This window comes from Podarcis bocagei, assembly GCF_964188305.1.
Source record: "Podarcis bocagei genome assembly, chromosome: 4".
NCBI classification, from domain to species: domain Eukaryota; kingdom Metazoa; phylum Chordata; class Lepidosauria; order Squamata; family Lacertidae; genus Podarcis; species Podarcis bocagei.
In genome coordinates this window covers 33,926,295-34,068,142 of record NC_138128.1, presented here as the reverse complement: position 1 = coordinate 34,068,142, position 141,848 = coordinate 33,926,295, and the positions used below count along the sequence as shown (strand labels likewise).

Sequence of the window (141,848 nt, the reverse complement as noted above, 5' to 3'; positions counted from 1 at the left end):
TCTGTCTTGTCAGGATTCAACCTCAGTCCTTCAGCTGCCATCCATCCTCCAACTGCCTCCAGGCACTCACACAGGACTTTCACCACCTTCACTGGTTCTGATTTGAAAGAGAGGTAGAGCTGGGTATCATCTGCATATTGATGGACACCCAGACTAAACCCCCTGATGATCTCTCCCAGCAGCTTCATATAGATGTTAAAAAGCATGGGGGAGAGGACGGAACCCTGAGGCACCCCACAAGTGAGGGCCCAGGGGTCTGAACACTCATCCCCCACACCACTTTCTGAACACGGCCCAGGAGGAAGGAGCAGAACCACTGTATAACAGTGACCCCAGCTCCCAGCCCCTCTGGATAGTCCAGAAGGATGTTATGGTCAATTGTATCAAAGGCCGCTGAGAGATCCAGCAGAACTAGGAAGCAGCTCTCACCTTTGTCCCTAGCCCACCGGAGATCATCAACCAGCGCGACCAAGGCAGTTTCAGTCCCATAACGAGGCCTGAATCCCGATTGGAAGGGATCCAAATGGTCCGCATCCTCCAGGCTATTGGTCTTTTAGGGCTTTCTCAGTAGTTGAACCCATATTATGGATACCCTTTCCCAACCAAGCTAGAACTGACTCCTTCTCTGGTTGTCTTCTGCCAGTTTAGCAAAGACCTTTTTTATTTATTCATCTCAGAAGGCTTTTTAGGTGGATAATGTTTTGTCTGAAGATTATCCGGTAGGCCTGCCTTTGATATTACTGCTTAATGTAATGTTGCCATTGTGATCTTTGCATTGGCAACCTCAAGACTGGATTACTGCAACATGCTGGGGGGTGGGCGTGTTCCCTTGGTTAAGGAACCCAGAAACTGTAGCTGGTGCAGAATATTGAAGGCAGATTGTTGAGATCACCCTGCCAACACCATATAATCCCCTGGTGGCAAACAGTCTCTTCCCTCAGAATTCTTCCTCTGGCAAACAGCTCCCTTTTGACAGGCGGGAGGCATCAACAATGCACCTTACAACATTATGGCACCAGGTGACCCATTTTTCTAGTGCAGCAAGCTGTGCTAAAAAGGAAATCCAACACATCCAAGTGGACCTTGAAGTTACCACTGATCGCTTGGTCAGTGGTGACTTCTAGCACCACTTTCTGTAGGGGTCTGCTGTACTCCTGAGTTTCCCGTGGAAATTCACTCAATTGCAACAGCTGTTTCAGAATGGCAGGATATTTCCACTATTCTATGATTCTTCGTCAGGGTTCAGCCCTGACTTGTTCTCTTCCCAGCCTTCTTGACAGACATCGTAGCAGTAGATCCTATGCCCTTTTAAAATGTTTTGGGGAAGGTGTTATTGGTTTGTTGTTTTATTTTGATTATATATATTGTGGTTTTTACGTTGATCTTTTCTGTGAACCGCCCTGAGACCTCCAGGTATAGGGCGGTATATAAATTCAATAAAATCATCATCATCATAGATCTAACAACACAACTGAAAGGAGCGGAGATTTAGTAGATTTAGGTTAAGCTCTGTGTTCAGTCATGGAACTCTCTGAATGACTTTGGGCACAAATCCAAGTCGAAGTATATGTCACATTAGTCTTGCAACTTTCGCCTTAAGTGCAAGAGTTTTCTGATTTTGACAGGTGTTAGGGGCTGGACTGAGGAGGAATGGTGAGGACCGCCCCCCCCTCTTCCTACACTTTCCCAAGAAGAGGAGGAAAGTATAGATTTAGCACAGTGGTTTGCAGAAGGTCATAGTTCGGAGGCTGCAGTAGGGAAAAGCTGGGAAATATTGGGAGAGGAGCAGGAGGGCAGGGAAAGCACCAGGAGAGAGACAGCTCAGTTTCTCTAGAAAGCACCCCTGACCCCCCTCTCCCAGGACCAGACGGGCATTGAGGGTAGTAGAACAGAGAGCTCAGAGGCAGAAAGCTCAGATTAGCTGACACAGGGGTGATGTAGAATAGGAGGGACTGAGGGGATAGGACTTTAATTGGAGCAACACCATTATCTAAGAGAGACCGCAGTCCTTTGTGTGTGTCTCTGTGAATATTGAATAACCTACTGGTAAGAACTCTTTTTGTCTATCTGCTTCTTGGCATCCCACCGTGGGAGGGATAGGATTCCCTGAAGCCTGACACAAACAGCCAGTTCATAAGTACCAATCCAGAATAGGACCCTGGCTCAGGAGCTGGAGGGGCTTTAAACATTTTCCTGACTTGCTGCAAACCTGATCCTGATTGCTGCTCCCTCAATCTGCAGTCTGCATTGCCGAAATGGTTCCATTCTAGGTAACTTCCAAGTGACCTCATTGAAGCCCACTTCAGGAAATGGACATGTGACAGCAGTTACCGTGACAAGTCATTTCCCTTTCTCCAACTTTGTTAACATCAAACAATAACCATAGAAAGGGAAAACCAGAAACTCATGTGAAGCATGGGAATGGAATTACTGCATTTGTACTATGAGTACTTTAGGAGTTCCAATTAAATTAAATTCTGTCTTATGCAGGACGCGTGCCTTTTAAAACAAATGATTAATCTTTCAGTAGAAATATCTTTGCTCATGCCATTAGCTGGTACACAACTCACATGTCCCTCAGTGGGAGATATCTCTGTTATTGGGATAAGTCCAGCCTGGTTACATGCATCTTGAGTGCTGGACAGAGAGAACCCTTTCATCAATTATGGCATCCACTGAGATTTTGATTATAGAGAGTAGCAATGAGAGAGAGCACTTTCCCCCCTCCATGAATGAAATTGAGCAAGTAATCAAAGTGCATATGCGTCTGATATATAAAAATGGTTCAGCTGCCAGCTTAACAGAATGGATCTTGTATTCATTCATCTGCAGAAGTATTTCAGAAGCTAATTCTAGGATATGTGGTGGATATTAGGCGTGTGCACTGATCACAAGATTTAGTTTGGATGCCAGTGCTTTGGGGGGACATCTTGATTCAAATCAAAGTGCTTCAGAGGTTGCCTAGTTTGGTTTGGGGACAAATCTTGCTTCAAGAAAAGATTTAGTGCTTACCCTATTCACTGTTATGGGGAAATTAAAAAACACGCACACACACACATACACATACACATACACACACACACACACACACACACACACAGGAGCCAACTCCTAGGGGCCGAGATTCCTTCACCTCCCCAATAAAATATTTGAGGGGGCCGAGCCCCCCAAAGTTGAGGGGAAATCCCATTCAGTGTGTGTGTGCGCACGCGCCATGTCATGTTATGTGATCAATTATGTGGGGCGGGGCTTACCCGGCCCCCACTCTTGGAGAGTGGATCAGGTATGTTACCTGACTATATTTATTTCCCAGATTCAGTGCTGTCTGAAGGTAGCACTGGTTTTATTATCCCTTTGCCTCAAATCACCCTTGTATCACTGTAACTCATTAATGCAACTCAAAATACTATGGCTAAATGTCGGTAATTTCTACACTTTTGCAGCACACAGCCAAAGATATAAAATGTGGAAATTATAGCTTACCAAGCAATTTATACAGGAGTCAGTTCAGGGGGAGTGGGAGAATCTGAAGAAATATGATTGTTTGTGCATAGGAGACAATTGAATCCATTAGCTCTCAGAATGGTTTATTGTTGAACACAAATTACTCTTGCACTTATTGATTTTGTGTGTGTTATAAACCATTTTTATGGAAACCATTAGACAAAATTACGGAGTAAACAGTTTTATGGGACAAGGGCCAACATCTAACAAGGGGAGGTCTTGTGTATGACACAAGATAATTTATTGCATGTATAAATACAGCAACTAAACTCAATAAAACAATCTTTTCCTCCCTGAAATACCTCCCTGGAAAGACTGGAGAAGATGCAAACAGTTTGCAGACAAGTCTTCTCTGAACCACCAGAGTATTCCACCACCAGTCACTTTAATGCAATCCTGGGGCCGTGTGGGGTTGATTGTATCCATGTGCTGTATTTGCGTGTGACCACCCAAATTTAGACTGTGGTAATAATAGCCTTATACTTAGAGTGGAGGAAATGACAGTACCTTGTGGGACACTTTCATGAGAAGAAAAGTAAACCCTACACATATCCAAAGTGGAGTCCCTATGACACAGGGCCGTCTTTACCTGGGGATGCAAGGGGTGCGGGGCACCCAGGCGCAGAATTCGGGGGGGGGCCAGGTGCCCACCCCTGAAGCCACCTAAGCTCTTAACTATCTACCTGTTATGAAATAAGAAATAATTTTGATCAAGCTAGAAAAACAAAATACATATATACCTAGGTACTACCAAAATTAACAAGACACGGGTGGCACTGTGGGTTAAACCACAGAGCCTAGGACTTGCCGATCAGAAGGTCGGCGGTTCGAATCCCCGTGACAGGGTGAGCTCCCGTTGCTCGGTCCCTGCTCCTGCCAACCTAGCAGTTCGAAAGCACGTCAAAGTGCAAGTAGATAAATAGGGACCGCTCTGGCGGGAAGGTAAACGGCGTTTCCGTGTGCTGCTCTGGTTCACCAGAAGCGGCTTGGTTATGCTGGCCACATAATCTGGAAGCTGTCTGCGGACAAACGCAGGCTACCTCAGCCTACAGAGCGAGATGAGCGCGCAACCCCAGAGTCGGTCATGACTGGACCTAATGGTCAGGGGTCCCTTTATCTTTACCTTTACTACCAAAATGTATACCTACTGTTTCACTATAGGACTTTCGACTTTTTGCTTTCATTTACCAAAGACGCGCCGCACTAGCGGCGATGCTTGTCATTCACAATGGTGGCACTTATCAGACTCAATGGTGGCGCTTGTCATTCTCAACGGCACTGTGCACGCGGAATAAACTAAATTTGGGGGCGCTGGACGGATCTCTGAATTCATATTTCCAAGGTCCTAGTGTGGCATTCATTTCTCAGTCATGTCTCCCTGAAAGAAGGGAAACCTTGTGTCTTGTTTTGCCTCTTCTACATTTTACAAAAGTCAGAAACGCTATTTCCAGTTTCTGTAGAGAGGAACAAAAATTCAGTACATGTTCCAAGGCATTAGTGTGCTTGTTCATTACTAAAAATATTAATAAAGTGGTACCTCGGGTTAAGTACGTAATTTGTTCCGGAGGTCCGTTCTTAACCTGAAACTGTTCTTAACCTGAAGCACCACTTTAGCTAATGAGACCTCCTGCTGCTGCCACGCCGCTGGAGCACGATTTCTGTTCTCATCCTGAAGCAAAGCTATTAACCCGAGGTAATATTTCTGGGTTAGCGGAGTCTGTAACCTGAAGCGTATGTAACCCGAGGTACCACTGTAGACCAGTCTTCCTCCTTACTGATACAAGGGAGAGGCAAACCATAACACTGTTGCAAAGGACCCTTTTCAGAACACAGGCCACATTCCTGTGTAGGGAACCTCCCAGGGACTGAGTGCCAGTTCTAGGTAGGGATCAGAGGCAGAGGGGAGGGGAGCAGCAAACACAACTTTTACCTTTGTACAGTAGGCTCCATTCCAGCTCTGCAAAAGCCAGAGGTTTCAATCCACTTAAGCAAGGAGAATGATCAAAGTTCAAGGAAATATTCCAACCAGGCAAATGCGCTTGAGGGTGTTGAGTACAGCTGGTGAGGAGTATGACCTGGAAGGAGACTGGTAGGCCACACTTAACTTGTGGGCTGGAATAAGACCCAAATTGAGTTGTATTCACAGTAGACCTATTGAACCAATAGATTTAGCTATTTTGATCCATTTATTTTAGTGAGTTTGCTCCGAGGATGAAGCATTTGGATATCGTTTCGGTGATTTAAAACACCGGCATACAAAAGTACGGTACTAAAAATAATTAAGCAAAGGAAAAGGCTGAACTACTAGTTTCACATTTGAAAAAAGTAAAAAGGTGGAGAGCACTTCTAAGTGGTCTTTATGTGTTGGGAGATCCCCTCCTCCTTCCACTAAATGGTGTTTCAAAGAAACGGATCAAACACATTATTCAGACTGCAGCCATTGTTTGCAGTCTATTGCAAGTCAGAGATGTCACATAAAGCCCTGCACTTCATGTTCGAGATGAGTTGTGTTTGCTCACAATCTGGTTTTAAATGGAGCTGTGCCAACAGGGATTAGTGTTTATATAAAGCAAGAAACCACTAGGGTGTGTGTGTGTGTGTGTGTGTGTGTGTGTGTGTGTGTGTGTGTGTGAAATAATCCCACAGTCCACCAGTTCTAACATTAGCAACAAAAGTTATATAACTTGTCTCAGAGTCAGTAAGAAATCTGGTGCTGGGATTTTTTGACATCACGGCTGTTGAAGATGCCTCATGTCATTTTTTTGCTCAGTATACTTACATCCTATTTAAAATGGTCACATAGATGTTTAGAAATATGCCAGCTTGTCATATCAAGACTGCGCACAGAAGGACGTCATTATGATTGTTCCCAAAATTGACTTTCCTGGAAACCAGTATATCCCTTTGTAAATGTGTTAATCTAGGACCAGAATCAGACCCCCCCCCCCCAATAAAATGAACTGGAAATACCTTTTTAAATAAAAGCACGGACATGATGAAAGTACACTAACTTGGCAATAACTGATTAAAATAATAAGAATAGGAACTGATAGAGTTCTCTGGGAAGGGAATAGGGCTCTCCTAACAACTCTCAGCACACTTAACAAATGACCTATCCCAGGATTCTTTGGGGAAATTCATAGTGCTTCACTTGGAGAACTATAATGCTGAGCTCCACCAGCACCTGCAGTAACATGGAATAACAGTGCACCCTTCAGTGCATCAACAGCACCACTCCAAGCCTTGCTGCCCCTTACAAGGCTTCTGTATCCAAGACCAAACCAACAGCTGTAATGGACTTCCTCCAGCAGAAGAAAAGAGAAGCCATGAAGAAGACCTGGACATGACCTATCCAAGGAGCCAAATCCAATGATTCAGCCACCTTCTGGCATATGGTTGCTTCCTGGGCTTCAGACTGAGGAGGCTTTCATAGATGACCTTAAGATACTGGGGAAAACATACAGGAGGAAACATTCTGCTAAGTAAAGGTAAAGGTAAAGGGACCCCTGACCATTAGGTCCAGTCGTGACCAACTCTGGGAGCCGGTGTACAGCTTCCAAGTCATGTGTCCAGCATGACTAAGCCTCTTCTGGCGAACCAGAGCAGTGCATGGAAACACCATTTACCTTCCCACTGGAGCGGTACCTATTTATCTACTTGCACTTTTGACGTGCTTTCGAACTGCTAGGTGGGCAGGAGCAGGGACCGAGCAATGGGAGCTCACCCTGTCGTGGGGATTCGAACCGCCAACCTTCTGATCTGCAAGTCCTAGGCTCTGTGGTTTAACCCACAGCGCCACCTGCTTCCCTATTCTGCTAAGTACCATGGTCCAAATCTGTGATAGCCCTTTATAGTTCAGAATCAACACCTTAAATTGGGACACGTATGTAGCAGCGAAGATGAAAATGTTACTTTACTGGATGGTAGTTTCTCTCCTTAAGATGGTTAGCAAACAAAAAGTAAGGCTTTTTTTGTTGCATTTCCTGTTCAGGATAGAGAATGGCATGATTCCAAATCTCTGATAAAGTAGCTTTTCTCTAATCCATCCTTATCAGCTGTTTTATGTCTACTGCAGAATGAAGGTCTCTTTGGAGCTTTTTTATCCATTAGACACAGAGCAAAACATTTGGCCTAATTTAACACACTTAGCTGCTGAAGATCTGACAAAAAGAGAGGGAGGAAAAAAAACCCCTATCACAATAAGGTACAATTGTAGAGTAAGTTTACGTTTGTTAGTTATATCCCAAAAAGGGATAATTTACAGAGTCATTTTCTCTCTACTTGCCTATGTTTTTATATAAACAATTTTAGAGGGTGGAGGAAGAGAAACAAATATGCTCCTTAAATTTCCAAAATCTACATAAGGCTGTATAATTTTCTTGTGGCTGAATTTTTCTTTCTTCTTCTTTTCTTTGGTAATTAATATTTATTGGTTTCCAAAATAGAACATAAGAAAAGAAGAAGAAAATACAAATAAAATTCAATGAAACACAACCAGGTACCACCTTCATACAAGTGGCAAGCCAATACATACGACTGAATAGAATGTAAAATGAAGGGCTTGCAAAATCCATACATTAGAAAACACCTTAGGAACATGTCTGTCATTGTACAACTTATTTGTAAAAGCAATAAAGGTCCCCCACTTAGCTGAGAATGTGCCTTTGGCTGTGTGTACACAGCCTCTAAAACACATTCTATACCTCTAAAACACATTCTTTCCCTCAAAGAATTCTAGGGACTGTCGTTTGTTAAGAGTTGCTAGGCATTGTAACCGTGAGGGGTAACTACTTTTAATTTTAATTTTGAATCATTTACTTTATTGCCGACATACTTTATAAACTATGTACTGATGTCAGGGAACTGACATCGGAGGGAGAGGCGAAGGGGAGGCTCCCAGATGATGCTGGCGAAGGACCCAGCAGCAGGGGGAGAAACAGCTCAGGAGAGGGGGAAGCCAATCAGCGCAACACCGGGGATAAAGGGAGGCAGACGGGGGAAGTGGAGAGAGGGCTCCAGGACTCTTCTCTGGACATCAGTGAGGAGAGCCCAGGTCCTCCACTACCCACGCCTTCCCTGCGCAGAAGACTCCCGCGCAGTGAGAGGAGGAGGAGACTGGGTGTCAAACAACTTTTATGTTGGAAGAGGTTCAAGAAACGCCCACTGACGGATTCTGCCAGTGACTGAGGCAGCCACCATGAGAAGGGGCTGCGCAGTCAGAAAGTTTAACAAGGCAAATTAACCGAGAAAGGCACCAGTTTACGCACGAGTAACTCATACCCATTACAACTGACATGTAAACCAAATGCTTAAACCTTCGGAATCTGGTGCAGATCTGGGTGTAGTGGTGATATCCTGCACTGATGATGTTCTGCTACGATCACGCCTGTCACACTCCACACTGAGGGATTAAAAGTCTTGGGGCTAATACAATAGCTCTATTGTGCTGTTGAATAAGGAACGGTAGAAAAAGGTTGCAACCCTTGTCATAAGGAAACTTGTAAGAACTTGTGATGGGTCTTGTGACAAGCCCTATGTTCAAGTACTTTAATACTTCCTTGCACAAGAGTTCTTTCAAAGACTACATGGACTCAGATACATATGTGGGCCTCTGTGAGGCTTAAAACCTGACCCAAACATGGAAATACCTTATTACACATTCAGACAGATTTTGTTTGACATGTCACAACATTCCCAGAAGGTCTTTTTGGAAAGTATAAGAGATCCAGAATTTACTTGACAGTTTACATATATGTCCTCATGACCAGTGCCAGATTTATGTATAAGCTAAACAAGCTATAGCTTAGGGCCCCACTCTCTGGAGGCCCCCTGAAAAATTTAAAGGAAAAAAACACCTGGACTTACATTTCCAAAATATAAGATAAAAAAACAAATAAAACAAAACATGTGTTTGCATTATTAAGTTTGTTATGAATAAAAAATCATTTTAAGTTAGAGCTTAATAATTATTTCACTATTAATATACTTCTTAATTGTATTTTGCTATTAATATACTTCTTAATTGTATCTGAATTCAACAATTACTTTGATAAAATACATCTTTTGTTATGTGCAAAGGGCTTTAGATACCTATTGGCTCCATAAATTACGATATAGCATATATTCAACACAAAAAACGGCGACAATTTGTTTTTGACAAAGGACAGCTGGACATATAAAGGGCCCCATTACCTTCAGTAGCTGAGGGCCTCATCAGACCTAAATCTGGCCCTGCTCATGACTGCTTCAGTTTGCCGAACTGGCCCTCTTACAAGTGCCACATAATGTTTGTTCCTTATATGTAAGGAATCGAGCCTTCATTGTGTCAGCACCTACACTTTGGGATTCTCGTCACTGCACTGTTTTCAGCAGCTGCTAAAAAAACTTTATGTTAAAGCAAATCTAGCCAGACATGTAAATCTGAAAAGTATTTTAATATGTAATTAAATTTTATAATGTGTTTTTTTAAACAACAACAACACCTGCTTATTTTATTCTGGAAAATAATTAGGCCAACTTGTTTTTAGCATCTGATTTTCCTGTTAATTTTAATGTATATTTCATGTTAACCTCTTAGAACTTTGGATGATTAAGTGGTATATAATTTTGTTATATAAAACAAAATAGAGTGAAAAACACTGAAAAATAAGCTCAAAGCAGTTAGCATACTACAGAAGTAAGTAAATTATCTGTTTTAACCATACTAAACAATGCATCCCCAATATGCAGTTCTTCCCTTTTTCTATCTTCTTCCCTTGTCATCACCATCATTATTTTATTTTATTAATCACCTTCTATACAATTGTATCTTTAATTACTTCAATCCTATTAATTTATGACTATTGACTATTTAATGTAGGATTCTCACGAGATATTGCAGGTTAAAAGAATGGCAACCTCCTCCTATTATCCACTAGTTATTGCTCCTGTGTAGAAATTTTCCAGAGAATCCTTTCTTCTTAACAGAAACATGACTTGAAGTTGAAATGACACATTAGCTCCAGCTTTGATGCTTCCCTTCTACCTTGACCCAGGATATCTTTTGCATAACTGTTAATGCATCTCGTGCTATGCACCAATACCTCGCCAAACAGATGTTGCTTTGTTCAGTAATACAAAGGCGCATGTGATTGGTGGGTGGATAGAAATAGTAGTATAAATTGGGATTTCTTTTATGTCTGGTTCAGTTCTGGGTGGAGGAAGAGGTGACAAATGCTATCCCCTCTTTCTGGGAACACGAAGAAAGAAAGGATATCACATAAGAGATAACTTGCACACAAGTATGCACACACAGTTTTTTTAAAGAGTTAAATTTGTGATGTAAAACAACAACTTAATCCCCATGCTTGGAGGTGGGATATTTAAACCGATACCTGGTTGATATTTTTACCCCCTCCCATTGCAAGAATCTCCTGATCTGATGTTTTGAGAAAGGAGGGGGCGGAAACTACTCTTCTCCTCTTCCACTCCTGCCTGACTGTCTGACTGACTCTGTGTGGAGAGAGCCTTATCGATGTCGTGATTAGATGGCTGAGTGGAAGCTGTAACACTCATGCAAGCTAGTAGTTCTTAGTTTGTAGTAGCTATTAGAAATAAAAGGAGTTATGCTTCATAGCTAGCTTCCGCGTTATTTATACTTGGCTCAGTTTGGTGCTCTCAGTGCACAGTTGTGGGGCCTGCTTTCTAGGATTGGAAGGTCTCTGTAAGTGCTCCAGTCGCCTAGTCCAGTTGGGGTACAACCAGTAATTGAGCCCAGTCCCTGACATCGGTTGAAAGGCGTACTGACAGGTACTAGGGTGTGTGGTACCCAGGTCCAAGAATTGAGGATTTTGGCTAATTCTGGAGAGTTGCACTCTCTCTGAAGGAGCAGGTACAAAGCTGACGCCTGCTCTTGGAACCATCTTTGTCCATAGAGGCCCAAGTAGCCCAAGTGAAGAGTGCCAAAGGTGGATTTGGGACAGTGTGACCGGTTGCCCTGCACAGGGTGCAGGGACCAAGGGAGCGCCTTCCTGCCTCCTTCCCAAAACCTAGTTAGCGCTTGCCCAACTTTAGGAAGGAGACGGGAGGGCTCTAGGACCCAGCCAGAGCCTCACCTCCTTCCCAAAGCCTGGTGCCTCCCTGACATGGCTTTGGGAAGGTGGCTTTGGGCTCAAGTCAATTTTTGGCCTCGAACAGGGCACCATGGTACCAAGGCCTGCCCCTGAGAGGGCTTATGACCAGATTAGGTGGTGTGTCAACTGCACCCTTTCCTGGACAGAGATAGCGTAACAGATACTTATATCCTTGGCATTATCAGCACCATGCTCTAACCAACTATACGATGGTTTTATTGTGTATTGTAATTGTGTGTTTTCGCTATGGGTGTTTATATTCCAACGCTTGTGTAATTGGTTTTTAAACTTGCAAACTGCTTAGAAACCTGCTTTGGCATTAAGTGGTACATATGCATATCTATAATAATGATGATGATGATAATGATAATAATAATAATAGTTCAGGCAACTTATGCTGCTTTCACAACAGCATTGAAATGGAAGTCTGTGGAAAAGAATGTCATTGGAAATAAGCTTCATTTACTGAAAGCTCAATGAGAAAACCAACCACCCAACTCTGAGCTTCATTTCAGTGTTTTGTTGACTTTCTAACCTTTATCCAGAGGTAACAATAAAGCAGTGGTGTTTGGGTTTTGATGGACACAGAGTTGTCTGTAAGGACTGGAACTTCAACAAGAATTGCACAACTATTTTTGTTTCAAATACTGTCTGCTAGATGTCTGCCCTCTGGTGGTTAAGAAACACCATCACTCTGCAAAAAATATTCTTTAAAACAGGACTTCCCATGCTGTGGATTGCAAGCTTCATTTAGGAGGTCTGTGATTTCAAACAGAAGTCTTTCACAGCCCGACCCGAGGATGCCAGGATTGAACCTACAACCTTCTGCCCCCAAAGCAGATAATCTATTGCTGAGCTATAACCCTTCCCTATGCACTGACATTAGTGTTTAAAGCCCTAAATGACACAGGCCCCAAATATCTGAATGGCCGCTTCCTTCCCTAGAGACCTTTTCAGGTGTTAAGCACACGGGGTCCTCTTGGTAGTTCCACCAACCTCATTAGTTTGGGGTGGTTGCTCAAGAGAAGGCATTCTCTGTGGAATGGAATTCCCTCATGTGCCTGTCACCTTTATTGTGCAGTGTTCATGGTATGCTGAAGATGCACCTCTTTGTCCTCACCTTTGACACTGGACATGTTTTCAGGACCCACCCTATTCCTGTGACTGTGATTTGTTTAAACTGTTTTTTTATTTTGAATTTCATATTGTTGTAAGCTGTCCTGGGTCCTGCTGCCGGAAGGTAGATAATACATTTGGGGCCAGATTCAACTAAATATTTTTGCTAGTGGGAGCAACTGCAACAAATCCTGCTAGCGCAACAGGACATTCTTTAGTAGTTGGGATTCCTGCATTGCAAGGGATTGGACTGGATGATTCTTGTGATCGCTTCCAACTCTATAGTTCTATGATTATATTTTTCCTTCCCTCACATCTACTCATTGCTGCCAGATGGATGTAACTCTGTGGTTCCTGTGCACTTGAGGGCTCCTCCAGCCAGTTTATTTATTGAATATTCATCCTCATTCGCTTGCACAAAGCTTACACAGAGGTGTGATGATATCTGATCTTTAATGAGCATTCAGTCTAAGTCAGGCATCCCCAAACTCGGCCCTCCAGATGTTTTGGGACTACAATTCCTATCATCCCTGACCACTGGTCCTGTTAGCTAGGGATGATGGGAGTTGTAGTCCCAAAACATCTGGAGGGCCAAGTTTGTGGATACCTGGTCTAAGTGGTTTGTAGGGAGGTTATCTGGCAATGAGCATCCACCCTGATTTGCTTGCAATATGTCTATGTTTCTTCCTGTTGATCATTCAATAATTACACACTTTTCAGTGCATTTTCCTGTCACTTTCCAAACTGCAAAAAGTCTGAATCCAAACTCTCTTATCCCAGAGGATCTTGGGTTTGGATTACAGAAGTACAAAAAATGATAAACAGAAACCTTGAAGGGGAAGGCTCAAAAAAGCAGTCAAATGATGACTTTGAGGTGTCAATAGTGAAAGGGAAAATGGGTGGTGGTGAGGAATGGAATGGGCTGTTTTGAGGAAATGATTGGCTGGAGCCCTGAACAGGAACAAGCCTACCAGGAGGGAGGATACAGTGAACATCTTCTTGCATCTCCCACAATCATTTGAAATACCAAGAGTTATTGAGAAAGGCAGAGGCTAGAAACATTTTGTTAAATATCCTATGTTCATCTCTGTTCCATCACTTGATTTTTTTTAAAAAAAGCATATTTATGTGAACTATATTTGCGTAAAGTATCACTGGGAGATCCCAAGCTAAGTTATTAGCCTGAATCCCAAGATAAGGTAACTTCTCTAAGTTCCCATCTGCTTTCCCTCCATCAGGAGTGCCAGCTTGGCCCTGCGACCGTGGGTGCCCGGGGTTGTGGGTGCCATGCAGTGTGTATGGCCCTGGCACCAAAATTCGTGGGTGCCCGGCCCCTTCATGGGGAATTTTGCTTGGGCACCCAAGGTCCCAGGGAGTTGGCACTTATGGCCTCCATATGGGCACCTGAAGCCCTCTTAAAATCCTCTCCAAGGAGTTATGGGGTCCTTCTGAACAATGTACATTGCAGAGAGCTGGGGGGGGGGTGAGGAGGCAATGAATGTGGAACTTCCGTTCTGTAAGTTAACTTATCTTCAGATCCAGGCCCAATTTGGGGCACATTTGCCCTTCTCCAGCAGCTGTAGATGGGACTCCAGTGGCTCAGATGGATAATGGTAGACTCTGGACTTATTGGTCTGATTAGGGCTGGGTGGAGAAGAATAGACTGCAATCAGTTCTTTAGATATTATTGACTTATTTCCAAATGTGTTGATCCCACCCTGTTGAATCTGGGGACCTGCCTGCTCATTCTGAACAAAGCCCTGAATTTCTACTCCCAAAATCTTACCCTAATGGCACCACTGATGGACTCAGGCACCAGCTGATAGCAAATATGCCAATGCCAGCAGCCACCTTTTTATTAGGAGTGCTTGTCCACAATACATTCCTATGTGGTTGCGGAAGCACGCTATGAGAATTAATAGTTTCTTCTGGAATACTGATACAGTCACTGGGTTGTTATTTTGGGTGAGATATTTCTGATGGATTCACTGCTATTTTTAATTTGATTTAACTGCTGAAATAGTAATGGTATTGAGTCATAGTTATTTGCAGTCTTGGTCTAGACTGGATCCGAGTGATGCACAGAAGCCACACAGAAAAGTGCTTCAGTTTCAAGGCAAAATAGACCTCTCTTAGTGTGCCACTCATATACCTGAGTTTATATTTATCAGTTAATCAAGACTTAGATTTGACCACGCTTCTCTGCAGTTGCCTTATTCATTAGGTGCAAGTAGTTTGATTTGGCATTTTGGGAACTTGATTTCCTTGAACATTTCTAACGGGAAGTTTATTTATTGATCTTGCACAATTCGGCAAAGTTTTCATATCTGAAATTGAGATCCTTGAATCAGAGGTACATACGGCTTGCAATGAATCAACTTTTTATTAGTTCGTACCTCACAGAGATGTCTCTCTCCACTAGAAACTGGAGTCATACAATAAAGCCGAATGCTGTGAGATTCAGAACAGATAAAAGGAGGTCTTTATTTATACATCACCTTGTTAATTTATGGAATTTGCTCCCACAAGGGGCAGTAACGGCCACCAACTTGGATGGCTATCAAAGTAGGTTAGACATATTCATGGAGCATCAAGCTAAGTTCTACCACTGCTATGAGAAATAGACTGTCCATTGTGAATGTCCATTGCTGGGAATCACAAGTGACTCAAATTCTGCTTGTGGCCTCTGACAGAACAATGTTCTGGACTGGGTGGCTTTTTGGTTTGATCCAACAGGGTTTTTCTTCTCTTTATAATGGTCACACTCTGTGTTCAAAGTTTCAGAACTTTAAACTGATCATATTGCTAATTGTAGCAAATTTGCTTATTATAAGAAATTTCATACTGTAGTGAAACTGCACCCCCAGTCCCCCCCCACTGTCTTTCTTATGCTTTTGCTCCTTAGATACAAATGAAAGGCAAAAGAGGGATAACTATCCCATTCATAGATAAGTTTAGTGCCACCAGATCACCCATTACTGGACAGAGTGCAAAGGGACCACTGGTACTACTGTAGTCCAGGCATGTTTCATATGTTGCCTTGGCAATGTAACAATTACCAGGGGCAGGGGGAGATTCTTCTTGGTTGAAGTTCATATGCTAACATATCCCAGAAGTGCAAACATGTGCAAGCATCCATTTCATAAGCTTACAACCCCCACAGCATCAGGGCTAGTCCTGAAGCGTAAGATGTAAACATGTGATTTGGCCAGGCTATATGTTTGGGGCTCCTATGTGTTACCACTGTAATATGGAGCACTGTGCATACAAAAAAGCATCTTCACTGCACACCATAACACCAAAGTAATGTATTTCAGATAACAGCTCAGAAATGCTTGCTATTAGAGCAGGGGTGGGGAACCTTTTTGACCCGATAGGCTAGATTCTTATCACTTTCGCAGACCAACTTTGACTGACAGGTGTGTTGTCTCACCCACCTATTCCCTGGTGTCATAATGATGTCAAGTGATGAACACCTGTCCCTTGCCCCAGTAACTCAGGAAGCTGACCATTGGCCCACCCAACTCAGTATTGTCTATACTAGCAGCATCTCTCCTGGGTTTTCAGCAAGGAACATCTTCCCTCCTACTTGGAGATGCCAGGGATCGAACCAAGTACCCTATGTATGCAAAGCCTGGTTTGCTTTCAGGGTATTTATACATCTTTTTATTCATCATTCATCCCTCCCATGCTTTTCAGTGCATATCTCTGTTGCTCTCCTAACTGCAAAAAAAGTATTTTGCTTTTTTTAAAGTGGATTTGTTATGCTATGGCTACAGAACACTTTAATCCTTTTTTATTATTATTAAAGATTTTCTTGGTTTACAAAAGTGTGTGCAATGTCTCTCTCTTTTTTTTTCTTCAAGCAACATTTTTTTGCAGATCAGTTTCATTTGTTGAGACATTAGGAGAAAAAGGGGGAAAGAGGTGGAGGGAGGAAAGGTGAGTGGGGGTGGGGTCAGGTGTCAATGTTTCTATTTTATATAATATATGTGGGGTTTTGTGTCAGTGTTGCTTGTGCAGGTTTTCTGCTATTCACTTGTGTTTCTTTGGTGGTGAGAGAGGTTGGGGTTGGCCTAGGGTGTGGTTGTTTTGTGATTGGCTGTGGTGATCTTTGTTTTCATGTGTGAGTGGGGTGGGTGGGTGTTTTGGATCAGGTTAGCCATATTGATTTCTATGTTGTTGGTGGATTTTTGTCATTGTCTTGTTGGGCTGTGTATGTGATAAAGGGGAGCCATACTGGGCTGAAGGCATCATCTTCTATTTGTCCCCATGTCAGTTTCAGTTTATTGGTTAATTTTTCTAGTAAGGCTGTTTCCCATACTATTTGGTACTGCTTTAATCCTATTTAATTGTGCAAGCCTAAATTTCTGGCATACACTTGAATTCCTCCCCCGAAATAGTGACAGCCTGGAGGCACCCAGATATTGCATGTAGCCTTAGTTGTCTCCACCCAAAGACAACCTTGCAGCATCCTGAACAGCCTCTTGAGATTTCAAGGTAGGAAAGGGGCCTCGGTCAGTACACTTCTTTGCTGCCAGAGGGAGCCTGTGTTCCTTCAGTAAATGTGTGACTTAATGAACACACATTCATATATCTGCTCCTTTCTGAATGAATGAAAAGTGCTGCTTGTGGATTCGTCAAAAACAACAGCAGTCCTGTCCATTAGCATCTACATCAGTTAATGAAACTAGTTTCCCTAGGATTGCCTGAAACTGATCTTCAGCTTCTAGGTCTTGGTTACTCCTGCCCCAAAGTGGATCAGTCCAGTATCATGGACACCTGTGCCTTTTGGGCTTGTTTTGGGGTTTTTAAAAGGAGAGAGAGAAAAAAGAAGTCAGGAGAAATAGGCAGGAGGGGAGGCATTGCCAGAGGGAGGGAGGGAGGGAGGGAGGGAGGGAGGGAGGGAGAGAGAGAGAGAGAGAGAGAGAGAGAGAGAATATTGAACATACGATTTGAGGGCAGAGACCGATAAATTTGCTTCCATTTGCATTTTAATGTAAACCTACCTAATTTGCATTTGCAGGGCTGAATGACAAGGGATTTGTCTTTTAGCCACCCTAAACAATTGCCACCCAAATGGTAAAAGGTGAAGGTAAAGGACCCTCGGACAGTTAAGTCTAGTCAGAGGCGACTATGGGATTGCGGTGCTCCTCACTTTCCGGCCAAGGGAGCTGGTGTTTGTCCACAGACAGCTGTCCGGGTCATGTGGCCAGCATGACTAAACCATTTCTGGCACAGCAGAACGCCATGATGGAAACCAGAGCGCACGGAAATGCCATTTACCTTCCTGCCACAGCGGTACCTATTTATCTACTCGCACTGGTGTGCTTTCGAACTGCTAGGTTGGCAGAAGCTGGAACAGAGCAGCAGGAGCTCACCCTGTCATGGGGAGTCAAACCACCAATTTTCTGATCAGCAAGCCCAAGAGGCTCAGCGGTTTAGACCACAGCTCCACCCGCATCGCTGCCACCCAAATGACCAGGATGTGAGAAGGTGCATCTGGTCAAACAAGGCTGGCAAGAGGCATTCCCACTGCATACCATGGCTACCCAGCTCTGAACCAATATGCAGCAACTGAGCCCCAGTTGGGTTATGTGAGCAGTAAGAAATGGCAAAAAATATCCATCTGAGCCTCTCAGCCGATCTAATGTAGAAACCCCACGTACATCACATTTCTTCCATGAATAAAGCTGTCTTGCTTATCTTCAAATCTGGATTACCCCATAAAGCTAATTCAGCATGAACATATGGATCAAATTGTAACTGAAGAGCCAATATACAGCATTTCTGTCTAGTTGCTAAAACTGAAGGTGACATCAAAAGCATAGGAGCCATCTATGTAGGGCAGTGGGGGGACACTGCCACCCCCAATGTTCTATGTTTCCCGTTGAAAGTATGGCTGCAAATTTTTCCTGATTTTACTGTTTTCTCTTTATGCAAGCCACTTTGAGGGTTGGGTTTTTGTTTTTTTTACAGTCAAGCAATATATACATTTTATGAAATAAATAAAAGTATTTCCTGAACTTTCTTGCCAATCCGTTACATGAAAAAAAAAACCACACCTAAGAGACACATAATAATCTAAATACATTGTTATGCTTCCTCCCACATCCCTGAGTAGTAAGAAGTTTCTTTAAAAGAACCTCCCCACACACTTTTAAGAGATGCTGTTGCAATTTTCAGAAACACAGATAGCATTAGAAGTTTTTAAATGCTCTGCTCTGCTCAGGAAACCTTGTAAAACAAATATTCTCTTCCAGGAAACTATAAAAAGGATAAATCAGCCAGCTGCAGACCATTTAGTATACTAACAGCTATCTTCAGATGGAAATCACAGTTTATCAACAACATGGATGCTCATTACATTTTAGAATATCCAGATTTTTTTCTAGTAGTTCTCCTGTGCCTTTTAACAGCTGCATGAGAAGGAACAAATAATCAGGTAAAGTTGATGGAATAAGCAGGAAAGTATTATCACTGGGTGAATTTTCTTCAGCTCTGCAGATGTTAAAAGCATAGGAGTGTTGCCAGGGAAAGAAGTCTAATTATATGGCATAATAACGTGTTCTATGCTACATTCACAGGGCTGCAGAAATCTTAAGACATGGTAAACTAAGGCTGCCATGTTGGAACAGGTCCTACATCACTCCACAATGCAGGACACTCTTTGCAGGCTCTGTAAGGCTGAAGGAGCCAGGGCAAGAAGGCTTATGGTGTTATGGGAGGGAAAAGCAACTAGACAGGATCCACAAAGTGAGTTTCCTCAGAATTATTGACTAGTCAGTGCACCTAGTTAGCCCTCAGCTGGTTCTGACCCAGCCTGCTCAGGTGTCCAAGATACCTGCCTGACATTTAGCAATTCCTATCTCCATCTGAGGGACACGGGTGGCGCTGTGTGTTAAACCACAGAGCCTAGGACTTGCCGATCAGAAGGCTGGCGGTTCGAATCCCCGCGACGGGATGAGCTCCCGTTGCTTGGTCCCTGCTCCTGCCAACCTAGCAGTTTGAAAGCACATCAAAGTGCAAGTAGATAAATAGGTACCGCTCTGGCGGGAAGGTAAACAGCATTTCTGTGTGCTGCTCTGGCTCACCAGAAGCAGCTTAGTCATGCTGGCCACATGACCCGGAAGCTGTACGCCGGCTCCTTCGGCCAATAAAGCGAGATGAGCGCCGCAATCCCAGAGTCGGCCATGACTGGACCTAATGGTCAGGGGTCCCTTTACCTTTACCTATCTCCATCTGAAGACACCACATTCACACGCAAACAAAAGGTATATGTGACAAAATACTTCTTCTTCTTCTTCTTCTTCTTCTTCTTATTATTATTATTATTAGTAAATGTAAATAAAGAAGATCTTAGGATGTGCTGCACATCCATATTCAAGAACCTAAAGTGAGCTCAGGATGGAAAGATGTTTGACCTCTGAGTGCACTGATTCAGCACATCCAGCCCTGAGGGTGAGCACTGGGCTGATCACCACCAATCTTCCTAGCAGAGTGGAGGATAGTCAAGATCTGCAGAGGTGGCAAGTTCAAAAACAAGGGACTGCTTACTGCTGGCAAAGCTCTTGCAACTTTGTATTGTATAGTTCCTACCTTGAGTAAATAGGCTATTCCTGCTCATTTTCTGCTTTCAATGATCAATTTTTTTTTAGCTCAGTAGATGCACTGAAAGTGCATTTATCACATCAGACTTTCAACCTAGATTGTCCATCTCTGGACATCTGGAATGTTGATCATCAGGTCACTGTGGTTCTTTATACACAGTGGCAGGAATGTGATGTTAACGTACACTAAATCAGATTGCTGTGACATCTAGCTTAGTATGATGTAGTACAGTGGTACCTCGGGTTAAGAACTTAATTCATTCTGGAGGTCCATTCTTAACCTGAAACTGTTCTTAACCTGAGGTACCACATTAGCTAATGGGGCTTCCCGCTGCCACCACCCCGCGATTTCTGTTCTCACCCTGAAGCAAAGTTCTTAAGCCAAGGTACTATTTCTGGGTTAGCGGAGTCTGTAACCTGAAGCGTCTGTAACCTGAGGTTACCACTGTATAGTTAATAGAATGGCAGTGGCTTGTAGAATCTCAGGCAGGTTCCCCCGCCCTCAATCATGCCCTCTGAGATCCTTTAACTAGAATGCCAGACACTGAACTAGTGGCTTTCTGCATGTACTAAACTATGACTGTTCTCTGAATTACCTTCTTTGACTAATATCTGGCTAGCAGATTTGATTTGATACTACTTTAGCAGAAGCATTCTTATTTTCCCATTTAAAGCAGCACCACGATCTTTCTGGATCCCTTGAATACTGCAATCTTATGTACACTTGTTTGGGAGTAAGTTCCTTTGGGATTTACTTTGGAGTAATGCTGCATAGGATCAAGCAGTGCATCTTAGCAAATGGGTGACAGTGAACAGACTAGGTGGATCTTTGATAACTTTCAGAAACAATTAGCATCAGATGTCTCCAGTTCTACTCTGATCCTTTGAATGTAAGGATGAGCAAGATCAATCAGTGTAATGAGCACAGTGGAACAAAACATGTTTTGCAACTGTTTGTCAGAAGAGGATAACCTTGTTTTCTGATCTCTGCAGAAGATGCAATAGAACTTGCTTCATCCTGCTACTGGTTGCCAGATGGCAATTCTCCCTAAAGGAACAGGCTATGCAAATCATAGGTTTCTGCATATTTTCTCTGATATATACAGTATAAGAAGAATGTTTCTCACAGGCAGGCATGAATGTTGGAGCCAAGAATTTCCTGTAACAGTTTCCTCTTCAGAAACTGATTTCATTCTCCAGTTGAATGAAATCTGGAACTTGTTTAAATCCCTTTCTTTTAGATCTCGTTCAGGTAAAAATGGTGAGGTGTGAGCTATTTAGTGACTTTTCTTTTCTCTGTTCCTCCTTGCTCACCCCCACCCAAACCTACAAAAGGGATTATAGGGGTGCACATACATTTTACACTAGAAGGGGAAGAAGGTAGGTGCTGAATAAATTTGTGCCATTCCCTTGTCATTCTTTGAGCTGCTGGCAGGGCAAGGGGAATGAGGCTGGGAGCCAAGCAGAGAATAGAATTTCAGCAATGGATGCTGTTTCACCAGTAGAGAATGCCAGTTAGCCAACTTCAAGTTTTTACTCTTTGTACATAAATAAAGCATTTTAACAGTTTGGGACCAATTTACTTAAGGATCACCTTGCCTCAAACAGGCCTATTCAACCACTTTGATCTGTGGAACCTGAAGTTTTATATCATGCTTGTTCTGCACCTGTGAGGAGCTGATCTTTTAGTGTGACAACAACTTTGTTTGGGAACTCCCATCCTATTCACATCAGGCAGGTGTTTGCATTGTTTTAGATGCCTGCCGAATTTATTTTGCTTTATTTCATCAAGCCTATCCAGATATAGAATTTTATCACCTGTATTTGCTTGAAATGTTTGCTGATTTTATTTGCATTTTAATGATAATTGTTCCATGTTTTTGATTTGTTTGTGGATTTTATTTGTGCTGTTGTTTATTTACTGCTTGGAAAGTTCAGTGATTAAGTGATATATAATTTTTTCTTCTTTAAAAAATTGAAACAAATTTTTAAGGGGTCATTGTCATTGAGGCTGAAGTGTGTGGTAGGAGTGCCACTTTTCTACTATGAGGATCCCCACTGGAGATTAAGATTTCCATTGGATTCTTCTTAGAGGGACTGTGTCACACAATATTATGAGTAGGTTCTGCCCTTACAGCTGCCAAGAGTTGCACCCGTTTATTTTGCCTCTTGAGGAGTCAATAGCAGCTATGCACTAGCATGGGAGAAAGTAAAGGGAAGTCTTCAGGAACAAAAAGCTGCTGAGAAATTTGGGGGAGAAACTTGATTTCATTGCATTTCAATGAGGAACTACCTACTTCACACATCCCAAGCCAATATGTGAACTGAAACACAGCTATTCTTTGAAATCCATGTACCTCCAGATTTCACAGTGCACTTCTCTAACCAACCAGTGTACTGCATATTCAAATGTTTTCTTCTTCTTCTTTGGCAATCACTCGTAGCCAAGTAAGATTGTCTTCCATAAACATGGTTTTAACCATGAGTCCGTAAGTGACTATGGAGGCCAATTCTGGATCCACACGTCCTTCCACAGTTGGGACATTGGTTTCTGGGCAGGAGTTGATCACGATGTGCATTTGCCAAGCGAGCCTTCATCTTAGCACGTTTCTCCCTTGCGTCCTGAGTCCAAGTGTCTTCAAAGCCCATGACACCTTTGGTAAAGGCTGTTCTTCAATTGGAGCGCTCGCAGGCAAGTGTTTCCCAGTTGTTGGTGTTTATATTACATCTTTTCAAATTTGCCTTGAGACAATATTTAAATCTCTTTTGTTGACCACCAGCATTACGCTTTCCATTATTATGTTTGGAATATAGTTGCTTTGGAAGACATTAATCAGGCATCCACACAACATGACCAGTCCGACAAAGTTGATGTTGAAGAATCAATGCTTCACCACTGGTGATCTTTGCTTCTTCCAGTACACTGGTATTAGTTCGCCTGTCTTCCCAAGTGATGTGCAAAATTTTTCAGAGAAACAGTTTATGGAATCTTTCAAGGAGTTGGAGATGGTGTTTATAAGTGGTCCATGTTTCACAAGCATATAGTAGGGGAAAGGATACATAAAAATGCATGCTCTCATGAAAATAGCACATACTGTTTTAGGCGAAATTGCTTGCAAAAATGTGAAAGGTAGTCAAAACCTGTGCATAAATATGTGTACCTTAGGAGAAATTTGCCTAATAATTCTGATGAATTTTCATGAGGTCCTCCCCCACTTTAATTGCAAATTGCTGCTGCTATTATGATTGGAGAAAATGAGAAATGGAGAGAAACCCAAATTGCCAGACTCATCCATCCTTTACTATACCTCTCAGCTTTTATCTGCACCTCTTTTCTGTGTTTTATGGCTTTGCAAGGCTGTACTTTCAATTGTTCCCACAGTGCTTGGAACTGGCCATATGCAAGCAGAGGCTGCTCTCTCTGGATCCTTCCTGCCTATTTGGTTTTACTTAACACTCTTCAAGGGAGCTGTGTAGCCTAGCTGTTCCACCAACCAGCTTCTCTACATCATCCAGTCTGATTTCTCACTGCCTTTTTCTTGCAAGACCTGTTGGCCAAGAAAACCGTCAGCTCTTCCTTGTAATTGCTGCTTATGTTTCTCATTTTCCCAAGTGTATCTTGACCTGCTAGCCTGAAGGGATCATTAAACTTTGCCCAGAACTCTTACTGTAAAACTGTTGAATAATGCTCTTGGAAAATGAGCATGGTTTTGCATTGTTTTGCTTGTGAAATGAATTCCAGTTAGCAGAGAGTCTCTCCTACCACCTTCTTCATTGATCTACACCCTGCCACCCTACATTTGCCTCTCAAGCAGATATTTTTCTTCTTCCTTTTAGTAAATCTCACTTACTGTGCCCATGATATACAGTAAATAGGGCAGTATTCCAGTGAAGTATTGTATTGTATTTTGAGAAATATGCTTTTTTTTAAAAACAGCCTTGCTCTTGTATTCCCTTGAAGACTTGGAGACCATTTAGGCTTCAATGCACGTCCATTAACTCGCAAAATGTGGGAGCAAATTAGGAGCCATTTTCTGGTGTGGATTCTGTAAGACGTAGCTAGCCATCCTCAAGAATTATTTGCACTGAAGCAGGTTAGCAATTTTTCTGAAAGAATTAATCAGAACACCTATGAAAAACCCTTTGAAGGAGAGGGTTTGCGGATTGCTGCATTAGCCCCCATCTATAGACTCAGGCTCAGGAGAATTTGCTCTCATGATGTCCTAGTTAAATACATTGCAATTGTTTCGGGTTTTGCCATTTGCTGCAAGCATGGGAATCTGCAGTGCATTTCCCAGCCACCATTGGCAAGTGATGGTAGTGATGGAGAGAAAGTTGCTTCTCAGTCACCACACACTGGGCAATGGTGGGGACCAGGATTCAGGCTAAAGGCACTGTGCCTGTACAAAGAAGCCTATAGCAATGTAGGGTGATGACGAGACATGCTGATTGGGTGTGCTTGGCCCAATATATCTGAAGGAGCATCTCCACCCCCATCGTTCAGCCCGGACACTGCAGTCCAGCTCCAAGGGCCTTCTGGCGGTTCCCTCCCTGTGAGAAATGAAGCTACAGGAAACCAGGCAGAGGACCTTCTTGGTAGTGGCGCCTGCCCTGTGGAATGCCCTCCCATCAGATGTCAAGGAAATAAACAACTATCTGACTTTTAGAAGACATCTGAAGGAAGCCCTGTTTAGGGAAGTTTTTAATGTTTGATGTTTTATCATATTATTATTATTATTATTATTTTGAGAGCCTAATAATAATAATAATAATAATAATAATAATAATAGACCTTTGCAGAGGCATAGCTTTGGAACAAATGGAGCCACTGTTTGTCAGTAGTTCTTATTAGATGGCTAATTTCTTCCAGAATCCTGGAAAACTATACATATGGAACCAGGAGGTTCATAATAATAAATGAAGATCTGTTCACTTCATGTGAGCAATGCCCCATCTTTCTTTCCTAAATGCTTGAAGATAGCCAACATACTCTCAAACTTCACACTGGCCTAACTCCATAAGCAAGCTAAGTGGCTGGCAATATTTTTAGGGCCATGAATGTACAGTCCAAAAAATGCTCTGTAAGATCCCTTGCAATGTTGCCCCTCTGTTAGTAATGTTTATATTGAGTTATCACACAGCAGGTGTTCATAGCATTGTGGTCAGTTGCTCAGGAAGGACAAAAGAAAATACTCTATTGCTTTACTGTAAAACCCTATTCTGTAATGTGCCTTGCCACAAAATAAAGGAGAAACAGTGAAGTACCAATAATCAGTTGCTTGTGTAAGTCATGGTATGGATGTTCACCAAAAGTACTTCCTAATAAGGATAGCCCAGCTACATCAGACCAACTAGATGTCTCTAGGAAGCCACAGTACGTGTGACAATCACTATCTGGATTATTATGAGCTGAACTACATTGCCGCCGCTGTGAACATGTGCCTTTGACCTTTAGATTCATTCTCCCCTAAAGGTTTTCTCCCATTAAAAATCATTATTGTGCCTAGAATATATTCAGATTGTGTGCATTATAGTGGATAAGAAGTGAAGAACAGAGCAAAAAGAAGAAGAAAAGAAACCAGAGACTGACTTTTATTCTGTAGCCATTCTGCTATATTGCTGTACAGAGTCCTTCAGAATTGTAAGTGTATAATTTTTCAGAATTGTGCACGTCCATGAATAAGATATTTTCCCTTAAGTCCTATATTTGTTCTTGTGCCATTACAGTATAAAGCTTAGTAGATAGGTGCTTTTCTGCATTGGAATGTCCTTGAATAATCCTCTCCTATATACTTTAGAAGCTCTCCTTTCCTACAAGAGAGTTCCTTGATTATACATTACCCAGACGTTGCTTGCCTGCTGCCATTGAACTATATTACTGAATAGCAGTTCCTTTTGAATTAGACTCTTCTCCTGTACTTTTCTGACCCCCTTAGAGAAAACTGTGCTGGGCTGTGAATGGCTAGCATGAGTTATCTTTTATTCATTAGGGTGCTAAATGTTATTGAAATATATGCTTAATTATTCCCTGCTGAAAACAGTGGTGTTCATGAACAAGTGTTTTGCATTTCACTATGTCCTGCTGCTAGCATAGTTAATAATGCATGTAATAAAAATCAGAAACTATTATTGCAGAAATAATAGAACTTATTAACATGATTCAATTTAGGAAATTGTTACTTCTGTCTTTCAGGAGCCATGAGCAGCCGTCTCTGAATAATTCAGGTGGCTAATCGTTATATGGAACTTTAGAGCTGAAATGCCAACATTTCCTGTTTGTTTAGAAAGAAAATCACTGCACACTGTGCTGTGAGTGCCTTCATCTTGGCATAGTAGTTCGAGAATTCCAGTGCCACCTCAATGATTCTATCCTGGGGGAAAAGCTTGCCACTTCCCCACACACCTTTATGGGCAGAAATTTAATAGGCAAAGCTTTCCTTACTACTGCATTTCCATGCTGGCAAGAGTTGAATTTTTGCCTATCATTCAAGTTGTTGAATGCACAAAGCCTCTGCAGCTGAGGGGATATGAGATATAGCTGGGGTATTTGTTTTTTCCCTCCCCAATCTCGTGGGGAACACATGCAAAAGTGAGTAGCAGAGCAGTGGATGAGCTAGTAGCCACTCACACACAAGTCAAAGGTATCCATAGTACACACAGCCCTCTGTCTGCATCCGGGCAAGCCAGAGATACCATCAAAGGATGCATTCCAGATGAGCAAAAGCCTTTTAGAACGTTTTATCATTTTACTCTGATCGCCGAAGAATTGATGCTTTTGAATTATGGTGCTGGAGGAGACTCTTGAGAGTCCCATGGACTGCAAGAAGAACAAACCTATCCATTCTTAAGGAAATCAGCCCTGAGTGCTCACTGGAAGGACAGATCCTGAAGCTGAGGCTCCAATACTTTGGCCACCTCATGAGAAGAGAAGACTCCCTGGAAAAGACCCTGATGTTGGGAAAGATGGAGGGCACAAGGAGAAGGGGATGACAGAGGACGAGATGGTTGGACAGTGTTCTCGAAGCTACCAGCATGAGTTTGACCAAACTGCAGGAGGCAGTGGAAGACAGAAGTGCCTGGCGTGCTCTGGTCCATGGGGTCACGAAGAGTCAGACACGACTAAACGACTAAACAACAACAACAAATCATTTTACTGTTGTTAGCCGCTCTGAGCCCGGCTTTGGCTGGGGAGGGTGGGATATAAATAAAATTTATTATTATTATTATTAATTTATTATTGAGGAAGTTGTAGAGCAGGGGCACTGAGGGGCATGGACAGTAGGGGGAAGAGGCCCTTGAATCAGATGGAGAGGAGAGGACTGTGGGCCATATGCAGCTTTGAGGTTGACCTGAGGCCTGTGTAAACCTCATCAATGTTTATGGGCCCTGGTCATACAAAATACCTTATGCTGCAGACATAGGGAACTTGTGGTCTTCAAGATGCTGTTGAATTCTAGCTCCAAACATGACTGACCACCAGATCATGCTGAGTTTGAAGCTGCGGTCCAACCTCAACCCCCTTGTGCTGGGCTGTGAGGGGTTTGGACTGAGCGGGGGAATCCTTTTGCTCACCTCTGCTGGCTGCTGAACATGCAGGTAGGTGGAAGGCCTGCTAGCAGCAAGCTGCCAAATGGGGTATTCCAAGGGAGGGATGGGGTGGGGATGAGCTAGCCCTGATCTGCTGGATTCTGAGCCATTTTCACTGCCAGTACTGGCTGGTATCTGGCTCGATCTGATTTAAATTGCTGCCCACCCAAATCAACCCACCCTGTTAAACAGACTGAATGAAGCAAGCAGGAACTTTTCACTATGATAGAATAGAGCAGGAACATTCCTCAAGCAACCAAATTTGTTTCCAATAACTAAGATTAAACATAAACCTGCACATTATGATTTTTCACAAATGTGCCTAGATATGCAATAATTCTCCATCTTTCTCCAGAAGCTGATTATCACTTGCCTGGCTTTGTACTTCCATAGCCCTCTTTCAATCACCAGTGATTGCTAGGCTCCCACTGAGACCTTTCACAATATATAGTTAATTTCTTCTTTCAGAGTCTTCTGTTGCAGTCTGGTCCAATAAGTTCCCCATCATTCAAACACACATCCATGGTTGTCCCTGGCAACCAGTAGAGCCCAGGACCTGAGTTCCTACCTAGATCCTGCTGTATTTTAAACACCTGGAGGCCAGGAAACCAATAACCATCTAGTTATTTCACAGCTACATCCAAAATGGTGAAGAGAATCTTTAAGGAATGTAAAGGAACAGCAATTGGGCGGGAGCCACACACGCAGATTACGTCTTTTGCCTCCTCCAATTGCAAAGCCTTTAGGGCAGTGAGGGCGAGCCTGTGGCCTTCCAGATGTTGTGGACCATCAGGTCTCACCAGCCCCTGTCAGCATAGCCAATGGTCAGGGATGACAGGAGTTGTAGTCCAACTACACCTGGAAGCCCAAATTTCCCTAATCCTGCTTTAGAGCGGTGATTGGGTGATTGGTGGATTTTGAACTGCTAAATTGGTAATTCTGAGCTGCTGTTCCTCCCAAATTAAGTCTGGCAGCACAGAAGATTAGTCCCACGGAATAAGGCTTAAAGGCTCACAGTCTAGCATCTTGTTCTCATAGTGACCAATGAGTTGCCTATGGGAAGCCTGTAAGCCCGCAGGCTTACTCCTAATTGAAGTGCAGGGTGTTTGAGTACTGGGACATTCACAGGGGAACCAAAATGCTTGTTTACAAAGCTACCAACCTTACTGTATGCTTGTGAAACATGGACCACTTATAAACGCCATCTCCAACTCCTCGAAAGATTCCATCAACGGTGTCTCTGAAAATTTGTATACATCACTTGGGAAGACAGGCAAGCTAATGCCAGTGTACTGGAAAAAGCAAAAATCACCAGTGTCAAAGAAATGATTCATCAACATCAACTTTGTTGGACTGGTCATGCTATTCAGATGCCTGATTATCGTCTTCCAAAGCACTCTATTCTATTCTGAACTTAAAAATGGAAAGCATAATGCCAATGGTCAAGAAAAGAGGTTTAAAGACTCTTTCAAGGTAAATCTAAAAAATTGTAGCATAAACACAACTGGGAAATACTGGCTTGTGAATGCTCCAATTGGAGAACAGCCTTTACCAAAGGTGTCATGGGCTTTGAAGACACTCGAACTCAGGACAAAAGGAAGGAACGAGCTAAAAAGAAGGAACGTTTGGCAAACCCTCACCATGATCAACTCCCACCTGGAAACCTATGTCCCCACTGTGGAAGGATGTGTGGATCCAGAATTGGCCTCCACAGTCACTTACAGACTCACTGTTAAGACTGTGTTCATGGAAGACAATCTTACTTGGCTACGAGTGATATCCAAAGAAGAAGAATCCATGATTTTGTCTTATCTCCCTTTAAAATCACTTAGATGCCAGATGGGCGGGGTATAAATAATAAATTATTATTATTATTATTATTATTATTATTATTATTAGGTTGGTGGGTATCACTACATCCTGAGGTAGAAATTCGATTGTTTAACAGCAAAGAAGTGCTTCCTTTTCTCTGTCTTTCATATTCCAGTAGTCAGCCACATTGGATGGCCATAGGTTCCATCATTTATTTAAGTGTACCACATCCATCCAAGGAGGCCAATGTGATATACATAGGTCTCTTCCTCCCTGTTTTATCCTCACAACAATCTTTATGTATCACTGACAGAGAAAGTAACTGGCCCAAGGCCATCTAGGGATCTTCATGACTAAGTGGGGATTTGAACCCTTGTCTTGCAGGACCAAGTCTGACACTCTAACCACTACACCATCCTGGTAGGGGGGCGGGGAAGTCTCGCTAGCCACTATTTCCATATCATGCATCGTTTTAATGCATCTCTCTTGTATATACCTCATCTTTTCTCAAAACTAAAAAAAGCCCCATACATCGTAACCATTCTCCTCCCAAAGCAGCTCACAATCAGAGGGTTCTAAACAAACGTTACAATGACACAACATTATCAAAAGCCGATTACTTACAGTAGCTGCTCGTTTAAGCATTTTACAGAGCATTTTGCCTCCATTTGTTGGCCACATGTTACATATAATAGGACAATCACAGGGATGGCAAATCCCGATGAAATATGACTTTATTTGGTATGCATAACATTTGTTTTGTAGTCTTTCTGTATCATGTTGATTTTTGTTGCACATCTGATTTAATGTCTCTTTTTCTTTTTCTATTCCTTACTGGGTTGTAATTTTAACTTCCTAACAAAGACTTGGATTATTATTTTTTAAGCTGATAACTAAAAATCACATGTTATCTAGAAAGTTGGAAAACGCTAAATCCTTAAAAATCTAAACATCTTAAAGTAAAAACAGAGTAGCATTATAACACTGCATAAAAAATGGTAAGAGTCAGCCAGTTTGCTGGAGTGTCAGATACAGCAAGAACATAGGAACCGGGGGAGGAAGAGGAAACACTAGCTTTTATTGAAAGTTGTGAAAGCCTCTGTAGACTTCAGAAATGTTGCCTTATGGAAAAAATAAGATAACAGAAAAATCATTATGCAAAAACATCGCCTTAGAGAGATTTATGCCCCCAAGGAAGAGCTTTTGACAGCATCTAAATATTTACTTTTTACCAGAGTTTGGGGACTTCATGAATACAATAGTCTTAATCTACAAAAGGTTTTTTATTGTGCCAATTTTTTTAAAATGAAGGATGATTTTAGGGGCCTGCAGCAAAAAGGAAGCATTTAAGACCCAGTTATTCTACATAGCATCATTAAAGAGCTCGTTATTTTGAAAGGAAGACAAAAGATGTTGAACGTGTCCCTTTGATTCCCCCTTTGAAGTATCAAGAGGGATTTTGAGATTCACTTGGCATATTTGAAGCTTCTTTGTGTTTATTTTTTATTCTGTTTGCAACCAAACCTGAAATTAAAAAACATCTCCCTGATATTCCCATCCTCCATCTACTTGTAAATATCCTACCTCAAGAAGTCCGAAAGAAACAATTGTTCCAAGGTTCTGCAGACACACAAACATTATTTTTAGACAAACTGTAAAGTATAATTACTTAATTGACACTGAAATGGGGAATGCCTGAATGTGTACTACTGAAGGCTTTAACATGGGGGATTTTCACTGGAGTATACTAAGTGGTTTCTGAGCTCCTAGATGGATTGATAATTAAGTATTGTTTTCTGCTAGCTGACATGTGAGTGTTTAACCTTAGATCAGGTGACAAAGGCATTTGATTGCAAATTCTCTATCTTGGAAGGGTGGTGGCTGAGTCTTTGTTCCCAGGCCCTGTGGGAGTAAAGTGTCTTTCTAGGACCTGAACAACCATAAGGGCTAGAATGCAAACAAATGGAGCCTAAGGGAGAGAGAGCTATGTTGGTTAGCTCTGATTATAATTTTCTTTTATTTTTAAGAAGATGAACCTGTGCTGGACTTGTACAATATATTGTATGGAATTATTTGGATGTATCTTTGATGTTTTTGTCCTGCTTTAAAGAAAAATAATGCAAGTAAAGCTTTGAATAATATCTAATTGGTCTGGACAATGCTTCATTCCAAAAGAAGTCAGTTTTTGTGCATCCAGTCACTTCAAGCTGCAGAATATCAATATCTGCAATATGAACACTGATTGATGCAAAATTATTATTATTATTATTTTTAAAAAAGAGGTGATGAAAAATATCAAGGAAAAAGAGACTTTGAGGGTAGGCAGACTCTTATGCAGCTTTCTGAGTGGCACTCTGTCAAAAGCTCGTGAATACTTCTGAACTATCTGGAAAACTATAAAAGGACTAGACCTCATATGCAAACACACCTCTGTGGTCTGAGCACTTTGATTTCTTTTCTTTTCTTCAAATCAAAACAGATTCCCCTCCCCCAACCCATACACACACATGAGAAAATCTGGACATACAGACCAATCTGCTTGACTAAATCACTTCCACCTCATTATGATGTTAAGTAATGAATGCCTTTTGTGTCTGCATGGTATTGACTAGGGGGTCTGATCACAGCGTTTAAGCTGGCATGCCATATGGACTGCTAGAATAACAAGAGCTGCGTTGTGTGCCCAGTCTGAACAGTTTGGCTCTTTTGCAATCAGGTGAAGAAACTTAATTGTGATTTTCTGTAGGATAGGCTTTGCAGAATGGTTCCAAGTGCATAATGCAAATCATCCTGTGACCCTTATCCTAATAGTTATGCACTGCTAGCAGCTGAACAAATCTTGTGAGCGACAAGATTAAACAGACAGTGCTGTGAGGCTCCACTTCACTCTTGATAAAAACTCTCTGGAAATTCTGTGGAGATTCTTGTTATGAAGTGGTTCTGTACCATTTGATCTTAGTTTCTTTTTCTTATTGGCATTAGAAAGAAACATTCCTCTTTTATGTATGTACAATAAAATGTCTGTGCAATGTTCAGTTACTGGTGTGTTTACTTTATCTACTTGCCATGCTTTTCTGCTTTCAGTCAAAAACATCTATTCTTTCTGTTCTTGAGATTGTTTATATCTGTTAAGAAAGTAAGGCTTAAATAATAGATTTTTTATTTTTTTAAACTGCATCATTTCCTTCACAGTTGGACAAACTTGTTGTAGAATTGAGTAACATTTGTGTGAAAACAGATCAATATCACTTAAAAAACAACAACTTCAGACTGCCAAACTATACCTAGCAACCTGCGAGTAAGCCCAGTTGAACTCAGTGAGACTTACTTCTAAGTAATAGCACTGTCAATTATGTCACTACGTACTGGAAAAGATGTCTCTTCATTTTAAAATTTTGCTGATGTTCTGTTTGATCATAACACTTTAAATGCAATTTATGTTCTATACGTTTGCCAGTAGTGTATCCTAAGGCAAAATTCACAAAGAGAATGAGTCGACAGGATGAGGAACTGATTCAAACTCTACAGAATCTGATAGAAATATAAAAAAGCTTTGATCCAGTCTTAAGAATGAATGAAAATACTGCAAAGAGGGAACAAGAGCTAATAGAGAATGAAAAATAAAGGGAATAAAAGATACTCAGGCATAAATTTCTGTAAAGAACAAAATCACACTTTGATCTGATAGCTTACAGTTCCATCTTATGTTTGAACGACCTGTATGCATTTCACAACATGGGGAAATTCCACTGAAGTATACTAAGTGGTCTCTGAGCTCTTTGTTGTGCTGCTAATTAACTATTATTGTTTTCTGCTAGCTAACACATGAGTGTTTAACCTTAGATCAGGTGACAAAGGCATTTGGTTGCAAATCTCCATTTTGAAAGGAGTTGCCTGAAGTCTTTGTTCCCAGGCTTTCCAGGGACTCAGCAGGCTAATAGAGCCTGTGTGTGAGAGAGCCATCTTTGTCAACTCTGATTATAAGCACTTTTATTTTTAAGAAGATGAACCTGTGCTGGACTTGCACAAGATATTGTATGGAATTATTTGGATATACCGGTATATTTGATGTTTTATTCTGTTTTACTCTGCAAGTAAAGTTTTGAACAATCTAATGGGTCTGGCAAATGCTTTATTCCGAAAGGAGTCAGTTTTTATGCATCCAGTCACTTCAAACTGCCCAATATTAACACCTGCAATATTAATTGTGCTGTTAATATTAACTGTTCATCTAAATGAACGAGAGCTGGAGAGACGTTGGGCTCATCCACACTTTCTTTTATGCCATCCACACTTTCTTTTAGGCCCGAGATTTGCAGGTCAGTGTATGAGCAGATTGGGTTTTTTTGTCCCAGTGATTTCCCCAGGGAAAGTCTATGTTTTATCTTTGAATCAGAGGAAATGGCAATTGGGTTTTCCAGTGACACGCCTTGCTATGTACTGTGACTAACAGAAAAGCAATATCTTTTGGGGCTGATAATGCTGTGAGCCCTCCACCCTATGCTCAGTTTTTTTATGTGTGTAAATAAATCCATATATCCTAAAGACACAGCAGTCTCCATTGACCTTTATTCCGAGGAAAACGAATCCTGGGTAAGCTCTCAGATATTGGGGTAGCATGTAACAATATGAAAACATCCTCTGTCTTTATAAAAATGCCTTATTCCTTGGCCTTTCTTTGGAATTGTAACCTTATTATCATTTGATTCATTGCTGAAGCTCTGGGTTCCATGATGTGTTGTTAATACTCCCCTCCCCCTTTCAAAATGCTATTGTTATATTTTATTTGTGCATTTTATCTTGCTTTTATAAACTGCCCTGGGAGCTCTGCAGAAGACTGGACTATTGATCTTTCAAACAAATAAGAGGATATGAAGACTGAGAAACAAGTTTACAAAAAAATAATGCTGATTCGTAAAAAGTGGAAAGTTAATGCATGACAAAAACAACCAAGGCGGTCACCCTGCTGTATGCTTCAATTTTTGGGCGATAACATTGGGGGGGGGGAGTGGAATTGTGATGGCAGAGTGAGAGCAGCTGAATAAAAGGCTTGATCTTTTTTTCTCATTTTTTTTTTAAAGTTCTCTTTAAGATTGACAAAAATAGCTGGCTTCTTTCCTGGAGCTGTGTCTTCTCCCTTTAATGAATGTCAATGAAGCAGAGGCAAATAGCTCCATTTTCCTCACGCCGGGGCAGCTGCTCTCAACATGTAGTAATGTTTGGTGCTAGGATACAGATCTAAATTTAATCTTTCCTTGGGACAGAAGCGCAGGGGGAGATTGCAAATTAACTTGAATGTGTTTGACAGCCCTGTGAACTCGTGAATAACACATGTGGGATGGTGGGTAAACATCTCTTGACTCTTCCACCCATTTGTTATGCCGGGGCCGCGGGCTCTGTGCATTCTGGATGGTTCCCATGTGTGCAGAAGGAAGAAAGAGACCCTTCTGCGGATCCCTGTAAAGAGGCGAGTTTCTCTCCAGGCTAGTGTGCACCCAAATCCCACACCAATTAAGGGGAACTCTGCAGCATCCCATTTAACGCAGAGAGATAATTTCTCATTTAATCATTGCGTTAGATGAAGCCGCAGCATTCGTTTTGGAGCTGGGCGCTTCTACGCAACTGGGAACTAGGGCTGAGCTTATGGAGAGGCGTGTTTCACAAACATTTCAAATGGTATCTGCCCTTCTTAGTCATGTTGTGGGAGGCTGTTAAAGGAGGGGAAAGTGGAAACTGAATCCCCACTGTCTCCGCACCATTTACTAAATGATCACCTGGTGCTCTGCATGTGACAAACTGAGTCATGCAAGGTACCAGACATCATGCTAGGGATGAGCAAATCTGTTTCAGTTTCACATTTTCCCAGTCTTAAGCATGGTTCTCCACATTTCTACATCAGTTTGTGATTATTATTATTTTTAAGTCCTCATGGCATTATAATTTTGTAGGCACTTTTGTCTCACAGACAAATTTTTGCAAAGCAATTTCCCCGAACACAATGCATTTTGGTATGTTATTTTCACCAAGCTATCCTGTTATCTGCATTTTTTCTACACGTTACTGGGCTGGAGAACTGCATTGCAAACTTGAAAGGATGTATTTCAATTCTCATATTGTAGATTCATCTTTAAATGCAAACCAACTACTACTACTACTAATTTACTTGTACCCTGCATCTTAAAAAGCAGAGACATTACCTTGCCAACAAAGGTCCGTATAGTTAAAGCTGTGGTTTTCCCAGTAGTGATGTATGGAAGTGAGAGCTGGACCAGAAAGAAGGCTGATCGCCGAAGAATTGATGCTTTTGAATTATGGTGCTGGAGGAGACTCTTGAGAGTCCCATGGACTGCAAGAAGATCAAACCTATCCATTCTTAAGGAAATCAGCCCTGAGTGCTCACTGGAAGGACAGATCCTGAAGCTGAGGCTCCAATACTTTGGCCACCTCATGAGAAGAGAAGACTCCCTGGAAAAGACCCTGATGTTGGGAAAGATTGAGGGCACAAGGAGAAGGGGACGACAGAGGATGAGATGGTTGGATACTGTTCTCGAAGCTACCAGCATGAGTTTGACCAAACTGCAGGAGGCAGTGGAAGAAAGGAGTGCCTGGCATGCTCTGCTCCATGGGGTCACAAAGAGTCGGACACGACTAAACAACAACAACAACCCTGCCCATCTGACTGTGTTGCCCCAGCCACTTGAATCCCCGCCCCCAATTTCTAGCTAAGGCCCAACACATTTCATTCTCAAATCTGGACATCTTCAAATATATCAAGAGCTGACTCATGGAAGAGGAAACAAGAAAGGGGATTCTGACTAAACATCAGGAAGAACCTCTGACCACAAGAGCTGTTCGATATTGGAACAGTCTCCCTCGGGAGGTTGTGGACTCACCTTCCTTGGAGGTTTATAAGCAGAGGTTGAATAGCCATCTGCCATGGACGGGTTAGCTGAGATTCCTGCATTTCAGGGGGTTGGACTAGATGACCCTTGGGTCCCTTGCAACTCTATGATTCTATTAATGCAATTGGAATGCTTTGGCACCCAAAGCATGGCAGGAAAATGTTCAAAGTTTTTTTGTTTCAGATTGATGTTGTGCTGAAGGAAGCCTAGTAAAAAGCTGTGAAGTGACTGCTCTGTACTGTTAGATGAGTGTAAAAAGGGTTAGGGAATGTGGGATTTTGGAAATCATCACTTTTCCCGCTGCCTTCAACATATGTAGCTGTTAAAGCTGAAGAGCAAAGTGACAAGGTAATTTGAAGCTGTCATGGGAAGCAGCAAAAGTGAGTCACAGGGATACATATACCTTCATTATTCAGGTAAGAGACAGCCAGGGGACACACACACACACAAGCTGTCAGGGGTTTAGGTGCAGAGGCACGGGCAAGGGAGGAAACAGAGAGCGAAGGGGAGGAGACAGAGGAAAGGATGAGTGATGACGACGACCCGAGATCTCCCAGTCTTTCCAGTGAATCAGAGGATTCACAGAAAGGAGCACCAGTGGCCAGGGCAAGGGGGGCGTCTAGGGAGGCACCCCAGGAAGATAGAGCCAGAGGAGACTCAGGGGGGAGCAGCTGGAAATCGGGACCAGCGTCACCGCCAGGAAGCAGGGAAGAGGAAAGGAGCCAGGAGGGAAGCGCTGGCAGCTCACCACAGGAGGGAGGGCAGGAGTCAGGAGTGGCCACACCTCCATCGGGGAGCGAAGAAACGGTTAAGAGGAAAGTGGAAGGTTGGGCGCGCGCGCCAAGTTCAAATGCAGAGGAAGGCGGCGCAGTGAGCAGCCCCGAAAGGGAACCGGGTCCTAAAGCCCGGCGCAAGGAGGCAGAAGGGTCTGGGTCAGCGTCAGAAGAATCCCGGAAGGAAGAAGCCCCGGGGGGTAGAGGGACCCAGAGGAGGACAGTCAGGAGGAAAAGGTGGAGCAAGGCTAGGATATTAAGTTGGTGCGCACGGGGCGGAGACTCAGACGGAGCCTCGCCGATCTAGCTAGTAGACGTAGAGTTGCAGACAGCAGCGTGAGAATGGAAACTGTAATTCAATAAAGACTTTTACTTAATGACCGCTGGCTAGCGTGATCCTCTGTGAGCTAGGATCTTGAAGCAGCTCTGACACAAGCATATACACACACTCAAATCAATTCACATATCTAGGTCAAGTGAAGTCAGCCTACCAAGGTTCAGGCGAAAACAATCTTGGTGTCAGCTTCTCCAAGTAAATAAGCCATATTTATTTTTCTTTTCAGTTTTGAGTTAAAACACATGCATTCACACACACTATTTGGGATTAAAAGAGCAGGTTCCTGAGCAACCTTCACCAGAAGCAAATTACAAGGTAGTCATAGCTAGAAAATGCAGTGCCTAGCAATGGATATACAGTGGTACCTCAGGTTAAGTACTTAATTCATTCCGGACGTCCGTTCTTAACCTGAAACTGTTCTTAACCTGAGGTACCACTTTAACTAATGGGGCCTCCCACTGCTGCTGCCACGCTGCCACCGCACGATTTCTGTTCTCATCCTGAAGCAAAGTTCTTAACCCAAGGTACTATTTCTGGGTTAGCGGAGTCTGTAACCTGAAGCGTATGTAACCTGAAGCGTATGTAACCCAAGGTACCACTGTAATGCATTTATTTCTTAAATTGTTAAGCAGCCTCAAGGTTGCATGCATAGTTCTTCAACTCCTCATTTTACCTTCACAACAACTCTAACAGGAAGTTCCCTCAGCCCTTTTAGTTTTTTTAAACTAGTGAGCAGTATCTAACTTTATTAACCAGGGTTTTTTTGTTTTTTTAAAAAAACCTAGTATCTTAGATTTATCTGTTTAGCTTGTTTAGTGCTTCTGTGTCCTGGTGTTTTTTGATAATTGGAGTGATAGCCAAATAGTGCATACTCAGAGCAAACCCATCTAAATCAATAGATTGCAGTTGCTACGTCTATTGATTCAGTAGGTCTGCTCTGAACACAACTAATCATGGAGATAATTGTTGGGTTTTATGACAAGTGCAGCCCTAATCAGCTGTACTCCACACCCTCAAGTGCTTTTGCCTGGTTGGATGAACTTGGACAATGCTTCTTGCTTAAGTGGATTGAAATATGGGTGGGGTGTAGAAATCTCTGGCCTTGGCAGAGCTGGAATGGAGCCCACTGTACAAAGATAAGAGTCATGTTGGCTTCTCCTCTCCTCTCCTCTCCTCTCCTCTCCTCTCCTCTCCACCTCTGACCCCACACCCACTACTGGCATGCAGCTCCTGTGCTGTAAAAGGTCCCCTACAACAGTTTTATGGCATGCCACTCCCTAATATCAGTGTCAACTTTTATTCATGTGTTTTGCGTAAAATAATTTAGAAAAATCTCTGCACAGTGTACAATGTGAAAGCAAAAAATTGTATCATTAAGGCAGAAATGCGACCCAAAACTAGTAAAAGATTAGAAGAAAAGCAAGTTTCAAAACAAAACAGGATTTCAAAATTCAAATAAAGAAAAATGTATGGATGAGGGAAAAAGAGAAAAAATGTATTTGCGTGTAAAAATCCCCAAACCACCTAGAAATAAATTCACACAGGACTCAAATTCAAGTTTGAGGTTTTGGCATAATTTTGGCCACAACTTTATTGATTACAGGCTGTGATTGGTTTGCTTAGGCATTGGTTCAGACTAGCTGAACCTGTCCAGGACTGTCCAGAACTGACAACTGCCAGCACACAGGTCAGTGAAGGTAAGCACCCTGGGAGATCGATTGGGATGGGAGCAGATCCCAAGATCATGCCCAGAATGTTCCCAGGGGCTCTTGCGTGGCCCTATCCCCCTTTCAGGGGTCGGACAAAAGCATGGTGAGCCCCTGGATTCCTTTAATAGAATACCCACACAGCAACCATTGAAGGGACAGCAAGGCCACAGCAACACCTAGTCCTCTCCACCACACATTAACCAATGCCTAACTGCAAACCTTAAAAAGTTGTGACAATTTGCTACACGATAGGCAAAATCCAAATGGCACCAGCCAATCGGCCAAGTGGGAAAAATTCCTGCTGGGCCCCTGCCCCAAGAAGGAACGACCCATGACGGTATAGCAAGGTCAATCAAACCCTAAATATAGGGAAGGGTGGGCGGTTGCTCTGGTGCATGAAGCAAAAAAGAGGAAGCTCAACGTGATCGCGCAGCAGTATATAAAAGTCCCTCAGATGCAAATTTAAGCACCCATTGGTGAGAAGCAGTCCCATGCCTTTGAGGGACCAATCGGGTATTGTGGCTATCCAAACATATTCACTCCAACAATCAGCAAGCAATTGTGGTGATCTCACCGCAAAGCGTGCTTTCTGTGAGGAGAACCCGATTTACAAGAAGAGCAAGCCCTGGTGCAATGTAGGGACACAGCATGTGAAGCCCTAGGTTTGAATGCCACCTTTGCTCCTCAACCCAAGAGAATGCCTTGGGGGAGGGGGAAATGTTTTTTCCCTCAGTTCCCCTCCTTCTTCACTGCCTCACATACATATTTTTAATAACATTTGTTGTTTTTTAGTTTTCTCATACTTTTTTTAATGCATTCTATATATTAAGTGGTATAGGTAAAAATAAAGGGACCCCTGACCATTAGGTCCAGTCGTGATTGACTCTGGGGTTGAGGCGCTCATCTCGCTTTATTGGCCGAGGGAGCTGGCGTACAGCTTCCGGGTCATGTGGTCAGCATGACTAAGCCGCTTTTGGCGAACCACAGCAGCGCATGGAAACGCCGTTTACCTTCCCGCCGGAGCAGTACCTATTTATCTACTTGCACTTTGACGTGCTTTCAAACTGCTGGGAGGGAAGGAGCAGGGACTGAGCAACAGGAGCTCACCCCGTCACGGGGATTCGAACCATCGACCTTCTGATCGTCAAGTCCTAGGCTCTGTGGTTTAACCCACAGCACCACCCACGTCCCATTAAGTGGTATAGGAATGGCCTAAATAAACAAGCAGAATAATAAAAGGTATCAGCCAGAAATAATATACTGCTGGGAAAAGTTGAAGAATGAACTTTTCTCTGTACCCGACTGTCATTGATGCAAATGAGAGCCCGTGGCTGGTAGAGGTGCAGATGAATTCCAGATAGGCAATTAATAGGCGTGCAACAGGTATGAGTGGCTCCCCTGCCCCGGGGCATTCTGACTTGTCTCCAAGCAAAGCCACAGCTCATGCATATTTTGGGAGAACAAGCACTTCTTAGGCACTTCATAGATCAAAGAATGAAACTGCCATTTCTGGGTCCCAACTGTGCTAAAAATAGAAATATTATCTTGTTAAAAATGGGAAAACACAGAGACATCAATGCTGCCGTGGCTGGTTGGGAGAGTGAGTAAAAGCCATGAGGTGACAGCATTTCATCTCCATGCACTGAAATCCTTCCAGAGTACCCAGAAGCCCTCTGTAGTGCCAGCTAGTTTGTCTTTCATTTGCTCATATAATTTTCAAATCTTGGCCTGGATAAATATCTTATTGACTGGTGTACAGAATTGGGTTAATGATTCTTTGTGCCTTATTGCATCAATGACTTCGAACAAGGCAACATTCCTCCATGGCGTATGCACCAATCCATTGCTAGGTTCCGATGCTGACATGAAACTATGCTTTGTGCTAACAGAACCAACACCATTGTTTGGGCTTTCAGGCATATAACAGACAACCTACGGTGTCTACTTTTTGTTTCACATCTACTCACAGTATTTGGCCTCGTAAGCTCATAAATGTACTCATGCTTCCATGGTGCAGTAGTCTTTTGAGGCTGAGCAATGGCACAAGCTGTAGTTCTAGATCCTGGTTTTTCAGACCCAACCAACCATAGTTTGTGTGAAGCTCAAGTTGTTTGAACCATAACTTAGGTCTGAACTTATCACACCCAACCAGAATGGGGCAGCTAGATTGGTGACTGGGAGTAGCCACCGAGACCATATAACACCAGTCCTGAAAGACCTACATTGGCTCCCAGTACATTTCTGAGCACAATTCAAAGTGTTGGTGCTGACCTTTAAAGCCCTAAATGGCCTTGGCCCAGTATACCTGGAGGAGTGTCTCTACCCCCATCATTCAGCCTGGACACTGAGGTCCAGCTCCAAGGGCCTTCTGGCGGTTCCCTCACTGCGAGAAGAGAGGTTACAGGGAACCAGGCAGAGGGCCTTCTCGGTGGTGGTGCCCGCCCTGTGGAATGCCCTCCCGTCAGATGTCAAGGAAATAAACAACTATCTGACTTTTAGAAGACATCTGAAGGAAGCCCTGTTTAGGGAAGTTTTTAATGTTTGAAGTTTTATTGTGTTTTTAATATTCTCTTGGGAGCCATCCAGAGTGTCTGGGGAAACCCAGCCAGATGGGCAGGGTATAAATAAATGATGGTGGATAATGATGATGTGTGTGATAAGTCTAGCCAGGTGAAAGATGTCTGTGAGAGGAACAAGAATAGTATATTTAGATCTCATAGCTTCAGACCCAACCAAGTGCAAACTCAACAGGGACCCATAACTAATCACCATTTCATTTAATTGCAAACATATCTGTTGCTTTTACATTTAAGATGTTAGGTGTACACTTAAGGTCCTGCTTATGGGCTTTGCATAATCATCTGGTTGGCCACTGCAAGAACAGAATACTAGATAAGCCTTTGGCTTGAACTGGTTGGATTCTTCTTAATATCTTATGTTAGGCATACATCTATGTTCTATAAAATATGATGTGTGTGAACAGCCCAAATAACCTAGTTAACGGTTGTGTATATTTCCTAGTGTTGTATTGGTTAGTAAATCTTGTGGTGGCAGCAATGTTGACATCTGACCTTCATGCTCAGTGTGTTCAAGGATGTACAACATGTACAGTACTATTGCATAATAAATCCCAGCTCACACGTGTTAGGAATCATGAAATCCTGGACACCTGGTCTCTTGATAAATGCCAGAAGGTGGGGCAGCGCTGTCCTTCTCACTTTTGCTTAGACTCCAGGAGATCCTGTGTTTCTCCTTAAGCACTTAACTGCTTACAATTTAGTAGTAAATCCTACTTACAATTAAGTACTGTTACAAAGGTACTGCCAGAATGGTTCTTGTCACGGGGATACAGACGATGTGCATACAGAATAAGTACCAAACTTAGAATCATAGAATTGTAGAGTTGGAAGGAACCATGAGACTCATCTAGTGACTGCAGGAATCCTTTGCCCAATGTGGGCTGGAACTGATGACTCTGCGATTAAGAGTCTTGTGCTCTACTCACTAAGCCACCACAGAAGGCGATTAAATGGCAAGGCTGTTAAATGTACCTTTTCTTTTAATGGCAATTTTTTAAAAAACACAAATTGCATCAGCTGGTGTGGTGGGGTGAGGACCACAACTAGAATCAAAGCCAGCATGGAGGGATATTTAACCCTTTCTTTCCTTGTTGTGGTCCTGAGGCAAACCCCAGCTCTTAAAGGTACTCTTTGCTTTGGAAGAAAATCTTCCACTTGTGCCAACAGGAGATTTCCCTCTGCTCCCTGCTTCAAAGCAAATTCCATCATCTGCAAAGAAGACTGTTTAATTTTGTCTGGACTGAGTATTTGTCATCTGAGTCTTTCAAGGAAAATGCATTTTCTTCTTTTAAGTATTTCTGGTTTCAGCCTGGGCTAGGCAGGCGAGCTGATGTAATTCCCATAAATATACTCCATATGTCACTTTCTCTGCTGCTTATTCCAGGTTATAAAACCTTGGAAAAATCTGAATATGTGGAGAGTGGTTGGGTTGGCGAGAAGCATGTTGGCAAAATGTTACCAAATTAAGACATTCACCCTTTCTTTCTCTACCTTATTTATTTAGTCATGAACAGAAGGGAGAACTGTAGCGTCGCTTTTGCTGCAAATCCCTTGAAGCGAAATGGGCACAGGGGACTGTCAGGCCGGATAAAGATAATTTACTTGGATACAGACTTTCTTGAGTGACAGGGAAGCAATAGCAACGAAACTTACAATGGAATGCAATGGTCTGACTCGTGCTTCAGTATTAAGGCACCTGCATTTGAATCAGCCATGTGTAATTATTAGTCTCTTGACTCATCACCAGCTTTCAAAACAAGATAAAGGTGGCTATGATCATTTCTTTATGCTTTATTAAATGGGACGCAGTCAGCATAGCCACATAAATCCTTCAATATTAAGCTGCGAATAGCAGTGCTTTATTAAGAACCCCCACTCAAGCCACAGGAAACACAAGGAATAACGTTTCGCTACCTCCCAGTGAATGGTGAACAAGTACAAAGGACGATGGGAAATTCAATCAAGAAACAAATTCTCCTCTCTGTGAGGTCAGGCAATAGTATTATGTGTGGATGTGGTTTAGAGGCAGCCAAATTGGAAGGTTGTTTTTTTATTTCCCTGTTCCATAGCTGGCATTTCCCTCAGCAAGCAGGTATGCAAGATGCTCATTTTGCATAGTAGAAAGCATAGTTAAGGTCCTCCCACTGTCATTTGAAGCACTGCGGGCCATTAATTATAATTTTGTGGCGGCATACAAAAATACCTTTTGAAAAGCCCTGGGCACAAAGAGCTTGCAAAGTAAGCAACAGATAAGAGACAACAGGTGAATGTAAGCTAAGGATGAATCCACGTAAAAAGATAGGGCTCAGCTCAGCAGCTGAAATATCCTTTGCTATAAGATGTATTTAATAAATGGGACCATTTCCTACAAAACAGCCTATTTGTATTCCTACACTTTTTATAAGGCTCTTTTGTGTTCTTATAAAGGCTTGCTGGGAAAGTTAAATGTGTTATTGGCTGCAAGATGTCAGGGATTAAAAGCAGGTATTCAAATGCCATAGTTTAGTGGAATGAGTTATAGGCATTATTTAGAGCTCCAGTAAGCACATGGATACCTGGGAGGGCCAGGGCTCCTTTCTTCTGCATGTCAGAAACATTGTGTGCTGTATTTACATACAGGGAGTAGGAATGGAGAAGAAATCTGATTCAGGTCACATTAAAAGCGAACATACATAATTCACACTTTCCAAAATAATAGGAGTAGCAAAACACAAGTCACCCTTGGAAATCTGTGTTACTCTGACTTTTGAAACGCAGTTTTCCAACCAAGTAATGTGTACAGAAATGCATGTAACATTAAAAAGCCATTATTTTAGGGGAAATTGCTTTGCAAAATTGTGTCTGTTGAGCAAAACAGTGTCCAAACATGTGCATTTGCACTAAAATGCTGATGAATATCCAAGAGGATAAAAATAAATAAATCAGTGTCTCATGTGGGGAATTAAACTTAAGACTGGAAAAATTCGAAATGGAGAGAAAATGAAATGGACAAATTTGCTGATCCCTATCATGGAGCAATCCCTACTTTTCTTTATTGTTCTCTTGATCTACTTACCTGTCAGAGCTGTTGGTTTGTGGTATAGGTTTTAGTACATGGATCAGGAGTGCTCTCACAATACAATTATGTGTCTGTTGATGTTTGAATTATTGAACTCCACAGGTCATAGTTTGCAGGCAGCTCCCATCCTTTGTATCCTGGTTCAGTCCCCAGCATCTCTAAGTAGGGCTGGGAGGACTCCTGTCTGTGATGCAGTGATGCAGTAAAGCTGTTGCCAGTCAGTGCCAACAATGCTGAGCTAGATAGACCAATAGTCTGACTCAGTATAAGGCAGTTATCTATGTTCCTCATCCCACTGGCTCCTCTCCTCTCAATTTTAGCAAAATTGTGCTCTTCTGCAGCCTTCTCAGAAGAGTTGTTTAGGTGGGTCGACTCAAAATGGAATAGACCCCTTCTGGGCCCTTGTAATCCATAGAATCACAGCATCTGAGTTGGAAAGGACCACAAGGGTCATCTAGTCCAACCCTTGCAATGCAGAATTATTTTTGCCCAACGTGGGGTTCGAACCCATAATCCTGAAATGAAGAGTCTCCCATGCCTTAAGGCCCTATACCACAAAAAACAGGCACATGAAACCATTTCCCAACAGCCTTATTGTGCACCTGAAGAAGTTAGATGCTTAATGAGAAATGACACTGTCAGGATTAAAATAAAGCAACCTCTAAAATAGCTTGTGAAACAAGTAATGGAACACATGATTATATTATGAGAGTATATTACAGTAAATCTGGTTCCTTGATTATTGCTGAGCTTGATGAGGCTAATCTTATAAGAGCATTTTGAGAAAGTTAATGCTGATGAACAAGGAAAGACAATGCAGCATTTGGGAGATATGCAGACTTTTTTGGCTATGTACTTACTGGACTGTAACAACAGATAAACTGGCATGGAATCCAGCTTTAATACCTACCAATAGGCTTGAGCAGGGCTCCTGCAAAATATCTCTCTCTCTCTCTCTCTCTCTCTCTCTCTCTCTCTCTCTCTCTCTCTCTCTGTGTGTGTGTGTGTGTGTGTGTAAGAGAAACAGAACTAACACTTAATGGTGTGATGAGTTGCTTGGGTGAGTCAGGATAACTGCTGAGTCCACTTTTGCCACCCAAATTTGCAGTGGAATAGCAAACAGTCCACAAACATGATGTGAAGTTTCAGCACAGGTGTTCCCTTGTTGCAATGATGTTGATGTGTGGCCAAGGTTGGATGGAGATAAAGATGTGATGGAGATCAGCAGCCAGATATGCTATCCATCATTCCACAACTAAATTAAACAATGTTTTATGCTCTGTAGGGACTTAAGAGCATCTTAGGTTTGGGGAGAATGTGCAGTGAATCCCTGGACCTGTTTCAAATGAAAGGTCCCCTTCATGTACAGTGTTCAAGCAGAACATCAAAGCAGAGGTGGATAGTCTTTATCAGGACTTAAGTAAAAAGGTTTGAGTATTATTTTGTAAGCAGATGGTGTGCCTTCTTCACACACCATATGGTGTACACAACAGATGCATCACATTTCCTTCCGAATATAATGGATAGTTAACATCAGCTACATGTCTCTACTAGTATGATGTGCAAGAAAAAGTACTGTATGGAAATACAGGAAAGTACAGGTAGGTTCAGTCTAGCAGCTAGAATGTGAGCATTTGAGTGGGTTTTCAGCATCTGACACCTCAGCTATGGACTCACTGTGAGAGGGCATGAATCTATTCAAGTAAAAAGAAAAAAGCCTAATACAACTGAAATGAAGCATAAGTGACTGTCTTCACTTAAGGATTGCAAAAAGAGAACTGGAGGACCAGACATGGAAGGAAATATGTATCCTAGGAGGATGCAGGGGGGAAATGAAAATGTATGTTTCCATTTGTGAAGGGTTTTCAGATACACAAAACCTTTAACGACTTGGACCCATTAACCTGTCAAGCTGCCTATTGTGGGGTATTTCCAAGCACCCCCCACAACAACCTATTTGATATCTGAGGGATGCAGTTTTTTAATTACACACATACACACTTTTTCATACCTGGCCTCAGGGCTTGTTTTCAGCCAGAATTCATCAGAACTCAGTTCCGGCACCTTTCAGGTGGGCGCTATTGCCATTATAAGAGAATGAGGGAGGTGTTCATGGTGGGTTCCAGCACATCTTTCCCTAGAAAAATAGCACTTCATTGCCCAGAACTATGAATGGGCATCATTCTTGCAACTGCAAGATAGGCTCAATTAACATTACTTCCTCTTCTCTCTAATGTTCAGTCAATGAAGATTTTGGGATAAGGCTATACTTCCTGGGCAATGGCAGTGCTTCCATAATTTCAATGTAAAACGACACTCTGAGCTACTAGAAAGAAGGCTATGATACAGATTAATTAAACCAAAGGCAGACAGAACTAATTCAAGTAAAGCTTTGACCAGATGTCTTTCATGGCACTGGGTATTCTGTAATAACATGCAGAACTTTTGTATCTGCAAACAAAGGAAGCAAGGCGGAATGTTCCATGCCTATATTACATTCCATGCACATTGGCGTAAAATGACGCAGACTGTTCTGATTATGAAGGGACATTATTCTTTACAGATTGTAGATTGGTTCTTTAAGTACTTGGATGTGTTGAAAGAGAGAGAAAATGACAAGGCATTCAAGTCTGTAATTAGCAAACTTAAAGCAGCATTTGCTAGAAATGAGATACTATCAGAAATGGTTAGTGACCTCTTGCTAGAGGAGGACTGAGGGTTTTACAAAGCATTTGGGGAAGCTGTTCAGAGCATTTGAGCACAACCAAATGCTATGGCTGAAAGGAAGAATTCAAACCTTAAAATTATGATGCAAAAGAAGAAGAAAAGCAAGAACCACGGGCTCTTCCTCAGATTTCAGAGAGTTTTCTAAATGGCATGCTAAATTTCTCTTCTTAATATTGCACATAGCCATAACTTATCTTTCATTCTACACCCATTTCAGATTTAGCAAAAGAACAGTCCAGTTACTACATTGGCAACTTGAGTTAGCAGGACAGGCAGACCCCAATCTGCATCATTGCATCACCAGGCTCTGAAAAGCCATGCCAAACAAATAACAGAATTCCTATGTTATGGAGAAGGGAATTTCAGCAGCTTGCCACCCAGGAGTAAAAAATTCTGTCAAAATGACCTGTTTGGCACAACCATTAGAGATATTGGGGACCTCCTCGGCCTTTTTGTCTAGGCATTCTAGCAATATTCCAGCATTTGACCCTAATCTTGCAAAGTTCAGTACAGGTTGTAAAATCACACCCGAAGAGGTTACAGTTGATGGCACACTGGGAGATTCAAGTGTCAGCACTGATATGAGATAATAGATCTGAAGACAGCCATGAGGCAGGGAGCAAACAGGGATGTAAGGCAATGCGAGAGAGGTTAAACAGCAGTTTCACTATGTGACAGTCTGGGAACACAAGAGGCAAAAACAGATTTAGGAGTCTTTGCAGAGCATAGAGGGAAAAAAATATTTTGGGGTTGGGAGCACATAGGATGGTATCAGAGAACCGTGAACTATTAAATATTTTTGCATGGGCGCATATTTTTTTTTACACAGGCTATTTATCAGGCAGTTATAGAATACTACTTTTAGAAGGCAGCTGATATTCCTGCTGACATTTTTATGTTTTTTGGTTCAGCACACAGTGGACCAGACCAAATGATAGTCACATATACTAAGGCAGGGATGGGGAACCTGTAGCCCTCCAAGTATTGTTGGGCTAAAACTCTCAACATCCCTGAACACTGGATTTGCTGGCTGAGGCAAAAGTACCAGTAAGTTAAGAGTCCAACAACATCTGGAGAGACCGGATTCCCCATCACAGCACTAAGGCATACTATTAGAAATGTAGTGACCCTATATAACAGATGGGCATGTATAGTTGTAAGTGGATATGAAGGTGCAGTCCCATCCACACTATCAGTTCTTATGGAAATTAAATTTAATAGATTACATCTGTGAAAGCACATCTAAATCCTCTGATATTCACTTAGTTTTTCATGTAGGCCACGGGTCCCTAAAAAGGCTCCCACAAGGATCTAGTTCTTGGTTCTTGCTGCTTTTAGGCCTGAAATATATCTATCATCTATCTATCTATCTATCATCTATCTATCTATCTATCTATCTATCTATCTATCTATCTATCTATCTATCTATCATCTATCATCTATCTATCTATCTATCTATCTATCTATCTATCTATCATCTATCTATATATCATCTATCTATAGTACACACACACACACACACACACACACACACACACACACACACACATATAAAGACTAATTGTTGCTGTGGTGGTGGCATGTATGTTTCTGTTTTTCCTGAAGTTTACAGCCAGGAAGAGAAATTTAACTCTCCAGTAAGATCCTGGTCTTGCTGGTGATTTGCAAGGTGGGGAGAGCAAATGTGCAGGCACATGGCACTGTGATGCATGTGTAAGCTGTAGTGTATGCAGGATGCTCACAGTTTCTCTGGTTGGAAATATGCCCAGAGACCCCCTGAAAGCTGATAATGCCTGATCTAGGGCCATATGTTACATAAGGATCTTTGGTTATAGGATGAAGGCATCCAACCAGAAGAAGCTGGTGTATTGTTGAATTGACATGTCCTGACCCAGTCCATGTCTTGACACTGATTTTCTCTGTTATTGGATTGAGATGACTGTAAAGAACACATGGGGAAATTTGGTATTCATACAGATTTTAGCAGGACTCCAAACAACTATCATTGCACTAGTACATTTGCCAATTTTAAAAATTGATTGATGTTTGCTGTCTATCAAATCATTTGGCAAATTTGCAAAAAACAAGATCTGCTACTGTCTGTAATAATGCCATAGTATGTTTCCCTCTTTTTTACCTTTCCTGATACAAAAAGGGTGTTCTGAATGCATGGGGTTTGCTTTGCTTTATTACTTTCAAAAATTAGATTGTTCAATCGTTATGTAAGTTAAATGAAATTTTTCATGCTTCCACCAGCATTGGAGCTAGGCCATGGTGAACTCAGGTTCCTTCATCCTGGCCCAGACCTCCCTCCCAAGTCTCTGTGTTGTGGGCTGTGAAGCTACCTATTGGGAAGGTTGCTCAGAAGAGAATGTGGCTCCCTGAAAAAAATGTTCGTCACCCTGGTATATAGGATGGTTCAGTTAATGGCTTGAATGTATGCTGTATGTCACAAAGAGGGCCATGTAGGCAGCACTTCTGTTTCTCCTAGGTCACCCAAATGTCCTGGGTGCTTCACAGATGATCGATTGCACAGGGAGAAATCTTTTCATACACTTCTTATGCTGCAAATGGAGATCCACAGTGAGCTCTAATTATCCAAGAAAATTAATGTGGCTTGGGTAAGCTACACGCTACACATGCACTAGTATTTTCATCAGAACAAAGGAATTCTGTTAATGAAATTGAACTGACTTAATTAGGACGGAACAGATTGGGAATTTCGCAGTGTCAGTTCCATAAACATAGTCTATAATTTTTATTTTTAATGATGGCACAAGCCTTAACCCAAGAGATGCAAACATGTCATCCTGTATGGAATGCAACTTAGTATTCTAGTAAAAATGTTTCAGACACAGACACTGATACATTGACAGTGAGCCTATGGCCCACCCACACTTTCATTTGTGCTGTGCCTAGAAAGCATGGGGGTGAAAGATTCCCCCCTTGCCCAGCTCCTTTGCAAGGGAAAAACTGCTCCTTAGCAATAGATCAGAACAAATGAAAATTTGGGGGGAAACAAAATTGCTGTTTGCTCTGATGGAGTGCTAAATAGTAGTTTTCCCCAGGGAAAAGCAGTGGGTCAAGAGGAAGTATGCATGAGCCCTTAACCACTTCTTGACAGGTGACTGGGCAGCAAGCAATGAAGCTGAATACTGAAGATTCAAGAAAGACAAAAGCTTAATACAATGCAGTTAACCTGGAATCCTGGGAGCAGCTTGTTCACTGGGGTGGAAGGACCTGCAAGAAACAATGGCCTCCAGACCTCAGCAGTGCTGCCACTTACTGAGACTTACTGGTGAATCAGCGGCTACCAGAGCAACCATGCATCCCTACCTTGCTCCTACCGAGATAATTTGCTCCCTTAAGATATAGTGATCCCCTAAGATGTAGCGATATTCGCCAGCTTGGATGGCTTTGAAAGGGTTTCAGTTTAGACATACTCATGGGGGATGAGGGTTATCAGTGGCTACTAGCCCTGGTGGCTATACAGTCGTACCTCGGGTTAAGAACTTAATTCGTTCCGGAGGTCTGTTCTTAACCTGAAACTGTTCTTAACCTGAGGTACCACTTTAGCTAATGGGGCCTCCTGCTGCCGCCGGAGCACGAATTCTGTTCTCATCCTGAAGCAAAGTTCTTAACCCGAGGTACTATTTCTGGGCTAGCGGAGTCTGTAACCTGAAGCGTCTGTAACCTGAAGCGTCTGTAATCCAAGGTACCACTGTATTTTACCTCCAATGTTGGAATTCTACATGAGGGGAGAGAGCTCTTGCTCAGGTTCTGGTTTGTGTGCTTCTCATAGGTGGGCTATTGCTTCTTTTAGCTGTTATTATTTTATCTGTAACCAAAACTTGAGTCCCTGTCAGGGCAGATGGTGGGGTGTAGAAGCAAGCAAGCCAGCCAGCCAGCCAGCCAGCCAGCCAGCCAACCAACCAACCAATTCGTTATTCACCTCTTCTTCACTGGAGGCTTTTTTAGTGGAGGTTGGCTAGCAACTAGTCAAGGTGGTACTTTATATTCCTGCACTGCAGGGGGTTGGACTAGATGACCCCCGGGGTCCCTTCCGCCTCTACGATTCTACCACGGCTCCGCTTCGTCAGCGCAAAGGCTGCGGGGCAGCCAAGCACGTCTTGGGGGGAAAAACCCCATCTCTTAAGGGCGACGACGCGCCCTTACTCCAGGAACCTTCGCTTAGGGACCTGTGTGCCCGAGCGGAGCAGTCGCCGCGCAACACCCTCCCACTCCCGCCTTCCCGCCAGCCTGAGGATTCTCTCGCTCCCAGGATGAAAAGGAGGGAGAAAGAGAGAGCCGGACGGGAGAGCGGCGAGGGAGCGTTCTCACAGCGCAGGCGCGCCCCGTCCTCGCCATTGCGCCGGGCTGGCGGCTGGTGGCGCTGCCGGGAAGCCTTCCCGGGCGGCCAATGGATGAAAGGAGGGAGGCGGAGCTCCGGCGCGGAGGGAGAGCGAGCGAGAGAGAAAGCGAGCCAGTGAGCCGGAGCCACGGTCGGCTCAAGTTGGTTCGCGCGCCGCGACGGCGGCAGCAGCAGAGAGCGAGGAAGGGGCGAAGGAGCGGCTGGGCTGAGAGAGAGAGAGCGGCGGTTGCGCTGGCTGGGCAGGTAGGAGCTGGAGCCGCTGCTGCTGCTCTCCATTCCCACCCCTTGGAGCCCTTTTCGCTCCTTGCAGAGAAAGAAGGGGGGGGGGTCTTATCTGTCAGTCAGTCAGTCGGTCAGTCACCCCCTCCCAATTTCTCCTCCCGAGGGTCCCTTCTGCGCCGGCCTTCCCCTTCTGCGCCCTCCCCACGGCAGCCCGGAGGCGGGACAGCGCTTCTCCCAGCGCCCCCCCTCGCCCACCCCACACTCGTCCACGCGCACCGTCGTCGCTCCGGCTCCGGTGTGGCGGCAGCGCCTCCTCTCCTCCTCTCGCTCTGAGTTCTCGCTGGCTGCTCAGGCTGCTGCTTCCAAACTGATTTACAACACCCCCCCCCCCAAAAAAAAATTCTCTCTCCATCGCTTTCTAGGCAGGGACTCCCGTCCCACCCCTGTTGCCACTTCTCAGGATCCATTCCTCTCCAAATCTCTCCTCGTCCGTTCCCCTTTAGGAGCCTTTCCTACAGGTTGTGGGGCGGGGAGAGAGGGGGGCGGGGGCTGCGGCGGCGTTTCTCTGTCGCCTAGCCCCACCAGTTGAAGCCCTTTGCCTGCCCCATGCTGCCCTAACCTTTCCTTAACGCTGCGTGGCGAGATTCCCATGCCTGTCCAAAGTCTCTGCTTTCCCCCCCTCCTCTCTCCGCTTCCTCCTCCTCCTCTCCAGTTTTAAACTCTCCCGCAGCCTCCCCGTTGATACTTTAGGTCCTCTTTTTCTCCAACGTGTCCTTTAAAGATGCTCGCTATGAATTGGCTTTGGAGGGTGCTGTCGTTTTCAGTTCATTGTTCGCTTTCCACTACTGGGGCGATTGTGTTTGGTTTCTTGGCACGGCATCAGTTTGCAGAAGGTGGACTTCTAACCCGGGGGACTAGTATTTGGCAAGCCTCCTTCGCATCCTTTTTATCTTTCTCACACACACCTTCCGTAGCTCAGCTGAGCTCTGCAGCGATTTTGTCCCCTTTTTAAAAACCATCCCGAACGATTTTCTTTCTACACCTGGGTTTTGCTCCCTGTTCTCCTCAGCCAGCAGTGTCGTTAGTGAGCAGTTCTTAGGACCACCTGCTGCACATCTTTTGCTGTGTATAAAAAGAAGGAAGCGACTTCATGTAGAGAGCTGGGTGAGGGTTGCTATTGCCCATACCCTTTTGTCAGTTTGATATATAATACGATAATTCAAACAAGTGTATTGTGGTAACTTTGTGATTTAATGTCTCTTTCCCTTCCCCGGGGAAACAGCAAATACAGAACTCAGTTTTCCCTCTTCCTTTATAAACAACAAATACATCTGAGCCTAACATAATTTTCCTTTGCCGAGGGTGCTGTACCCATCAATTAAAGCTTCCACTATTTCATATTTTAATTGTCCCAAGAGTCACTTATGCCATGGCACAGCAGTAAAACTGCTAGCACATCTGCAAAGCTAAGCACGCTCTGGTATGGTTTCAAATTGGATGGGGGGTTGGACTAGATGACCCTCAGGGTCCCAACTCTACAATTCTTTAATTCTATGAGTGCATCAAGTTGACCTGCAAAAACTTCTGCAAGTGTTAATTTAAGTTCTTCCATAGTTCATTTGAAATGAAGTTACAGTGGTGCCTCGCAAGACGAAAAGAATTAGTTCCGCGAGTCCTTTCGTCTTGCGATGTTTTTCGTCTTGCGAAGCACGGTCCGTCGCAACTGCGCCTCTTCAAGCGGCTTTTAAAAAAAAGCGCAAGACGTTTTCGTCTTGCGAAGCAAGCCGATAGGGAAATTCGTCTAGCGAAGCAACGCAAAAATGGAAAACCCTTTCGTCTAGCGAGTTTTTCGTCTTGTGAGGCATTCGTCTTGCGGGGCACCACTGTATGCAGTACAGCTGTCTTGATCTCTTTTAGGAAAAACCTACACGGAGATTGCATGTGCTTTTATCTAACCAGACACCTACTTTAGTTTAAAACTTTGCTTCACGTTTGAAAATACATATTTGTCTTCTGTGGAAGAAATCGATGGACTAAGTGGATGTAGTAATGAAGGACTTTTAAAAAATGAATTAGATATTCATAAAGAATATTGTGTTGATAGTATGAGTAGAATACAGTATTTAAACTGTGCCAAGTGGTCCTTCTACACATGGACTATGGAGGTAGAATTCTAGAATGTACCACTTCAGACTACAGGGGTGTGTGTGCGCATGCTATTTTGAGTATGCACCATATAACAAGGTCCTTGAATATAGAATGCTTGCAACCAAGGATTAAGGAGAAATTAGATTCAGTTTGCATTTAAAGGCGGAACTACCAAATTGCTCTTTCTGAAACAGTATGTGAACCAAAACACAGTAATCCTTTGAAATGGATACTTCTCCAAATTTTGCAATGCTGTTAATTCTCCAGCTAAGCAGTTGTACAAAAGTGCACCTACTTGGATAAAGTGTGTATAAAAAGGCATATAATTGCGAAAATAACATACAAAGTGCCATTATATTGGGAGGTGGAATGCTTTGTCAAAATCTGTACACTTCATGACAGTGAGTTTAGGAGAATGTTACACTAAAATGCTGATAAATTTTCATGAGGATTTTTTTAAATCTGCAAATTGGTGCAGAAATGTGTAGAACTGAATTTAATATTGGAAAAATGAAATAACCGAGAAAGCTGAAATTGGGAGATCTGTCTCTAGTTATTACATTGGGGAGAGGGATAAACTTTCCCCATTATATGTTGGATTCCTATGTTCAAAGAGTTCTTAATTTGGGTTGCATTCAACAGTACAGCAGAACGAAGTACTAGACTGGACTGTCCTGCTTGAAAGTTCACTGTACAGTAATACCTCCGCGAATGTCCGCCTCGTCTAGCATCCATTCCGGCGAACGTCCATGGCAAACCTGGAAGTACCGGAACGGGTTACTTCCGTGTTTGCCACTTGCACATGCGCAGAAGCACAAACCGCACCATGCGCACATACTCAGTGCTTTGCCCTGAGACCTTTTCGGCTAGTGGCCAGGGCCCCAGAACGGATCCCGGTCGCAAAACAAGGTATGACTGTAGATACAAATCTAAGAGGGTAGGAAACGGTCTAGGTTTGAATTTTCTGCCTGATGTGCTAATTTTGTTTGTGTGGAACTTGGTTTTATTTATGTGGGAGCGTATTAACCATCTTGATTAGCTTTTTATGCTCTTGTTCACTTAGGCATTTGGCTGTAAGTTGATGCCGTATGTTATGATGATACCCTAGCATGTTCTGATGGTTATCTTTTAGCAGGGTGGGGTAGTATTTGTCTTTCTTAGGTTATTGCAGGTCGAACATCTTTAGTCAGTGCCTTTATATCTTTTTGATGTTGGCGGCATCTGTCTGTCTTGGGAGACAGTGGAGGAGTGAACCTTGAGGAGTAAAGTCAAATTATTGGAGCGTTATAGTGCCTGTCATGGCTGTAGAGACCAATACGGGAGAGACATGTTTTATTTCAGGTGAGGCAGATGAAGGTGTCCAGTTTTGCTGCTACAGCTGCACCATGGCATTTCTTTCCTCTATGATCTTTCTTTTTGATGTATACTAAATATTTTATGTAGCCTCTAACGTAAGGCACCTTGAGATATTTTATGTAGTAAGTGATGAACAATTGCAATTAATACTACTACTTCTAAAAATAGTATCACCTAATTTCCCATCATTCTGCTGCATGTGTTGACGCAGACTCAAAAGCAGCTGTAACACTGATGTCCTGTTTTGACATTTATGAAAGGAGGATTAGAGCAGACAGAATTTGTAGTGGGAGGATGCGAGTAGGATGTCAAGTAAAATCTTGTTAAATTTAATCTTTCAAGCAGGTGGCTGAAACTACTAGCACAGAGCATCAGATCACATGCATATCTTTTATCTAAATGGTTAAACATGGTCTTTTAATTGTATTGGGTATATTGTGATACTAATTTTGATTGTTTAATGCAGATCATTATACTGGGATGATTCTTTGAGAATTACTAGGCTAACTGGGTTGTCTAAGTGGATTTTTTTCCTGCTATGCTGGAAAAAATAATTGCACTGGAGCAAGAGCAAGCAAGATACTTCAACTGCAGTCATAAGCATAGTTAATAGGGTGTCCCCTTGAACTCCATGTTTGTACCTCTGTGTAAACATAGGATGGGATTGCAGGGTGCTTGTTAGAATAGCTGTTTAACTTTAGTGTTTTTCTATTCTGCACAGTCTGGAAAAAATTATCTAAGATATTTTTTGCCTCTCATTATATGTTCTAAATCTAAGTGTGTGCTAGTGTCAACTGTTGCACCATAAAATCATTTTGTTCTAAAACATACTATTTTTTACAGATTTTATATCTATTCTCTGTGTGATTAAAATTCTTTTTAAAAAAATGATTTAGTTTAAAGTTGCTTAATACACTTAAGTGTAAATGTGGTACCACAATGTGGGGACTAACCTTGGGGAAGCATTCTGTAAGTTGGGGGCCACCACTGAAAAAGCCGCCTCTCTTAAGAGGTGATCTTACTATCCTTGCCTGTGGCATATAGCAGCCTTTCTCAACCTTGGGTCCCCAGATGTTTTTGGCCTACAACTCCCATCATCCCTGACCACTGGTCCTGTGAGCTAGGGATCATGGGAGTTGTAGGCCAAAAACATCTGGGGACCCAAGGTTGAGAACCACTGGCATATAGAGCCAAACAGAAACATCTCTTATATCTAAACGTATACTGTATCAGATCCTTCCAGTACCCAGAGTGGTTCAAACTGCCTATATTCATTAATTACAACTCAGCTAAGAAAAAATGCCATTCCCATGAGATTTGATAGATCTATGTATCCCTTTAGATCTTCGCTCATTGTAGTTGGATGTACTCTTGTAGCTGATTTCTCATACTCTTATTTCAGATGAGATCCTCCAAATCTAATTACTTGTAGCAGAAGTTGGGGGAAGCTAGTAAGTAAGGCAAGCATGTATGAAGAGTCTAGCTCTGCAATCCTGAGTGTAGGAAGATTTAATTTCTTGTCAATAGCAAGTGACCTCACTATACTATTTATTTGGCAAATTTTATGCAAATCTACATTGTCTGTTGTGATTTTTTTAGTGTGCACTGGCTGAAATCAGAAAAAAAATCAGTGTTTATTTTTTATGATAGTTTTATATGGTGCTGGGTTCTACACTTAACTTTACATGGATGAGTGCCAAAGCACCAGCAAATGAGGACTAGGCAATAATTTCAGCTTCTGGACAGCTTTCAAACATATCCGTGTGTTACAGTTGTCTAGCAGGATCTGCAGTAGTCATGGTTGCTGGAACAAGTTTCAGCTAAAAGGCACTGTGTGCTTTAATCATCTTAAAGTTAGAGTTTAGCCCAGGGTTTCCCAGATTTCTGAGACATTGAGTCCCTGATGAGCTTATAAAGTCGCTGTTGGCTCCAACTCCAGTTCTTAGGAATGTAAACGAAATAAAGTAAAGAAATAGCGATGCATAACCAACATTTATTAATCTGAATTGATGGAAAAAAGGAAGCAAAAAAGAGGATGAATATTAATAATGGGCTTTAACAAATGTATGAGAATTGGACTGCAGGTTTGTGAGGTGCACTCTACACATGCTCATGCCTTTTATATTTGAGATCATAGGTATTATTATTATTTTTTGCGTTGTAGCTCGTTAACTTCTTTTTCCCTTGGGCTGTTTCTGACCCCTTTTTGCTCCCTGCACAGTCTCAGTGACCTTGGGAGGTAATAGTGATCACTTTAGGAGGGACAGCTTCCAGCCTAAATATTACTGAAGTGTGTAGTGTAGTCTGTTTCATCAGGAAGGGAAGGGAGCAATGTAACTCCCACCATTAGTCCATTCATCACCTTGAATAGAAAGGTAAACTAGATGGTGGCAAGTATATGAGTCTAGCAGGCTAAACAAAGCAGGGGTTTCATAATATGCTCCTTTAGGAAGGCAGAAATTGCCAATTCTTAAATGGAGGCATTGACTAAATCAACTTCCTTACCATAGTGACATCATCTAGAAAAAGCAAGAGCCAAACACAGATGTCATTGGCTGTACATGGTAAGAAAAAGATTTCAGCTTATATAGTTAAAATCAGGAAGGTCCTGGAATCTCTGGCGTAGAATCTGTAGTCAGAGTTATTCAGAGTAAGGTTACCGTGAGAAATTTATTTGAAGTGCTGACCTTGAATTTTTCCAGTGGGTCATCATTACCCACTTCAAGGTTGTTGTTTTCACAGTGTGTGTGTGTGTGTGTGTGTTTACAGTGGTACCTCGGGTTGCATACACTTCAGGATTAAGAACTTTCTTAAGCTCGGGTTAAGAACTTTGCTTCAGGATGAGAACAGAAATCATGCTCCGGTGGTGTGGCGGCAGCTGGAGGCCCCATTAGCTAAAGTGGTGCTTCAGGTTAAGAACAGTTTCAGGTTAAGAACGGACCTCCGGAACGAATTAAGTACTTAACCCGAGGTATCACTGTACAGACACATACAGAGATGCACATATATATGAAATAAATAAGTCATAGGTTATTTTTTTTTTCATGGTTCTGTCCAGTATGTTAAAGGCCATTTAATCCATATGGGAAAGCGTCAATTGACTGTACTATGTGTATGGGTTGGTGATAGCATTATGGTTTATTCTGCCATAGAGTTGGTTCAGTTTATTCCATGCTCAGTTTATTCCATGAATTTATTCCAAGTTACCTGTTGCTGTTATTCAGGTAGTCAGTCCTACTAATCAATTGCCCACCCAGTTCTTGGAACATAGTCCTCAAGTACCAAAGAGTTTAATGTACACTGATCCGTTGAGGAATGCATGCCAGAGGATTATATTGGCTGCCTAAATGAGATCTGTACTTCAGATAGTACTAGAGTTGCAGTAGAATAGGAGCTGCAGTATATTTATTGTCCCTATTCAAGTTACTTCTTGAAACTCATTAGGCTTTGGAACAGTCTTAATAGACCCACCACATCTACATTGGAACGAACTGTGACAGTGTCAGCAGTCACCCGTTAATTTCCTGTACATAACAGTAGTTACTACTTTCCCTCGCCCACAGAGCATCACCCACTCGTTCAGTTCAAAATACTGTACCAAATCTAGTTATGAGTTGATTGGTTGATATCTTAGCAGAACCTCATTCTGGTATTGAGTGTAAAGCCAGGCCATCTGTTTCATGGCATACTTGATGATGAAGTCTGAATTCTTGTGCGTCACCAAAATGATACTGCCACTGATCCCAGCCTGATGCTGAACAGTGAACCCAGCACACTCCCAGACCTCTTGGCTGGCTCAGCATTTTCATCTGGGAACAAGTCCTAGATGACCAAACTGTAACTACTGAGTTGGCTTTATAAGGTACCTACCACAAAGTTAGCAGGCACCTAACTCTGTGTGCAGGATTCAGGAAGAGCTGATAGGTTTTAATGTTCTATTCCTTCTTTCTCCCAGATGACAGCCCTCAAAGCTGCTGAATTACAACTCATTACCAAACTTAAAACCATGAAAAGACCTGGGCTGAACAAAGACATTGGATTCTTATCTCACTATACATAACTAAACCATTTCTCACCTTCCCACCCCTTGCCTTTTCCTGTAAGACCTATTACAGTCGTTAAGAGTCGTCAAGAGGCTCTCTCAGCTATCTGCCTATCTCCCATTCCCACCACCCTTCTGAGTAACACCCCTCCCCACCTTCTCACTATATAGAAGGATCTGGCAACTTCTGTTTCAGTGTATCTGAAGAAGTGTGCATGCACACGAAAGCTCATACCAAGAACTAACTTAGTTGGTCTTTAAGGTGCTACTGGAAGGAATTTTTTTATTCTCACTTTTCAATGTCACATTCCCTTATTGCTGAGAACTTAGTTTTCATGGGCCTCTCCATCCCGTTATGAGACATTTATATGTAAAATTTATACTCTGCCCTTTCTCATCCCAAAAGTGCCCAGTGTGACTGACAATATAAGATGAAATGAAACCATATCCCATATGCAATAATTAATATGACAGTTACAAAAATACAGTGGCTAACTGTACCTGCTCCTTTCCAAGTTCCTTTCCAAATAAAAATGTATTCAATTTTTTATTTGAACATAGCTAGGGTAGAGAATTGTCTGGCCCCTCCTGGGAATTCCAGAGACACCAGAGAAAGCCTTTGTGTTCACATCCTCCTAGACATCCATGGTATTAATGTAAGAAGGGCCTTTGCTTTTATTGGTGGACATATGGAGAAGCCACATCTTCATGCACTTGGGTTCCAGGGAATTTAGGGATTTGTAGTATCAGCGTCTTGAAGATACGGGCAATTTTCAGTCAAACTGAAAGATAAAAATGGAAGAGATAAAAAGGAAAGGAGTCATATGCTCAATTTCAACAACCACCTCTTTATTGCACTAAAAACATCCCCTCTTAACAGAGAAATGTCTATATTTACTGGCCAAACTCATTACTGTAACAAAGGTTCAAAACCATCTTAGGGAACGTAACAAGGAATAGTAGATCAGTAACTAATATTTTCCTCTCATAGGTTGACGCAATAAGACAGCATCTTTTGACATTATCTTTTGGGCAGCGACCCAGCAGTGAGCTGCCCTCCCTCCACCTCCCAGTAAATAAATAATCATCCCCAATGAAGTACTTAGAAGTCATTGTGGGAGGATATCCAACCAGTGATAAGGCTTTGGTTCACTATAGAGTTGCATGGTACTCAGCATGAGGTTCGGTTGTAAAACTGTTGCTGTTGAGCTAGTATACCTGCTTTATTTGGGAAATGCCGTACTTTTCCATGTATAAGACTAGGATTTTTTCTTTAAAACTTATGTTTAAAAGACAGGAGTGCCTGGTGTGCTCTGGTCCATGGGGTCACGAAGAGTCGGACACGACTAAACAACAACAAATGTTAAAAATTGGGGGTCGTCTTATACACAGATAGTGTATCCCCCCATTTTCTTAATTTGGAGTCCCCCCCAAAATGGGGCGTGTTATATATGGGGGCGTGTTATACATGAAAAAATACGGTATATGAATTTTGAAGTGGAAAACATATTGATAATTCAAATCAACCCACACTGTTAATAATCCAGTGAATTTGTATTTGATGCAGTTGAGAGAGGCAGTTGAGAAAGTCTGAGCAGTTGATATGAAGGCAGATGTAAATGAATAGTAGATATTGGTCTTGTTAATTTATGCTTGTCTAGAAAATTAAACAATGCAGGATTTTGTTATAATCTTTCGATAACTTAGATCACTCACCCATAGTGCTGTGCTTTGTGTCTTTCTGGTTGACATTTTCATCTGCCACCTGTGGAGACTGTTGACCTTTGGTCTCTGTTAATGATTGTATAATAATGACAAACTAGTCAAATACGGCATCACTTTCAAGTTTTTAGGGCTGCCACTGACTCGCTTCTTCCTCTCCCCACCCCGCCCACATCATCAACCGCTATTTTTGTAGTTGAGTTATGTTTTTTGTCTTCGTAAAATGCTTGCCTCAACTTGAATTTCTGTTTAGTCGTTCAGATACAGTAGTTTCCATGCAGCTTTCAGGTTTAGGATAACTTTTTACAAAGAAAAATGTAAACAGAACATTTATGTTTCAAGTGGAAGAGTTTAAAAGGTCTTTGTGTGTAGAAATGTTTAGCTACAGTGATTATTCCCAAGGAATTTGCTACATAGGGAGTAGCTTCAGTCCATTTTCCAAATGCTTCTTTCTGTACTGTCACAGTCTTATCCTTGCATCTTAGAGGAGCAGATCAAAAAGTTTTTAATTTAGGCATAGTTAATTGTTTATTTTAGACTGCCTCAGTGGGAGAGAGGAGGAGCGGGGCTCGTTCAGCATGCGGTCTATCTTGCTCCTGAACTGCTTCCACTCCAACTGCCATTTGAACTTGAAGAATTGGTTCCCGAGTTTGCTTTTTCTCTATTGACTCCCTGTCTCTTTTCTCTTTTCGAACTGTCTCTTAGATTATAGTCCTGTGGGTAGAGACTGTCTTACTTTAATTGATTGTATTTAAGCTGCTCTGGAAGGGGTTTTGGCTGAAGGGCAACGTACAAATGCTATAAATAAACAGTTGCTTCCCAAGGAAACTTCATTTAGAAGTATCAAGAAAAGTTACTATTTGAATACTGTATATCAGTGGCTAAAGAAATCTCTACAGGACAACAATTTACCACTGGCAAATTTATCACACGGAGAGAACAGTTCTTCTGAATAAGGAGTTAGTCCACAAAAGTCATTTTTTTGGTGACATGTATGTGCTTTAAGCATGCTTTTGTTTTTAAAACACCTAATGTAAGCATTAGCTTTTATATTTATAGCAAATATTTTTAAACATGAAAGGGCCCAAGTGCAGTACAGTCATACATTGGCAGTTGAACAGAATCTGTTCCAGATGTCCGTTCGACTTCCAAAATGTTTGAAAACCAAAGCGTGGCTTCTGATTGGCTGCAGGAATTGGAAGCTGCCAATTGGAAGCTATGAAAGCCCCGTCGGACGTTCGGCTTCCAAAAATAGTTTGCAAACCGGAACAGTCACTTCCGGTTTTGCTACGTTTGGGGGCCAAAACGTTCGAGAACTAAGCTGTTTGAAAACCAAGTTACGACTATATACTGAAGTGGGGTTATGGGTGGAAAGTCCTCTGATTATTACAGCAAGTTATCACCATGTAATACGCATAGCATGTTACAGTGTCTTGTAAGTATTTATAGAATCTCTTCTAGCCATTTATTTAGCATGACCAAGAACTATAGTTTGCACTAAGTAACTTTTTCATAAAAAGATTTCCAAAGATTACTGAAAACCTTGTAACTTGATTATAGTGATTTACTTGGGTTTTCTTCTTCTTCTTTGGTGAACACTCGTAGCTGAGTAAGATTGTCTTCCATAAACACGGTTTTAACACTGAGTCCGTAAGTGACTGTGGAGGCCAATTCTGGATCCACACGTCCTTCCACAATGGGGACATTGGTTTCTGGGTGGGAGTTGATCACCGTGTGGATTTGCTAAGCGTGCCTTCCTCCTAGCACGTTTCTCCCTTGGGTTCTGAGTTTGAGTGTCTTCAAAGCCCATGACACCTTTGGTAAAGGCTGTTCTCCAATTGGAGCGCTCACAGGCCAGTGTTTCCCACTTGTTGGTGTTCATACTACATTTTTTAAAATTTGCCTTTAAACCTCTTTTGTTGACCACCAACTCGTATTGGCCTGAATATAAACCTCACTTATATTCACAACCTTACGGTATGCAGCCAGGAACGTGGGGCAAACAGCACCAGGAGTGCGGTGAAGCAGTGCCTGCCACGTGCGTACTCCCCCGTCCTTTCCCCCAAGGCTGGGAAGGGAGAGAGTGAGGAAGGAAGGGGAAAGGCTGCTGGCAGCGCTGCGCAGCTCCCCCCTCCCAAGTATGCAGCTAGGAGCAGCAAGGAATGGAGTGGCTTATATTCAATTATTTTTTCTCCCCACCCTCCAATTTTAAAGGTGCAGCTTATATTCGGGTGCGGCTTATATTTGGGCCAATACGGTATTAAATTGTAATATGGAAATATGTCCATGCAGCGGTATCTTCTCCATACATAGGTCCTAAGATTGTCATCCTGACTTAAATCTCAAAGCATGGAAAGTCTGACTTGCTGATTTAATTGAAGAGACCTCCTGCAATAGCTATACAAGTGCATTTCTTCTTTGTTGCTATAACCTAAAAATGTACAGAATCATTTGAAGCTTTTAAAAGGATACTTGTTTGGACAGGTTATTAATGGGCTTTGCATAAAAGTAGCACTCCCAGTGCAGTTGTTAAGTTGTGCCAGTGAACAGACACTGTCAGATATTACTCCGTATCCTCAGTGATATTTAATTCTTTCCGCTTCACAGATAAAAGTAAAAGAGAAGGTTTATTTATTTTCAAATGCAATGGAGAATTGGCAAGCTAGATTTTTTTTATAAAAAGCATGTCTTCTACATGCAAATTTCCTAAGAAATATGCAGCTTAATCTTAACATGAGTATGATGAACATAAAAAAGGACATTTTAACTGGACACATGGTGTGGACTCACTTTGACTGACTAAAGTGTTAGCCCTTAGTTCACTGCTATTTCTGTGGAATGAGGAATTTCATATCAGCAAGCATAATCTTTGAGAATAACTTGTACTGTTTCGTTTTACGAGATGCCTGTTTGTCTTGTATGGATTTTGCCTTGGACCTTCTCAAGAACCATAGAAGAGAGTAAGCGGTAGCGACTTAAGCTGCTTCTGTTCAGGCTCATGGGTATCATTTGAAGCAGGAAATTGCACCTGTCCAATTTAGTGACAGAATATTCGCCACCCTTGGGCAAGATATGGATGGATCGGAAGATAAAAGCACATTATGTGCTCTTACTGGGACATGAAGTTGCTTATAAAAGGAATTTTAAAGTAAAGGGTTTTTGATGTAGCAGCAAGCACAGTACTGCATGGGTGATGCAGTTTGTGCTACCTCTAATTTTACAAGCCTTACAAATTAACACCCCAAAGTTACTAGCCATGTATGATACCTGTATGTAGCGAGTGAATAGTTTTACCACAGGGTTGCTGCATCGACTTCTTGGTAGGGTCTGGCCATGTTTTCCACTTTCTGCAATTTTTCAGACTACATGAATCAATGTTGAAAAGATGACCAGCTTTCCATGGTAATTCCTCTCTATGTGTGATGATAACACACACACACACACACACACACACACACACGTGCAAACACACACACACTTACTTTTTTGCATTCCATTGCTTTTAATTTGAATTCTAACCCACATATAAACACTCTAAACAAATAAGTTATCTATTTGTTCTGAGAAAATGTTCATATGTGTGTGTGTGCGAGAGAGAGAGCACGCTGAAAAGAAGCAGTTTTGAGTTTTTTGAACAGTGTCAGAGACATGCGAAGAGAAACACGTTAAAGGGTTTCTATTCTTCCTATTGCAATGCATGTTGAAACTGTGAATTTGTAAATGACAGTTTGTTATAGTGATATTGTAAATCACCAGGGGTGTCTCCCTTTCAACATACTCTGAATTTTCTATGATGTGGGCAAAGAGACCAAGGAACAAAATAACCACCCTTCTTTGTTTCTAGTTCTTTTTTTTTAATAAAATTTTTATTGGTTTTACAAGATTTTTTAAAGACAAACAAACACCTAAAAAGACATACAAACACGTATAATTTCATAACATTTTTTCATAAACCTCTTTTCCGGGACTCCCCCATACCCCCCCTTTCTGCATTCCCATGTCCATAATTTTTTAGCAACTTCTAAATATTCCTTTCCAACCTCTGTCATCTTAATGTTTTCTATAGTCTGTTCTTATGTCACTGTATCCCTTTTTTTCCTGCAAACCTCAACATTCTAACATTCATCAAGTTTATAATAGTCCTTAAGGTATCTCTTAAATTTTCTCCATTCTTCTTCCGCTGTCTCTTTTCCTTGATCACGGATTCTGCCTGTCATCTCGGCCAGTGTCATATAGTCCATCACTTTCATCTGCCATTCTTCCAGAGTAGGTAGATCTTGTGTCTTCCAATACTTTGCGATGAGTATTCTTGCTGCTGTTGTAGCATACATAAAGAAAGTTCTATCCCTCTTTGACACCAATTGGCCGAGAATGCCCAAGAGAAAGGCCTCTGGTTTTTTAGAAAAAGTACATTTAAGTACCTTTTTCATTTCATTATAAATCATTTCCCAGAAAGCCTTAATCTTCGGGCATGTCCACCAAAGGTGATAAGAAGGTACCTTCAGTCTCTTTACATTTCCAACACTTGTTATCGGGCAAATGATAAATTTTTGCCAGCTTGACTGGGGTCATGTACCACCTATAAACCATTTTCATAATGTTTTCCTTTAAGGCATTACATGCCGTGAATTTAATACCGGTGTTCCATAACCATTTCCAGTCAGCAGACATAATGTTATGACCAATATCCTGTGCCCACTTAATCATAGCCGATTTAACTGTTTCATCCTGTGTATTCCATTTCAGCAGCAAGTTATACATTCTTGATAAATTCTTAGTATTGGGTTCTAACAATTCAGTCTCTAGTTTTGATTTTTCGTATTTTGTCTCTTTCTTCCTTGGATCTGAGGGTAATCAGACAATCCCTCGGAGTCTTTCTGTCCTGTTTTTTGCCCAGTCTAAACGCTGTTGTGATTTTAAATTCGTCTTCCTCCAAATCCTCCCAGCAGTCAGCAAACTCTTGTGTTAAGAACTCCGCAAGATTATCACCTTCATTCTCTGGAATTAATCTCAATTTCAGATTTCTCTCTTTTCTCTGTAGTTCCCACAGAGCCAAAGTTGCGTCATGCTCATAAACCTTTTTGGCAATCGGTTCTAGGTTCTCTTGAGTCTCTCCAGCAATTGCTCTAGCTTCTTCCGCAATTTTACGTGTTGCAGAATTTTCCCGAACCAATTTGTTTATAGATTCTGTATTCCGGTCTAGTCTTGCTGATATCTTTGTTAATTTTTGTGTATTTTCTGAGCTCTGCTTTGTTAAAGTCTCCAGGGATTGGTTTATCTTAAGTAAGGCTTGTGCCACAGCATCCATGGAGACAGCTGTCACTTTTTCTTGTCCTGTTGTTCCTGTAGGTCCTGTAGGAGTTACGCCTGTAATCGAGCCTCTCTTCTTTTGTTGCAGTTGCTGTTGCTGGTGCTGTTGTTGTTGTTGTCTAGTCTTGGCTCTTGTAGCTATCTCTTCTTGTGTACCACTCATGTCAAGGTCGTTTCCCACGGGAACCGTTTCCCAATAGAAAATTCCGCTGTCCTGAGCTGTGTCGGCCTTTACTTTACCCTCTAGGGGGAGCAAATCAAAATGTCCAGATACAAAGGCAAAGAGAATGTCCAAATACAAAAAAGAAAGGAGGAAAGTTTAAAACAAGTATAGCAGGAGGCTTGTAGATACAAGTTGCCACAGTTTCCCAGTATACTGTAGCCCAACAGTCCAGGAACTTTATGTCACAATGTAACTTTCACAGGGAAAAGTCAGTTCAGTGCCCTGTTGTCTTATTAGGCAGTCCGTTTCAAGTTATTGAGACAGCAGAAAGCTTTTTCTTATAAATAAATCATGCAGTTACTAATGTCTCTTTTGCCTCCCCTCTGCCCTGCTAGCTAGAGGGGAGATCTAAAGTCCAGATGTTAGGTTTAATTAATCAAAGGCAATGTCTCTTACGGATGCAGCTTTAAAACTTCGTTGCTTTCACTTTCATGCAGTCGGGGGAGGGCAGACTTCCTTAATTTTCACCTCCCCGTTTTCAGCCAAATTTCCAAATTTTGTTTCAAATAAATGTTCCGTTTTACTCACGGGTTTTTTCTGTCCGAAATTTACAGGAAGGAATCGGCGCTCTCCACTAATAGCGACGCGGCTTCACCCTGCGGGCTGGGTAGCGATTCTCAGCACCGCGCTCCCCCGATGTCGTTCCAGAGCCTTTAAAAAGGCTCTTTCTGCGGTAAAGGGGGGCGCTCCTGGTGCCCACCGAATCTCCTTGTTCACAGGCTTCCGCACCTGTGATTTTAGGGGTCCCCCGCTTGCCGTAGCGGGACAGACCCGAACTCGCAGGGCAGTCCTTTTCCGGAGCTCGGAAAGAGGACCGCCATTAGCGCTGGCGCCGACCGGAAGTCCTCTTTGTTTCTAGTTCTGTGTCACAACTTTCCTGGGGGATAAGACTGATAGCCAGTCTATTATTATTACTTGTTTCATTATCCAGTTTAAAAGTATGGAGCTACAGTTGAGGACTATGGTTTGGTTTTGGTTCTGTATTTTGTTGAATGCTTTCCAAGCCCCAAGTTGGGTGAAAGATTCCTGAATTGCAGGGAGTTGGACAAGATGATCCTTTTAGTCCCTTCCAACTCTACGATACGATGAATTCTAATAAGAGATGCTAAGTGGGACATACTCTAGCACATTCTAATAATTATTTGCAGTATTTCAGCATTGACTTGCACCAGCACTTTTCATTGACTACATAACTATCATAGAAGTTTGTTCATGTGTAGTCTTCCAGTAGGACTACAGTAAGTAAATATATTTAAAATTTATGTAGTAATAAATCAGAACAAATAAACAGCAGCGCTTTGATTTGAACCACTTACTTCGCCAAACCTTTGTTAGGCTTTGAAAAAATAGGCCATCATAAAACATCAGTATATAAAATTTTAAAATATGTACAAATAAACAGCCATGTAAGAACGAGGATTTTCATTGGAGTTTCTTCCCGCTAAATAGTGCCATTCACCACTCTGAGAGACTCAGTTGATAAAAGCTCAGCCACCCTTGCAGTTACTTTGGCATTGAGTTTGCTTTGGCAGATGTTAAAGGAATATAAATTCTGTATTAAGATCAGCAAGCGTTGATCGATTCCTAACTCTACAAGTACGAACTGAAACAAAGGACAGTGATCAAGCCCTTCCCTCTCGGGGCAGGAAACTGCGAACTCCCCTTTTTCCTCTGGAAAGTACTCATGGGGAGGGGGAAAGGAGGAACCGGCCAGGTGACAAGACACTCAGGTTACCACCACAACTCCTCCCTCAACCCCTCCTTTTTGTGATGTATCAATGATGTAGTCATGCTGTAGTTGTGATGTAGTCTTAGGGGTGTAGCATGAGGGATTAGTAGCTAATAAAAGTTGGGGTCTCCTTTTGTTCAGGGCTTCCATCTTGCTTCATCTTGCAGTGGGTGGGAGTCCTGTCGCGACAGTCTTCAATAATGACCAAGCCTATTGGTTGCTGTTTTGCTCCAATTGTCCTGGTTGGTGTCTTTACTTTTTGTCGGATTTCTCCGTTAACAGTAGAAAAATTGGGTTAGATGTTGTGGCCACGACAGCATGTAGGCTCAGCCCCAAGATTGAGATTGTAAGATGAAGATGTTCCTCTGAGGTGCTACAGATATTGACTTACGTAATATTTAGAATCTTGGGATAAAGAAACAATGGTTTCTTTCTCCATTATTTTTTTTAAAGAAAATGAAGTCTGGCTTGTAATCCAGGTGTGACCAATACCTTAAACAAAACACACAGGCAGAGAGCAGAGGTAAACAGAAATGGGGTATTCTGTTATCATTGCAAAGCCAGGAGTTAAACCAGTTAAGTAGTAATTGCTGCTTTATCTCAGAATCCTAGGTGTGCAGCCAGATATTGAAGCCCCTCCTTTCACGTTCCATTTTGGAAGTGAGTGTACAAGCTGACCTCATGGATGCAACACCCTACTTTTTTCTTTGGTTTCCCTCACCCCTGCTTTGTGCAATATTTTGCCTGCTGAAGAATTCTGGAGAACCTAAAAGCTTACCACGTTTTTGTGTCTGTTTGTTTGGTCTTAATAAAGATACTGCTTGACTGTGGACTTTTGGAGTTTTTTCTTATGGACCAGCATAGCTAACTTAGTTTATACTTATACAGTGGTACCTCAGGTTACATACGCTTCAGGTTACATATGCTTCAGGTTACAGACTCCGCTAACCCAGAAATAGTGCTTCAGGTTAAGAACTTTGCTTCAGGATGAGAACAGAAATTGTGCTCCGGTGGCGCGGTGGCAGCAGGAGGCCCCATTAGCTAAAGCGGTGCTTCAGGTTAAAAACAGTTTCAGGTTAAGTACGGACCTCCGGAACGAATTAAGTACTTAACCCGAGGTACCACTGTACTAGCATAAAACGTATACACACTTTCTCACACATTAAGACCAAACTCAGAAACGCTGATAGCTGTTTGACTGATATTTCCTTCCAATTATGCAGTATTTTACTATTCCCATTAAACTGTGGCAAAGCAATTGATTGGTAGCAAAATATCTCATGCAGTAGCTGGAGGAATGGATATAATGGGAATGTCATCCCTTGCTATACAGATTGGTCTAGGAAATGCTTTCAGGAGTTTCCTTGACAACTGATTTCTAGTGCAAGAACAATTTTGTATTATTACCTTGAATAAAAGCTGTAGCTTTTATCAACCTGTGCGTGCCTTTTTCTGTAGTTGCTGGTACAGTGTCCAAAGAATAGCACAATGGAAAGCAAAGACTGAAACTGGTAGCAGGAGGAAATAATGTAATGACAGGACAGATTTCCCAGAAATGCAGATTATGTGATCAAGACATCTAGGCTTGCCACACATTGCTTTTTCATTGTGCATGGAACATGTATTTTAAAAAGTGTGTGTGTGTGTGTGTGTGTGTGTGGTTTATTTGTTTTTAAAGCCTGAATAAACTCCTTTACCTCATCATTTTCTCTGCCTCTATAATTTCCTGTGCTCCTAAATAGTACCTTGCTATCTAATTGCATATGTTAAGTTATTCCCAAAGGCCATTAATTAGCTGATGGCCTACGTTGGAGAGTGCCTTTTGGCCCCTTGGCATTTATGCTGTGAAGTGCCACATGACACTATTTAATCCTCAGTGCAGTTGAATATCTATATGAAACTGTTGGGAGTGTGGAGTACGGTGCCATACATATGCTGACAACACTCAACAATATTTCTCTGGAGCATGTAAAATAGCAGAGATTGTGTGGATCCTAGATTGGTTCCTGAATGCAGTGGTGTGCTGGCTGAGGAAAAATAAACTGACCTTGAATCATGACAAGGCAGAGGTGCCGTGGATGAGAAATTGGCTAATTACCTGCAGTCTGGAGATGCTTCTGGATCTAGCTTTGCCACCGGAGGCCAATATGGCCTTGGTGGCTAGCAGCACCTCTTGTTACCTTAAGGCGATATGATGGCTATTGCTGTTCTACTCAGTCATATCTCCTGGCCGTCAGTGTATCTCTGTGGAACTAACTTGCCTAGAGTGAGGAGAGAGTAGATAGAATAGCATTAAGTTGCCGAACATTCAGCTTGTACTACAGTGGTACCTTGGGTTACATACGCTTCAGGTTACATACGTTTCAGGTTACACACTCCGCTAACCCAGAAATAGTGCTTCAGGTTAAGAACTTTGCTTCAGGATGAGAACAGAAATTGTGCTCCGGCGGTGCGGCGGCAGCAGGAGGCCCCATTAGCTAAAGTGGTGCTTCAGGTTAAGAACAGTTTCAGGTTAAGAACGGACCTCCGGAACGAAGTACTTAACCTGAGGTACCACTGTAGTTCCACATTAGGTGGTCCAACCTTTGCACATCTTGTCACCACAGGGATACTGAAGAACAATCTTGCCTTGAGGAAAGGAGAAACAATACTTAGAGAACTTGACTGAAGAGCAGTCATAATGCAATGAACACAGAGACCTGAATGCAGGCAACTGAGAGCAAATATCTAAGGAAGGTCTTAAGTCGCATGCCAGTTTGGAGAAAAATGGTTCTTTTTGCTTTGTCCTACTTACTAACGCTCAAACTCAGGACGAAAGGGAGAAACGTGCTAAGAGGAAGGCACATTTGGCAAACCCTCATCGTGGTCAACTCCTGCCTGGAAACCTATGTCCCCACTGTGGAAGGAAGGACTTGCGGATCCAGAATTGGCCTCCACAGTCACTTACGGACTCACTGTTAAGACCGTGTTCATGGAAGACAATCTTACTGAGCTATGAGTGATCACCAGAGAACTACTATTAACACTCACCTGTTGTGACATAACCAGGGATGAGAGAATTCCCACTATTCCATTCCTTATTGTAGTTGTTATTCTGTATTATGAATCTGACTTGTCGTTTCCTTTCTGTTCTGCTATTCTGTGTTGTATCACACTCGTTATAGATTGTTAGGGTTTTTTTAAAAAAATATATATCATGTAAATTGTTTTGAGATGCCTGGTTTGAAAAGAGGCATACAAATACTACAAATAATAAGGTGTTCCTGTTAGTATATAAAGCCCTCAGCAGCTCCAGGCCAGTTTACCTTTTCATATTCATGCCCATTTAACCAGTTTGATCTGCAGAACTTACACTTCTGCAAGTGCCAGATAGTGTTCATTCCACATCTGCCAGTAATTAATATTTTAGTCTGGCAGGACATATTCTCTGGAACACCCTGCCTATTATAATCAGGCTGGCATCCTCACTATACTTGTTTAATGTCTGCTAAAACTACCCAGACATAGGGTTTTATTAGGTATACTTGTTTTTAAAATTTTGTTTTTAATTGGTACTTTCCCATAAACATTTTACAATATTTTATGTAAACAACTTGCATTTTGTTCCCTTTATTGGCATGCCTGTTCAAAACAGTGCTCAACGTGTTGTGTGTGTGTGTGTGTAAAATTCTGTCTAGGTTGTGCTTTTAAGATGTGTGTGATAAGACAGAAAAAGCAAGAGATTAAGAATAACATGACACCACAAGTTCGTAATATTCTTCGAGCTACCCTGGAGTGGAACTGCAGGGAAGCCAAAGCATGTTAACACTATGAAATAAAGGATCTCAGTCTCTTTGCCTGAGAACGTGCAAGGAATTTAACTCCAGTAGATATTGAACGCAGCATATAATCCTTCTTAGTTCATAAGAACATGATTACGTAGCAACTGTCTTGATGGGTCAGTCCAAAGGTCTGGCTAGTCCACCGTCCTTTTCCCCACAGTGGCTGACTATATGCCTATGAGATTCCCACAAGTGGAACGTATACACAATGACTTTAGTGTGTGATTTTCAGGGCAAAACTGTCCCCAAGTACTTTGCATCAGAATCATAACAAACACTATGTCCTAAGCCATTAGAATATTTGCAGTTTCTCCAAGAGCTTTTAGAAGTTTGTGAAATATTTTTGATTTAATAAAAACATTTTCCCCATAACAGGAGATAGTGGGAATTTTAAAAAAGTGGTCTTTTACAAGGAGTGCAGAGAAAGGATATTTTCTTTAAAATAAAGTTCCATGTTTTTTAATGACGCAGCTGTTATTCTTATCTTTGGGCCTTGTGCAGGTCAAGAACTTGTTATTCAAAGAAATGCTCAGCACTTTGCTTTTAAACAGAGGAAAGCAAGGCATAATCTCTGTTCCAAATCTCTCCAACACTTCCCCTGAACACTTTGCTGCTCACTTCCAGCGCTGCAATTTGTAATTGAAAAACAAGTGAAACACATGATTAAAGAGGTAATACAAACAAATTATCAATTGTCTTTTTCTTATGTTTGCATTCTATCTTTCCCCAATACTTGGGACTCTATGATTTTGCCATAAGTGAAATCTAAATAAATAAATAAATAAATAAATAAATAAATAAATAAATAAATGTATTTGCACTAACTCTGTATGACAAGAGTGGTTAACATTTTTTGGCCTGAGAGTCAAATTCACCCTTGGCCAACTTTCTGGGACGACATACCAGTGGTGAGTGTGGCCATCTCACAAAGTTTAAACTGCTGTCCTACCTTTTTTTCTTTTAGTTACTTTGTCTTGCCATTAAATCATACAAGTAGCATGAAAGTTACAGCTGGGCACTAGGAATGTCTAAAACAGCTAAACCTGTGTTTAAATGCAACCTAGACTCAAGCTGGGAGCATTGCAGTCAAAGAACAGTGCTACTCTTGGCTCTCTCCTTATTTTCATAGGGGCAGGATAATTCTTAGTTGTACAACGAAACAATAGTATAATGGCTAAGTGACTTATCTAGTGAAGTTGAAGGGAGATAGCAGGAGAACTGAAGGCTTTTTAAAATAATAAACAATGAAACTTGGGGCCTTGGATTCAAACCACCCATCTTTTGCATTTGCACAGCATGTATGTCATCAGTTTCTACCCATTCCATTCTTCCTCCTTTGCCATGTATGCACAGTGATCCCCCCCTCCCCCTGAGTTCAGAAACAGCTTTTCAGGCAACATGAGAGGCTGCCTCAGGAAGGGTCAGTGATAATTATACTGATGTAGAGGGAATGCTGGTCTTGGAGCTGGTGTGCAAGAACATTGAAGATTCAGAATATCAGATGTGGGGATGTAGGGTAAAAGGCCATGTTGAGCATAATTCCATGATCATAGGCATGACTAACAAGTATATTCGGTGGCTGACAAAGGAAATAGGGAGGGCTTGGAGAGGGGAAGATTAGAAGCTCTGTATTTGCAAGAATCCAATTACTAAATAATCCTTTCAAACTATTACATAATCCTCACTGCCTTTTCATTTAAAAAATGGCTGCTAAAGAAAAATTGCAATTTTTATGTTCTTCTACCTCTCTCTCTCTCTCTATATATATATGGATTCGTTTTGGTTTGAATAATTAGGAATCCCCCCCATTAGTGTAAAATATTGTGTAATAGTGAGAGGCGCATAACTGATGGCATTCCTGAGAATTATTTCCCCAACTAAATAGCTACAATTATGTCGTACTCTAATAATCTGTGAAGTTGTTCTATGTAAACTTCAGTAGTAATCTATAGATTTGTTTTTTTAATGTTGAAGGTAAAATATTCAGATGTGATTACTGATTAAGACTCATCCTCTTGAAGAATATAATAGCTGTTTCGCACATAATGCTAAACCAGATTATTTCTTAGCAAGAATGAGTATGCATACAGCCACTCAGTTGGAAAATCATGGCTGCTTTGTTCTTTTTGCTGCTCCTGGTGCTGCCATGCTACCTAGAACTAATGGCATGGTTTGGTTGAGTGTTAGGGTTTGTGTTTGTCTTGCTCCTAACAAGCCACAAGCTGTAACCAAAGTTTGATGTTTGTTTACTGCATGCAATTTGTTTGGGGAAGAAAAGCATTGAGACTGGTTTAGCAAATGTTGAACCTTAATAAAACTTGGTATAGGTGTGTAGCAGTGACCATTGTAGTCCTTAAACAGGTGAAGTTCAATGTGTGGAGATGGGGTTTCGAATTTATTCTTGTAATCCATTACTTGAAACACTTTGCTTAGACGTATGTAAGGCTGGAAGAGGTTGATTCTTAATAAAAAAATTCCAGTTGTCTAAAGCGTGGGCAGCCAACAGGCATCCCACAGTCTACATCCGGCTCCTGTGGCAATTTGTCAGTCCCTGGCAATGCTAGCAAAGTTGAATCAAAGCAGTTAAAAAATTGCTCATAGTTTAAGCCTTGAGGATCATAAGCAAGTTTTCAAGATGTAAGAGAAAGAGAATCCATAGTTACATTTTGCATCTTGCTGGTGCATAAATGTGAAGAGTATTTTGGGAATCACTATCTGGTGAATGGCTGCAGTGATACGGGGTTAGCCATTCTGGTTTAATCTTTTTAAATTTAATTTTCCCCTCCTTGGCTCCTTCTCTTAGTTCTGTGCTGAAGCAGTCCTTAAAATGTTTTGCCCAAGCTCAAATTAGATATCTGTCACACTGACAAGGTGTTGAATTCAAAGGACTTACTGCAGCTTGGTTCTTGTAACTAAGCAGAAGCCTTTGGAAGCAATAGAAATTTACTGCACAGTCTAATAATGAGATTTACTCAGGGTGGGAAGCTACTCATTTGTGCAAAACATTCTGGATCATTAATGTACGGAGACAAGGGCTGCTTTTAGTTGTCATAATAATAATAATAATAATAATAATAATTTATTATTTATACCCCGCCCATCTGGCTGGGCCTCCCCAGCCACTCTGGGTGGCTTCCATAAAAACCAAAAATACAGTAAAATGTCACACGTTAAAAACTTCCCTGAACAGGGCAGCCTTAAGATGTCTCCTGAATGTCAGGTAGTTGTTTATCGCTTTGACATCTGCTGGAAGGGCGTTCCACAGGGCGGGCGCCACTACCGAGAAGGCCCTCTGCCTGGTTCCCTGTAGCTTTGCTTCTCGCAGTGAAGGAACCGCCAGAAGGCCCTCGGCGCTGGACCTCAGCATCCGGGCAGACTGATGGGGGTGGAGACGCTCCTTCAGGTATACTGGACCGAGGCCGTTTAGGGCTTTAAAGGTCAGCACCAACACTTTGAATTGTGCTCGGAAACGTACTGGGAGCCAATGCAGGTCTTTCAAGACCGGTGTTATATGGTCTCGGCGGCCGCTCCCAGTCACCAGTCTAGCTGCCGCATTCTGGATTAGTTGTAGTTTCCGCGTCACCTTCAAAGGTAGCCCCACATAGAGCGCATTGCAGTAGTCCAAGCGGGAGATAACCAGAGCATGCACCACTCTGGCGAGACAGTCCGCAGGCAGATAGGGTCTCAGCCTACGTACCAGATGGAGCTGGTAAACAGCTGCCCTGGACACAGATTTGACCTGTGCCTCCATGGACAGCTGTGAGTCCAAAATGACTCCCAGGCTGCGCACCTGGTCCTTCAGGGGCACAGTTACCCCATTCAGGACCAGGGAATCCTCCACACCTGCCCGCCTCCTGTCCCCCAAAAACAGTACTTCTGTCTTGTCAGGATTCAACCTCAATCTGTTAGCCGCCATCCATCCTCCAACCGCCTCCAGCCACTCACACAGGACCTTCACCGCCTTCACTGGTTCTGATTTAAAAGAGAGGTAGAGCTGGGTGTCATCCGCATACTGATGAACACCCAGCCCAAACCTCCTGATGATCTCTCCCAGCGGCTTCATATAGATGTTAAAAAGCATGGGGGAGAGGACAGAACCCTGAGGCACCCCACAAGTGAGGGCCCAAGGGTCTGAACACTCATCCCCCACCACCACTTTCTGAACACGGCCCAGGAGGAAGGAGCGGAACCACTGTATAACAGTGCCCCCAGCTCCCAGCCCCTCAAGACGGTCCAGAAGGATGCTATGGTCGATGGTATCAAACGCCGCTGAGAGATCCAGCAGAACTAGGAAACAGCTCTCACCTTTGTCCCTAGCCCGCCGGAGATCATCAACCAGTGCGACCAAGGCAGTTTCAGTCCCATGATGAGGCCTGAATCCCGACTGGAAGGGATCCAAATGGTCCGCTTCTTCCAGGCGTGCCTGGAGTTGTTCAGCAACCACTCGCTCAATCACCTTGCCCAGGAATGGAAGATTTGAGACTGGGCGATAGTTGGCCATCGGGGCCGCATCTAAAGATGGTTTTTTAAGAAGCGGTTTAATAACCGCCTCTTTCAGCGGGTCTGGGAAGGCTCCCTCACGGAGGGAAGCATTCACCACCCCACGAAGCCCATCGCCCAGTCCTTCCCGGCTAGCTTTTATAAGCCAGGATGGGCAAGGATCCAGGAGACAGGTGGTTGGTTTCACTCGTCCAAGCAGCCTGTCCACATCCTCGGAGGTAACAGATTGGAATTGATCCCACTCAACTTGACTAGACAGAACTCTAGCACTCTCCCGCCCCGGCCCTGCTCCCACGGTGGAGTCTACTTCTTCCCGAATCTGGGCGATTTTATCTGCAAAAAACTTTGCAAAATCATTGCAGGAGAACATGTGGCCCGTACTGGGCCCCAATGTTGCAGGTGGTTCCGCTAAATTGTGAACCACCTGAAAAAGTCTCCTGCTGCTGTTTTCTGCAGATGCAATAGAGGCGGTGAAGAAATTCTTCTTCGCCGTCGCTATCGCCACTTGGTAGGCTCGACGTTGAGCTCTAACCTGTGTCCGGTCAGATTCGGAATGAGTTATCCGCCACCGGCGCTCTAGCCGTCTCAACGATTGTTTCATTGCCCTCAGATCCGTGGAAAACCACGGGGCTGTCCGGGCTCCATGCAATCGGAGAGGGCGCTTCGGAGCCAAACAGTCAATAGCCCTGGTTAACTCCACATTCCAGCGGGCCACCAGGGAATCGGCTGAAAGGCCATCAACATGGGATAAAGCATCCCCTACCACTCTCTGGAAACCATTTGGATCCATTAAGTGGTGGGGGCGGACCATCCGAATTGGTCCCACCTCCCTGCAGAGGGGATGGGTCGCAGAGAAGTCCAGTTGCACCAGGAAGTGATCTGACCATGGCACTTCTTTCATTTCGCTTTTACTTAGTGTCAGATCACCAACATCCATAGAGGTAAACACCAGGTCCAAGGCATGTCCACGGCTATGGGTTGGGCCAGACTTATTCAGGGACAGCCCCATGGAGGCCATGCTTTCCACGAAGTCCCGAGCGGCCCCTTGTAAGGTCGTGTCGGCATGGATGTTAAAATCCCCTAGGACGACCAGGCTAGGTGTCTCCAGGAGAACATCTGCCACGACCTGAAGCAGCTCGGGCAGGGAATCCTTGGTGCAGCGGGGAGGTCGGTACACCAAAAGGAATCCTGTACTGCCCCTATTGCCCAACTTCCAGAACATGCACTCAGAAAACTGGGTCTTCCCAATAGGACGCCTGGTGCAAACTAATGACTTCCTAAAAATCACTGCAACCCCCCCTCCCCGCCCACGTGACCTGGGTTGCTGTGCGTAAGAGAAACCTGGTGGACAAGCAGCGGCAAGGACAGGCCCATCTGCTTCATCCAACCAAGTCTCTGTTACACATGCCAGGTCAAATCCTCCATCCATGGTCAAGTCATGGATGGCAGTGGTCTTACGAATCATTGACCTGGCATTGCACAGCAGCACCTTCAGGTCACGTGGGTATCCCTTGCTGATTCTAGTATCCATCCGGACAGGACCAGACCCGGAGGCAGGGATAGTCCTCAGACAACGACTAAACCTGCCTCCTCTGTAATGACATGGTCTGGTCTTAGCGTAACTCCTCCTCCTACCCGTGATCACTGAGATCGGTTGTCCCAGTGCATCCCCCCCCTGTGGAACATGCCCCAGCCATTTTGTGGGCTGGGGCCCACTCCCCGGCAGCCCTGAACCCTCCCCCTAAAAACAAAATAGCACCTTAAACAAACAAACAAAACCAATAAAACAATACAAACAAAAAAATGTAAAAATTATAAAAACATCAAAATAAAAAAATAATAATTCCCCAAGCCCAACCAAACATCCATCCCACCCCCACCCCCCACATACAAAAAATCCAAAGAAAATTTTTTAAAAAACATTTTAAAAACACTCTGTGCCTCTCCGGCAGTAACAACTGTCCTAGTGAGGCCTGTCAGGCCCCGCCCCGGGCCAGGTGGTAAGTGGCAGGGAGGAGCAGGGCCCTCAGGCACTCACTCAGGGGACTCCTCCTGGGCAGCAGGCCGCAAGCAGCACGCAGTCCTTGTGAGGCCCCAGGCCCCGCCCCAAGCCAGATGGTAAGTGGCAAAAGCAGGGCCCACAAGCACTCACTCAGGGAGTCCTCCTGGGCAGCAGGCAGCAAGCAGCACGCAGTCCTTGTGAGGCCCCAGGCCCCGCCCCAAGCCAGATGGTAAGTGGCAAAAGCAGGGCCCACAAGCACTCACTCAGGGAGTCCTCCTGGGCAGCAGGCCGCAAGCAGCACACAGTCCTTATGAGGCCCCAGGCCCCACCCCAGACCAGATGGTAAGTGGCAAGAGCAGGGCCCACAAGCACTCACTCAGGGAGTCTTCCTGGGCAGCAGGCCGCAAGCAGCACGCAGTCCTTGTGAGGCCCCAGGCCCCGCCCCAAGCCAGATGGTAAGTGGCAAAAGCAGGGCCCACAAGCACTCACTCAGGGAGTCCTCCTGGGCAGCAGGCCGCAAGCAGCACACAGTCCTTATGAGGCCCCAGGCCCCACCCCAGACCAGATGGTAAGTGGCAAGAGCAGGGCCCACAAGCACTCACTCAGGGAGTCTTCCTGGGCAGCAGGCCGCAAGCAGCACGCAGTCCTTGTGAGGCCCCAGGCCCCGCCCCAAGCCAGATGGTAAGTGGCAAAAGCAGGGCCCTCAAGCACTCACTCAGGGAGTCCTCCTGGGCAGCAGGCAGCAAGCAGCACACAGTCCTTATGAGGCCCCAGGCCCCGCCCCAAGCCAGATGGTAAGTGGCAAAAGCAGGGCCCACAAGCACTCACTCAGGGAGTCTTCCTGGGCAGCAGGCCGCAAGCAGCACGCAGTCCTTGTGAGGCTCCAGGCCCCGCCCCAAGCCAGATGGTAAGTGGCAAAAGCAGGGCCCACAAGCACTCACTCAGGGAGTCTTCCTGGGCAGCAGGCCGCAAGCAGCACGCAGTCCTTATGAGGCCCCAGGCCCCGCCCCAAGCCAGATGGTAAGTGGCAAAAGCAGGGCCCACAAGCACTCACTCAGGGAGTCTTCCTGGGCAGCAGGCCGCAAGCAGCACGCAGTCCTTATGAGGCCCCAGGCCCCGCCCCAAGCCAGATGGTAAGTGGCAAAAGCAGGGCCCACAAGCACTCACTCAGGGAGTCTTCCTGGGCAGCAGGCCACAAGCAGCACGCAGTCCTTATGAGGCCCCAGGCCCCGCCCCAAGCCAGATGGTAAGTGGCAAAAGCAGGGCCCACAAGCACTCACTCAGGGAGTCTTCCTGGGCAGCAGGCCGCAAGCAGCACGCAGTCCTTGTGAGGCCCCAGGTCATGACAGATTATGAAGTACAGTCCTGCGATTGTCAGAGATTTCATTTACAGAAGTCCATGACTGGGCTAGTGATATCTTGTTGTAACTTACAAAACAAAACCGTAAATAGAGCAAGGTGTGTGTGTGTGGGGGGGGGGGGAGTATGCTCTCAGAATATCACAACAGAACTTAGTGGTGAGCCTAGGGTATGTGGTCCTTCCTGCTATCTTTCCATACAATGTTATACACATGAATATCTGAATAAGGCTACAGATTGCACCCCTTGATGTATTTGGAATGCAAACGCTTGGCTCTTCTGAGCAATATCTTAATATTTTGCGCTGGAAATATTCTTCAGATGTTAGAAAGATTTTCTACAGTAATTAGGGAAAATCATAAGAAAACTTGATCCTAATACTCTGTGTGCTTGTTAACTCCAGCTTTGTGTCACAGAGAAACCTAGACTTTCTGGGTTGCACATCAGAATGTTACCTGCACCCCTCAAAAATTGATCCTGAGGCTTGGGGGACCCTTCATAACAGATTTGGGGCTATGACAGCAGAGGAAGGGGAAGTCCCATTGCAGAAGTGGAGCTCTGTTCATGAAGCATTGGATGCAATGCACATTTATTTTTTAAAAAATCAATAACTAAAGACATAAGATTATTGGAAGATTAGTCGAAACATTAAAGATGTGCAGTCGGTTGATTTTTCTTGAGTTCATTAATCAACACTCTTCAGTGACTAGTTCAAAGATGCAAAGTGAATCAACGTCTCAATAGGATATTAGTTTCTTAATCAGGAATATTGATTTAGAAAAAGATCTGCTAAATCACTTAATTAGGTAATCAAAAATTTCAGAGTGCATGAATTCACTTTGCAGATTGAATAGGAAGGAAAATCAGTGGCAGGTGGTAACTTTGTTAAAGGTTCAAGTTCTGGGTTAGCAGCATTCAGGAAAGGGATCAGCAGATAAGCAGAAGACATGAGAATAGTCAAATTTAGAGTGAAGATAATGCAGATTAGCCACCCAGTAGAACTTGGAAAGACTAACAATATTATTCGTTTTGAGTACAAAGAACAGGAACAATGTTTTCTTGTGGGTGTCAAGCGCAGTGTCTGCTCAGTGTCACTCTTTCCATTGCTGAGGCACACACAGAAGTGTTCACCACAGCAGCGAACAGATCTTTGCAGGAAGGATTTGGAAATTCCTCCTTTTGTTCAGCCCCCCAAGGGACTCTTCTTTCCCCCTGTTTGCTCCTGCTAGAGCTACAGGACAGACAGAACTTTTAGGTAGAATGGGAAAGGCAAACTGCCAAGCAGAACTGAGCTGAGCTCATCGCACATACTCATACTTTCACCTGTATTATTCTGTTTTATGTCTAAGCAAGGAGTTAAAGGCCAGTCACTCAATATTTATTTTTCATAGCTGTTCATAATAGGTGAACAGAAGCCTAGAGGCCATTAAGAAACAGTCAAATTGTGCTTCAGTCAAAAATTTGCATGCTATTTACAGGAACTTACTGCTATTTACACCAGTGGAAAAAGGTAACTCGGTAAAAGAAGTGTGATAACATTCCCCCAAAGATATAGTGCACGTCTTTCCTGATTTTTATGTGAAACTTAAAAAAGTGGAGAACAAGATCCTAGGTTCTCCCTCCCCCCCCCCCCCGCCCCACAAAACAGCTATATTTTAAATTTAACTTCTGGAGTTGCTGATAGTTTGAAAGGCCCAATAACTTTTGAAGAACTCACAAATAATGATTCCTTATGCTCTAACTAAATCACTGAGAGCCTCTAATGGGACACTTCTTGAGGTTTCTCACACCCCTGAGGTGTGGTTGGCAATGGAGACTTTCCCCCCCAATGCTGCTGTAACCTTCTTGGGGCATATCTATGTGAGAAGGAGCAACTGCTGTCTCAGTAGATTGGTCTGTTGGAAAGCTGGAGGAAAGCTGTTCTTTTGCCTTTCCTGTAACTTTACTACATTGAGTTACCGTATTTTTCCATCTATTTTTGGGGACTCAGATTTAAGAAGATGGGGGGAGATGGCCCGTGTATAAAACGCCCCCTCATTATTTACATTATTTTTAGGGGGGGAAACCTAGTCTTATACATGGAAAAATATGGTATATTGTATATCTTGTTCAATGTTTGTATCATTTACTTTCTTCCTTACAGTGGTGAGTTTTTTCATTTACTGTTTCTCTCGCTCTCTCTTTCTCATATTGTGTCAGTTTGCATCGTTTTGATCTCTCACACCAGATAAGTACAGTAATTTCATGGAGGCAGACTTTGAAGAGTGCTATTGATTATTATGGAGACAAGCCATTTTAATCAATTCATTTAAGCTGTCACAGTGATTCAGTGTAATAATGTGTTTACTCTGGGCGAGACAGGAGGCTGCTGCTCTAAAGTAGCAGAACCATGGGCTGCTTCTGACTCCCACATGGAAGTGACCAAATACTCTTTTGTATGGTGGCTGAAGCAAAAACTGCTAAACCTGCAGCTTGACCAAATTCTCTACACAAGTTTACGCTGCACAATCTAGAAGGGCACCATTATGGAGTCCCTTGATGCGATTAAGTCAAATCATATGGTCATACTGCATTGCTGAGAATAATTTTTTGGTAACCTCTACATACAGTGGTCTATTATATGAGATCCAGGTTGTAAACTCAAGACTGCTTCATGTTTTTATTATATGCGTCCATTAATTTAAACAGTCTGGTAGCTTGCTGTAGAAAGAACACTGCAGTGAGATACCAATGACTCACAAGTGATGGTGATGTGGTTTCTTTTGCTAGGCGGTTTCTGGCTGGCAACAGTATTCATAGAAAGAAAAGGGAGTGCCAGAAAGATTAGAACTCATAGTGGTAGTGTTCATTGTCTTTCAGGGGCTCCACATGCAACATTTCTCCTCCTGCTCCATAAAGGGAACCTGAAGCATCTAGTGTACAGTGGTGCCTCGCAAGACGAAATTAATTCGTTCCGCAAGTCTCTTCATCTTGCGAGTTTTTCGTCTTGCGATGCACGGTTTCCCATAGGAATGCATTGAAAATCAATTAATGCGTTCCTAGGGAAACCGCCTTCAGACCAGGTCCGGGGACAGTCTGTCCCCGGACCTCTTCTGAGGGCTGGGGGGGGGGACAAGGGCTTTTCTTCCCACCCCCAGCATTTTTAAAAACCCCGGGACAGCGGAGGACTTCTCCGCTGTCCGGGCGATCTTAAAATGCTGGCGGGCAGCATTTTAAAATCGCCCCGGGACAGCGGAGGACTTCTCCGCTGTCCGGGGCGATTTAAAAGCCCCTGGGAAGGCAGGCAGGGGGGACAAAGACTTTTGCCCCCCGCCCGCCTTCAGAAGGTGTTCCCGCCCCCCGCCCGGCTTCGCAGCAGCGCTCCGGAGCCCGGCGGCGGGGGAAGGTGTTCCCGCCCCCCCACCCGGCTTCGCAGCAGCGCTCCGGAGCCCGGCGGCGGGGGCAGGTGTTCCCGCCCCCCCGCCCGGCTTCGCAGCAGCGCTCCGGAGCCCAGCGGCGGGGGCAGGTGTTCCCGCCCCCCCGCCCCGCTTCGGAGCACCGGGAGAAGCGATCTCCCCGCAGCCCCTTGCTTCAAAAGAGAAGACCCGCTGTCCCCGGGGCAAGCTTCGTTTTGCGAAGCAAGCCCATAGGGAAATTCGTCTTGCGAGGCAACTCGAAAACGAAAAAACCTTTCGTTTTGCGAGTTTTTCGTCTCGCAAGGCGTTCGTCTTGCGGGGTACCACTGTACTTCTTAAAGAGCCCTGTGTGATGCTGTCACTTTGTAGAACAGTTCAGGTTGGGTAGATAAGTCTCCTCAGGTTTATTGATGGAAAAATGCAGCCCATGCATAGTTCTGAGGCAATGGGTTGCTTTTATTTTAAAAAAAAAGAAATAGGAAAAGAGAGTGTGTGGCCCAGTTATTATTATTGTTTCTTAAATTTCTATACCGCCTTTCATCCGAAGATCACAGGGCAGTGTACAGTATAAAAACACCAAAATACGTAACATAGTAACAAACAAAACAGTACACCCCAGTTTAAGAGGCCATAGATTGTTTCATTAGCCAAGGCCTGGGAGAAGGAATTTTTTTTTTGTCTGGCACCTAAAAATATGTAACAGAGATGCTAGGCAAACCTCCCCGGGGAGAGCATTGCATAAGTGGGGAGCCTAGCTACAGCCTAGCTCCCCACTCTTCCCTTGTTGTCTAAATGTTTATCTGTAATTTCAGCTTTGTTGATATAGCCTCATGCCATACATCTTAATATTTTAGCTGTATTTCCTTTCTAGCAGTTAGATACTTCTAAAAGGTAAAGGTAAAGGGACCCCTGACCATTAGGTCCAGTCGTGACCGACTCTGGGGTTGCACGCTCATCTCGCTTTATTGGCCGAGGGAGCCGGCGTGCAGCTTCCGGGTCATGTGGCCAGAATGACTAAGCTGCTTCTGGCGAACCAGAGCAGCGCACTGAAATGCCGTTTACCTTCCCGCCAGAGCGGTACCTACCGTATTTTTCGCCCCATAAGACGCACCGGCCCATAAGACGCACCTAGATTTTAGGGGGGGAAATAAAGGAAAAAAAAATTATTTCCCCCCCAGGTGCGCTGCGCTAATCCAGAAGCTTGGGGCAAGCTGAGGTCAGCGCGCCCCAAGCTTCTGCGTGCCGGCAAGCAGTCCGCTGCCGCCCCAAGCCTCCCGCACCCGGCAGGAGGTCCCGCTGGGTGCGGGAGGCTTGGGGCGGCAGCGGACTGCTTGCGCGCACCTAGAAGCTTGGGGCGTGCTGAGCTCAGCACGCCCCAAGCTTCTGCATGCCGGCAAGCAGTCCGCTGCCGCCCCAAGCCTCCCGCACCCGGCAGGAGGTCCCGCCGGGTGCGCAAGGCTTGGGGCGGCAGCGGACTGCTTGCGCGCACCTAGAAGCTTGGGGCGTGCTGAGCTCAGCACGCCCCAAGCTTCTGCATGCCGGCAAGCAGTCCGCTGCCGCCCCAAGCCTCCCGCACCCGGCAGGAGGTCCCGCCGGGTGCGCAAGGCTTGGGGCGGCAGCGGACTGCTTGCGCGCACCGAGAAGCTTGGGGCGGGCTGAGCTCAGCACGCCCCAAGCTTCTGCATGCCGGCAAGCAGTCCGCTGCCGCCCCAAGCCTCCCGCACCCGGCAGGAGGTCCCGCTGGGTGCGCAAGGCTTGGGGCGGCAGCGGACTGCTTGCGCGCACCTAGAAGCTTGGGGCGTGCTGAGCTCAGCACGCCCCAAGCTTCTGCATGCCGGCAAGCAGTCCGCTGCCGCCCCAAGCCTCCCGCACCCAGCGGGACCTCCTGCCGGGTGCGGGAGGCTTGGGGCGGCAGCGGACTGCTTGCGCGCACCGAGAAGCTTGGGGCGGGCTGAGCTCAGCTGGCCCCAAGCTTCTAGGTGCGCGCAAGCAGTCCGCTGCCGCCCCAAGCCTCGCGCACCCAGCGGGACCTCCTGCCGGGTGCGCGAGGCTTGCAGACACTCGCCCGAAGCAGGGGGAGCCCTCCAGAGGGCTCCCCGTGCTTCGGGCGACAGGCTGCCGCCCCAAGCCTCGCGCACCCGGTCGGACCTCCTGCCGGGCGCGCGAGGCTTGCAGGCATTCGCCCCATAAGACGCACCCCGATTTCCCCTTCATTTTTGGAGGGGAAAAAGTGCGTCTTATGGGGCGAAAAATACGGTATTTATCTGCTTGCACTTTGACGTGCTTTCGAACTGCTAGGTTGGCAGGAGCAGGGACCAAGCAACGGGAGCTCACGCCGTTGCAGGGATTCGAACCGCCAACCTTCTGATCAGCAAGTCTTAGGCTCTGTGGCTTAACCCACAGCGCCACTTCTGGTGGCCTTCAAATATGATTAATAATAATAATAATAATTTATACCCTGCCCTCCCCGGCCAAAACCGGGCTCAGAGCAGCTAACATTAAATGTATAACACATTAACATAAAATCAGGCAATCAATTAAAATACATCCTAAAATCAGATCGGAAGCAGAAAAAAATCCAATCAGATGGCAAACCGCAGATTAAGAGATGAGTATTATTATTTATTTCATTTGTGAATGTATTGCTGCATCTATGGTGGTCCTGTAACTTGATTGCGTTAGGTTTATTTGTTTTCCTGTATTCTTGTATGAGGTGTCCCCCCCCCCCCCAGTAATAGATTATGATAGACTTGAAAGTGACAGTTTTAATATCCTGGCTGTGTGTCATTTTGTTTGGCAATGTAAATAGTTTATATTGCAGTATTATTCATGAGTTATATCGTATTATTGTAGTACTTGTACTTGATCCCAAGGAAAGCCAATATCAAGTAGCACCTGAAAACAAATTGCATTGGCAGCTTCTGTTGGGCACAGTTGTTCATTGGGAATGATCCCAAATCAATCATGGATGGCATAATTACTTTTATTTATTAGATGTCATGATTTTCTTTTAAAACACCGTTTTTGCCTTGCTCTGGTATTTGAAAGCCATTGGCAGTCCAGGCCTACATTGACAAGAGAGAGAGAAATTGACGGGGTGACCTGCCAAAACCAAAACCCGCCTGGGCTAATACCCAACTGTACAGATGCTGGGCTGTCGTCGTCATTCTTTTTTCCCTCCTTTCGTTGATCGTTTTTTCTTGAAATGTTTTCCTTCTTCAAGGGAAGGGAAAGAAAATATGATTGCCACCTCAGGAGCTAGTTCCACCCCCACCCCCCATTCCAGGGCTGTGTCCGGGAAATTGAAGGGTTTTGAATCCACTGGACTCAGAACCACACATTACATGTCCTCAGAACATCTCCTTTTTGCCCTCAGCAGTGGTGAGGGAGTGTCAGTCACTGTCCTTACATTTTCTTTTTTTTTCTTTTCTTTGATGGCTGGGATGGAAGTTCTCAAGGTGGACAACCTTCTCTGCCTGACAGGGAAGATCCAAAACATTTCCTATGGCCCCTTGGATGACCTCACAGGGATCATAGGATTTAGCCTTTAAACAGTTACTTATGTTACTTAAACCCACTTACTTCAATGGGTCTATTCTGAGTATAATGACTCTGAATAGTTGGATACTGTTATACTAACTGCTTTGTACAAAGCAAGATTTGGAATTATTTGTATGACTTTTGAAATGCTCAGAATATCAGTCCTCAATCGCATTTTGAAATAAGCTGAGTGGATTTTGCTGAATAGTTATGTATTAAAACCTTTATTTCCCAGTAAAGGGCCCCTGGCACTTGACAACAGGTGAAGAACAAGTTTGGGAATTTGCTTTCAGGGAAAAATAAACTTAGAATGAACAAAAGGCTTAAAGGAGGAGGCAACAGGATTTTTTGGTACGCTGGAAACCATTTATTGACTATTGCAAAGGGAACTCACTCCTTCCTCAAGCAAAGCAAAGCCTCTTTATTATTTGAAGGTAGGGATGACAAAGGTGATACCCTCCAGCTCAGGGCTCAGCAATCTTTTTCAGCCGTGGGCCAGTCCACCGGTCCTCAGACTATATTTTGGAGGGGGAAAAATAATGAATTCCTATGCCCCACAAATAACCAAGAGAGGCATTTTAAATAAAAGGACACATTCTACTCATGTAAAAACACGCTGATTCCCAGACCATCCGCGGGCCAAATTGAGAAGGTGATTGGGCCGCATCCGGCCCACGGGCCTTAGGTTGCCTACCCCTGCTCCAGCTGTTCCTGGACGGCATCTCTCATAGGCCATGCCGGCTGAGGCGAATGGGAGATTGAGCCCAACAACAACTGGAGGGGGACCACATTATTGGCTACGTCTGTTCTAAAGTATCAATTTAAAATGGAATTTGTAAAGATACAATTGCAATTTATTAGTTTAATTCAGTAATCAGTAATAAAGTGGTAGTAACGAAGTGATTAATAATAGTATTAGGTAGTAAAGGATAGCGAGGTAGGCTCTGGTGAATATTGTTTTGACTTTTTCATATTAAAAATGTGTATATTTTCTGTCTGATTTTTGTTTTATGGAAATAGTTATTTTGCTAGTACTTACTAAAAAGAATTTTAAAAAAGAAAGAAATCATGTCCTTTTTTTCTTAATCCTGGAGCTTCAGAGTTTCTCAAAAGGGTGAGGGTTATCTCTAATGCATTTTTTTGTATTTGTGTTGACAGGAAGTATCTGACTATGGAGGTGAAATCATGAAGAAATAGCAGAAAGAATAATAATGCTTTTCCGAAATCGTTTTTTGCTCTTGTTGGCCTTGGCAGCCTTGTTAGCCTTTCTGAGCCTTAGCCTACAATTCTGTAAGTATACCTCGGTTCACATTATGTGAGAAGTGTAAAGCCTCACAGCGTTCACCATGGCGTCTATTAAATTTGGCCTACTTTCTGTTTGCCCCCAACCTTTCTTTGCAAACCACGTATTTGAATGTAGCTCAAAGGAAGTTGGTGCCAAGCTGTATCTGTGAATGGGAAATGAATGCCACCACTTTTTCAATTCTAGAAACATGAGTTCTACACAGATTCTAACCAGTCATGCTGATTGTGATGATTTCCTGGTTTGCATGTAACATCAAATCATTTTAACTTTATTTGCACTCAGTGGTGCATACTTCTATAAAGTCCCTGATGTGATCCTTCCCTGCTCCTGTATACCAGAGAGAAATAAGTCGGTGACTGTCTTTATGTATTATGCAAACCAGTGCTTGTGGATTGTTGATCTCCAACAAACCATAAGCGATTGCCAAGGTTTCTTGGGGAAACAAACCACAAACACTTATTTTCACAGAACACAAAGTTGCTCAGTTGGTTAGAGCATGGTGCTGATAGCGTCAAGGTTGCAGGTTGGATCCCTGTATGGGACAGCTGCATATTCCTGCATTGCAGGTGGTTGGACTAAATGATCCTTGGGATCCCTTCCAACTCTATTATTCTCTTATTCTTTCTGGCATGGCAGGGGCATGGAAAGGGCTCATCAGGAACTTTTGAGATGCATGCACCAGTATGCTGCTCATTTGTGTTAAGCCACAATTAGTTTTTCAGTGCATTTTAATGCTACATGTGAATTGGACTGATTGAAGGAAAAGCCCTCCCCACCACCCTGTCTATGTGCTTTCAGATAATTGCTTGACGATTTAAAAAATATTAAGAACTATGTTTTCTTTAAATAGAAATGCATTAATTGCGACTCTTTCTACAATTTGAGTAATTAAGTAATGCATAAAATGTCAGGGTGATTCTCAAACACAAAAGCTTGGTTACAGACTGGGGAAAAAAAGAGAACATATATATACTTATTTATATTGGAAGCTAGAAGTGGAATTTGCAGTAATATGATCACCGCAAACTCTCTTTCCAGGGTTGTCATGCTGTAAATACTTATATACTTTCAAACACCACCCTTCTGAGTAATACCCCTCCCCATCTTCTCACTATATAGAAGGATCTGGCAACTTCTGTTTCAGTGTATCTGAAGAAGTGTGCATGCACACGAAAGCTCATACCAAGAACTAACTTAGTTGGTCTTTAAGGTGCTACTGGAAGGATTTTTTTTATTTATACTTTCAAACAGTTAGTTGCTTCTGTGCTGGCCTTGGCTGACTAGATACCTGCTTATGTGATTGTGGAAAAACTTATCTCAAGATGATTTTCCATTGATTAATTCAAACTGTGGTGACTGTTGCTAGTTTTTGAGGTCTCTGCTTTTTTAGACTTCTTTAAATAACCGTAGAAGGAAAGTATTATAACCTCTCTTCTTCGTAATATGTGAACCAGCTCATGTATTGAGACAGCATGCCTTTTGTGATGGACTCTTACTGATTCTGATTTGGCATGTTTTGCTAAACAAATAGATGTTCCTACCGATTGGCTGTGATACATTTATATACAGTGGTACCTCGGGTTACATACGCTTCAGGTTACACACTCCGCTAACCCAGAAATAGTGCTTCAGGTTAAGAACTTTGCTTCATGGTGAGAACAGAAATTGGGCTCCGGTGGCGCGGCGGCAGCAGGAGGCCCCATTAGGTAAAGTGGTGCTTCAGGTTAAGAACAGTTTCAGGTTAAGAACGGACCTCCGGAACGAATTGAGTACTGTAACCTGAAGCGTATGTAACCCGAGGTACCACTTGACGGAGCCAGCCGTCACAAATGGCGCAGTTTAGCATAAAATAAAGACACAGAGAGCCAGCAATATTTTCAGGATGATATGAGCAGCTCCTTTCGAACTTCTCTTCTCTCCCGTAACTTTCATTATCCTTTGTTCTCTCCTCTCGCATGGCCGTTTGCCAATGTCTCACGTTACCTACATCCGGTCATGGCTTAAACCCACCCACAACCATATAAGGTTATACTGCCCAGAGGGGGAACATAACTCCATATAAGGCTTTGCACTTAATACATTGCAAGGCACGGACATGCAGGTCACTGAGGTCAGCGAGGCACCAGGTGTCGCTACAAGCCTTTTCCATGACTTTCTGGCTCCCACAACCACTGTATAGTGGAGATCTGCCCTGGTTGCTGATTTGCTACCAAGCTAAATTCAAGGAATTATTATTACTACTATTATTTACAGTGGTTTCTTGGTTCTTGAACTTAATCCTTTCCGGGAGTCCGTTCAACTCCCAAAACCGTCCAAAAACCAAGACGCGCCTTCCGATTGGCTGCCGGAGCTTCCTGCACTCAAGCAGAAGCCACGCCAGATGTTTGGCTTCCAAAAAACGCTTACTTCCGTGTTTGCAGCATTCGGGAGCTGATTTGTTCAGCAACTAAGCCGTTTGGGAACCAAGGTACCACTGTAAAGCCCGTTAACAACTTGGGACCAGTTTACCTACAAGATCACCTTACCCCCCCCCACTCCCTATGCTTTTTGACTGATTTGATGTTTGCATTGGCAGAATGTCTGTTGCTTTATGTTTAGCATGTGCCTTGATACTGTATGTTGAGTGCCTTCAGCACCACACCTCTGCTGATGGCTTGTTCTGAATTAATTTTTCTCTTGTCTATTTGTATTCATATTCCATATTTTTCTTGGGAGTAGAGTTGCTGAAGATCTTGCTTCCTTTAAACTCCATTTTTGGGATCTCTTGGTAGAACTGTTCACTGGCTAAGAGTACATTATTGGTATGATAAGCTTGTGTTTGTTTTCTCCTATACAAGTTCCATAGTATGAGAAAACAAGGAGTCTGTAGCAGATTATTAGGATGAGGTTCAGGGGAATTGACACAGGTAACTCAAATGATGTGTTGTTTTCTTGCTTCTTAGCAAGGGCTACAAATTACTATTCCACCCTAACAATTTGTGACCATGGTTGGGTTCTTGCAAAGATTTCCAGTAAGTAGACATGGGGAAGCAATTCAAAATGAATCATTCACAGACCGTACTCAAAGATGACCTCTGAGCTGCAGCTGTCTATGAATTCAGCTTATGAGATAGTCTGCAAGCAAATTGTATTGATTAACATTTTAGCTCAATATTTTCAGCTGAATGCATCTTGGTTGACCATTTATAATTGAAACGTATGTGCTTAGGAGTCATACTTACGATACACATATTATGTCAGAACTGCTGTAAGGGAATGTGGAGGGGGGATGGGATTTATTCATTTATTTAAAACATATTTCTTTTTGGCAGTATGTATCATCAGACAATATATAAGGGTTTTGTTGATGGCTGAAGATCCTGTTGCTGTATTATTTCTGTGTGTACAGAAATACACATTTCCTCAGCAAATACTTCCTATAGGTTAGGCTGGCGTTTGCCAACCTCCAGATTTTATGGACTACAACTCCATAAGTCCGAAGCAGATCTGCTGCCTAGGACTCATGGGGGTTGTAGTTCAAAACATCTGGACCAGGTTGGAAGTAGGTGAAGGCCATGTTAAACACTACACTTGTGCCTTCTAACGTTCTCCTGCCATGGTTTGACCTTCATTAATATTAGGATGGGTACTCCATGCCTCAGCTATTATTTATGCATAAAACTATTTCTCATGCTGCTATGTCATAAAAATATGCCACAACAGCTTGCAGAAATAAAACAAACAAAGTTAAAAAGTTAAAAACAGGCATCAGTTAACCATTGTTAATGGTCTTAGTGGCACAGTCGCATTTATGACTGTTTGTTTGTTTTTGTTCTTCGTGGACGCCACAGCATGTTGGCTATCATTCTACCCTGAGGTTATTTTGTTCTTTCATGAACCTTTATCAAATCATTCCATGCTTTCCCTCCAGCCCTTTGGTAAAGCAATTAACCTATATTAATATAGCTGCTTTTATTTATTAATTTGGCTGCTTTGCTAATCTGCTTGATGGAAAGGAGGAAAACCTTTGTCGCGGTCTTACATATACAGATTTTCTTTATTAATGTTTATAAACTTTGCCCACTCCTTTATTTCTTCACAAATATCTCATGCTTCCTACTTTTCTTTTGCTTGTCTTTTTTTCAGTTGTTGTCCTCCTTCCATTATAATATAATAATAATAATAATTTATTATTTGTACCCAGCCCACCTGACTGGGTTGCCCCAGCCGCTGTGGACAGCTTCCAGCATACCGTATTGGCCCAGATATAAGCCGCACCCAGAAATAAGCCTCACCTTTAAAATTCAGCGGCTTGGGAGTCGCGGACAGGACAGGCGCCATTGCCCCATGCTCCTGGGCTGCTCTGTGCGGGGAGTGGGAGCCACACCGCTTTGCCGGCAGCGTAAGGTCATAAATATAAGCCGAACTTTAACTTTTCACAATTGGAATTTGGGAAAAAAATGTGGCTTATATTCAGGCCAATACGGTATATAAAAACATAGTAAAACATTCTGGTTTGCGTTAGCAAATGTTTTGCTGCAGACCAGAATTAGCAAGATGTCATCTTATGAAGCCATTTCAGTTATAAATGGTGACATGTGTACATTAAAAATATAGAAACATAGAAAATGGGTGTATTTAAAAGCTTTCATTAGGTAGAATGAATAGTTGATTTACGGTATGTATGTGGGGAGATGCAAACAGCACTTGAATTATTGTTTAGTTAAATGGCTTCAGGCTAATAATGTGGAAAGTAGCTAACAAGCCAACGGAATCTCCCTTAGTTTACAATATATTCTTTTGAAGACTCTGAGCTCCCAGGACAGCTCCATTATCGTGTTGAAATAGTAGAAAGACAAGAATTTTGGTAGTCTAAATCGCTGCAAGTATTTTTTTTTAAATTGGCAACAGTTTTTAATTGACTGTATTTCACCTGGTTTGAGAATAGGAAAGCTGTAACACCTCATTATGTCACTTAGTTGCTGTCTCCTAGAGAAAAGAAGTCAACCCAATAAGTTCTCCCACAGTGTGATGTGGAGCTCATGTGCATTAGATCCTAGACCAAAGAAAGATGTAGTAGTGAATAGAACATCCTACTAAGTGGATAATGTGTGCACTGACCTATTTTGCATGAACACTACAAATCTGTACACATTTGAGTCTTGGTGGGAGTGGGTGATGATGGGGCGATGATATATTTGTGTAGTACGTATTAAGTATGTAAGCATTCGCTATATAGGCAATGGGGAGGTTAGGTGAAAAGGAGATGTGGTTTTGAAGAATATAATGGCATCCCATTCAAGACTGATATGAGGTGATAACTGGTAATTCCTTTGCAGTAACTACTTTTAAGTGCATTGCCTGATTATATGCTGTTTGAAAGAGGCTTGCTTAAAGCAAAGTCAGTTTCCTTTCATAAGTTACGTTAATACTGTGCCGGCCTAGCTAACTGTTGCTGGGTGGTGAAATCCCAATAAATAGAACTATCATATAAAATTCACTGATTGGTTGCTATTACTGTATTTGTTAGACTTGGGCTGTCCAAAGCTTGTCAATAATTCACATTTCCACAGGTAGCATTTAATGCATGGATGAGCCTCCTTAAGTCTAATTTGGAATTCAGGTTTTGCTAGTTTAGTGATAATCTGCACATTTGTTTCTGCTGCACTTTTGACAAATGCAGGGCATGTTCCTAGCAATCCTGCAAAAATGTAAAAATAAAAAAGCAGAATTACTTTTAAGTTACATTGTTTTACTTTATCTATTGGGTTCACATGTCAGTTGCTTTTCAGACTTCTACCAAAGTGTTATAATTATTGAGCTACAGTTATATTTTATGCATGATAATTAGGTGAGGTTGTCGATACTTTGCAGTAATTTCAAGGAGGAGAAGTGAGTAGGTGTATGACTACTGTCTGAATTACTTTCTGTAAGAGAATGCAAAGAAAAAAATCTGGATAAACTTTTCACATATTTAATTTTCCTCCTGTCGTGTGGAATAATCTATGCAAAAACTAATGGGAGCATGCTTTTAAACTTAATGCTAGTTTAGTGATGCTTGCACAGCAGTCTGGATGTCTACTGTACATACAGTCTGAACAGATGTGTGTCTCTCTGATGGGTACCATCCTCAAGTACATAGGGGCCTCCCCAATGATTGACTGAATGGGAATATGGGAAATGGGAATATGGCTAGTTTAAGCCTGGGCAGTTTCACTGCCATCACCACATTTCCTTGTCAGAACCAGCGGCACATTTTAAATTCTTAAGAATTCTTACTTTACTTGGTAAGCAGGTTTGAAAGGGAAGGAGAGCAGTTTCAGAGAGCAATCCCACTGAACAGCAACTCTGTTGAAGACAGCACAAAATGGCTTATCTAAGCACTCAATGGGTTTTCTTTATAGACTCAAAGAGAATGACTTACAGTAGAAAAACAGAAGGTAACCTTATGGAGCAGTTTCACAAAAAAGCAAATCTACTTCCTAAACTTTAAATATGCTGTTACTTAAGTATTTCTACTTCCCTAATTGCTGTTGAAAGAGCAAAACAGCTGTAGAGTATAGAACTTATACCAGATCAGTTGTCTCATCACTGAATGCTTCTTCTCCTGAGATCTAATGGCCTGAGAGCCAGCCACCAAGGAGTTAATGGCCAGTGATGGTTGTGCTATGTTTGCCTTCCACTCCTGGAATCTGTTAAGAAGGAAGGAGCTTCCCTCTTAGACAGACTAGGCAGCTCCTATGGCCAGTCTCCCAAGTTGGTAAATTCACTTCATCACAGTGTCCATTTGTATTATCTCATTACCTTGAATTCAATGTGTGATAAAAGACCACTCAACTAAAAGGTAAATCTGTTCAGGAAGTTGTAAAATCCATGCATCCTTGCATTCCAGGTGGCATTGTAGGTTCCCAAACATAGTTGGAAGCCTCCATTGGGAACAATGGAAATTTAAAGATGGGGCCTCAGCTGGTATGTGTGGGAAAGAAAGCAATGGGAAACGCTGGGAAATATTGGCAGAGATATGACATATGTCTGGTCTTTCTGAGATTTTAGATAACTCATGGGAAGAGTTTGTTATTTAACCAATGCATTTTCTTCTGTACTTGTGTTTGAATTTCCATTGCTGGGTAAGCAAAAGTGATCTGCTGCAATTTCAGTGTAGTCATACTTTGAAATTCGCCTTAGCTGGACTAATACTGGGGATAACCAACAAGTGAGGCTGTTGAATTGTTTTGCATTACTGCCGTTTGTGTTGGAGCTTTCCAGACACCCCAGTTCCCAGTAAATTGATCTTGTTTGGAGTTGTATGGCATGACAGTACGACCATTCACCCCTAAGGATCATTTTTCTGCATTTTCTTTTCCTTCTAAAAATGTAACTAAAAATCTGTTTTCTCTTACTGTATTTTAGATACACAGGAAATAATTTCAGAAGTCATAATTTATGGCTGTTTACTGCGGTGTGTTTGTCTGTCTTGTGTTCTCCAAATGTGTAATGAGTTTCTTAGCAAAGTATTGCACGTTGAAAAGCAATCATACTGTTCTGTCTTATCACTGTGTAATCTGCCTCATCGGTACATGTGGATATTGCTAATGTCTTTCAGAAGGAGGATTAAAATGATGGAATCTTGCTATGGCTGGTGATAAATTTTATCTTTAGACCCCTGGGCAAATTTTTATAGAGGTAATTAAAAGAAAATGGTTGGAAAGTGGCTCAGTACTTCCTGTGTTGTGCCTTGAGCATAAGACATGTTCGCGGGATGGAGATTGCTGTTTATATCCATGAACACATATTAGCATGTGAGATAAGAATATGATTTCTATTTCAGTTTCAGGCGGGTGAGATGCATTGTAAAATGCTGATGTATGTTCAGTTATAACGGGCTAAAAATTATCAATATTGTCTGGTCTCTCTTTTCTTAACCTGTAGGAGGCATGTGAAAATGCATAGGGTATGTTAAGATGTAAGTAACAGTTATCATGTTTTTTTAAAACCATAAATATTAGGTGCGGGAGGTAGTTTGTATTGGGACCACAGTACACAAGGAAGGTTCATTCCAATCTATGGTTGAAATGAAAATCAGGAACATTTTCCTGCTGTGCACCTTAGGGGGGGTGGGGACTCCCGTTGACACCAATGAATTGTGGTGCAGGAGCTGTTTCTATGAGGCTGGCTATTCCACAAGGAACCCTGTAGTGCAGCCAAGTCCATCAGGCTTGAAGTCAGTGCCTCTGGTAGTGCCTGCAAGCCTCTGTTGCCAGGGAACAATAGGGAGAACATTTTAATAGTTCCTCCTTTTTTATACTGCTTAATATATTCAAAATATCTCTAAGTGGTGTACAGAAAACTGAAGTTCCACAAACAGCTTAAACAAAGCATTACGCAAATACACAGCAACATATAAAAATGTTACACTGAGACAAAGTTACAAATATATATAAATCAATATAGGTTCATTTTCCTTCTGACACACGCTCCTTCTCAGCCTCTGGGTTCTCTCTCAGGGTCCAACAAAAACAGCGAGAAGAGTTCCTGGAAACAGCAGGCATCCCCCTGGTCTCTCACTCTAGACTTGCTTCTTATGGGCAAGCCCAAGGTGAATGGTGCTTCCTCAGGCTGCCCAAAGCTGTGTCCCATCCAGCTGCACATTTTACACTCAGTTTCAGCTGCACCAGGTTTCCTGAGCTTCCCAGGGAGTTCAAAGGATGGGAAGAGGGCCCCCCCATCAACTCAAAGCTTTTTCATCTCCCTTTGTCTTCCTCTCCTACTCCAGCTGCCTGACCCACACCTGGCGTCATATATGACACCAGGTGTGGGTCAGGTGGGTGTGGTTTTGGACGAACTGCTTCACAGTGCCAATTGGGACCTGTGCCAGGACTAATTCAGCTCGCAGACAGAAGATAACACACCCCTGTTTTAAAGGGATCTCTGCAAGCAACGCTCAGATCTTGCTGGAGGTCTTGGAGAGCTTCTGCCAGCCAAAATAAATCATGCTGAATCTGAATGATTTCAACTAAAACACACAGAGCTTTTTCGAAAATTGTCCTTTACTGAGGATACAGTGGTACCTTGGTTCTCGAACTTAATCTGTTCCGGGAGTCCATTTGACTCCCAAAACCGTTTGAAAACCAAGGCGCGGCTTCCAATTGGCTGCAGGGGCTTCCTGCACTCAAGCAGAAGCTGCGTCGGACGTTCGGCTTCCAAAAAATGTTCAAAAACTGAAACACTCACTTCCAGGTTTGCAGCGTCTGGGAGCCGATTTGTTCAACAACTAAGCCATTTGGGAACCAAGGTACCACTGTACTTAGTTTGTCAGCAACATAAGTACGTGTCACTTAATGCTTGGTTTGCAAGTTTGCTCTCAAACTTAGGAAGCTGTTGATGGTTTCCTTTTTAATATAGTTTTATTTTCATGCTTCTCAAAGGTAATGGAATTTGTTGATTTAGCTACTACACACAAGTCTCTTGTTATAGTGTCACAATATTGTGATATTTGTAACTGTCTTACTGTAAACTGAGAGGCCTCTAAAGCTGCTGGAGCACATTTGTTGCCTGATTGACTTGGCAAAAAAAGACTTTGCTCAGTCTGCTGTCAAGTGTGCAAATGTACGTATTTCTTTAGCAATTTGTTTACTTTGAGGTCCCCTGTATTTCAAAATATAAGCAAAGTAAACAGTTTCATTCTCCGTTTGCATTTCTGTTTAAATAAAGTGTGTACTTGAACAATGTTACTTTATTTCTGGTTTCATCTGCTTCTGTAAATCCTTTTATTTCCCTGTTCTGCAAGAAGAGTTGAAAGATCTATCTAGTAATCTTTCTCCCCCTTTTTCTTTTTGGAGGGTGTCTTCTATTTGTGTGAATTATGCAAGGTTATATTAAGCACAAAATATATACTAAAGACCATTTATTTTGAACATACGACACATTTTGAATTGAAAGTTTGGCATTTCAAATAAGTTTTGTTTGCGATTTCTCCCTGTTTTCTCTTACTTTGATAGGAAATGGACCTGCTAGACAATGCAGTACAATAAAAACAGGGCCACTAGGAATGAAGGACTGAATGGAATTGGGGAAGTGGAGATGGGAAAGACATGTTAGGGGATAGAAGGAGGATAGCTCATGAGTTCTTACATGTCTGTTAACATTCACATCCTTTCTTCATATAGCGTAGTGGTGAAAAAACTTTCCCCCTGCATTCAAAGTGGGAATGGCCTCTGCCTCTGATCACACTGGGGCCTTATCAGGGCCCTAATTTAGGGTGGAGGCTGGAGGGGGTTTAACTCTTTGCTCCCTGCTGTGGTTCTGATCTGGACTGAGTCTCCTGCACCTTCAATTTGTATTGCCAAAGGAGGATTCATTAAACTGAATAGGTTCTTCTTTTGACAATGCTGGCAATAAGCCTTGGATCTCTATTTTAATGGAGTAGTAAAGGGTAAAGGTAAAGGGACCCCTGACTATTAGGTCCAGTTGTGGCCGACTCTGGGGTTGCTGCACTCTCTCTTTATTGGCCGAGGGAGCCAGCGTACAGCTTCTGGGTCATGTGGTCAGCATGACTAAGCTGCTTCTGGCAAACCAGAGCAGCGCATGGAAATGGCGTTTACCTTCCCGCCGGAGCAGTACCTATTTATCTACTTGCACTTTGACGTGCTTTTGAACTGCTAGGTTGGCAGGAGCAGGGACCGAGCAACGGGAGCTCACCTCGTCGCGGGGATTCGAACCGCCAACCTTCTGATCGGCAAGTCCTAGGCTCTGTGGTACTATGGCATTAATCCTTTGCCCTCCACTGTGGCCCTAATCTGGAGTGTATCCAGTGGCCAACTTGTTTGTTTGGCAATATGAAGACTGAATTATTTCAAAAAGTTAGCAACTAGGAAACATCCACCAATGGTCTGTATGCACTGGCATGCTAACAGGCTGTAATCCTGGCCCCTCTTACCTAGAAGAAAGCCCCAATGAATTTGCTTTCAAGTAGACAAATAGATGGAATTGTGGTGTAAGAAAGCTCATACTCCTTCAGAGCTCATCACAACACATGACTAGAATTATGCCACAATCCTAATTATGCTACTCAGAAGTAAGTCCTGTTGCATTAAGTGGGGCTTACTCCCCATTAAGTAGGTGGAGTGCAGTAGACTTGAAGTTCTACGATTCCTTCATTTTCCTCAAGCAATAAAAGATGTTAAGTAGTCCCAAATATACAACTTTATAATTGAGTCTGGCATGATAGTAGTCCTTAAATTGGCATAGCAGATGGTAAGATTTTCTGCAGTGCATTCTCAGGTTTGCTTTGTGTCTGAATTGGCAGCATTGGCATTGTACCCATTCAGCTGTCTAATCCAGTGTTTCCCAACCACTGTTCCGCGGCACACTAGTGTGCCGCGAGATGTTGCCTGGTGTGCCGCGAGATGTTGCCTGGAGGGAGGCGGGCGAGTTGGGCGGCGAGGAGAGGCCGCCCAGCGCGGGGCTCTCGCCGTCTGCCTGCCTGGCTGCCTGCGAGCTCGGCGGGCAGCGCCTCCGTCCGCAGCGCCCGCCTCGTGGCTCTCATTCCCTGCCCCTGCCAAAGCTCACCCAGCCAAGCCGCGCTCTCCTTCCTGCCTTGCTTTGCTGCCTCCTCCCCCCCCCCACCCCCAAAGCTTGGAGGTTCCCCGGCAAGGGGGAGGGAAAAAAATTGAAACTTACACTTTCGTGTGTCCCTCCCGGCGTGACGCTGCGCGCTGACGTCACGTGGCTGTAATGGTGGTGTGCCTCAAGATTTTTTTCATCAAACAAGTGTGCCTTTGCCCAAAAAAGGTTGGGAAACACTGGTCTAATCCATATGCACCTTATCTGTCTCTTCCAGGCTGGTTTTTTTTGGGGGGAGGGGGCATAATACCTGCCACTGGGTTTTCTTAATTAACCATTTATTTCCCCTCTCTTTACGTAGCATATACCCACCCTTTAATGTGCTTCTGTGCTAATTAGTCTCTTACTTGTGTTTTACTTTTTTCTGTATTTGTATATTTTAGTGAAAACTACTTTGCAAGACTTGGAAACCACAAGCCCCTTCTTTAGGGGAGAGGGATAATGAACTTTGAATAGTTCTTATTATGCATATTTTCTCTTCCATGCTGATGAAAAATTGCCACGTAACTTGAAAAAGTATTTGCTGTGTGACCTACTTCCTACGTCAGTGAAAAAGTTTTAAACAGTTTGGTTGCATGGAACTGAAAGAACAGTCTGTATTTAAGGCTACCACTAAGAAAAAAATTCCAGACTGAAATGGCTACTTTCTCTGCATACTCTTTTTGGACCGTCTGTGGTTGCAAAGGAAAAAGAAAATGGGAAACAGATTTCCTTTCTTTTATTCTAATTTTAGGTAAATGGTTTAAAATTGATGATTTTGCTGCAGCTGCTTTCTTCCTTCTATGCTTTTTTGTAATGCTTACATTGCTTCCTATTCTGATTACTATGCTTCAGACAAAAAGTAAATATATCTTAATGTTTTGCAGTTCACTGAATATATATATAAGACATAGTCAGTGATACCGAAATGCAAGTTTGTAATATTGATTTGGCTTATTGCACGGGTCTTTCCTTCTTTAGAAGTAGCTTTTGTCGTAGCCACTGTGATGCGTATATTCTTCCTATTAAAATAGGAACATTTATTATTAAAAGTATTTGTATTTTTGTGTAACTATAGAAAATATTATGAATTTGTAGCCCCTTTTAAAGGTGGTATTGTTGGACTATGGAGTAGGGTTGGGGAGGATAGCAGAAGGGCAGAGATTACAGGTATATTTTGAAATATATGGTAAATTGCACTTGCATCGCACTTCGGTGTGGAAAATATTTCAGTGGCAGGGCATCAGTAGTGATGATTCCACATTTCTTTTCTTTATTTCTGTTTCCAATCCCCCACCCCTTGTTGTGTGTCACACTTATGGTATGCCTAATGTAATAGGGATATCCTGGAAAACATTTGTATTTATATTTAGAGTCAAATGATAGAGCTGTAACATAATGCAACAATAGCAAAATGATGTGAATGTTGCTTATTTGTATTTTTAGTACACTTGATCCCTGTTAACCCTGTTAAGGAAGATGATCTTGGCTCCAAGAATCGAAAGAGAATAATGCCTGATCCTTTGACGGAGACACCTGCTATAGATCCAATTTTCGAAGCCCAGTTTTATTGTAACATTCCCAACATACCTGAACGCAGTATGGAAGGTAAACCTGTTACAGCATTGGTGTCTTCTGCTTTATTTCTGTGTAATTACTGGTGTTTTAATTTCGAATGCACGCTTTCTTGATACAGAGTGCTCTTAAAAAATTTCCAGGTAGAAGCAAGCTGCTATAGTAAATAAAGTAAAAGACAAAGCTTTGAAAACCTCACCACCTACTTACGCTTGGCTCAGTTGCAGTCAGTTCTACTGGATCAGACCAAGGGTTCTTCTAATACGCCAATGTGTTTCCTTTTTTAAAAAACAACATTTTATTGATTTCCCAAAAATAACAAAAACAAAAACAATGCAAAAACAAAACAAATTGATTTCCCTTGGTTCTATTATTTATAAAGATACTGCATGTCTATTGTTAAATTTGTAACATATTTAAATCACGTATTATCCATTCATAATAAAATTACAAGTTATCTTAAAACCCTGCTAATGTATTAACCTGTGTACATTGCTTCTGTATATATGCAATAAACATATTTCATTCTTCCTTAAATTCAGTATCATCACTTCCTCTTAATTTCATCGTCCATTTTGCCACTTCAGCGTATTCCATTAGTTTAACTTGCCAAACTTCTTTGGATGGGACACCTTCTTCTTTCCAATATTTTGCTACTAAAGTCCGTGCGGCCATTGTTGCATACTTAAACAAATTCTTTGGTAATTTTGGTAGGTCCACTCCTATAATACCTAATAAGAAAGCTTCTGGTTTTTTAACTAAGGTTATACTCCAATTTGTTTCCAACACTTGGCTGATTGGATGGTCTTGGAAACATGAATGCAACATGCTCCCTTGCAAACAGACATTGAAATATATACCACCTTTTAAGATAGGCTCTAGCGCAATCAAGAATCTGAGGAGGCCCTCTTAGTTGTGCTGAGTCAGATAGGAAGCTCCATTAAATTCAATGGCATTTACTTCTGAGTATGCATATATAGGATTGCACTGTAACTTGCACAAAATGTTGAGGAAGAGAAGAAACTTCTCATTTACGTAAATGACTTATTAAACTCTGGCATCTTGCAAAACAACAAAATTACGTTTGTGTGTATATTTGAGAGACAAAGAGGATGGATTGATAAAAGAATTTGAAGAACTGGAACATTTAAATAATATTTTGGAATGTTTAAATAATCTTTTGGAATTCTAAATAGACAATTACCGTATATACTCGAGTATAAGCTGACCCGAATATAAGCGGAGGCACCTAATTTTACCACAAAAAACTGGGAAAACTTACTGACTCGAGTATAAGCCAGTTCACCACACCACAAACCACCTGGTGGGCCGGAGCATGTGTGTGTGTGTGTGTGTGTGTGTGTGTGTGTGCGCGCGCACGCATGCGCACATGGCAGATGGGGCTTCTCTCCCCCCCAGCCCCTCCTGTCCCCTACCTAGGGTGCTGCTGAGAGGCAGAGGCTGGTGGCGGCAGCAGCGGAGGAAGAACAAGCAGCCCAAACGGGCTGCTTTCGGGCTGCTCGTTCCTCCACTGCTAACAGGGACCTTCACTCGAGTATAAGCCGAGGGGTTTTTTTCCCCAGCATTAAAAATGTGCTGAAAAAGTTGGCTTATACTTGAGTATATACGGTATATCTGATAATCGTTTTCCCATTTTAGTATTCCCCCTCCCTGTTCTTGTCTTCTTTTAACAGTTTATAGCATATTAAAATAATGCATCTTTGTTGCTGTTGGATGTTTGCTTTTGTATGTGTTTATGTTCTGTTTATTTTTTGACTTGTAAAGATCAGCTTATGTGTTTTTTCCTTTATTGCCTATATTGTATGTAGCTGAATATATGAACTTGGTGAATTCTAAAACTGATTGTTGTTGTTTTAAATCAATTTTAATGTTTCTTTTATAGGTCATGCACCCCACTATTTTAAACTGAATTCTGTTCATGTGCTGATTCGCCATGGGGACCGATATCCTCTTTATGCCATTCCCAAAACGAAAAGGCCAGACATTGATTGTACATTAGTGCCCAACAGGTAAAAGTTTTGGATTTTACCATTTCTCTCTAGGCTTTATTTGTTCAGTAGAATGCAAGTACCCATAAATAGTCCATGGGCATTCTGTATTGGATTTCCACATGCTCAAGTAGAGACGCACATACTTTAAAAGAGTCCTTTCCACCCATAGTGCCTAGTCTATATGTTCACACAAAATACCAGTTATTTTCTACTCTACTCTGTTTCCATCTCTTGCATAAAGATTTCTAAAGGTTCAAGGCATGATGAAAGTGCAGATAAATAATGGAGCCTTATTTTATTTACTGAATTTGTTTGTGTGCCCATCAATTTAAACTCTCTGGTCGACTCAGACAACAAAGAATACTAAACTACATTAAAATACAGTAAGTAAAAGGCAATAAAGACAATAAAAAGCTCTCCTTTAGAGCAAAGGAAAAATAAAATCAGTTAGCAGCTCAGATTATAAAATAAGTGCACCTCAATTACTAAGACCCCACACAAGTTGTTTAAAAGGTCTGAGTAAATAAAAGCCTTTCAAAAGGAAGACATCTAGTGAGCCTCTTTGGAAGCCATTCCACTACTGAGAAGGCCCTCTCCATCTTCTCACCTTGTTTGCTAGGGACATGTGGAACTTTGCCTCTGATGATGATCTTACGGAATGCACTAGGTGTATTCATAATAAGGTGCTCTCTAGGTAAAGGTAAAGGGACCCCTGACAATTAAGTCCAGTCACGAATGATTCTGGGGTTGCGGCACTCATCTCACTTCACAGGCCGAGGGAGCCGGTGTTTGTCTGCTTCTGCAGATAATTTTTTCGGGTCATGTGGCCAGCATGACTAAGCTGCTTCTGGTGAAACCAGAGCGGCGCATGGAAACACCGTTTACCTTCCTGCTGGAGCGATACCTATTTATCTACTTGCACTTTTTTTGGCGTGCTTTCAAACTGCTAGGTTGGCAGGAACTGGGGCCGAACAACAGGAGCTCATCCTGTTGCGGGGATTCGAACCACCGACCTTTTGATTGGCAAGCCCAAGCGGCACAGTGGTTTAACCCACAGCGCCACCAATTTAGCTAACCTAGTCCCAAGCTATTAAGCAATTTAAAGATTAAAATCAGCACTTTAAATGAGACACAGGCTAGAAGCCGGTATTGCATATAAAGCCCTGCCATAATATGATATAAACGCCTAGTCCCTGTTTCAGATCAACAGTTTTGGACCATTGTTAAAGGCAGCCCACATTGCAATATATTTGTTTTGTATCTTTTGTATCTTTGTTTTGTTTGGGTTGAATCTCAGTTTATTAACCCTCGTCCAGTCCATTAAGCTGCTTGGGCAAAGTTCTTCATCCACAATCCTTCTGAGCTGGACATATTTTCCATGCTGGTCAATGGTCAGCTGGAATTGACCGAGTGCCAACCACATCTGTATTCTCAGGTTCCAGTAACTGAAAGCCATCTTGAAAGATGAGACCCAGTGATGCTGTACGTTAACCACAAGGGCCAAACAATCTCACCCTCAGAGTGTCCTGCAAATGTGTAACAGCTAGCAACTGAGTTCTACCTTGGCCAGATGGTAATTGGCCCTGCAGCACTCAGATATGCTCCTCTGGAAAATGATCGAGGAGGAAAAAATGCTTTTTCCACCTCTATCATTGCCGCATCGTAGGCTAGATAATGGGCTGTAATGCAATCAAACCCATCATAAGTTTTTTTCTCCTTCTATGTCAGGGTGTTTTGAGGCAAGGAGAACCACAGAACCACAGAATCTCCCTGTCTCTTCATTCATCCACTCACACTCTTAAAACAGTTTGATATATTCTGTTTGTCAGTTATCTTTCTGTAATGTTAGCAGTAGTGTCAGCTCGGTTTGAGAATAGTGGTGTCCCCACCCCCACCCCCGTTTTTGAACACTTTGTGTGCTCCTTCAACAATAGTGAGATCCTTCTAAAATGCAAGTATGTTGACTATGGATTCAGTGTAAATAAACTGCATTCAGAGGTGTTAAAATAAATGACATGTTCATGTTACAAATTGCTTATTGGCATCACAGATGGGAGTCTAGTTTACTTATCTGATGGTTTTGTCAAGATAGCCAGCTAGAAAACAAAAGTTCATTTTTGATGCTACGAAAAGGGTCAGTACACATGCTTAAAGATTAACTAGAATTGCTAAAGGAGGACAAGTAATACGTTGAATGTAGTTGTATCATAATTATAAAGATAATAGTTAAAACCAATCCTGGTTTGTGTTAAATGTATACCATTACACAAAGGTGAGGAATGTAACACGATCTTTTTATGTAAGTGTTCAATATCTGTAAAATTGCATATACCGTATTTTTCGGACTATTGGACGCATAGGACGCACCTAGATTTGGGGGGGGGGGAAATAAAGGCAAAAAAAAATTATCCCCCCCCCCGCCAGGCGCGGGGCTGGGGCGGGGAAGCCCGAGCTTCCCCCTCCCCCAGAACGGGACCCAGAGCGATACCGAAGCTGCGCGCAGCTTTGGCATCGCTCTGGGAGCTTGCGGGGCTGGGGGAGGAGGAAGCCTTCCGCCAGCCTCCAAACCATGTCGGGAGACAGCGCTGCGCCTCTCCCGCTGTCCCCCGAGTTTGCGGGGCTGGGCCAGCCTTCTAACCAAGTCGGGGGACAGCGGGAAGGGCGCGCTGTGCCCCTGCCGCTGTCTCCCGAGTTTGCGGGGCTGGCGACGGGGAGGAGCAGGCTACTCCCCCCGCCAGCCTTCTAACCAAGTCGGGGGACATCGGGAATTGCGCGCTGCGCCTCTCCCGCTGTCTCTCGAGTTTGCGGGGCTGGCGACGGGGAGGAGCAGGCTCCCCCCCAGCCTTCTAACCAAGTCGGGGGACAGCGGGAAGGGCGCGCTGCGCCTCTCCCGCTGTCCCCCGAGCTTGTGGGGCTGGCGGTGGGGCTCTCCTGAAGCCTGCCACCCCGCTATTCCCCGACCTGATCTGGAGGTTGTGGGGATGGTGGGGGGGAGAAGCAGGCTTGCTTCTCCCACCCCCAGCCTCCAGATCAGGTCGTGGAATAGCGGGATGGCGGAGCGCTGCCATCCCGCTATTCCCCGACCTGATCTGGAGGTTGTGGGGATGGTGGGGGGGGGAGAAGCAGGCTTGCTTCTCCCACCCCCAGCCTCCAGATCAGGTCATGGAATAGCGGGATGGCGGAGCGCTGCCATCCCGCTATTCCCTGACCTGATCTGGAGGTTGTGGGGCTGGTGGGGGGGGAGAAGCAGGCTTGCTTCTCCCACCCCCAGCCTCCAGATCAGGTCGTGGAATAGCGGGATGGCGGAGCGCTGCCATCTCGCTATTCCCCGACCTGATCTGGAGGTTGTGGGGATGGTGGGGGGGAGAAGCAGGCTTGCTTCTCCCACCCCCAGCCTCCAGATCAGGTCGGGGAATAGCGGGATGGCGGCGCTTCGCCATCCCCCTATCCCCCGAGCTTGTGGGGCTGGGGGGGGAGAAGCAGGCTTGCTTCTCCCCCCGCCAGCCTCCAGATCAGGTCGGGGAATAGCGGGGTGGCGGTTCTGCGCCTCCCCGCTGTCCCCAGTTTTTGGGTGCAGGCTGCTGCCCGCAAGCCTTGCGAGCCCGCGGGACATCCCGCCGGGCTTGCAAGACTTGGGATAGCTTCCTGAAGCCTGGAGAGCGAGAGGGGTCGGTGCGCACGGACCCCTCTCGCTCTCCAGGCTTCAGCAAAAGCCTGCATTCGCACCATAGGACGCACACACATTTCCCCTTCATTTTTGGAGGGGAAAAAGTGCGTCCTATAGTGCGAAAAATACGGTAATTGAATTTGGAGGAGGGAGCGTATTGCGGTAAACACATTTTCACAAAGAAAACTGTATAATCCTGAAACAGGGAATGTATATTAAATGTTTTGAGGGTTGAACCTACTTGGTGTTACCAAAGTGTACTGGCCACAGTAAGCAATTAAATTCTATAATAGGATAAGCAGTTAGTAATGTGCTAATTGCAGTGATAGGATTTTTTAATGAACTTACTCTAGGGAATGAAACATTAATTGAAGAGAGATAATTCAAAGCCATTTGGAAAGCCTACAGGGTTTACCAGTCTCGGCTCTAAAATGTCTTGCTGTATAGCATTAAAGAAAATATTTTGCAGAGTTGTCAAGTGCATGTGACAGCGGTAGAAACCTTTTTTTTTAAAAAAAATGCTTAGAAGCTGTATAAAACTTAGTGGTAATTAAAATCAGCAGATCACACTGTAGAGAGGCCCACCATACATTGAATTTGGAAGGTCAGTTTTTTATTATATCCAGTGAGTTACTTCATCAAAATTTATTCAGATCTCCCGATTTAGTTGTTCTCACCAATCACTTGGTGTGACGTTAACATATATGAGAGAGTGCTGGAGGGGAAATAGTTAAATAGGTTGCACAGACAGGACCCAGGGGGGTGGAGTCAGTGGGTTTATAAAACCAGTTCTGGGAGGAGTTCTGGGAGGAGTTGGTTGGGAGTTGTTGGTGGGTAGTTGGTGGGTTTTCGTGGGTTGGCTGGTTGGGAAAGGCAGTTGGTAATAGAGAGACAGTTAGGGCCATGGGTTCTTGAGTGTGGGGAGGTAGAAGAGATAGAGAGAGGAAAATAAGACTAAGAAAGTAAAGAGCAACAACGTTTGGAATGCTGTAAAAGTTTTGTTTGTGTCTGAAATAAAATACTCTTCTTTATTAATTGAAAAGTTGACTGAGACTGAAGTGATTTTACCAGGGAGGACCTGGTTGGTGACAGCGGATTAGTGGTGTACGGGTCAATAGTCCGTGAGACGACTGGGGGCTCCGTACGAACGCCACACTTGGGAACAACCATAACATTTTCTGAGAAGAGAATAGTGTGATATGTGTGACTTTTGATATGTTAAACTAATTCATTCCTGGCATTCCTTGAACACGGATGCAAGGCGCTGTGTTGACTTCTTTCCACCAAGCAGAGAAACTTGGTGGACTCTCAAATGCTCATCCATACGGAATTTTTATAATTGTTTAATGTGGCTTCTGAAACATGATTGGATAGAACCCCCATAGAGGCCCTCTGTACCTACCCCCTCGCTGAAATAGGGTGACTGGTAACCAGACACATCCTTTTTTTTGAATTGTACTTCCACTGAGGCATAGTCTTTATTTTCGATAAATGTGTAAAACAGTGATATACCTAGCAACCTTAGGATAACATGCATCAAATGAATTGGACTCTGGTCTATCAAACCAATAATAAATTGGTTAGGCTTTAAGATGCACCAAATGTTTTTACTGTTTTTTGCTGCAAGAGTTTAACACAACTATTTCTATGGAAGTTGTTACTGGGCAAGCATTCGGGTTGCAGCTTGCACCTGCCATGAACAGAACATGCTTCTTGGGGAGCCATTCATATTAGCTCCAAATTTCGGCAATGTGCCTACATGCTGGCTGCACACATGGTTCCCTTCCTTTTTTTCTAGAAAAAAGAGGTACTTTGACCAACAACCCTAAGTTGAGGAGATTTTTTCAGGGGGAGCAAAACCTTTTTTTTTGGGGGGGGGGGGAGAAACGCACTGCCCCACAACCTCCGACACATGCACACAGCTGCCAAAAGGCTGCCAAAACACGCCAAAGAGGTGGCGGAACTCAGTCCTGGTGAGTTACGGCTAAAAAAAGCCCTGTTAAAGGGCTTATCTAAAGCTAGAAGAGAGGGAGATGAACTTCATTGTGTGACGTTGCGGAGAGGAGATGAGGGGATCAGCAGCTGTGGAGGCAAATTGAGTAAGAGCTATCCCTAAATAATTGCAGGACTATTTTAGGAACTTTCTAGTTAGGCTTGTAGTGCAGCAAAGAAAGTTCTTAATAATAACATAGTGACTTCTGTGAAAGTACAGTTGTTTGTAGTGAGAATTAAAACAATGGTAGAAGTGCCACACATACATTCATACTGACAGCTGTTTAAGATCAGTTATTTTTTCATTAGAATTTGTATTTGTTAAAGCTCTTTGGACTTTGTCTTGCGTTAAGTATCCCATTTGTATTCCACCCCATTCTCCATTTCATTTAGTATTCCACAGATGGAGTTCATTAATTACGCAGATTATGCTGCAGCCCTATGGACTTCTAATGGATATGCAGGATAGCTTAAGGTGTCCTGCTTGGGCTTTGTGAATTAAGAAGTGTGGTATATAAATAGTGAAGAATGAATGTAAGAAAATAGACCATGTCCCTGGGGATTTTTCCTGTCAAATTTCAATTAACATTTTCAAATCAAGGTAGATTTCCACAGAGAAAACTTGTTTTTGTAGCTGTTCACCAGAATAATTAACTTTCTATTTGTGTGTGTGTGTGTGTGTGTGTGTGTGTGTGTGTGTGTGGATTTAGATACATCATACTTAGCCTTTGTATTAATTTCAGATGTGAAAGATATGCTGCTTGATTAAAATCTGTTCAGAATGCCACCATCTAGTTTTATAAAAAAGGGTAAAGGACCCCTGACAGTTAAGTCCAGTCACAGATGACTCTGGGGTTGCGGCACTCATCTTGCTTTACAGGCCAAGGGAGCCGGCGTTTGTCCACAGACAGTTTTTCCAGGTCATGTGGCCAGCATGACTAAGCCGCTTCTGGCGCAACGGAACACTGAAACCAGAGCAGTGCACGGAAATGCTGTTTACCTTCCTGCCAGAGCGGTACCTGTTTATCTACTTGCACTTTGACGTGCTTTTGAACTGCTAGGTTGGCAGGAGCAGGGACTGAGCAATGAGAGCTCATCCCGTCGCGGGGATTCGAACCGCCAGCCTTCTGATCGGCAAGCCCAAGACGCTCAGTGGTTTAGACCATAGTACCACCCACGTCCCTATCTAGTTTTATAGTCAATATTAATGAAATAGCAAAAAGAAAAGAAATGTATATACCAGTTAAAAGAGGCAAATACAAGCTCTGTTATTTCATACTTCAATGGCTATAACAACAACAATGGCAAAACTAACATTATTTTTTTGAAACCTAGTCAGGTAAGTTTTCATTCCGTGGATGTCATTCAGAGGTGCTCATGTATATAGTGTACAAATTATTCCAGCAGGGTCTTTTGTGTCTGATGTCCTCCCAGCAACTCCTGTAATCAAACTTTTTGAGCAGTTAGAGATCCACCAGGCAAAAGCTAACGCCATGTGTTTCTTTCCCCTTTAATCTCTTGATCAGCAGCTGTTGTGTCAAGGGAGCTTAAAATGGGAGGTCTGCTTGCTGATGTCAAACTTTTGTACTCAATATGCATTTCAGAATATCCTCTGATTGGCAGAACATTCTGTTGGAGGGTTTTCTTCAATACATTGGAAGTGCTGTAAATGAAAAAGAAAATTAGTTCAACTAGTAAAAATATGGGATGGATTTCAGTTCGTGCCTTTGCACTCATTGAATAATCTTTGAGCCATGGTGGGGTCTGCAAACAAAAGGGGGGCAGATGCTATTTTTCTTGGCTGTCTTCCCCCTGTAGCCCCAACAGCCCTGATAAATTAGCCCCAGAGACTTAGGAGATCCTCAGAGCAGGCTGCAAGATGTCAGCGGAAGGGGAATCAGCAAAAATTGCCTCCCTCTCTCTTATTTTTATGGCATTTGTGCTGGATTAAAAGCTATTCCATGTGTACAAAGGCATAAATTGGATTCTAGCCACGGTTAGAGTTATAGGCTTTTCAATAATTCACTTCAACATGCTAAAGATTTGTTGATTAGATTTTTAAATTTTATTTTTGGACATATGAAAGCATCAAGTCAAACATTGTTACACCCCCAAGGTATTAAAAAGGGCCAAGTTGTGTAATTAATCTCTTGCATTTTTATTATTTCCATGTTTTTGTGGAAATTAATTTTTAAGAATCTCTCTGGAGGCTTAAGCTTTCAAACTACACAGACTAATTTATTTGTGTTCCGCTCAGCCCCAGCAACCTTCACATTGTTGCCTGGATGCTCCATCTCATGTAGTATCTGTAAATTGGCCAATTCAACAGCAAGATTGCTAATCTGATTTTTTTTAAAAAAAAGCATAGAGAAAGGTAATTGGCCTAGCAGCATCTGAAATACTTTTTCAAAATCTCTTTGCCACCTCTTCTTTCCATCCCTTCTCTTGCGAATTATCACAGTGGGAGACTTGTATGTAGGAAGCTTCCTGTATGGCTCCTAGAGACTAGCTTGCATTGTTTGATGGTGCACTATTAGACTGGCATGCAACAAGGAAGTTTTCTGTTGCTAAAAACGTTGAGATTTCAAAATACAGATTCCACCAGTTTCTCGTAAATGCCACCATCTGCAGAGTATCTGCTAAATTAATTTGTGGCATGGCATACAAATATAGATACAGAAGCCCAGTTTGAGATAAGTGGTGAAGTGAGTATATGCGCATCTATTGTGTGCCATGCACCTCACCAAAGACTCCTGAGTAAACTAAGCAGTAATGGAATAAAATGAGAAGTCCTCTTGTGGATCAGTAATTGGTTAAGAAGCAGAGAGCAGGAAAAACTGGACAGTTCTTGCAGTGGAAGGATGTAAAAAATGAAGTCTGTGAAGGGGTCTGTACTTTTTAAGTTGTTCATAATCAATTTAGTGTTGGGGTGCGCAGTGAGGTGCTCAAAATGAAAAGAGATCATGAAGAGCTCCAGAAGGATCTCTGCAGATTGAGTGAATGGGCAGTAAATTAGCAAATGCAACTTACATTAAAGTGAAAATTGATGCACATTAGGGCAAACAAGTCTTAATTTCATGGAGTCTGAAGGGCTGAATGAGACCATGGGATTGTTGCGGATACAGTAGCTTCATAATGATGTCAAACCACCAGCAGCAGGAATTGTGAAAAAGGTCAATCCTTTTAGGGAAGTTCTTAAAGTTTTATGTTTTATTGTGTTTTTAATATTCTGTTAGAAGCTGCCCAGAGTGGCTGGGGAGGCCTGGCCAGATGGGCAGGGCATAAGTAATATATTATTATTATTATTATTAGTAGTAGTAGTAGTAGTAGTATTAGTATTAGTATTATTATCACCACCATCATCATCATCCTGGTTAGAGGTAATTCACAAAGGAATTGAAAATAAACCCATCAATATCATAAATGCCACCATTATACAAATCTTCATTGTAACCACACTTGGAATACTGTGTACAGTTTTGGTTGCCTCACCTCAAAAAGGATATTGTAGAGCTAGAAAGGTTTAGAAAAGGGCATCCAAAATGATCAAGGGGATGAAGCAACTCCCCTGTGAGGAAAGGCTACATGTTTGGGGCTTTTGAATTTAGAGAAAAGGGTTAAATGGAGACATGATAGAGATGTATAAAATTACATGTGGCGTGAAGAAAATGGATAGATTCTTCTCCTTCTCCTTCTCCTTCTTCCATCAGAACTTGTGGACATCTAGTGAACTGGAATGTTTCAGGACAGACAAAAAGCAAGTACTTTGTCAGACAGCCCATAGTTAAACTGGAATTCATTCCCGTAAGAACTTAGGTGGCTTTAGGAGAGGATTAGACCAAGTCAGGGAGGGCTAAATCTATCAGTAGCTGCTAGCCATGAAGGCTATCTTCCGCCTCCACTGTACAGGGACAGTATGCCTCTGAATGGACGGTGCTGTTGCCCTCAGGTCCTGCTTTTGCGCTTCTCATGGGCTTCTGGTTTGCCAGGATGCTGGACTAAATGGCAGTTAGTCTGATCCAGCAGGCTCTTTTGTACTTGACAACCATATGTCAGGAGTGCTCTGATGGTGTTTCCTGCTTGGCAGGGGGTTGGAGTCGATGGCCCTTGTGGTCTCTTCCAACTCTATGATTCTATGATTCTATGATTCTACTTATGCAATAAATGAAAGAGGGTATGGAGGAAAGAGTCCCCTTAAGAAGACATATTGAGCCCAAATACTTTTAAGAGCACCCCACGGATCTTTTTGCTAAGAAAACAAGTTTAAGGAATTATGAGTAAGAAAGATTCAAACATCACCCCTGATCAAAATTACTTCTCCATTCAAAATTGCAGCCTTGATTCTGCTTTCATAGCCTCGCGTTAGCTTGAATACTATTGTCATTCATTCAGACACTATTAACAATGGGCTATATTCTTATTTCCTGGTTCTCTGGCATTTGGGGCTTTTCTCCTAGAAGAGAAATAACTTGTTTTCCTCCCTCCTTGTAAATGTTTGTGAGTAATATTAGAGTGTCTACAAGATCTAGGGGATTTTTTTTTTTCAAACAAAGGAAAGTACCGTAAAGTCCAAACAATCATATCATGCCTAGGATTATTATTCTCATTTAAAATGAAAGATAAAAATGGAAACTGAAATCCAAAGATTTTTCTAAAGCGTGAGAAACCAAAGTGACATAAGTCAGTTGATTTCTATATTCTAATATTATTGATGGATGACATGTTAGGTCTTCCTTCAATTCACTGGCAGCACTGTTTATTATTATTATTTATTAAGGATGTTTATATTCCGCCCTTCCAATGGAATATCGCTCAAGGTGACTAACAGTAAATGGAAAATGCATCAAACTACAAGTCTCATGCTCAAACATACATTCCCCATTCATCATAAGGGATGATATTTTGTCCAACTGAAAGCCTTCAGACAATATCTGCCTGCTATTTTCCTACACATGTGTTCAAAGAAATCTATGAAATGAGGTTCACAAGGACACATAGATGTAACTAACCAGTTGAAATATTAACCTTTTTCTTGGTTTATTCTCCAGATGGTTTTTATTATTCTTCTGAATGGACAGGTCAGGCCCTAGATAAACCCGTGTTTGTACTAACTCTGCTTTTAGAAAACCTTCATTTATTTGTGGGGGTTACTTCACAAACATACATCTACCGTATTTCACCACGTAACGGTCACATTTTTTGTGCTGAATTTTCCTTTCCAAAAAGGGTGTGCATGTGACCATTATGCGATGAATTATGGGACGGAGGTGGAGGTGGTTGCTCACCACTGCTTCCCCTTCTGGGGTGGCTGGGGTGTCCCCAAGGGCATTTAAAGCGAGCGGTGGCCGCAGCCACCTGGGTCTGACTTTGTCTCGCCTCGAGTCTGGAGCGTGTGGCGAGAGTCAACAGCACCACTGCCAAGCTGCCTCCTTGCCTCTGCACGACCCAAGGTAGCAGCAGCGACAGCAGCAGCCTGGGCCTGGTTTCACCTTGCCGTGCCTCTACAGCTACTTCTGCTTGGGGCTAAGCCAATGAGTGCCCAAACTCACCAGAAGCCGCCCCTGCGGACCCCCAACTCGTCTCAGAATTACCACTGCACCTATTATGTGGGCCAATTTCTCTGGGACCAATTTTGGGGTCTGAAAAAGGGGTACGCAACTATCACGCAGTGGCGATCAGTATATGGTGAAATATGGCATGTTGTATTTGTCTTGAAACCACGGAGGAGTAAGTGGTCCACTGCATCTATCATGCAAGTAAGAATACTGGTTAGTTATGAAAATATTATTGTTAGAGAGGTTGTTTCTAAGTAATAAATTAGTTTACCTTGCTTAGTGTATGATTCAATCATGCATTGATTTTCCTTAATCTTCTGCCTCTTAGTTTTATGGAGAGACAATTAGGACAGAGAAAACACATGGAATTGCCTTGTTTTCACTAGCTTTGGCTGGAGTTTATGAACCATTTCATTAAGACTTCACCATTGCTTTTCCTTTGTAGCTGGGACCTGGTTGATTGTTACTGAACTTCTGTTGGTAAATATGATGTTTGTTTTGCAGTTAGCTAACATGAAGCCTGACAGAATTAGGTTATTGCTTACTATATATGCATTTGTGGGCACATGTAAAAAACACCCTTTATTTTGTTGTTGTTGTTTAGTCGTTTAGTTGTGTCTGACTCTTCGTGACCCCATGGACCAGAGCACGCCAGGCACTTCTGTCCTCCACTGCCTCCCGCAGTTTGATCAGACTCATGCTGGTAGCTTCAAGAACACCATCCAACCGTCTCATCCTCTGTCGTCCCCTTCTCCTTGTGCCCTCCATCTTTCCCAACATCAGGGTCTTTTCCAGGGAGTCTTCTCTTCTCATGAGGTGGCCAAAGTATTGGAGCCTTAGCTTCACGATCTGTCCTTCCAGTGAGCACTCAGGGCTGATTTCCTTAAGAATGGAGAGGTTTGATCTTCTTGCAGTCCATGGGACTCTTGAGTCTCCTCCAGCACCATAATTCAAAAGCATCAATTCTTCGGCGATCAGCCTTCTTTATGGTCCGGCTCTCACTTCCATACATCACTACTGGGAAAACCATAGCTTTTACTATACGGACCTTTGTTGGCAAGGTGATGTCTCTACTTTTTAAGATGCTGTCTAGGTCTGTCATTGCTTTTCTCCCAAGAAGCAGGCGTCTTTTAATTTCGTGTCTCCTGTCACCATCTGCAGTGATCATGGAGCCCAAGAAAGTAAAATCTCTTACTGCCTCCATTTCTTCCCCTTCTATTTGCCAGGAGGTGATGGGACCAGTGGCCATGATCTTCGTTTTTTTGATGTTGAGCTTCAGACCATATTTTGCACTCTCCTCTTTCACCCTCAATAAAAGGTTCTTTAATTCCTCCTCACATTCTGCCATCAAGGTTGTGTCATCTGCATATCTGAGGTTGTTGATATTTCTTCCGGCAATCTTAATTCCGGCTTCGGATTCATCCAGCCCAGCCTTTCGCATGATGAATTCTGCATATAAGTTAAATAAGCAGGGAGACAATATACAGCCTTGTCGTACTCCTTTCCTAATTTTGAACCAATCAGTTGTTCCATATCCAGTTCTAACTGTAGCTTCTTGTCCCACATAGAGATTTCTCAGGAGACAGATGAGGTGACCAGGCACTCCCATTTCTTTAAGAACCTGCCATAGTTTGCTGTGGTCAACACAGTCAAAGGCTTTTACATAGTCAGTGAAGCAGAAGTAGATGTATTTCTGGAACTCTCTAGCTTTCTCCATAATCCAGCGCGTGTTTGCAATTTGGTCTCTGGTTCCTCTGCCTCTTCTAAATCCAGCTTGCACTTCTGGGAGTTCTCGGTCCACATACTGCTTAGAATTCTAAGCATAACCTTGCTAGAGTGTGAAATGAGTGCAATTGTGCGGTAGTTGAAGCATTCTTTGGCACTGCCCTTCTTTGGGATTGGGATGTAGACTGATCTCCAATCCTCTGGCCACTGCTGAGTTTTCCAAACTTGCTGGCATATTGAGTGTAGCACCTTAACAGCATCATCTTTTAAAATTTTAAATAGTTCAGCTGGAATACCATCACTTCCACTGGCCTTGTTATTTGCAGTGCTTTTTAAGGCCCATTTGACTTCACTCTCCAGGATGTCTGGCTCAAGGTCAGCAACCACACTACCTGGGGTGTACGAGACATCCATATCTTTCTGGTATAATTCCTCTGTGTATTCTTGCCACCTCTTCTTGATGTCTTCTGCTTCTGTTAGGTCCTTACCACTTTTGTCCTTTATTATGGTAATCTTTGTACGAAATGTTCCTTTCATATCTCCAATTTTCTTGAACAGATCTCTCGTTCTTCCCATTCTGTTGTTTTCCTCTATTTCTTTGCATTGCTCATTTAAGAAGGCCTTCTTGTCTCTCCTTGCTATTCTTTGGAAATCTGCATTCAATTTCCTGTATCTTTCACTATCTCCCTCGCATTTTGCTTGCCTTCTCTCCCCCGCTATTTGTAAGGCCTCGTTGGATAGCCACTTTGTTTTCTTGCATTTCTTTTTCATTGGGATGGTTTTAGTTGCTGCCTCCTGTATAATGTTGCGAGCCTCCACCCATAGTTCTTCAGGCACTCTGTCCAGCAAATCTAAATCCTTAAACCTGTTCCTCACTTCCACTGTGTATTCATAGGGGATTTGGTTTAGACTGTATCTTACCGGCCCAGTGGTTTTTCCTACTTTCTTCAGTTTAAGCTTGAATTTTGCTATAAGAAGCTGATGATCTGAGCCACAGTCAGCTCCAGGTCTTGTTTTTGCTGACTGTATAGAGCTTCTCTATCTTTGGCTGCAGAGAATATAATCAATCTGATTTCGATGTTGCCCATCTGGTGATGTCCATGTGCAGAGTCGTCTCTTGTGTTGTTGGAAAAGCGTGTTTGTGATGACCAGCTTGTTCTCTTGACAGAACTCTATTAGCCTTTGCCCTGCTTCGTTTTGATCTCCAAGGCCAAACTTGCCGGTTGTTCCTTTTATCTCTTGATTCCCTACTTTAGCATTCCAATCCCCTATAATGAGAAGAACATCCTTCTTTGGTGTCACTTCTATAAGGTCTTGTAAGTCTTCATAGAATTGGTCAATTTCAGTTTATTCAGCACCAGTAGTTGGTGCATAAACTTGGATTACTGTGATGTTAAAAGGTCTGCCTTGGATTCGTATCGAGATCATTCTATCATTTTTGAGATTGCATCCCAGTACAGCTTTCGCCACTCTTTTGTTGACTATGAGGGCCACTCCATTTCTTTTACGGGTTTCTTGCCCACAGTAGTAGATATGATAGTCATCCGAACTGAATTCGCCCATTCCCATCCATTTTAGTTCACTGATGCCCAGGATGTCAATATTTATTCTTGCCATCTCATTTTTGACCACATCCAGCTTACCAAGGTTCATGGTTCTTACATTCCAGGTTCCTATGCAATATTTTTCTTTACAGCATTGGACTTTCCTTTTGCTTCCATGCATATCCGCAACTGAGCGTCCTTTCGGCTTTGGCCCAGCCACTTCATCAGCTCTGGATCTACTTGTACTTGTCCTCTGCTCTTCCCCAGTAGCATGTTGGACACCTTCTGACCTAAGGGGCTCATCTTCCAGCGTCATAACTTTTATATGCTTGTTGTCTTTGTTCATGGAGTTTTCTTGGCAGGGATACTGGAGTGGCTTGCCAGTTCCTCCTCCAGGTGGATCACGTTTGGTCAAAACTCTCCACTATGACCTGTTCATCTTGGGTGCCCTGCTCGGCATAGTTCATAGCTTCTCTGAGTTATTCAAGCCCCTTCGCCATGGCAAGGCAGTGATCAATGAAGGGGACCCTTTATTTTACGCAGTCCCTATCTTCTTTCCAACGCAATAGCTGAAGTGATTCTGGGGAACATCTGCAGGTATATTTAGGGTTGTTTGTGTTGTCACATGTATTTTTTGACAGTTAAAAGGTAAAGGGACCCCTGACCATTAGGTCCAGCCGTGACCGACTCTGGGGTTGCAGTACTCATCTTGCTTTATTGGCCGAGGGAGCCGGCGTACAGCTTCCGGGTCATGTGGCCAGCATGACTAAGCCGCTTCTGGCGAACCAGAGCAGCGCACGGAAATGCCGTTTACCTTCCCGCCGGAGCGGTACCTATTTATCTACTTGCACTTTGACGTGCTTTCGAACTGCTAGGTTGGCAGGAGCAGGGACTGAGCAATGGGAGCTTACCCTGTTGCGGGGATTCGAACCGCCAACCTTCTGATCGGCAAGTCCTAGGCTCTGTGGTTTAGCCCACAGCGCCACCCGCGCTACATTATTAAATCATTAGCTCAGCCAAAACAAAGTTATATCGCTGCGGTGCAAAAACAGAGGCTGCACCTACCTTTTTGTTGATTCAACTGTGATGATAAAGCTGTCTGTAAGTCCCCCAACATTGCAATTCTATGCACATCCATTTGGGAATTAAGCTCCATTTAACATAGTGGCACTTACTTCCAAGTAAACATGCATAGTTTTGCATTGTAAATGCACATTCAGACTTCTGGTATACCAAATAGGTATTGATGTGGTTTTGCATATGACGGCTGGGAGTGAACTCTCTGTAGAATTTGCCCATGTCACATTGGTTCTTAGACACAAAAGGTCTCAAGGTCTTCTATTTCACTTTCCCCTTCCTGAAATAGTATTATCCAACCGTAACTAGAAGTTTTCTCATTTGTATATTCTGTACTTTTCACTATGTGAAAAGTAAGGGTAAGGTGTCATACAGTGTGCTTATATTGAAGTGATAGCATGGCACCCCCTTGTGGTTTAAGTTAGTTTTAAAAGTCTGGTATAATGTAGCAAAGAGTTGCCATTTAATTGACCAATTTCTTTTGAGCACTTGTTCAGACACAGAATGGAATTTAAGTTAACATTCTTTTCTTTTTTAAAAACCACCTCTACTGCCTAATGCACACATAAAAACTTGCAACATTATATATATATATATATATATATATATATATGCTTTCGTAGATTTTCACGGGTACAGGAATGCAGGTTTTGTTGTCTTCGGGTGTCTTCCCGTGTAAGAGTTGGGGTGTCTAGGCGACGTTTCGACGAGGTCTCACTCGTCATCTTCAGGCTGGTGCTTTCGGCTTCTTGTTACTGGAACAGAGCAGGATCTCAGTGTTTGAGTTCCTATAAATACTGTTGAGGGGGTGTGGTGTATAGCCTCCAACGTTCTGGGCAGAGAGGAAGTTCCCAGGTTAGTGTGCCTTTTCTTCTTTTGTTCATTAATTACTTGAGGGATATCCTGAGAGATTTCTTGAGTGATATTCTGAGTACCATTTAGGAGGGTCATTAGGAGTGGATTAGTTGCTAAAGCTTTCGTGTCTTGACCTCTTGAGCTTGTGAAGAGTTTTTTTTCCTGAGAAGATGGCTGTACTGCACTTAGTTGTGCTCTGGCTTGGCTTCGTGTATAGGGGCGAGCTGTGGTTTTGTGCCCTGTGCCAGCCAGATCTGTGTAGGGATTGCAGGGGGGTGCAGCATCCGGAGGTGCCACTGTGGTTTGGCTACTGGATGGTGTCTGTAATTTATCTGTGGAGACGGTCTGGGTTTGGGTCTGGTGAGGTTGATTGGAGATGGCGTTCTGTGTGCCTCTGGTTCTGGTGTCGGTTTTTGTGGGGAGGGCTAATTTCCAGATGTCTGGCAGGCGGGACGTGTCGTCACGCTTGTTCATGTTGTGAGGGTGTTTCTCTATCTCGATGGCTTCCATGATTATTCTCTTGTGGTGGTGTTCCATGTTAAAGAGCAATTTGGAATCTGCAAAATTAATTTCGTGTCCTGTTTCTTTCATGTGTTGGTAAAGAGAGGAAGTTTTTTCTTCTTTTTTGACGGCATTCTTGTGTTCTGCGATACGTGCATTTATTCGTCTGTTTGTTTGTCCAATGTACGTGGCTGGGCAGACTTTGCAGGGTATTTCATAGACCCCTTGGTTTTCTAACTGGATTTTATCTTTGGGGTTTCTGAGGATATTGGCTATTTTTTGGTTGGTGCAAAAGGCTGTTTTGATATTGTGTTTATGGAGGATTTTGCTAATTTTATCTGTAGTGCCCTTGATATAAGGAAGGAGGGCCATGCCATTGTTTTCTTCTGTGTCTTGGTTTTTGGGGGGTGTTTCTTTTTGGATTAGTTTCGTAACCCTGTTTTGCTGGTATCCGTTGGCGATTAACACATTTGAGAGATTCTGTAACTCAGTTGTCAAGTGGTCTTTGTCAGCCAGGCGTTTGGTTCTGGAGATGAGAGTCTTGGCTACGGAGTTTATTTGTGCAGGGTGGTGGTGTGATTGTGCATGTAAGTAGCGGTTGGTGTGTTTTTTTTTCCGGTAGATAGTGTGTCCTAGGGAGCCATCAGGTTTTTTGTAGATTAGGACGTCAAGGAAGGGAAGTTGGTTGTTGGCTTCTATTTCCATAGTGAATTGTATTTTGGGGTGTAGGCTGTTGAGATGTGTGAGGAAGCTATCTAGTTTTTCTTTCCCGTGTGGCCAAATTACAAAGGTGTCGTCAACATATCTGAGCCAAAGTTTGGGTTTGTGTTCTGACTTGTCTAAAGCATTGGTTTCAAAGTGTTCCATGTACAGATTTGCGATGACCGGTGAGAGGGGTGATCCCATAGGTGCTCCTTCTATCTGTTTGTATCTTTGTCCATTGTGGATGAAGTACGTGTTGGTTAGGCAGTGGTTGGTCAGGTCCAGGATGTATTCGGGGGGATTGTATTTGTTTTGAATGGCTGTCAAGGCTTCATTAATGGGCACTTGTGTGAAGAGAGATACAACATCGAAGCTCACAAGTAGGTCATCGGGATGTAGGTTTTGCTTCTTTATTGTTTCTATGAACTGGAAGGAGTTTGTAACGTGTGAAGCGATAGATTCTGCATAGGGCTGAAGTTGCTTAGCGAGAAATTTAGCGAGATTTTGTAGAGGTGAGCCTATGGAGCTGACTATTGGTCTGAGTGGTGTTCCTTCTTTGTGTATCTTGGGGAGACCGTAGAGTTTGGGGCATCTGGATGATTTTTCTCTGGGGATGATTCTTAGCTGGATTTCTTCACTGATAGGAGAGGCTTTTATTTTGGATTTGGTGGTTTTTTCCAGGTAGGTGGTGGGATCTGTTTTTATAGGTTGGTAGGTAGGGTCTTGGAGTAGATTTGATAGTTTTGCTTGGTAGTCCGATGTGTTCATCACAACAGTGGCATTACCTTTGTCTGCTGGGAGAATGATTATGTTGTGTATATATATACACTGTGTATATATATACACAGACATAAAAACTCGCAACATTTTATATATATATATGCAGACATAAAAACTCGCAACATTATATATATATATATATATATATTCTTTTTTCTTTTTAAAGAAACCTATTGGCCAGTAAAGCGAGATGAGCGCCGCAACCCCAGAGTCGGTCACGACTGGACCTAATGGTCAGGGGTCCCTTTACCTTTTACAATAGTGCAAATGTCAATTCAGTGAATGGAGTAAAATCTTTGTAGACAATGCAATGTATTGAGCTTCAGGAACTTTGTGTTATATAGTCTCACATTAGGACATTAACCAAAAGTAATAGGTTGCTATTGTAATTCCAAAAATTATTAGTAGGAAAGACTGATGAAAGGTATGTCTAAACTATAGGGGAGATTATTTTATTTTGGGTTCAAGAAGCTGTACATCTCTCAGCATGACGCTTTCTATAATTGGTATCCTCCTCTAAGAAAAGGTTTCGTGCTGGGAATGAGCAGCAGGAGAGGCAACACAGCTTTGACCAAGAAAGTAAATGCCAATAGATGCAGGACAGTGATCTCTTTCAGCTTCTGCCTTCTGGAAGAAGGTACAGGGTTATAAAGACTAGGACTAGCTGCCTGAGAAACAGTTTCTATTCAAATGCGATTTTGGTTTTAAACACAGTGTAAGGTAGTCTCTATGGGAATATATTGTATTTAATTATGGGGTATCAGAGTTTTTTGGGGGCTAACCAGGCTGGGATAGCTGAGATAGCAGGCTTGTTGGTTTTTGAATGTCTGATGTAGATTCTTTCAATTTCATTGTTCTGTATGGGACAATGACAATAAAGATTATCGTATCGTATCATATCGGACCACCCTTAACTCACCACTGCATAATTTAAGAGCTCTTCAGAGTTGTCTGGATGTAAGAGATTCCTATGGTGTCAGTATAACTCTCAGGCAGGGTTTGGAAAGTTGTGAAGGCTTAGTCGTTGCTTCAGAAAAAGCAGAAAAAGAGGAGAGAAAAATACTTTTGAAATAAGTAAGCAGTTAAAGAGTAAAAACAACTCAGACTCTTCTCTGATTTTTAACTGTGGCTTGATCGCATTGCATGAGCAGAGCACACTTCTGCCTGCACAGGTAGGAAGTGGCAGAGAAAGCCATCTCCTCCATCCGCACTCCCTGTGCCTCCGAGACAAGACTTCAGATGTAGGAATAGCTGCCTACCTTGTACAGCAGCAGAAGAGCCTTTCACTCTTGAAGTGGGATCCTAGGATGCAAACAGATAAATGTAGCTACTTTAAAACACACACCAGAACACTCCCTCCTCCAAAGTAATGTAATGAAATTGTTGTCGTCTTTCCCCCTTATATACGAAAGTCTTGTTGGAAAGGTTGAAACCAGTCCTGATGCTAGTAACTGATTTGCACTGTGATTTCATGGGATCCTTTTAGCAAGGGGTAGCTGGCTGCTTCAGCTTTGCAAAATGCCACGTGCATTTATGATATTAATCAAGGTGTCTAGGCTGTGCAGTGGTAAAAGCAAACCTGTCTGTCAGTAATGGGAAAGAAGCATATAAGAGCAGATCTGTAAATGAAAACTGCTTGGTAGCTTTGGTCTAATTTTCACTCCACTGAGTTGCTGTCCTCTGGTTTGTGCAAAAGCACACTGTTACCATGTCACTCCTGGATTAAAATGTAGTTTGGCAGTTTAGCGGGTGGCGGCTTGAAGTGAAAATGAAAAGAAGCACCCAGCTGTGTTTCATTCTGATTTGATTTTTTTTTTTTTGTAGTTTTCTGAATGGTAGCCAGTTTCTTTAAATGGATTTCCTGTGCTAGGTTTTTAAATTGGCATGGACTGATATTTGGAAATCGGCTTATGAATTTAAGTTAACTAGATTTAAATGCAGTCATACCTCGGGTTACAGACGCTTCGGGTTGCGCACCACGCCGAACCCGGAAGTACTGGAACTGGTTACTTCCGGGTTTTGGTGCTTGCGCATACGCAGAAGTGTTAAATCGTGCTTTGCGCATGCACAGAAGCACCGACTCGTGACCCGAGCGTCCACTGTACATCCAGATTTGTGCATATTATTATTTTTAACTATCTAGAGACTCAAAGCACCATGTAAAATATAATACTCTTTCAAAAGGACTTTACAGCATCAAATAACCTATGGGTACCTGTATTGTATTTGAACTGATTTTATGTATGTGCTGCTGCTGTTTTAAATTGTATATATGTAACTGGGTTTTTTTTAAATGTTCTTATAGTTTTTATATATGCAGTTTTTATATATGCAGTTGCTTTAACTGTATTCAGATATGCAACTTTATATTTGCTTTTGGTTTTATCATTTTGTATATCGTTTTGGGATGGCTCATGAGAAGTGATTTGTAACGAAATAAATAATAATATGATACAAGAAGGTGAAAATGCAGCCTTACTTGCATGCAGCAATATTAATAGTAATTTAGAGGAAGCATGGATCTTCTGCTCTTCTTGTTCCAAGCTAGACTTTTTCTGCTTATTTCTTATTTGACATTTTCATGGGATGAAACCATGTACTGTACAAACGTGTTCATCACAGTAATTTCCCACCTCTCTTTTAACAAAATAAATCCCCAGAAATTGGTACTGAATCATCCATTGCCTTCCACTCCACACACCAGATACATTGTTTTTCTCTTTTATGAAGCTAGTAGGTCATTTCACGGAGATCATATAGAAAGCTAACATTGTCCTGACAGCAAAATAGTAGCTCTGAAATAGTGCATCCTAGGTTACAACAGCACAACTTCTTTGGAGATTTTCTTAGGTATTTTTAGCCTTTGCGTTTCTTCCCTCTTCCTCCCATCGCATGCTGGGTTTTTTCAGGCCTTAACACCCATCTGCATGGCTGCATATTTCATTTCTTTTAAGAGCAGAGTTTTGTCGTCCCCACCCCCCCCAGCAGTAGGTATGCCTTCATAATGAAATGGTGTGACTTGACATAATTAGAGCACTTTAATCTTTACAGCTTCTTCATGCGTTTAAGAGTTTTTGTTTGGTTTATCTCCTTTAGGAAACCTTCCCACCCTCAGCTTGAAGCTTTTATTAGCCATATGTCTAAAGGATCAGAAACCCAAATGGATGGCATTCTGAGCAGCATGCCTCGTTACCCCAGCCATTCACTGTGTGAAATGGGAGAGCTTACACAGACAGGTGATTTTCTACAGCTGTTTTATTTCCATGTCCAAAAGAAACCCGCATGTCAAGAGGCTCTTTGGTTCTTAATTAAAACTTCCTAGGCGCTTGTTAAGGGTTCAAAAACGATTTTTCCAGGGAACTTTTTAAAGGATACCATGGTTGTAATAGCAATATCCCAATTGTTTATGGGTTGTTTGTTTTTTTTTAAAAAAGAAAAAAATCTCATATTTCCTTCTTGCCTGTACAACCATTTAAGACTTGTGCAACTAACATTTTTGAAAAATTAAAACGTTTTTATATTCTTAGCATGATCTGCCCACCCCAGCCATTACCCTTTCACATGGATTGTATGAAGTAACTGCATGAGCAGAAGGCAGCTCAGGCAATCAATATTTTTATAGTCCTTCCTGTGCAGCCACATGTACCCCCAAAACCTTCTCGGGGGTGGGGGGGTCGGCCAGAGTTTGGTGAACGTTTGGAGCTATGTCACATGGAAGGGAAGATTCTTCTGAAATTGGACAGAGAGATTTTGTGCCATTGTAGCTGCCACTGGAGCAAGATTGTTCTGCTCCATTTCAGTGGTGTAGCGTGGGGGGTGCAGGGGGGGCCAGCCGCACCGGGCGCAACATCTGGGGGTTAGGGTTAGGGGGCGCAAATCCACGGGTTAGTGGGCGCAAATTACTTGCCTTGCCCCGGGTGCTGACAACCCACGCTACGCCACTGCTCCATTTCAGATGATTTCCCCCTCACATCACAGCCCATGTGACACAGCTCCCAAAAGGGTCAACCTTTGACCCTCTTGAGAGGATTTTTGACTGGGTGCTTCAGAGGAGAAGGAGGGGAAGAAAAAGGTTGGTTGCATGAGCTGTCTTATACCCAGGCAACTGCTTGATACAACACAATTTCTCTTAACAGTACAGTTATACCTCTAGTTATGAACTTAATTCATTCTGGAGGTCCGTCCTTAACCTAAAGCTGTTCTTAACTAGAGGCGTACTTTCGCTAATGGGGCCTCTTGCCGCCACTGCGCCACTGGCACACGATTTCTGTTCTCATCCTGGGACAAAGTTCTCAACTCGAGGTAACTCAGGTTAGCGGAGTTTGAAACCTGAGGCATTTGTAATTCGAGGTACCACTGTACAGTCTTCCCAAGATCACTCTCAAATTATTTCATAGAAGAATGCTTACCTTCTTCTTTTTCTTTTTTGAAGGGATTGTACAGCACTTGCGAAATGGACAACTACTGCGGAATATTTATATAAAGAAGCATAACTTGATACCAAGTGACTGGACAAGTAAACATTTGTATTTGGAGACAACTGGAAAGAGTCGAACACTACAGAGTGGGCTGGCACTACTATATTCCTTCTTGCCGGAATTTGATTGGAAGAAAATTAACTTTAGGCACCAGTGGAGCACAATTTTTTGTTCTGGAAGCTGTGATTGCCCGATAAGAAACCATTACCTAGAGGAGGAGCAACGGCGTCAGTACAGCCTACGGGTGAAAAACATGCACTTGGAGAAAACGTATGCAGATATGGCAAAAATTGTCGGCATACCCACAAGGCAGTTAAGGGCTTCTAACCCTGTAGATTCTATGCTGTGTCATTTTTGCCATAATGTCAGCTTCCCATGTACCAAGAATGGCTGCATTAACCTTGAGCACTTTAAAACAATCAAGACGCATCAACTTGAAGATGAAAAAGAGAGGCAGGAGAAGAAATATTACTACTTGTATGCGCTACTGGCCACTCATCCTATCCTTAACCAGACAGCCAATCGTATGCAGCGCATTGCAGAAGGCAAGAGAGAAGAACTATTTGTCCTTTATTCCGCTCATGATGTCACCTTGTCCCCTGTTCTGAGTGCCTTAGGCATCACTGAGGCCAGGTTCCCAAGATTTGCAGCCAGACTAGTCTTTGAGCTGTGGAAAGATGGAAAGAAATACAAAGAACATTTTATCCGCATCCTTTATAACGGTGTTGATGTCACATTCCAGACTTCATTCTGCCGGGATTATAACAAACATTACACCAAACTGATGTGCCCCTTAGAGAAATTTGTTCGTTTTGTTAAACAAGACATGTTCTCACCTTTTAATAGCACCAATTACTATGATGCATGTCACAGGAGGCCATTCTAAACAAGGGAGGAATAAAACGTTACATTTTGTATTGTCAAAAAAAATTGTCTCCAAGGCAGCTTGACACTGTCAAATCCTAGTGTGCCTAAGTGCAAATGAATATAGCTTGAAGTGGTTTTGTCATTTCCCCCCAAAAAATGCATTCTAGATTGATTTAAAATGTCATTAATTCATAATGTTTGTCAGCCTTAGCAGCACAGGGCCTATGTTCTTTTGTGCTCCAACTTGATTTGTCTCTTAGCTGCTGTAAAATGGATATTGCTTGAAGAACTGAATGAGTGCATTCTGGTTCCTTGTTGTTCCACTGTAAAAGTTGCCACAGTAAACACAAACCATACTTGTCATAATTGAAAGTATCCTTCATTCCACGAATCCATTCATATGATCTAGCTAAAGTAGGAATAATTTTTTCCTTAGGGCAAAAGTGTATTATAGGCAGGCTTTGTTTTTTTGGGTGTTTTTTTTAAGGTGCATGGATTCAAATGCTTCTGCAAATGCTTCTGATGTGTTTTCTTGAACACATCACTTCTAGCTACTATACAGGGACTACTTCATACATGACGTAGATGCTGTAAAGATTGTTACTTCATGGTAGAGGCTGCCATGTTTGACATGGCTTCTTGTTGTGTTTGTTTAGAACACATGCGAATCTACATCAGCATAGATGACTTCCTAGGAGGCATTAGCATTGTCAGAAATACTTTTTTGAAATTACCTGTACAGGCAATCCACACAGGAAGCCTTTTATATATAAAATCAGCCTCCTTGTGGAACCCCCAGCATATAGAGGTGTTTGGGTTTTCTTTAGGTAAGGAGCTATCATATGATATACAAAGCAGCCCCTGGGGTAGATGAAAAGAAAAGTTCCGTTCTTTGCACTTTTAGCACTTTATGTGTACTTCAAACACAAAGTACAAGTTGTGTCAGATGCTAGAAAGGATTCATACACAAGAAGTGAAAACTTAAAATCATGCTTCGGATACATTCTTTAGGAACTGTTTATGTTGTTCAGATCATTCGTGCTGTGATAAGAAGCAATGTGTTATAGCCGTATGTTGTAATGGCTGCATGTAGCCAAACAGGAACTTGACTTAATGCTTAATTTTGTAGTCCATTTAGTACTTTTATAGACTAGGAAGACATTTTATAAGCTCAGTCTTGTTTTTTACTGTCTGGTGATTGTACTATAGTGTACTAGATTTTTTTTTAACCTTCTTTGTAAAGGGATGCCAAAAGCTGTTTTTCAACACTTTACTTTGGGCGTAGTACAAAGATTCAGAAATCTATTATAAATAATTTTACTGGATAAATTAATAATGCATATTAACTCAAATTTTAGATTCCTTACATCAGATTTTTAGACAGCTTGGAAAAGCATTTTGTTACTATTGGAATGCTGAGTTTTGTAATGTCAAGAGTTTTTAACACACCCTGAAACCAGACTTTTAGTGTAATTTGTATTGAAATGGTGGTAGCAATTAAAAGGAGCTGTAATTTGTGTTCTGACTTTATTGGCATTTCAGCCCCCTTTTGAAAACAATGTATTTGAATGTTCTATAAATAAAGTTTTGAAAAAAATCTTTGATGTGGTTCCTAAAAGCCAATATTTCTGTTTGTGCTCTTCAAATCAGAGTTTGTAAAATTTATCTTTGCCTAATCGGTTATGTCAAAGGTTTGTTGCCACATTGGTTGTTGAAATTTAATAGATTCTTAATTAGTGGTGCTTGATACATCGCAAGGATACTAAAAGCTTCATAGAAAATATGTAACTGCAAAGAAAGTATGTAACTGCAGAAAAGCTTCAAGCTCAAATATGAAGCTAGGTTACCACAGTATTTGTGATAGTTGTTCCTATGAAAAACCTGCCATTTTATTCTATTCAGTACATGTTCAGGTGGTTTTGCTCAGAATAAACCTGTCAGACTACCTATTCCTCAAGAGCAAAATCAGTCATAGACAAATGAGAAAAGCAGGCAGAGAAAGGAGAATTCTGTGCCTTGCCTCGATAAGTTTTGTACCTTGAGTCAATCAAAGAGGAATTATTCCCTGACCAGTCAAGACCAAAAAAGAGTATAAAAAATGGGGATGAAACCTGCAAAAAAATGGGGATGCAACCTCATATACAATATGTGGCAACTTCTAAACACATTAATGAACAAGAGTAAATACAGCCTTAAAAGCCTTATGATTAGGATGGAAGGAAAGGTTTATTTAATGAGCTTTGCATAGGTACAATGCTACATTACCACTACTCAAGCAGATATTGTATAAACAGCAGTATGCAGAAAAAAATCCTATCCAGAAAGAGATTAAATTATACATAGAATATCTTCCTTGTTCTTGCATGCTTTGCATGTAAAAAGTCCCAAGTAAAATCTAGTCTTTCGAGGTAGCGATGGGAAACATTGGAAACCTTGGAGTGGCGCTGGCAGTCAGGGTTGACAAAATGGGTGCACCAATGGTCTGACTTGGTATAAACTGCTTCCCATGTATCTGCAGACATAGAATTATAGAGTTGGAAAAAGTTAAAGCATTATCTCGTCCAACTAGCTGCCATTTTGCAGGAAATTCTTTACTTCTTTACCCCTGTAAACCAGTCTCTTGCCTTATACAAGCTTCAATGAAAGAGAGTCCTCCAAGACTATCTGTTACACATTTGAACACATCAAGGCATTAGAGAGTGTTTCCTAATGTTTTATCTTATCAGAATTTCCATTCTGGGGATTGCAACAAAAGCTGGCAAAAAGATGTTATTTCTTCTACGCTCTTATTCTTAGATCCACTTTTTTTGTAGACGTGTCAATCCTCTGCAAGATTTTAAACCTCAATGCCACCCTGTGGCAACGTTGATTTGATTTTTCATGTTTTTTGAAACTGTGTAGGAAAGGCTTAGGCTTCCCTCTTGTGGCCAAATGTAATAGTACCTTGGAAAGTAATTGTAATTAAAAGCTATGCTCCTAAGAGGAAAAACAAGTAAAGTTCTTTCTACAGATTTTTCTAAACAAGCGGATTGTCAGCATTCTGACTAGAGAGATCAGTTTAGGGCAATATTTACATCCCCAAACCTTATACATTTACAGAATTATTATCAGTGATTAAACACATATTATATTGCATCGTATTTATGTGAGCAAAATGTAAGAGACGTCAGAACAATTGTGGAAAGTCTGGCCCAGTATATAATGGCAGAGGTTTTCCATTCTTCCACTCCTCAGCTGCCGCATGTGAGAGAAATAAAGGACACAAACCCTGTAATTGTTTAAAGCTGCTACTTTCCTCTCAGTTTCCTCCATCCCTGCTTCACTTAAACTTCTGCCATTGTTTCAAACCACTAGTCTCCCCTTTCACTCCCATGCCATAGCTGCTATTGTGCAACCTGCCTTCACTTTTTCTCCTCTATTCCACCCTGACTTCCAGGCTTGTGATGAGGCACTACAAATCTTCCAATGGGGGCTGCGCCATGACATTCTTACGTTTTTATTATAGAGTTCCATATATATGTTCCCCCCTAATTCCTTAAGAGCCAGTTCACCTGAGACAAAAGTAGCTGTCCACCAAACATTTTGGAGCGACTTGCCTTCACAATAGTTGTGCAATTGAGAAATGCAACTCTTTAGATCACAGCAGTCTTCACACAACTCATGCAACGGTGAAAGTGTTCAAGTAGTTAGTTCTGAACTATGCCTTGACAGAAGTGCAAGTAAATGGCAACCAGGCAAATGGCTTGGCTCAAGTGAAGCCACTCTTTGCAGCTATATGGCAGTGTCCTGGTTCCCATGATGACGATCTCAGTTTTTAACCTGGCCCCTACAACAGGAATCAGCATGAGCACAAAAAGAAGAACCTAACAGCCCGTAGTATCCACATGTGGAGAACAGATTTCCAAGGCAGTTCGCATGGTTGTCAACAAGGTTCCTTGGGGATCAAGTCTCATGGCATGCAAAACTAGCTCTGCCATATGATTTAGTTGACAAAAAGTGGCAATTAGAAATGGTGTCAACTCAAAGCAAGAAGAACAATGCGCTGGGTGCACTGCCGCCTTGGGCTAACATCTGTCACACTAAATATTTGCAAATAAACAAACCTATTAAAGTCAAAGTCTCCTTATGGATAATTTGCAAACACGAAAAGCGGATAAACTAATTTGATAAACAGACTGCCTTGAATAGTTGTCCTTGACATAAAAACGTGTTAATCACTTGTTTTTCCATGGAACAGTGGTGCAGGGTTTTTTAAAAAAATAATAATAATTGAAGCTGTAAAGCAAACAAAGCTTAAAGTGTCCTTGCTGTTTCCTGTGAAGACTAGTTTAAGACACAGAAACGCAAGCAATCTACCCACCACAGACCCACAAGACTAACATAAATAGGAAAAAATAATAGGCCAGTTCTAAAAGGCCACTCACTATCTCAGCACAGGCTTCCAGGTGTACATGAAAAACCTTTCATCATCATCATCATCATCATCATCATCATCATCATCATCATCATATATTTGTACCCTGCCCCATCTGGCTGGGTTTCCCCAGCCACTCTGGGCGGCTTCCAACAAAGACCAAAAATACATTAAAATGCCACAACCTAAAAACTTCCCTGAACCTGAGCCTTCAGATGTTTTTTGAAAGTCAGGTAGTTGTTTATCTCTTTGACATCTGATAGGAGGGCGTTTGGAAAACAAACCTTTTGTACACAGTGGCTCTATATGCAAATCTATCCCCTCTGTTGAAATGAATATGGTCTTGAGTATCCTCAAGAGAAATATGCTGTCTATACGATCATGTCCACACTAAACATGAGAGTAATTCTTCACAATAATAAACTCTACACAAGAAACACATAAGACAATTCCAATACATTTCCACATTTTTTTTGGATAAAACATGTCAAAGACACATCAAACACAACAAATCGGAACCATTTGTAGGAATGGTCCTAGCAAAAGCCTGCATTCTGAGGAAAAGGGAATATTTTTGGAGGGGTTAGATAAATCCTTTGATCCAAAAAGATAGCACAGGCACGTATTTAAGAAACCTACGAAATGCCTGTTTGAAGAGCATGTTACTTTAAAACATAGGGGGGCTGCTCTCCAGTCTACCTTGGTTTACAACCAGGGAGGGGAACCAGTGGCCCTCCAGTTGTTGTTGGACTACAATTCCCATGATCTCTTATCACTGGCCTGCTGGATGGAGTAAATGGTAGTTGGAGTCCAACAACATTAGGAGGGCCATAAGCTCTCTAGCCCTCATCTACAACCTGGCCGTGATGGTTGGCCTGCTAGGTATTGAGCGACATTAAATATTCCTCATTTGAGGAGACAATTCTCAGCGGCTAGGTTAAATATTTTCCCACCAGGAGTTATGATTTACATGTCCTCTCTTTTTTCCACCATGTGAACCTGACCAGTGAGGATGTCAAAGCTGGATGCGCCAAGCCCAGACCATATGGCTTTAGCAAGCCATCTATGTGTTTCCATACAAATAACTGAGAAACGCTTATCATTTTTGAAACTAAGTTGTGCTGCCTGTCTTTTCTTGCTGCTGAATGGAAAAGCACATGAATTTGACCTTTGAAGAGTTTGTAAGCAAACCATTTCTAACTTACCAAATGTGTGGTCTTTCTATACTAAAGGAAGTGGATAACTTTGGAAGCAACTTAGAAGGGGATATTTTAAAGATCTGAAAGCCTATATTTCCATGCTTTACATTGCTGTAGGTTTTGTGATTTTAAATCTCTGCTAGGGCTCTCTCACCAAAGAGTACAGTGGTACCTCGGGTTAAGAACTTAATTCGTTCTGGAGGTCCATTCTCAACCTGAAACTGTTCTTAACCTGAGGGACCACTTTAGCTAATGGGGCCTCCCGCTGCCGCCACACAATTCCTATTCTCATCCTGAAGCAAAGTTCTTAACCTGAGGTACTATTTCTGGGTTAGCGGAGTCTGTAACCTGAAGCGTCTGTAACCCAAGGTACCACTGTACTTGTTCCAAACATGGATCTGGGCACCCAGAGAATTCCCCTTTTATTCTTTAACCAAATACAACCAACCAACAGCAGAAGCAAGCCTTAAAATCCCAGAAAGTTTTGCATATGTATTGCCTTGGTTTTGCTTTGGCTGTGATTGACTTCAGAAGTGACTTTTGCTTTGGCTGTGGTTGGCTTCAGGAGCTAGCTTCCTGGCAGAATTCCCCCCCCCCCCCGTCTATAAGGAGAGAGGGTGGAGGTGGTGGGGAGGTGAATAAGGTGTACCAATGAAGCCAATCCTATGCTCCTAACTGTGTTTGTTCACACAGCGCTGACATCCCTACAGCCTGCCCACCCATCCCAGTATATGGCAGTGGTGCTACTGCGGCTCCATCCAAAAGGGCAAGCCACTTTTGGTTGTTTTGATGTCTAGGTTTGCCTCATTTCAAAAAGTAAAAATCTGGGCACAAAAGATGTTGAGCTTTTTTTCTTTTTTTCAAAACTGGAAAAAACACAAAAATGTTTTAGAGCTCTTTTTTTGCTCTCCCTCCCCCCCCCGGGGGGAAATCAGCAAAAACGACACTGCTGACATGGCTTGCCTTACATCTGGATTTTCCCAGACATTTTCCCGATTCCCGCCCGGACACTGCTTCTGACTGCAGTATTCCGGCTATGTCCAGGAAATTCTGGATGTATGGCAACCCTACAACTCTCTTTGGCATATTAACTATCACTGTTAGTTATTTTAGCAAATGTATATTTTATAGTTTCCTTTTGTTACAACAGATCTTCCTGTAAACTTCTTTGACATATATTAATAGACAAACACAATATAAAATATTAAATAAGCTCAGTTATAAGCTGAACTGTTTATTTTAATTGTATGTTACTCTAAATAGCACTGAGAGATAACAAAAAAATCTGTAAGTATCCTAACAACAAGATTTCTTAATGTTTTGTTGGTTCAGTAAAAAATAAACACATAGCTGTGATGCCTTTGACAGCCTACCAGGCTTTGTTTGTTTTTCACAAGGGTGTAAACTCTTCAGCCTTTCCAAAATGGAGCCTAGCTCTATGTGAATATTTCATCTGTCAAAGCCAAGGCCCAGAATGTGGCAGCCTTGAGGTTTCTCTCCAGATCTAGTATCCTCAGGAGGGTGCGAGTCTGTATTTCTTCCATGGGCTCCTGCCAGAAATCTCCGTTGGGGGGTGAACAGAGGCTGGCTGCAACCTACTATGTTTCATTATTTCCTCTCTCTTAACCAAAGAGGTTGAGAGAGATTTCCTGTTAAGTTGGTGACAGGCTGCGGTGTGTTAGTAAAATGCTATGCTAGAAGTGCCATTCAGACATGGAAATTAGTTGTCCTTGATGCATTCTTGCATGATTGAAACCACGTATTTTTGAAGTGATATACCGAGAAGCTTAAGGGTCGGGTTGTTTTTTTTTAACAAAGAAAAGAAAACGAAGGAAAGGAAAGGAAAGGGGGATTTGTATTTCTGAGCCCAGCTCCAAAGCTGCAGTTAGATACATCCACTGACACTTGCCACATACAGTGGTGCCTCGCAAGACGAAAAGAATCCGTTCTGTGATTCTCTTCGTCTAGCGGTTTTTTCGTCTTGCAAAGCAAGCCCATTGAAGGATTAGTGGATTAGCGCTATTAGCGTTATTAGCGGCTTTTAGCGGCTTTTAGCGGCTTATCTGCTGATCGGATCAGCTGATAAGCGGCTTAGCGGCTTAGAAAAAGGGGGGGGGGAAAAACCAGCAGGAACTCGCAAGACATTGTCGTCTTGCGAAGCAAGCCCATAGGAAATTCGTTTTGCGAAACACCTCCAAAACGGAAAACTCTTTCGTCTAGCGAGTTTTCCGTCTTGCGAGGCATTCGTCTTGCGGGGCACCACTGTATTCACATTCTGAAAGAAGCTTAAACTGAAGTCTTCATTCAGTTATTGCTACCACTTCACTAAGAGAACTTCCTGGACACAGTCCTATTTCAATAGCTATGACTTATCAATACTGAAAAAGTCTAAGGTCAAAAGGCAGGCATGCACCTTGCTTATTGGGAGAACAGTATACAGTGGTACCTCGGGTTACATACGCTTCAGGTTACATACACTTCAGGTTACAGACTCCGCTAACCCAGAAGTATTACCTCGGGTTAAGAACTTTGCTTCAGGATGAGAACAGAAATCGTGCTCCGGCTGCACAGCGGCAGCGGGAGGCCCCATTAGCTAAAGGACCCCTGATTGTGTAGAGTACAACTATCCAGTGGGCTTTGACTGACCCACTTCAGGGACAAACTAGATGTGATGTGGGGATTCTGTGATTAGGGACCCCCTTGTCTTTTTAAAAATATTTTTTATTAAAGATTTTAATGAAATACAAAAGAATGTGCAATCTCTCTTTTTGTTGTTCAGATTATAAAGCCTTGGTTACATTCAGGGTAAGGCAATATGGTATCCAGAGGTAGGGGGAGGGAATAGAGGGGAGAAGGTGGGTGATAAACTTAATAATAGCAGTCAGTGCTTTCTTTCTTAAAAAAAATGTTTGGGGCTACTCTCATTTTCCTACTCATATTGAAATACTGCCCAAAAATGAGGCCAAACTTAGATTCACAAAATGTTTAGGGGTATGCATACCCCTGCGTCCCCCCAGAAAAAAGCAGTGGCAGCAGCAACATTTGTGTCCACTTGATTTAGATTGGGGGTACAGAGTGAGAAGAGGTGCGTTTTAATCCTTTGCCCTCACACCTGTTCCCTAGTGAGAATATCTCTGCCCACTGCAGAGAAGAAAAAAATCAACGGCAATCCCATTGCAAGTTTGGTGATTGATGCATGCTGCCCTTGCATACTAACAGATCTATCTCTGCATGCATTCTTGGGCAATGAGCATTGAATCCCAAGTATTAATTCCTCCCTGTTAACGGGACTGTGTAAGGCATAAGGCTGTGCTTGTTGTAAGCAGATAGGGTTCCCAGGCAACCATGCAGGGACTGAGCGATGGGGAAGAAGCAAATGTGGGAGTTTTTTTTGCCTTGCCTCTGGCAACTCAAACAGGGTTGCCGTCAGACTTCCTCCGTGCTGGCCGTGCTGGGCCTGCTCCTTTTCTTTCCATGGCCTGAGGAAAATCGTCAGTGAATGCTGCTCGAACAGCAAGGAATAAGGTGCTTTTGATCCAAAAGGAGCATTGCTCTGTGCTTTGCAGGTTTAAGTACAGTGGTACCCCAGGTTACAAATGCCTCAGGTTACAAACTCCGCTAACTTGGAAGAGTTACCTCGAGTTGAGAACTTTGCCCCAGGATGAGAACGGAATTGTGTGCCGGCGGCGCAGCGCAGCAAGAGGCCCCATTAGCAAAAGCACGCCTCTAGTTAAGAACAGTTTCAGGTTAAGAACGGACCTCTGGAATGAATTAAATTCGTAACTAGAGGTACCACTATACTTGTTGCACAGCAGTTTCTAAATTAAGCTGCATGCTGAGAGAAGCTCCCCAAGTTTGATAGTTTATATTTCACAGGACATGAAAGCCACAGTTAGAAAAGCCAGGCATTCTGAAATATATTTCATTAGCAGCATCAAATGAAATATACACCCATGAGCAGGTATTTCTCTCTCTCTCGTAGTAGTAGTAGTAGTAGTAGTAGTAGTAGAAGAAGAAGAAGAAGAAGAAGAAGAAGAAGAAGAAGAAGAAGAAGAAGAGTTTGGATTTGATATCCCGCTTTATCACTACCTGAAGGAGTCTCAAAGTGGCTAACATTCTCCTTTCCCTTCCTCCCCCACAACAAACACTCTGTGAGGTGAGTGGGGCTGAGAGACTTCAAAGAAGTGTGACTAGCCCAAGGTCACCCAGCAGCTGCATGTGGAGGAGCAGAGACACGAACCCGGTTCACCAGATTACGAGTCCACCGCTCTTAACCACTACACCACACTGGCTCTACCACACACCACCACACTAGCATTTCATTAAGATCCCAGCCAGGGTTGTTTGGGGCCGAAAATCAACAGTGCGTCATTCTTTGGATGTCGTTGTCAGCTGTAGATTATCTTAGTCCCAGGGGCAGTCCAAAGCATTTTGCAAAAGACACAATGGTGCCCCTTCCCCTTCCATGTACAGAAGCTGAACAGACTGGCAGCCAAATCTTCAATCAGGATCCTTCACCGTACTTGAGGGCAGCTAGCTGGATTTGAGGGTGGCAGGCAGGCTGTGTAGCACACATAGATTTATCTGCAAACTTACATCTCATCCCCTTTCTGCATGCTGCTATCCCTCATCATCCTCACAAGGCAATTAGGCCTGGGCGGGTGTCCCCAACTGAAAAGTCTTCTTCTGAAAAAAACAAACAAAACCTTGGCATGTGAAGGGAATTCCAAGGGCAACTAAAGAGGGGAGGGTTAATCCTTCGAAGAAACCAAGCCTTTGATCTAGCCATTCCATATCTACTATGCAATCACATCCTAGTTAGGCTAGACACAATGCACAGTGCACTCACCTCTCCTCTCCTAAAGCAGGGAACTGGGAGCCTGACACCCTCCAGATGTTGATGGACTCCAAGTCCTAATAGCTGCGACCAACATGCCAATGGCTAGGGGTAATGGGAGTTGCACTCCAACAGCATCGGAGGAGCCACATGCTCCCCATGACCTACCAATCTCTTTGTGTCCTCAGCCAGCTCTCCCACCTGTCTGCCTTCTTACAACCAGTCCAGAGGATAGCCTTGGCTGTAAGCTGTCAAGCCTGGGGAATTCTCTCCCTCCCCTTTCTCTCCCTTTCAAGGAGCTGGGAAGAAACAATAAAGCTTTTAATTAGGCTTTATTCAGTCACTGTGGTAAGAGACAAAGAATTCCAGTCTTCCCTCCAGAATGGATTTGCTCACTCTGGATCCTCCTCCTTCCCCATCCCCAACAGCATGGGCCTCTATGGAAGCCTCCCATTGCCAAACGTCGCTGCGTACGTTGCTCTTGTACCCTCAATGACCGTCGCATCCTAGGGGACGGAGGATCCTCTATGCTGTCTGTTGAAGTGTTTGCTGGCTACTCTCTCGCTTCCCTTAATTCTCCTAACTCAATATAGCTTGGCTGCTTGCCCGTCTCTGTCTCATTATCACCCTCATAGCTTGGCTGCAATTCAATACTGTCTCTTCCCTGTCAGCTATAGGAGAAGTGGGGCAAGTGGGGGGGGGATCCCCACCATGCCTCTGCCTCTTCATTCCAGTCCTTGACATAAGCTTCCTCTTCCTCACTCTCAGTTTTGTATTTGTAAAATTCAGAAAGGAGCAGGAAGAGGACTCTGCCTGTTATTGGCTCTGGTGCCACCTACTGTTGGCTTCCTTGTCTTCTGCCCTACCAGTCCCAATGGACACCGCTGACCATGTGGAGAACTCTCTCTTCCCATGTATAAGACAATGGACAAGGAGCCATTTCAGAAGAGGTCATCCACCTTTGTGCTCATGCGGTCATCATTTTAAAACAAACTTTCCCCTTCCTAAGTGTTGTTTTATTAATGCTCAGATTTATGGAGATTTAAGCAATCAATCTCTCAATTGATTAAAATTCATACTGTTCATCAACTATAGTTTCTTTAATTGCATGAAAGCCCTGCTTTCTTGCAAATATGAAGAAATACAGGCATTACAATCCATTAAAACTGCCTCCCCCCGCCCAGCTACAGCTTGATGAATTTGCACAGATGGCACAACATTGCAAATGTAGTTCATTATTAAAAATTGCCACAGGAGGATGCCCTTAAAAACGCGTGTGTGTGTGCGCGCGCACACACACACACACACACACACACACACACACAGAACAAGGACTTCATTTCCTGAAAAGTCTGGGGAAGAAAACCGGGAACAGAAAGTCTTATATGAACATAGCTGTCATTGTTTACAGTCCTGGCAACATCTCTCTACCAAACTGGCACCAATAGCAGCTTTCTTCAGATGTTATTAAATTGAAAGCACGCAGAAGGTGTGGGGCTGTGCACCCTGCGCCTGTTCTCGCTGTAGTCTTGTAAGTATGTGCGTAAACACACAAGGTTCCCCACAATCAGGAATCTCTTGTGACAGGTTTCCAACTGTAGGGAGACATAAACCTTTTCAGGTGGCACATCCTTTGCTAGGTCGGAGCTGGTCGGGGGAACTGGTGAGCAAGACCCTGAACTTCCTAAGATTATAAGAAGAGCCTGCTGGATTGGCCAATGCCCTAATCAGTCCAGCATGCTGTTCTCACAGCCAGGAGGGATGCTGCTCCTTGCTTCAGCAGTGTTGTGTTTTTTTAAAAAAAAGTTGTTAAGAAAGGAAGGAAAAGAAAGAAAAACAGAGAGGAGATGTCTCTGCTGTCCTGAATTTCAGAACACACTGGTCCCACACTGGAATCTTGTTTGTTAGCTGCCAAAAAGGATGGTGCAATTATCTCCCCCTTTCAAATCAACAAAAGCATTCTCAAAAGGTACTTTGACCCAGGAGTAGTTTAAACTGACCATACTTCCCAGATTCATCAGGGAACTCTCATTAGTTTAACAGTGGAAGCAGATCTTTCTGATCTTCTTATAGTTGCACTAGAGAAGGAATGGGAAGAGAAACCACATAAGTGTGAGATTCATGCACTCTTGTTTTTATTCTGATAATGAATTTAGGATATATTTTAATTGATTGCCTGATTTTATGTTAATGTGTTAAACATTTGATGTTAGCTGCTCTGAGCCTGGTTTTGGCTGGGGAGTGCAGGGTATAAATAAAAATTATTATTATTATTATTATTATTATTATTATTATTATTATTATTATTATTATTATTATTTAGCATTATGGCTGAAGTGGACCGCTGATGGAGCAAGCATCACTTTGATATGAGTCAAAGACAACTATGAGCATTGTGACATCTCAGCATATCTTATCACTTTCTATAGATTTATTTCTTGTAAATTGCTAATACTTAAGCATCTTCTCCTACCTATAGGATTTTTATTTTATTTTATGCCCTTCTGTTGTCTTGATCTTCTTAAATTCCATTTCAATTCACTTTGGGATGAGAAAAGATCCTCCTCCCTTTCTTCCAGGGACAGATCCACCTTCCAAAATACATTGCAGCGTTACCAGAAATTTGCATGGAATCATGATGAACTGCATCATAAAAAGAACAACTGGGACGAACCCCATGCCAAATGTAATGTATTCAATGATTCAGATTCTCTGTTAACGTTTCTTGTACTTCTTTCAAAATTCCTGGGGGGAATGGAAAACAAAAAGAGCAGAGGCAGAGGAAGAATCAATAGCACGAAAATTCACTTCTAATCTAAAATGACAGGTTGACAGCAATTGCATTTAACATGAATTGCAAATTCACTGCAGAAGGAGGATCTTAATCTGATCATTTATATCATAGATCATCCTATAATGCAGTGTCTTATGTGCGCTAATAGCTTTTGTATTGTCTTAAATGCCCTGGTAGCCTATTTGGGTTATGTGCAACAACCTACATATATTTATTTACGTGGCGGACTAAAGAAGACTTAGGGTGAGGTAGAGAAATATTTCTTGGGCAGAAGTCTCCCCTCCCTTCTTACTTTGTTAGAAAGAGTAGTGAATTAATGCCTATGCTGAAAAAATCTGGATGCCATTTGGCTATGGATATAAATTGGGCATTTCATGACAGTAAATCCTCTTACACAAAAACTAATCATTCAGGGTTCCTGATCACTTGCGTGGTCCCATGCTTTGGGCAAGGTCCATTGCTCACTAGGAGAGCATCTGCTTGGCATGCAGATGCTTCCAGGCTCAATCCCCAGCATCTCCAAATAGGGCTTGGAGAGGCTCCTGCCTGGAACCCTAGAGAACGAAGAAAGGTAAGCTAAAGGACCCTTAGATGGTTGGCGCTGTGGTCTGAACCACTGAGCCTCTTGGGCTTGCTGATTGGAAGGTTGGCGGTTCGAATCTCCGCGACGGGGTGAGCTCCTGTTGCTCTGTCCCAGCTCCTGCCAACCTAGCAGTTCAAAAGCATGCCTAGAGAACTACTGCCAAGCAGTGTAGGAAAATTGGACAAATAGTCTGAATCAGCCTAAGGCAATTTTCTATACAGTCGTGCCTTGGTTTTCGA

General features: G+C 42.8%; 1 protein-coding gene and 1 long non-coding RNA gene across 3 annotated transcripts; one reads left to right on the top strand and one right to left on the bottom strand.

Annotated features, from left to right (window-relative positions):
- The first annotated feature begins 52,247 nt into the window (after positions 1-52,247).
- On the top strand, positions 52,248-128,636 carry PXYLP1 (2-phosphoxylose phosphatase 1). Of its 2 annotated transcripts, XM_081192672.1 has the most exons (6): positions 52,248-52,440; positions 88,725-88,856; positions 101,899-102,060; positions 103,931-104,057; positions 125,534-125,673; positions 126,870-128,636. In XM_081192672.1, the coding sequence occupies exons 2-6, from the start codon at positions 88,778-88,780 to the stop codon at positions 127,799-127,801; spliced, it is 1,440 nt and encodes a 479-aa protein (XP_081048798.1). In that variant the 5' UTR covers positions 52,248-52,440; positions 88,725-88,777; the 3' UTR covers positions 127,802-128,636. The 2 variants fall into 2 exon arrangements, with proteins under 2 accessions (XP_081048798.1, XP_081048797.1); XM_081192671.1 differs by lacking the exons at positions 52,248-52,440; positions 88,725-88,856 and adding an exon at positions 100,921-101,206.
- LOC308585517 lies at positions 60,500-61,738 on the bottom strand. Its single transcript, XR_014007460.1, has 2 exons — positions 61,682-61,738; positions 60,500-60,747 (listed from the first exon to the last, which is right to left on the bottom strand). It is a non-coding gene; the product is annotated as an uncharacterized lncRNA (long non-coding RNA).
- Positions 128,637-141,848: the final 13,212 nt, after the last annotated feature.

Bases quoted from the DNA above. Each gene is read 5' to 3' on its own strand.
- PXYLP1 (XM_081192671.1), top strand. From the start codon at position 101,110: ATGGCTACTTTCTCTGCATACTCTTTTTGGACCGTCTGTGGTTGCAAA. The intron at 101,207-101,898 runs GTAAATGGTTTA...TTGTATTTTTAG, and splicing joins TTCTTTTATTCTAATTTTAG to TACACTTGATCCCTGTTAAC. The intron at 125,674-126,869 runs GTGATTTTCTAC...TCTTTTTTGAAG, and splicing joins GGGAGAGCTTACACAGACAG to GGATTGTACAGCACTTGCGA.